General features: G+C 45.7%; 2 protein-coding genes across 2 annotated transcripts; one reads left to right on the top strand and one right to left on the bottom strand.

Moving 5' to 3' along the window:
• The first annotated feature begins 63,258 nt into the window (after nt 1-63,258).
• On the top strand, nt 63,259-66,794 carry LOC139228142 (ras-related and estrogen-regulated growth inhibitor-like protein). The gene is made up of 4 exons (XM_070859331.1): nt 63,259-63,418; nt 63,501-63,554; nt 63,643-63,719; nt 65,421-66,794. The coding sequence occupies exons 1-4, from the start codon at nt 63,301-63,303 to the stop codon at nt 65,847-65,849; spliced, it is 678 nt and encodes a 225-aa protein (XP_070715432.1). The 5' UTR covers nt 63,259-63,300; the 3' UTR covers nt 65,850-66,794.
• An 18,492-nt stretch (nt 66,795-85,286) lies between these two features.
• LOC139227605 (perilipin-3-like) lies at nt 85,287-131,910 on the bottom strand. Its single transcript, XM_070858480.1, has 5 exons — nt 131,580-131,910; nt 116,009-116,202; nt 110,830-110,961; nt 107,653-107,919; nt 85,287-87,925 (listed from the first exon to the last, which is right to left on the bottom strand). Exons 1-5 carry the CDS (start codon nt 131,863-131,865, stop codon nt 87,530-87,532), a joined length of 1,275 nt encoding a protein of 424 aa, XP_070714581.1. The 5' UTR covers nt 131,866-131,910; the 3' UTR covers nt 85,287-87,529.
• Between the last annotated feature and the right edge of the window lie 12,269 nt (nt 131,911-144,179).

The raw sequence follows: 144,179 nt of genomic DNA, 5'->3' as shown, positions 1-144,179 counted from the left end.
GGGATGTGGGCATTGCTGGCAAGATCAGCATTTATTGCCCATCCCTAACTGCCCTCGAGAAGGTGGTGGTAAGCTGCCTTCTTGAACCGCTGCAGTCCGTGTGGTGAAGGAGCTCCCACAGTGCTGTTAGCGAGGGAGTTCCAGGAGTTTGACTCAGACTATGAAGGAACAGCGATATATTTCCAAGTCAGGATGGCGTGTAATTTGGAGGAGAAGTTGCAGGTAATGGTGTTCCCATGCCCCTGATGCCCTTGTCCTTCTAGGCGGTAGAGGTCGCGGGTTTGGGAGGTGCTGCTGAAGAAGCCTTGGTGAGTTGCTGCTGTGCAGCTTGTAGATGGTACACATTGCAGCCACGGTGTGCCTCTGGTGGAGGGAGTGGATGTTTAAGGTGGTGGATGAGGTGCCAATCAAGCGGGCTGCTTTGTCCTGGATGGTGTCGAGCTTCTTCAGTATTGTTGAAGCTGCACTCATCCAGGCAAGTGGAGAGTATTCCATCACACTCCTGACTTATGCCTTGTAGATGGTGGAAATGCTTTGGGAAGTCAGGAGGTAAGGCACTCGCCACAGAATGCCCAGCTTCTGACCTGCTTTTGTAGCCACAATATTTATGTGGTTGGTCCAGTTAAGTTTATGGTCAATGGTGATCCCCAGGATGTTGAATTCAAACCATTGCTTGATCTTGTTGACTCATGTGCATCTGTCTATCCCTTGACTCCTATTTTTCTGTTAGGCAATTCACTAACAGTCCTTCTAATATCCTAGTTCCACGTAAGCTACCAAGTCATACAATACATAAAGCAGATCTTTTAAACATTGCAATAATGAAAGGACAGCACATTTTTAAAATAACCAAACCCATCCAAAATTTATGCAATGACATCCATTATTTCATCTCCTTTGGACAATCTGAACCATATTTATATTAAGGAAAAGTTTATCATTAATGCCACATTATCTCCACTCAGCAATGCTTCAAGTGCAAGTAATGAGCACAAAATCTGGATCTGCTATTCCAGTTGAATATTGATAAATATTATTATTGTCTTGCCAAGGAATGTGATGCCTGGATCATGATTCTGCTTCAATCAACACTTTGATGAGAGTTGATGGGTTTACTGTGTTTATATTCTGCATCTGGAATATTAATGGGTTTGGATTTTATTTGGAGTACTGGGAGTGGTTGAGATTGGTGATAGAATTAAATTGTATAGGGTGTCGTGTTGTGCGTCAAAATTGTGTCAGAGGTCTCCTATTTAATATGAAAAGGTTACAGATCATGAGGATTCACTAAAGGTTGATTAAATGTGCTCCCCACTACATGATACTACACAAGCCAGGTGTGCTACATTGGAAGATCTCAGCTGGGATCATGGTATCATGGTGGGGGGGGGGGAGTAACATGTGGTCTCAGCATTCCTAAGCTGGTAGGGGAAATAAAGTCAGCCAGGTCTCCTTCCCGCTCTTGATCACTGAACAGCGACTTCTACAGGGAAACGGTTGTGAAGATGTTAGGTGAGAGCCTCAATGATTGAAAGGTCTGCCAATACTTCTTGTCTCGAGTTGCACATGTAAATCGGTCACTTGACTAAATGCCAGAACGTAGGGTGGGTGGCCGACAACCATGGACCTTTACCCGAACTGTAATGTATGCACCTGTGAGCATGCTCACAGGTTTGTGGAGCTGTTGAGTTGTAAGTGGCTTAGCCAGTCACGTGATGTTCACAAAACTCAATAAAACCCCAGTCAGTTGGATTCAGGGGATTCACGATGAGGCAGGTGGTTGTGAGCCTGGTGGATGAACTGGTAATGTGTAGTGTGATTGTAAAACCTTTGTTAATAAACCAACTAGTTCTTAATAGCAAAGTGTTGCTATGAATTCTTAAGCAAAGAACCCATGAAACAAACACATTACACCAAGCTAATTCAATACCTTCAGGAGAGGATGGAGGAAATTAGCTAGGGTGGGGAATAAAGAAATTATGATCATGTGTTTACAGTGATTAGACAAGTCCAAATCCACTTGTACTTCACCTTAAACACTCACTCACTCCACCACCGGCGCACCGTGGCTGCAGTGTATATAATCTACAAGATGCACTGCAGCAACTCGCCAAGGCTTCTTCGGCAGCACCTCCCAAACCCACGACCTCTACCACCTCGGAGGACAAGGGCAATGGGCGCATGGGAACACCATCATCTCCACATTCCCCTCCAAGTCACACACCATCCTGATCGGCCGTTCCTTCATCGACACTGGATCAAAATCCTGGAACTCCCTCCCTAACAGCACCACACGGACTGCAGCGGTTCAAGAAGGCGGCTCACCACCACCTTCTCAAGAACAATTAGGGATGGGCAATAAATGCTGGCCTTGCCAGCGATATTCACATCCCCTGAATTAATTTTTTAAAAACTATATAGAATACTGTGATTTTTTTTCCTGGGATCACATTTTGCATTCTCAATCACTTCTTTCAGCGAAATCTGTAAGCCAACGGCATTATTTCTAATTCTTATTACCAAGGCTGAAATTGTATTTTTATCTCATGTGGCTGACCAAATTATGATGGGTTTTTTTGTTGCATAGCTATCTTTAGACTAATCCCCCCACCGCCCCACCCCTCCACATTTGCTCAGCAGCTGTTGCTGAGCAGCGACAGCCATTGCAGGAAGATTGGTTGTTGAGTTCCTGACTCACAGTCATTGCTCTTCCCAGACACTTCTGATGAAATGAGTTCCCGTTCAGTGACAAGGGCATTGCACGCTTCACCGTCAACTGTTTCCAATTTAAAGTGTTCTGTCGATAGTTTCACTTCACTGCAAAGCCTCCTCCTATTGAATTTCCCGTTGTCACTTTTGTTTGAGGATTACACTCATCTTTAAAAGGGGCAATTTCCACGGTTTTGGAGTAGGAAAATGCACAGAAGAGCTATGTGTCATTTTCTGATCACAGTAGTATCATGTGCGGGGGCAGTGCAATGATGGCCTCTTGAATCAAATGATTTTGTTGTGTACAATCTATTACAACAGATGGATGATTACAGCATTGCAAGGCTGTGTAAATAGCTATACAGCACTGACACAGATATTGCGATGACTAGAGGGCACCAGCTCCTGTTCAATTAGATATATTATGCGTTGTGTGTGCAATAATTGTTAGACTGAGTACTGTTTAACTCCAAGAGGTATAACCTTGGCTCTGCTTTATTAAGGCCCAAAGTGACTAATATACAAAATGGCTGGCCTTTTATACTTGGGCTGCACACACGCGCGTGCAGCCCAATGGCCTCCAACAGTGACACCATCTAGTGGCTAGTGATCCCAAAAGTATATTCATGACATTATGCTCGTCATTAAACTAGCTTCGTCGACCATGAGCCCTGGATCTGAAATATCAGTGCTTCCTGCTTTTGTTTGGAGTACTGAGAGTAGCTGAGCTGGGTATTAGAATTGGGTTGTATACGATGCAATGTTGGGCTTCAATACTTGTGTCAGAGGTCTTTCCTGACCTGTATAGTTAGTTCAGTACCACAGTGGAGAGCACATTTAATCCTCATGATTTGCAATTTTTTTCATCAGAACCAACAGGAACCCACATCACCGCTATGACTGAGGGCTAGACTTTCCATCGGTTTCACCTCGCTCCCGCCCACTTACCGCCCATTTAAACGTTGAGCTGAAGTATAACGCCCATTTATCGCCCATTTTCCCCCAAAAAGGAAACTAGCGTCCATTTATCGCCCATTTATCACCAGCGTTAGTTTCGGCATCAAGTCAACGCCAAGAACTAGTTAAACCGCCCGCCCATATTTTTATGACATCAACAATAGTGCACCACCCAGAATACAGTTTTTAAAGGAAACTGAAGCCCAGAAACTGCCCAGAATATCGCCGAGCGTCACTTTCGGCATCTCGCCCATATATCACCCAAAAGATCGCTCACCCCAAAAAACGCTGACTCTATGACATCATCTCTTCTGCCTTCCACCCTATCAAAACCTTCCCTTTTGTTCTTTCCTCCCCTCCCCACTTTCCCTGCCCGTACACTTGCTTGAAATCTTGTTATATCTCAAACTTTTCCCAGTTCTGACGAGGGGTTACCGACCTGAAACGTTAACTCTGCTGCCTGACCCGCTGAGTATTTCCAGCATTTTCTGTTTTTATTATCACCTCTACAACTACTTCCTACATCAATCACCTGTTTGACGGCATCTATTACCAGCATGGGATGGAATTGCTGCTGGACACGGAGTGTATCAACCACAATAGATTCAGTAAATCCATCATAAAATGTTGAGCGAATCCATCATAAAACAAGAAGCTGACCTGTCACAAAACACAGGAGCAGATTGGCATCGTCCATTGAATAGATCCGGTCGGTACAAACCATGGAACTGACCCACCCCAAGCCACGGAATGGATCAAACACCAACCATGAAATGGATCCATCACGAAGCACGGAATCGATTAATCACAAACTATGGAATGTATCCTTTCTAAACAATGGAGTGGATCCATCACAAAACACAAAGCAGATTAGAATTACCACGAGGGTTCCTTGATCGTCTCCTGTAGCTTCAGCGGACAAACAGGAGAACCACCACAAGAATTACTGGCGCTAATTCTTAAACAATTCCTTGGTGGGAACCACCGTTCAAGAGAAACATTCAAAAATGATTTGTGCATCACCTTAATTGCAACATTTTTTAAAGAGAGGAAATAAAGTACAAAAAAAGGCAAAGGATTATAAAATTAAACCTCAATACTTCCCGCTCCTGTGGTCTTCAGAAATGACAAATTACATGCCCACCCACAAATCGAAGGGAAATTTTGATGAGCGTAAAAAAAGTTGACGTAACCAATTACCCCCTCTATTCGCACGGATGATGTTGTTTTTACACTGATTAAACCGAAGGAAATGTCAAAACAAATTTCAAGCACCATTATAATTAACATATTCTTGGCTTGCAGGGACTAGGTTCCAGCTTTGTGCTGAGTTAGGTGATCGGAGCCAGGGAGATGGAAGAGGCGTTACACTTGGCTTCAAAATCCCTGGGCTGGGGGTGGAACAAATTCTCCAGAACTTCAACTCCATATCACGAGATGGCCGGTTGAAGGAGATAAGGGAGAGTGGCTGGTGCCCATGGAAGTTTACCCCAGTACAAGTAAACACCCTCCTGTGTCAGCTGTGGCTCAGTGGGTAGCAACCTCACCTCTGAGTCAGCAAGTTGTGAGTTTAAGTCCCACTCCAGGGACTTGAGCGCATAAATCCAGGCTGAGGGAGCACTGCACTGTCGGAGGTGCTGTCTTTCGGATTAGACGTTAAACTAAGGCCCCATCTGCCCTCTCAGGTGGATGTAAAAGATCTCATGGCACTATTTTGAAGAAGAGCAGGTGAGTTATCCCTGGTGTCCTGATCAATGTTTATCCCTCAATCAATATCATTAAAACAGATTATCTGGTCATTGTCACATTGCTGTTTGTGGGAGCTTGCTGTGCGCAAACTGGCTGCTGCATTTCCCACATTACAACAGTGACTACACTCCAAAAGTACTTCATTGGCTGTAAAGCGCTTTGGGACGTCCGGCAGTTGTGAAAGGCGCTATATAAATGTAAATCTTTCTTTTTTTCTTTCCTTTGGGACAGGAGAGGAATCACCAGACTGATTCCCGGGATGGTAGGACTGACATATGAGGAGAGACTGGATTGACTGGACCTTTATTCACTGGAGTTTAGAAGGATGAGGGGATCTCATAGAAACACATAAAATTCTGATGGGACTGGACAGGTTAGATGCAGGAAGAATGTTCTCGATGTTGGGGAAGTCCAGAACCAGGAGTCACAGTCTAAGGATAAGGGGTAAGCCATTTAGGACTGAGATGAGGAGAAACTGCTTCACTCAGAGAGTTGTTAACCTGTGGAATTCCCTACCGCAGAGGGTTGTTGATGCCAGTTCATTGGATATATTCAAGAGGGAGTTAGATATGGCCCTTACGGCTAAAGGGATCAAGGGGTATGGAGAGAAAGCAGGAAAGGGGTTCTGATGTGAATGATCAGCCATGATCTTATTGAATGGTGGTGCAGGCTCGAAGGGCCGAATGGCCTACTCCTGCAGCTATTTTCTAATTTTCTATGTTCTATGTTTCTATGAACAGCAAAGCCATGTTTTTACAAAGCAGAGCATTCCCCCTCAAGCTTGTGCAGCACTGAGAAGGTTAAAAGAATTATTATTATTTTTTTTAACGCTGGAAAATTCGACTTGCTTTGTGGAGGAAATGAGTGCAAAAGACTTTTTGTTTAACTAAATCAACATTTCTGTAGGACAGAGAGCTGCCAGGTACTTCATACTTATATTGGAAAATATTTCTGCTGTCAGTCCACAGCTGTGCGTTCACTTAAATTAACCCTGACACATGCAGATGTTGCTTTGAACTGTCACGCCGCTATGATTGATATGTATTTTTGCTTGCCGCTGTTGCAACCAGGAGCATAGCCAGATGGATGAGGGTAGAAGTCGGGAAGGACTGTACGACTGGCCTTTCACCCAACATGCCGGGGTAGATTATCTGCCTGTTGGGATGGTTCCTGTTGGCAGGTTTTGCTGGGGCCTGTGGTGGCAGGCAGATGGCACATTGGACACATTGCTGGGGCTCCCTGCTCAGCTCGCCCATTGTGCACTCTCCTGGGCGGGGAGGGTGCTCGTTATTATGACGTGAGACCCTCATTTGCATTTGCAATCCGATGCAAATTAACCGGTGATTTTGTAACGCTAATACCTGGTTGCTCTGGAGTTCTCACTCTCCCACTATAGAGCACGGATACTCGGCCAGCTAAGTTCTTAGTCCGAAATACCAAAGGAAAACACTGCGGATGCTGGAATCTGACATAAAAACAGAAAATGCTGGAAATCTCAGTGGGTCAAGCAGCTTCTGTGGAGAGAGAAACAGAGAAACGTTTCAGGTCTGTGACTCTTCGTCAGAACTGGCAAAAGTTCGAAATGTAACAGATTCTTAAGGAGGTGCAGGGGGCACGGAAAGGGGGAGGGGAGGAAAGAACAAAAGGGAAGGTCTGTGATAGGGTGGAAGGCAGGAGAGATTTGAGAGACAAAGGGATGATGGGCTGACTTGAGATGGTAATGGCACAGGTTAGGAAACAAAAGATGAGTCGAGATGGGGTGTGAATGGCGGAATCATCACCGACTGTCATGGGAAACAGAGAAAAAAAATGTCGTCCTTTCAGCAGTAATTTTTGGAATTTTAATTGCTGCACCCAAAATCGTCAAAGTGGCTATGGCATTTAGTGCTCCTCCACTCATGAGCTTTTTGAGGCCAGAGAAGACCGAAAGAGCAAAAGATCTTACGTTTCCAACATTTTAAGTTATTCTTACTTAGTTGTTCTTTTGTAATATTAAAGAAAAAAAGTCTTTCTATAGCATCTTTCACAACTCCAGGATGTCCCAAAGAGCTTTACAGCCAATGAAATATTTTTTAAGTGTAGTCGCTGTTATAATGTAGGAAATGCGGCAGCCAGTTTGTGCTCAGCAAGCTCCCACAAACAGCAATGTGATAATGACCAGATCATGTTTTTTTAATGAATGTTGGTTGAGGGATAAATACTGGCCGGGACACCGGGGAGAACTCCCCCTGTTCTTCTTCGAGATAGTGCCATGGGATTACAACAGCGACTGCACTTCAAATGTTCTTCATTGGCTGTAAAGCACTTTGGGACGTCCCAAATTCTGACGGGACTGGACAGGTTAGATACAAGAAGAATGTTCCGGATGTTGGGGAAGTCCAGAACCAGGGGATACAGTCTAAGGATAAGGGGTAAGCCATTTAGGACTGAGATGAGGAGAAACTTCTTCACTCAGAGAGTTGTTAACCTGTGGAATTCTCTACCGCAGAGAGTTGTTGATGCCAGTTTGTTGGATATATTCAAGAGGGAGTTAGATGTGGCCCTTACGGCTAAAGCGATCAGGGGGTATGGAGAGAAAGCAGGAAAGGGGTACTGAGGTGAATGATCAGCCATGATCTTATTGAATGGTGGTGCAGGCTCGAAGAGCCGAATGGCCTACTCCTGCACCTATTTTCTATGTTTCTATGTTTCTATGTCCAGAGGCTGTGAATGGCACTATACAAATGCAAGTCCTTTCTTTGTTTTGAGACCCCAAATGTGTAACAGCTGTAGTTATAGATCCGCCTCTTCCAGATATGCCAAGCCAAAACAAATTCCATTCTTTTCTCGATCATGGCTTCACTTATCTTTCTCATCCTGTTCCGATGATGGGGCTTTTCTCTTTGTGTCTGTGCGTTCCAAATAAGGGTGATTGTCGAAACATCTGTGGGAATTAATACCTTCAGGCATGGGAGGGAAGAGAATTGACCAAATATACCAGAGAGAAGATATTAAAATAATTAATTATAGCACCAGAATTATATGAATATCATCACCCCTGCCTTCTCCTTTACAAACAATATCAATGATTTTTCTATTTTATTCTCATTAGTTTTATTTCCCTACCAATTGCCCCTGTGGTGGGGTGCTGGTTCTTCACGAGTGAAGGAGTACTGCACTGTCGGAGGTGCCGTCTTTAAGATAAGACGTTAAACCGAGGCCCTGTCTGCTCTCTCAAGTGCACGTAAAAGATCCCACGGCACTATTTCGAAGAAGAGCAGTGGAGTTATCCCGGTGTCCTGCCCAATATTTATCCCTCAATCAACATAACAAAAACAGATGATCTGGTCATTATCACATTGCTGTTCGTGGGAGCTTGCTGTGCACATATTGGCTGTCGCGTTTCCTACATTACAGTGACTACACTCCAAAAGTACTTCATTGGCTGTAAAGTGCTTGGAGACGTCCGGCGGTCGTGAAAGGTGCTCTATAAATGCAAGTCTTTCTTTCACTCATGCGTGTGATGTATTTTGTACGGAAGGGAAGCTTGCTTGTTTCTCACCATCTGTCGTGGACGTTTGCTCAGACAGTGTGAGGGTTAACAGGCAGCAGCTGGTCTCCATTAGTAATGGGAAGACAAAAAAATATATATGTATAGCAGGCATTTGGGTTTCAGACTGAGAGAATTAGCCTTGCGCTGAGCTAGCATGGCCTTCCAGTGTTGCTGATAAACAGGACTCGCTTACATAACATTAAATTGAGACAATAAATATGTCTGTGCTTGTTCATGAAGTAATCAAAAGAGAGGTTTGGTTTTAAGGGCATTATGATGAGATAATTCTCAGCCACACTGGTAATATTTAGTGTATGGTGCTAGCTATACTCTCACTGTATTGTGCAGAGATCATTCTGGCTTTAATGTATTGCTCGATGTTGTATATGAGTGGTATAGACTAGGATGGTCTCAGGTCTAGTCCCTGGTCTGTACTAAGTGAGCTGATCTTAAGTAGGACAGTGGTACAGGTGCTATAATGTGACTTAGCCCTCCCTGGGCTGGGCAGGTGGGGGTGTGTATGGAGAAAGCAAAGATATTTTTTAAATTTATATAGCACCTTTAACAAGCTCAGGATGTCCCAAAACACTTTACAGCCAATGAAGCACTTTTGGAGTGTAGTCACTGTTGTAATTGGGAAACGCGGCAGCTAATTTGCGCCTAGCAAGCTCCCACAAACAGCAATGAAATAAATGACCAGTTCATCTGTTTTAAGTGTTGATTGAGTAATAAACATTGGCCAGGACAACTCCCCTGCTCTTCTTCAAATAGTGCCGTGGGATCTTTTGCCTCCACCTGACAGGGCAGACAGCGCCTCGGTTTAACGTCTCATCAAAAAGCAGCAGCTCCAACAGTGCAACACTGGAGTGTCGACCTAGATTTATGTGCTCAAGTCTCTGGAGTGAGACTTGAACCCACAACCTTCTGAGTTGGAGGTGGGAGTGCTACCATTGAGCCAAGGCTGACACTCTCCTGTTTTTGATCACTATCCTGTAGTGGAAAGTGTGCTCTGTAGGCAGGTGGGGGCAGGATTGGGCTTGGCTATGACTCCCTCTTTGATGAGCTACCATGTCGACACTCACTGTCTGGGCTCACACAGGACGAGTGGGCGTTCAGACGAGGTAGTGGAGGGTGGTTGGTCACTGACTGTGGGACTTGAATCAGTGGCTCCAGCAGAGGCAAATGAAAGAGCCAGAATCAAAAGTTAGCAGGTACAGCAAGTAATCAGGAAGGCAAATGGAATGTTGACCTTTATTGCAAGGGGGATAGAGTATAAAAGCAGAGGTGTCCTGCTAGAACTGTACAGGGTATTGGTGAGGCCACACCTAGAGTACTGCATACAGTTTTGGTCTCCGTATTTAAGGAAGGATATACTTGCATTGGATGCTGTTCAGAGAAGGTTCACTAGGTTGATTCCGGAGATGAGGGGGTTGACTTATGAAGAAAGGTTGAGTAGGTTGGACCTATACTCATTGGAGTTCAGAAGAATGAGAGGTGATCTTATTGAAACTTATAAGATAATGAGCGGTTCGACAAGGTGGATGCAGAGAGGATATTTCCACTCATAGGGGAAATTAAAACTAGGGGACATAGTCTCAGAATAAGGGGCTGCCCATTTAAAACTGAGATAAGGAGGAATTTCTTCTCTCAGAGGGTTGTGGATCTGTGGAATTCTCTGCCCCAGAGAGCTGTGGAAGCTGGGTCATTGAATATATTTAAGGCGGAAATAGACAGATTTTTGAGTGATAAGGGAGTAAAGAGTTATGGGGAGCGGGCAGGAAAGTGGAGCTGAGTCCATGATCAGATCAGCCATGATCTTATTGAATGGCGGAGCAGGCTCAAGGGGTCAAATGGCCGACTCCTGCTCCTACTTCTTATGCTCTTATGTTCTTTATGTAAAAAGGTGCATTTTCAAATCCAGGACAGTTGAAAACGTTCAGTTATAAACCATTCAGCCTGTCAGAACTTCTCTGGAATAAACAGTTTGCGATATTATTAGGAGTTGGGAATACACTAAGCAGACGATGTTTACAACACGCTGTCATTTCAGTAGTGTCAACGGTCTGACAAATACAAGGCTCTCACAGACATTCTCTCCATCTTCAGTCTCCTTGGCCAATGGCCATGTTAAGATCTGTTTAGCTTTAATTCAAGGCAGCGGTGATAGATCAGGCAGGTTCACCTTCCAGCAGCAGCCAACCATCCCTAGAGTTGCAACTTGCTTTTATTTTTTATAAACAGCACAACCTGGGGATAAGTTAACGGTGTTACATTAGCAAACTTCATCCTGCTCCCTGCTGACATCCTTTTGAAAGAGTTTTTATTCCTTCAGCGATTAGAAGTTAGCGCCCAATGGCCTGACCATTTTGCGGCTGTCAAGTTACAACAACACCCAACTTGTATTTATATAGCGCCTTTAGCATAGTGAAACATCCCAAGGCAATTCACAGGAGTATTATGAGATAAGCAATTTGACTCCGAGCCGCATAAGTAGAATTTAGCGCAGGTGACCAAAAGCTTGGTCAAAGAGATAGGTTTTAAGGAGTGTCTTGAAGGAGAAAAGAGAGGCGGAGAGGCGGAGAGGTTTAGGCAGGGAGTTCCAGAGCTTAGGGCCCAGGCAACAGAAGGCACGGCCACCAATGGTTGAGTGATTATAGTCAGGGATGCTCAGGAGGGCAGACTTGGAGGAGTGCAGACATCTCGGGAGCTTGTGGGGCTGGAGGAGATTACAGAGATAGGGAGGGGTGAGGCCATGGAGGGATTTAAAAATAAGGATGAGAATTTTGAAATTGAGGCTTTGCTTAACCGGGAGCCAATGCAGGTCAGCGAGCACCAACAATAATGCGTTGCTAATACCATTGGTATTATGAGCAGAAAGTTAGGCCTGTGCCTTTGGTCAATAACCAAGCGGGGAGCTCTGAGCAGAACCATTTTCACAAGCATTAGATCGAACAGCTGAGTGTTCTCAGAGAATAAGAGGATCACATTTCCAGACAAAATTGATCTATATTAATCAGAGTTTAACCGAAGCTAAACATCATCGCAGTAGTCTGGGACCAGAAATAGGGGCCTCCCAATACTGTTGGCTCCTCTCAATCTGTCAGAATATCTGCGTAAAGGGGCATCATCTTCAGGGGGGGCAAACAAAAGTATTTAGCAAGCCTTCCATCATCATTTCATAATGTCCAACAGGATGATGTAAATCAGCAGCACATCACCATGTTATTTGCAAATGATGTTATATAATGGATGAGTCATCTTCCTCCTCTCATTATTCACTCAAAAGATGTACCCTTTTTTCAGGTGTTAATCGCACCATGCTTACCCACTAGTCTCTCTAACCCTAACCCCCACCCCCTCAGCAGAGAAGGGTAGATTTCCCGCGGAGGTAACCAGAGGACACAGAATTAAGGTGATTGGCAGAAGAACCAAAAGGCGACACGAGGAAGAACTTTTTTACGCAGCGAGTGGTCAGAGTCTGGAATGCCCTGCCCGAAAGGGTGGTGGAGGCAGACTCAATCGCAGCTTTCAGAAGGGAACTGGACAAGTACCTGAAGGAAAAAAATTGCAAGGCTACGGGGAATGGGCGGGGGAGTGGGACTGGCTGAGGTGCTCTTGCAGAGAGCCGGCACGGGCTTGACAGGCCGAATGGCCTCCTTCTGCGCTGTAACCATTCTATGATTCCAGGTTCCCTGATTGGCCACCATAAAATTGGCAGAAGATCATCAGAAACCCCAGAGGAACGGTGCATCTTTGGGGCGACCACCAAAGTTATGGCAGGCGATCGGGAGAACTTCTCTGGACGTTCCTGGGGACTGGTGGGGGTGAGGGGGAATCTTTCAAAACTGAAGGCAGCCCGACTAGCAATGTTGCCTCAACTTGCTGAGCAGAGTTAGGGATAAAGGCAACATAAATCAAGTAGGATGCCCACTTCCGATCAATACCCGGGAAAGTCCTCACAGGCCACACATGCCTTTGTCATTGATGTGTGGAGACTCATTAAAAGAGCCAGAGGGGGAGATAAGGAGAATATTTTTTTATGCAGTGAGATGTAATGATCTGCAGTGAACTGCCTGAAAGGACTGTGGAAGCAGATTCAATAATAATTTTCAAAAGGGAATTGGATATGTACTTGAAAAGGAAAAAAATTATGCAGAAGGATCAGGGGCAGTGGGACAGACAAGATGGGCCAAACGGCCTCCTTCAGTACTGTAAGATTCTACGAAGGATGCACCGCATGAAACAATGGTATTTTTTTTGGGGGGGGAACAGACCTCAGCTTCAAAAGGAGGGTATATTTCCTCCAGGTGTTGGAATGGTTTCCTGACAGAACTCCAGCAGATAGAGGATAGAAGATTCATCCGACTCCCTGCTGCTTCCAGGGTTTCGCTCAGGAAGCGGCAGTGGGCATGGAATGGGCAGAAGTATTCAATGACGCATCAATGATGGGCAAACATCACGTGACATATTTCTTGTCATTAACGCCCCAGCAATTCTGGCCTTGTGGAAGGCCAGTGCTTTCCCAGAATCCCGTGTTGCTACGGAGAGTGGAGGCGGGTTCACGGAGGGTGGAACGGGTTCAGAGGGCAATAGATTACATTCCCGCTCCAGAAGCATTGGCCCCACTCCTCTGCTACAGGCCTCCAACTTCCACCCACCCTCCCTCCCCGCCCCGCTAAACCCCCGCCCAATATGGCGGGCGTCGTTGCCAGCATTGCGCCCAGGCGGCATTTGCGCCTCTTGGGGGCGCTGATAGAAGGTGCAAATGCACCGAATTTCTAGCCCCAATTGATCTTTGGTGTCATCATCGTCATCATCATAGGTGGTCCCTTGAATCGAGGATGACCTGTTCCCACGCCAAAAAGGTGTTTCAATAAAGGACCTAATATTCCAGGTCCCGAACTACGTGTGGAAGATGCCTGTGCGTGGATTTTTTTAACGTGTGGTGACCGTTCAAACCACCACACGGGCTTGACAGAGCTAGGGTCTTGGTCCAGTGGCAAGGGTTGAACCAGGACGACTGGAGACCTGCTCTGCTGCACGGACCCAGTGCGCGCACATATCGCAGTGTGGGCTGGCCCGTGCTGCCCCTGGGCTCTCGCCTCTTCTGGGCCCGAACTCACGCCTTTCCTGGGCCCCGATCACGTTGCTCCACGATTACTCGCCGCTCCTTCGCCCCGACCTCGCCGTGCCTGCTGTACCTGCCCTTTGGTGTAATTGTTGTGCAGCCAGTAAGGAATGATATTTACCAGATTTCTTTTAATACACACACTTAATTTGATGCTGGCTGCAGGAGGCTGCATTGTATCTGCAACACTTTGAAACTAGAATAGCTCCGAGTGGAAGGAATGTTATGAGAGGAGGATTGCGTTGTCCAGCTTTCATTACCTTATATGCTGTAGGGTGATGTTCTTGGTAGATGTTTGGAGAGATACCAAGAAGCATAGTGCTTGGACGAGTGACTGGGAGACCTAATCCCAGACACCTTGACACAATTAAGAACCTTCAGGGGAAAGACAAATTGGCCATGATGCCTAGGAATTCTCAAAAACCTGAATCAAGCATCTGGGATGAAGGAAGGAAGTCAACTTTAATTAAATTACAATTATTTGAAAAAGAAAATTAAGGTGTCATTACTGTTTAGCGTCTACAATAGTCACGCCCCCTCACCTCCCTCCTGAAAGTGCTAACTGCTGCTGGGGTAACGGACTTCCACGGATAATAGTAGCCCTCCAATACCTCAAGCATCTATCCATTCTTCATGTGTGAGCCTAGAAAGTGAGGGCTGGCAGACTATTTGACTATCAGTGGCATCACAGCTGAACCTGACCCCTGTCTTCACCAAATGGCCACACACGGGCACTTTCCAGCACGAGTCCCTGGATATTGTTTAGGGGCAGGAACCTGGTTGACTTTTGCCAAATCTAATTCAGGCCAAATGAGGCCAAATGTATCAGCTTTACTACAGCAGAGATCGGCTAACCTAGCACAGACTAAGGGGTTTGAATCAGGGACCGCTTGAGCTGGATGGCGCAGTACTACACTGGGTAGCACATTCACCAACTGAACAATCAGCAAGGGAGGGTGGTGGGGAGGCCAGGCATAACCTTCGTGGGCAGAATCATTTACTTGCAATTGGTGACGTGAGTGTTGAAACATGGTTTTAAAATTCTTTTGTACTAAAAACCTAATGAAACGATAGAACTTACATTTATATAGCACCTTTCATGACTCAGGACGTCCCAAAGCACCTTCTAGCCAATGAAGTATTTTAGATGTGTAGTCATTGCTGTAATGTAGGAAAGGTGACAGCCAATTTTCGTACAACAAACTCCCACAAACAGCAATGAGATAATGACCAGATAATTTGTTTTAGTGATGGATAAATGTGAGGTTATCCACTTTGGTGGCAAAAAACACGAAGGCAGAATATTATCTGAATGGCAGCAGATTAGGAAAAGGGGAGGTGCAACGAGACCTGGGTGTCATGGTACATCAGTCATTGAAAGTTGGCATGCAGGTACAGCAGGCGGCGAAGAAGGCAAATGGTATGTTGGCCTTCATAGCTAGGGGATTTGAGTATAGAAGCAGGGAGGTCTTACTGCAGTTGTACAGGGCCTTGATGAGGCCTCACCTGGAATATTGTGTTCAGTTTTGGTCTCCTAATCTGAGAAAAGACGTTCTTGCTATTGAGGGAGTGCAGTTCACCAGACTGATTCCTGGGATGGCAGGACTGACATATGAGGACAGACTGGATCGACCGGGCCTGTATTCACTGGAATTTAGAAGAATGAGAGGGGATCTCATATAAACATATAAAATTCTGACGGATTGGACAGGTTAGATACAGGAAGAATGTTCCCGATGTTGGGGAAGTCCAGAACCAGGGGACATAGTCTAAGGATAAGGGATAAGCCATTTAGGACTGAGGTGAGAAGAAACTTCTTCACTCAGAGAGTTGTTAACCTGTGGAATTCTCTACCGCAGAAAGTTGTTGAAGCCAGCTTATTTGATATATTCAAGAGGGAGTTAGATATGGCCCTTACGGCCAAGGGGTATGGAGAGAAAGCAGGAAATGGGGTGAATGATCAGCCATGATCTTATTGAATGGTGGTGCAGGCTCGAAGGGCCGACTGGCCTACTCCTGCACCTATTTTCTATGTTTCTATGATGTTGCTTGATGGATAAATATTGGCCAGGGCATTGGGGAGAACACGTCTGCCCTTCTTCGAAATAGTGCCATGGGATATGTTACATCCACCTGAGAGAGTAGACGGGGCCTCAGTTTAACATGCCATCTGAAAGACGGCACCTCCGACAGTGCAGCACTCCCTCAGCACTGCACTGGAGTGTCAGCCTAGATTATGTGCTCAAGTTTCTGTACTGTGAACCCACAACCTTCTGAGGCAGAGAGGAACATGCTATCCACTGAGCCATGGCTGGCACTGCTTACGCATCTGTTTGAGGGAAGGGACATGCAATAACTGTTATATCTTCCTGTCTCTATGGGTTTCTCAAAACTACTTGTCCCCTAATTGCATTGAGTGCTGCAGTGCTAAGCCATACAGGCCAGAAGGCCCCAGACTCAATGGTTCAACTCACAGCGAGTTAGCTGAGCTTGGCTGGCTCAGCAGTAGGGAGCACCACAATTGCCCTCAGGAGCCCTTGATTGGAGTAAGGAAAAATTAAGCCAGAAGTCGGGATAAATCGATCATTTTCCGGTTGGCGAACAGTAACTAGTGGGGTGCCGCAGGGATCGGTGCTGGGGCCTAGAGTACTGCGTATAGTTTTGGTCTCCGTATTTAAGGAAGGATTGGAGGCAGTTCAGAGAAGGTTCACTGGGTTGATTCCGGGGATGAGGGGGTTGACTTATGAAGATAGGTTGAGTAGGTTGGGCCTATACACATTGTTCAGAAGAATGAGAGGTGATCTTATCGAAACATATTAATGAGGGGGCTCGACAAGGTGGGTGCAGAGAGGATATTTGCACATAGGGGAAATGAAAACTAAGGGGCATAGTCTCAGAATAAGGGGCCACCCATTTAAAACTGAGAAAAGGAGGAATTTCTTCTCTCAGAGGGTTGTAAATCTGTGGAATTCTCTGCCCCAGAGAGTTGTGGAGGCTGGGTCATTGAATATATTTAAGGCGGAGATAGACAGAATTTTGAGCGATAAGGGAGCAAAGGGTTATGGGGAGCGGGCAGGGAAGTGGAGCTGAGTCCATGATCAGATCAGCCATGATCTTATTGAATGGCGGAGCAAGCTCGAGGGGCAAATGGCCGACTCCTGCTCCTATTTCTTATGTAATTCCCTCTCCTGATCACAATCCAGTGACCACCATGCTGGCAAATGCAAAGGTTTGGGCCTCAAGGTTAAAGGTTTTCTCTCCATTGTGCCTGTTCCGCCGTTCAATTAGCTCCTGGCTGATCTGTGTCTCGACTCTATGGGCTGGATGTTCTAGGGGTTTGCAACCAAGTTTTCGCCGCGATTTGACCCTCCGCAGCGAAAACCCGGTCGCAAAGCCCGGGATAGATCCTCGGCTCCTTGTTTGCAACGGCGATGGGACGTACCGCCGGGGAAAGGAGCGCCGGACGTGTAATGACGCGGATTGCATTACCGTCCAAGTTTCGGCTCTCTCGCGACCCGTACACCGCGCCCAGAACAGCGACAGGTACAACCTGTTGGTGCAGCCATGCCAGCAGCGGTAAGTTAGAAAACCTGCAAGAAAGGTGAGTCAAAATTTTTATTGAACATTTTTTTTTGCAGCGATTAGTTAGCTAAGGGTCGTGGTAATGCTTTTGCAATTTTTTAAAAATGTTTTTCTTCCCCCTCCCAAGGTCTCTCTCGCAGCGCAAATGACCCCGCACTAAAGTTGTTGAAACTCGTGTTTTGCACCGCGAATAATCGTGGAGCGCCTTCCTTACCGATGACCCCAAAGGACGAAAATTCGGTTTAAAATCAGTAGCACAGTGAAAATGATAATATTTACATATCGCTACTGGTTTCGCCCAAAAACCCCGAAAGCTGAGAATTCAGCCCTAACTGCCTGCCTTGGTCCCATATCCCTTAATACCCTTACCCAAACACAAATCTAACAATCCAGCTTTGAGATTTCCAATTTCCAATTCCAGGGTGCAGTAGCACAGTGGTGAAGTCACTAGACTAATAAACCAGAGGCCTGGATTAATGAACTGGAAACCTGAGTTCACAATCCCAATACAGCAGCTGGTGGAATTTAAATTAAATTTGGCCTTTTAAAAAAAAAAGCTAGTATCAGTAATGATTGATGACCATGAAACTATTGGATTGTGGTAAAAACCCATCTAGTTCACTAATGTCCTCTGGGAAGGAATTCTGTTGTCCTTACCCGGCCTGTCCAGACTTATGTTCTTATGTTCTTATGACCCATCGCAATGTGGTTGACTCTTAAATAGCCCTCTGCAGTTGAAGAAGACCAGCACCTTCTCAAAGGCAATTAGGGATGGGCAATAAATGCTGCCTTGTCGATGACGCCCACATCTCGTGAATAAAAAAATGTAAAAATTCACCTCCCACCCTCAACAGCTGTGTGGGGAAGAGAGCTCCAGATTTCCGCGATCCTTTGTGTGAAGAAGTGCTTCCTGACATCACCCCTGAACGGCCTGGCTCTAAGTGTGAGGCTATTCCTTCTTGATCTGGATTACCCCACCAGAGGAAATCGTTTCTCTTTATCTACCTGATTTAATCATCTTAAACATGTCAATGTGATCACCCCTTAATCGTCTATGCTCAAGCGAAAACAAGCCTAGTCGATGCAGCCTTTCTTCATTGCTTAACCCTTTCTGCCCCAGTAACATTTTGGTGAATCTGCAATCATCATCATCATAGACGGTCCCTCGAATGAGGATGACTTGCTTCCACGCGAGTTCACGGATGTTTCGATGAAGGACCCGATGTTCTAGTCCTGAACTCCAATTGAGGGGCTGGATTTTTTTTAACGTGTGGTCACCGTTGCACATCAGCCACCACACGGGCTTGACAGAGCTCGGACTTTATCCAGTGGCAAGGATTAACCAGGACGACTGGAGACCTGCTCTGCTGCACGGACCTAGTGCGCGCACATATCGCAGTGTGGGCTGGTCCGTGCTGCCCCTGGGCCCTCGGCTCTTCTGGGCCCCGTACCCTCATTCGCCGCACCTCCACCACGATGTTCCAGGGCCTGGCGCTCCAGCTCTATTTATAACCCCGACCTGTAGTGGTGTTCTTGCACAGGTCGGGGCGGCCCACGATGAATCTACAATATAGCCTTTATGAAACATTTATGACTAGGATTGTGCTTTCTTTTCACCTTGCACCCGGATTGGTTCATGATCAGGCTGGGTTGTGAAGCCTGCCATGGTCAAATGGCCTGAGGAGCACTTGCCATCTGAGCTCACACATGAAGAAAGGCCACTTGGGGCAAGGCACTCGAGAAGTGCACCTCAGCGTGAGGCAGTCCCTTCAGAGGGGACGAGGAGAGAAAGAAAAAGCATTGGAGGTGAGGAAAAGGCGGGGGTGGGGGAGCGAAGGGTGGGGATTGGGCAATTGAGGGGGGTGGCGGGAGGTGCAGGAAAAGGAGCTTTAGACTCTTAACAAAAGTGGAATCCAGCCCATAATATGAAGAGACATAAATCCAAATCATCATAGGCAGTCCCTCGGAGTCGAGGAAGACTTGCTTCCACTCTAAAAGTGAGTTCTTCGACGACTGAACAGTCCAATACGGAATTGCAGTCTCTGTCACAGGTGGGACAGACAGTGGTTGGAGGAAAGGCTGGGTGAGGCATGCCGCACGCTCCTTCCGCTGCCTGCGCTTGGTTTCTGCATGCTCTTGGCGTCAGCACGCATCAACAGTGGAGACACCTTGCCAATCTGAGGAGGAGAATTTTAACTTCAGAGGAAAATGGCTGGGTGCCTGAGATGAAATTGGAGAATAGAATATTTGAACAATATTTCAAAACTTTTGCCAAGTGGCAGGCTTTTGTACAGATGAAGGTGTGTTACCACCCTAGCTGAATCGTATGAATCCTGGTTGCCTAAGATAAATGTTAAGCTGAAGTTGTGGACACACGCATTGGCTGGGAGCCCAGAAACTATATGCAAAGCAATGTATCCTGTTGACAGGCAATAATTTTGCCTGTGAAATCTCTCTGACAATGCAAGCACCAGACTTTCACAAATACATGGCCCCTTGTGTTAATAATTCTGAACATCTGTGCTGCATATATTGTGGGTTTTTAAAAAAAAATCTGTTTGGCCCTTTATAATCCTCAACACTTTTGCATCTGCCTTTGTCATTGGCAGGGTTAGACAGGTTAGATGCAGGAAGAATGTTCCCGATGTTGGGGAAGTCCAGAACCAGGGGACACAGTCTAAGGATAAGGGGTAAGTCATTTAGGACTGAGATGAGGAGGAATTTCTTCACCCAGAGAGTGGTGAACCTGTGGAATTCTCTACCACAGAAAGTTGTTGAGGCCAATTCACTAAATATATTCGAAAAGGAGTTAGATGAAGTCCTTACTACTAGGGGGATCAAGGGGTATGGCGAGAAAGCAGGAATGGGGTACTGAAGTTGCATGTTCAGCCATGAACTCATTGAATGGCGGTGCAGGCTAGAAGGGCCGAATGGCCTACTCCTGTACCTATTTTCTATGTTTCTATGATGTGCAGAGAGCAGCCAAGACATGCGTGGAACGTTTTATTTATTATTTTTGGAAAATTAATAACTAAAGTGATTTTCCAGCTATTGATTGTCTGAATGGGGCTATCTATACTGCTCCATTAGCAGTCTGCGAATGGGTTTTTAAGCTTTGCAATGTCACCCTGCCAAACTGCACTCAGTTCGAGTTTAGGTGTTAAGTGTGAGAACATCTTGAGGAAATCATCTCACGGACTTGGACCTCGCTTCGGCTGCAGTTTAATGAAGGCTTCAGGTCTGGAGCCTTGACTTTCTGTTTATTTAGCAGTGAGTGTTGACGGGCTCTTCAGCTATGGGAGGGGAGGGGCAGCGCAACTCAGGCCAATTTTTTTCCCTCCGCCAACACCCGCACTTTCCAGTCGCCGACGTTGGATTGTGACGGGCAGGCAGAACCCTTGGCCGATTACTCCTCTTTCTGCTCAAGAAAGCAGAGGCCGCTTACATCATTCCCAACTCTTGCCCCAGTTGATCGTGAGCAACTCAGCACAAATTGGGGGAGGGGTTTGGATCTCAGAGTTTCAGAGAGAGAGAGATGGTGGTGGTGCGGGGTGGGGGGGGGGAGGAACATGGCTCGGTGCCACACTGCACTCGCTATCTTCCCACTGAGCTGCGGGAAGGAAGGAGAGCTACTTTGATCTTTAGAGATGTTGGCGGCCGACGTTATTTTTCCTCATTTGAGCCAGAAGGTGCCAGACTTGAGACTGGTCAGCTTCGAGCGATAATCCGAGGCTCGGTGTCTCAATTTGCGACCTCCAATTGTCAGTGTAAAATCTTTCGGAGCTTCTCAACTCCCTTGAATTTCAGCCCTGGCGTGAAAAAAAACAAAACATTGCTCGCCTCAGCCAAACCAACAGATTCCAGGGCTGCCAGCTGTCTGGCATCGAAGCGGGGAAGGTCTGTTTTTCCTTTAGTCTCAGTTGTTCTGCGTTACATTCTTTAATTGAGAGTGGTCGGCGAAGATTTAAGTAGGCCGCCTTAAAGGGGCAACGTCGCTGTTGAAAAGTGATTCATGTGCCCCTTATTTTTTCCCCTCCAATTTTCTTCCCTCTACCCTTCGAGGTGCTGGCTCATACTAGGGTAAGGCTCATGGCTGCTGCCCAAACCTCGTCCAATTGGCCTTTCCTTAGTTGTGAGTCTGGACAGCGAGTGTCGACTCGTTATTGGTCTTCGAGTGCATCAGAGTCATAGTTGTGTCCTGTCTTCACCCCGTCTCCCCAACGTATGGACTGTCCGTCAAGAATCACTGGATAACAATCTGGAATAGGGAACGTTGCATTATTTTCCTCCTCCTTAGCCAAAGGGATGCTAAAGCCAATTATGGGATCACTTACCACAACCTTGGCAAGGAGCGGCCAAATCAGCATTAATGCAGCTCAAACTTGGGAGCTCCCTGTTTCCCATATTGACAGAGCCATCAGAGGTGCTTGACATGTCTCTCTGTGTCTGTAAGTACCTCGGATGGGGATGTAATTTGCATGGCAATCATGTCCTAGCACTCCTACTGGAACAAGATAGAGCAATTGTCCACCAAACCTATCCATCATTGTCCTCGGCACCCCTCCCCAGCACCTGTTGATCTCATTCTTTAAGGAACACGAAGGCCTAAACATTCGGTTGCCTAGCATCACCCGTTAGTGCCTGAGAGTTGGAGCTAACGGGTCGCTAAGCGCTTACCAGCCGAGCGCCACGCTGTCGGCGCCTCCCGTAAACTTCAGTGGAGTTTTAGCGGCGCTAGCACGCAGCGCCGTGCACTCTAGCCCCACCCACTGGGTGACATCACTGAGTGTGCAACGCCCCCGTAGCGGTGCAGTCACGAACTTGACTGCTCTCGCCTGACGTTGTGCCTGCCGCTACTTCCGACAGGGAAAGCAGGCATCACGGAGAAGCTCCCAGGGTGATATGTCTGAGGGAGGGCCGGTGGGTGTTTGGAATGGACTTCAGTTATATTCATGTAACTCTCTTAGCTTTTTAACGCTGTTACTAATATAAACATTCATCCCTCCATTTTGTTTCAGTTTTCAGGTGGTCCAGCTGACCTCTCCATTAGGTGTTGAGATGCCAGTTTCCTAGCACCAGAACCTCAACAGCGCTCCCGCGATAGTGCCCCAGGAATCCGGGTTAGTGCCTTAAGAGGGGTGTGGAACACTTCCCTTAACGCCCCACTCCCCTCTTGGGGCGCTAAAATTCAATATCCCGGTTGGAGGTGCTAAACATCGCCCGGTGCTAAAGTTAGCGACCAAGCGGTGTCACCACCTCAAATTGTAATTTAATAAAGTTTTAGCCCTAAGTTTCTCCCTTTATCTTGAACAAAAGCCAGTACAGATTGGTCCTCTCCAGTCCGGCACCCTCGGAACCTGACTGGTGCCGGAACAGAGAATTTCCCGAACCACGGTAGATCTCGCTTACCGGTACCGGTGGACAGCGCCCGGGCTCCTGTGTGTGAGTGCGTGCTGGCCGCACTCCCTCGGCCAATCGCTGCACACACTCACCGACTGCCAGACGCTCCCAGCCCCTCGACAAACACACTGACTGATCAGCCATTGCAGCCGATCAAAACTTAAAAAAAATAAACACTCCTCTCCCGCAGGCCCAACTAGAGCCGAGCCACAGATGTTTCCAGGTGAAAGAGTCCCGGACTAGAGAGGTACAACCTGTTCATACCTCTGTAAAGGTCCATCTCCGCTCTCAACAGAGATCAATCCCTTTTAAAGGTGCCATTGACCCAAATGGAAGCACTTCTCTGGAAGTCCATTCCACAAATCGATTATGCTGTGGGGGGGGTGGGGGGGAAGAGTTTTATCATCTCTAACCTTGTTTGGGTGATGTCAATAGGAAAGACCACCAGTTAAAAATGGCACTGATTTCTTACAGATATCCTCTGTTAGCTTGGCTCAGTTAGCAACACTGTGTTAGAAGGTTGCGGGATCAGGTTCCCCTCCAGGACTTTGGCACATCATTTAGGCTGATAGTTCGGCACTGTACTGAGAGGCTCCCATGCTATCAGAGGAGCCATTGAGATATTAAATTGAGGTTCCAATGGTCTAATCTCGTGCCACTTTTTGAAAGAAAAAGCAGGAAGTTCACCTGCCAACATTCCTCGCTCAACCAAACACAAACTAAAAAACAGATTCATCTCACTATGTGATCTTATCATTCCTGTGTTCAAATCCCTCCATGGCCTTGCCCCTCCCTATTTTTGTAACCTCCTTCAACCCTACAGCCTCCGAGATCTCTGCGCTCTTCCAATTCTGTCCGCTTGCGCATCTCCAACTTTAATCTCTCCGCCAGTAGTGGCCATGCCTTTAGCTGCCAAGGCCCTAAACTCTGGAATTACCTCCCTAAACCTCCCCGCCTCTCTATCTCTCTCCTCCTTTAAGGCGCTCCTTAAAACCTACTTCTTTGACCAAGCTATTGGTCAGCTGTCCTAATATTTCCTTTTGTGTTGCAGTGTCAAATGTTGGCTGATAATCACTCCTGTGAAGCTCCTTGGGATGTTTTACCATATTAAAGGCACTATATAAATGCAAGTTGTTGTTGTTTTCTGTGCAGAAAATGGCTGCCGCATTCACCTACCTGATAATAATGACTCTACTTTAAAGTATTACATTTTATATCAAATGCTTTGGGACATTTCTGAGACACAATATGACATTGTATAAATACAATTCCTTCTTGTTGGTAACAATATTGGTTTCTGTGCTGCAACATGTCTCAAGTGAAAATGGAAAGGGCCACGTATGGGGCTGAATAATGCAAGCTGCAAGTTTAGATAGATTTTCCACAATTTAACTTGATGACCTTTTTCAGAATCTTTCCTTAGGTGACAAAATAAGTTGGTGGAGTATATGGTCCTCGGAAGGACTGGAGTAGATGGGCTGTATAACGTTCTTCCATGTTATCTGTGATATATTCTTACGATATCACTAAAGTACACACACTCAAGATGGCTGTACAAGAACTTGTCAGGTGTCCTTGTCACATAATGCTTTTATTGTATTTACAGTTGCATTACACAGTAGTCCACTAGGTGGAGCTCTATATTACATTTCTCCCTCCTTGATGAAGAAGTAATAATCATCATACATAACTTGCATGGTTATACATAACATAAGATATGGACTTATTTTGCCATATTTACATATCAAACCTAACCATTGGTTTTCTGCTTCGAAGAGGATACCTTCGCTCTTAAACAGAACTTTCCAAACATGGTGTCAAACTTAGACTCAGTCTAGGCTGAGCCTGAGGAGAGATTTCCTGCAAGAGTAACCCTTGATCTGCAGTTGGACTCTCTACAACTTCAGACTGTTTTTCTGCCTGACTCCGACTCAGATTTAAATTCTGACTTTCTCTTGGACTTGTGTCTAGTACATCTGATGTAGGATTCGCTTCTGGTACTCTACTTGGCAAGCAATGTTCCCCCTATATTTTTGGGGTGCACTGCCCCTTTAAGAGGCCGCGCAGCCCAATTCACAGTGTCGCGCATTTAACATTGCAAAAGCCGCGGGAATGGCAGAGAGCTGTGCGGACGTGCAGCCTGGAGGGAACTACAAAAGCAAGGCTTCTACAAAAAATACCATCAATGCTGAATTTCGGAGCAATTTATTTCTCTCAATTCCCATCCAGTAAGAACTAGATTGTGGTTTCTTAAGTTTATTTTGATCAGGGAGAGGTGACCTTCCCATCATCCTCTTTGTTTGCTTTGGATGCTGACCAAAGCCCTAGGGTTGAAAGGGTAGCACTCTGCAGCAACTGGACATAATTTAATCAAGTTTAATCCGAATCAGGAATATCAGTATCACATTATAAATGTCTAATCCTCCATAAATCCCAAGAGATCAGCCATCATCACTTTTGAAGAGAGTTGTCACTTCTTACTGCACAAAGTGACCTTTACTGAAATCTCCCGGGATATCCGATTATTAATCACATTCCGATTGTGCAACTGGGAGGCTTTGTTGATGGATGAGCAATCCCACTTTCTTGCAGTTTCATTTTATTCAGGAAATGGTAGGACATCAAAAAGATTCCTTTTGGAAAAAAAATATTGGTAAGTCCAGACAAGTGAGAGTTCTATAGCTGAAACTCAACTGACATTGTGCACACACTGTAAAGCATCAGACTGTATTTAAGAACATAAGAAATAGGAGCAGGAGTAGGCCATAAGGCCACTCGAGCCTGCTCCGCCATTTAATATGATCATGGCTGATCCAATCATGGACTCAGGTCCATTTTCCTACCTGCTCCCCATAACCCCTTAATCCCTTATCGGTTAAGAAGCTGTCTATTTCTGTCTTAAATTTATTCAATGACCCACCTTCCACAGCTCTCTGAGGCAGTGAATTCCACAGATTTACAACCCTCTGAGAGAAGAAATTCCTCCTCATCTCAGTTTTAAATGGTAGGCCCCTTATTCTAAGATTATGCCCCCTAGTTCTAGTCTCCCCCATCAGTGGAGACATCCTCTCTGCATCCACCTTGTCAAGCCCCCTCATAATCTTATATGTTTCGATAAGATCGCCTCTCATTCTTCTGAACTCCAATGAGTAGAGGCCCAACCTACTCAACCTTTCCTCATAAGTCAACCCCCTCATCTCCAGAATCAACCTAGTGAACCTTCTCTGAACTGCCTCCAAAGTAAGTATATCCTTTCGTAAATATGGAAGCCAAAACTGCACGCGGTATTCCAGGTGTGGCCTCACCAATACCCGGTACAGTTGTAGCAAGACTCCCCTGCTTTTATACTCCATCCCCTTTGCTCCAGTTTTATTGATCGGTGCTGTTCCTATATACTGCAAATCCAGTATGTTTAGTCCCAAGTTTTCCAAAAGCTGCCGGGGCTTGCTAGAATACAATTCGCAGTGCCCAGGCAACCCCTCGGCTACCTCGCGGCAGGGTCCGTGTTCGACGTGTGAGTCCAGACAGTGAAGCTATTCGACTGTGGAGTGCATCGTGGCAGAATCTGATCCTGTCACACCACATGTGGAGGCCTACTGGCAGAATGGAGATTCAGAGCGAAAACCATGGCTGGTTTCTCCGGAGGTCCATTGCAGAGCCCCGACTGATGCCGCCTATCTGAAATCAAGTCACTCAGAAAGTCTCTGGTCTGTATGGCTGAGCATGGCACACACAGTGTTGGCTGTGGCTCAGCGGGTAGCACTCTCACCTCAGATTCAGAAGGTTGTGGGTTCAAGTCCCACTCCAGAAATTTGAGCACAAAAATCTATGCTGACATTCCAGTGCAGTGCTGAGGGAGTGCTGCACTGTTGGAGGCGCCGTCTTTCAGATGAGATGTTAAACCGAGGCCCTGTCTGCTCGCTCAAGTAGATCTAAAAGATCCCATGACACTATTTCAAAGAAGAGCAGGGTAGTTATCCCTCACTCAACATAACAAAAACAGATTATCTGCTCATTATCACATTGCTGTTTGTGGGAGCTTGCTGTGCACAAATTGGCTGCTACATTATAACAGTGACTACACTCCAAAAGTACTTCATTGGCTGTAAAGTGCTTTGGGACAGCCGGTGGATGTGAAAGGTGCTATATTAATGCATATATGAAAGTCTTTCTTTCTTCTTCCGTATTACATTTATCCAATAGCTCCCCGGTGCAGTGATCAGTGCTCACAGTTAAAAGGGCACCAGATAATGGTCACTCAAAGCCACAAGAACCTCTCTCCATTAGTCCCACTGGAGTTACTCCTCAAAACAATGTAGATTGGCAGTTTGGGCCGGCTTATTTAACATACGCTTGGCTATTACTGCCTTCAGATCAATGGAACAACGTTTAAAATGGGTCACTGCCTGCAATAAACTAATGTAGAGAGAAATGCAACCAACACATTGATTGTCCATCCACCAACAGCAATTTCTAGGCTTTCATTTGTCAGCTGTGGCTCAGTGGTAGCACTCTCGCCTCTGAATCAGAAGGTTGGGGGCTCAACACCCTCTCCAGAGACGCAAGCACATAATCTAGGCTGACACTCCAGTCCATTACTGAGGGAATGCTGCACTGTCAATTATTATGTCTATAATGTACCTATGAATGGCTCCACGAGGCAATGTGTTGTACTCAAACTGTAGTGACCTTGGTCCTTTATTCTTAACTCCAGAGTGAGGCAGACACATGGTGGCTCCCCTTTTATACAGCCCCTTCCACCAGGGCAGGAAACCCTGGCCTCCACCAGTTGCACCCTCTAGTGGTGCCAGCATAGTATATACACAGTGTAAACCTTATTGATAGTACATCAGGTAAACAAGTCTCCATCTTATGCAACTACACAGTGACTACACAGAGAGTATATCTATAGTCTGCATATATAGCATCGGAGGTGCCGTCGTTTGTATGAGACATTAAACTGAGGCCCCATCTGCCCTGTCAGGTAAATTTAAACGTTCCCAGGGCACTATTTGAAGAACAGCAGGGTGGTCCTGGCCATTAAGTTATCCCTCAACCAACCTCACTAAAACAGAACATCTGGTCAGTATCACATTGCTGTTTGTGGGAGCTTCCTGTGCGTAAATTGGCTGCCGCGTCTCCTACATTACAACAGTGACTACACTCCAAAAGTACTTCATTGGCTGTAAAGAGACATCCTGAGGTCGCGAAAGGCGCTATATAAATGCAAGTTCTTCTTTAATGTAATATCATCACCTACTTTGCATATACCCTTCCCCAACACTGTAGTTACTAATCTTTAGCACAAGTTTGTTCCAAAACTTAAAAGGTACACATTGAGTCTCCCTGTAGAATTGTTGGGGAAGCGTTTTCACCTTATATGATGTAATTGCACCACTGAGTGCATAGAAATATCGGTCATTTACCTGCCTACGTGATGCCCAGTGGTGTACAATTGATGGAACTGTCACTGGGCACCAATACGTCTGTCTCTCTTTTACAAATCCCTTTTAAGTGTTTAGAGACTATTAATCATTGCTTAACATGCTGTACGATCACAACTGCACAACAAGAAGCAGCTTAATCACACGGTAATCACCTTGCAACAAGCACCATCTGCTATTTATTTATATTTTGTGAACTAACTTTTAATCTCCCAACAAAGTAGGCAGTGTCTACGGTGTAAAGGGAACATTTGCATTTTATAGGGCCTTAATCCAGCTCTCCCAAACCTCTCAGAGCGCTCGACATAAAATAAATTACCTTCCGGGGCAAGGATTGCTGCATTATGGGCAAATGTGTCAGCCATCTTATACCAAGCAAGATCCTATAAGTAGCATGAGACGTAATCTGTTTTTTTTTGGTGGTATTGATTGAGAAGGAAGACCGGAACACCAGAAGAATTCCCCACTCTTGTGCAAATCGTACAAGAGAATTTAAAAAATCCACCTGAATGGGACCTCAGATTTAGCAGCTCACGCAAATGAAAGCACCTCTGACAGCGCAGCACTCCCTCAACGCTGCACTGAAGTGTCGGCCAGATTTTGTGGTCAGGGCTAGGAGTGGGCCTTGAACACACAACTTTCTAACTCAGAGCCAAGGGTGATACCAACTGAACTAGGGGTGAATTGTATGCAGACGAGGGAGTGGCCAGATTTGCTGATTCAAATGGCTTCAAATTTTGAGCGGCCCGATTTTTTGAAAGTGCCACTAATGGGAAGCCTCATTTGCAGGCTATGCATGCCAGGAAATCCTGACCAGCTGCCGATGATTTTCCAACTAGCGCATCCACGGTTTCCCATTATCAGTGGCTGGGGCTGAGGGGCCCTGTCGGTAGCATCCGTAGATAAAATCGATGCCGTTCATGGGCGCAAGCTGTGTCAGCTGTGGCTCAGTGGGTAGCGCCCTTGCCTCTCAGTTGGAAGGTTGTGGGTTCAAGCCTTGCTCAGTAAATTTCAAGCAAACAGAGCACGTAAGCATCATGCCTGGGGCCCAGAAACCCATTTCAGAAGCGTTGTGGTTCTGTCAATGCTGGTGTTTCTTGTCAAATTAACTTGAGAGAGGGAAAAAAGAACAGAAAATTACTGCCAAAGGCTTGAGCTTCACCATTCTCGCTGCAAAAAGATTCTCTTCGGTTTAATCCTGTGAGATACGGGATCTGTATGTTTGATTTTAGTGAAGGCAGCAGGTTAAATCACACTAATCATTTCAAGCACTAAAAAAAAAATAATTAATATGCAATTCAATGCTTAAAGGCAAAGCCTTCAAAGTCCCAATTATCTTTCTTAACATAGCGATCTTTCTTTACTATTCATTGTTTTTCATCCATTATGCATTGCATTCTGAGCACCATGCCGCACTTGGGGAGTTCTTAGTACCTGCTGTCCACTTAGCAAGGGCTTAAACCCAAGGTCGCCAATCACGCAACAACCACCTTGTGACAACGCGCTTTGGGTGGGAGGTTTGATGGCTTGTTGTTGAGTTGGCTTCAAGCTGACATGCCAGGAGAGAACAACAACAAGAGTTTGAATTTAAATAGTGCCTTTAATGTAGAACAGCATCCCAAGGCGCTTGACAGAATCGCAATCAGACAAAATTGACACCGGACCATGGAACAGATTAGGAGGGGGTGATTAAATGTTGGTCAGAGAGGAAGGTTTTACAGGGAGTCTCGTTGAAGGAGGGAGAGGCGGAGGGGTTTAGGGAGTGAATACCAGAGCTTGGGGCTGAAGGCACAGCCACCAAGGGTGGGGCAAAAGGAATGGAAGTTCCCATTTCTGATCACTGCGATCCAGTGACTTCTATTGAAAAGTGCACGTATGTCGGGCAAGGGCAGAATCTGGGCTTGAGTGCAATACGCCCACGGTTGAATAGCATGAAGACATTCACCGTCTGAGCTCTTAGCTGACGCGTAGCTGTTTGGGTGAGGTATCACACGGAGCGGTGTACACGCTAACTGAGCTATGGGGAGGGGGCTGGTGGGGACCTGCAACTAGTAACATTCCAATTCACTATACACTCTGACGAAAAAGAAAGACTTGCATTCATATAGCGCCTTTTACGGCCACCGGATGTCCCAAAGCGCTTTTTGAAATGTAGTCACTGCTGTAATGTAGGAAACGCGGAAGCTAATTTGCGCACAGCAAGCTCCCACAAACAGCAGTGTGATAATGACCACGTGTTCTTTTTAAGTGATGTTGATTGAGGGATAAATAATGGTCCCGGGACACTGGGGATAACTCCCCTGCTCTTCTTCGAAATAGTGCCGTGGGATCTTTTACACCCGCCTGAGAGCGAGCAGACGGAGCCTCGGTTTAACATCTTATTCAAAAGACGGCACCTCCAACATTGCACTGGGGCGTCAGCCTAGATTTTTGTGCGCAAGTCTTTGAAGTGGGACCTTGAACCCACAACCTTCTGACTCAGAGGTGAGTGGGCTACCGACTGAGCCACAGCTGACACACTAGGATTTGTGCAAAATAGAAGGCCTAAAAAGGAAAAACTGAGATAAAGCCAATTAGCCTCGGGGACGGGAAGCTGATGTTTGCAGTACTAATTGGTAAAAGACAGGGTTCTCTATACAGAAAGGTACACGCTGTGCTATCATTGAAGGGTATTAGCTGATCCAGCAATACAGGGGCAGTAGGTGATGATGCATGTGCATGGGACCTGGTTAACCTGTCACATTTTCTGAACTTTGGTGTTCAAACTGTGAAGTTACATGATTTTTAAAAATCTCTCCTCCTTCTCTGTGAAATGTCTTGGGACATTTTACTACATTAACGCTGCTATATAAGTGTTGCTGTTGAGAGAGCACTATCCTTCTAAACAACAACAACTTGTATTTATATAGCGCCTTTAACGTAGTAAAACGTCTCAAGGCGTTTCACAGGAGAATTATAAGCCAAAACATTTGGCCCGGATTAGGGCAGATGACCAATCAAAGTGGTAGGTTTTAAGGAGCGTCTTAAGGGAGGAAAAAGAGGTAGAGAGGTGGAGAGGTTTAGGCAGGGAGTTCCTGAGCTTGGGGCCCAGGCAACAGAAGGCACGGCCACCGATGGTTGAGCGATTATAATCAGGGATGCTCAAGAGGGCAGAATTAGAGGAGCGCAGACATCTCGGGGGGGTTGTGTGGCTGGAGGAGATTACAGAGACAGGGAGGGGCGAGGCCATGGAGGGATTTGAAAACAATGATGAGAATTTGAAATGGTGAATTTATAACTTGGAAATGCTAAATTCCCCACAAGAAACGGGTTATAAATATGGTGCCAAACTGGACAACACACATCATCCCGTCCACTTAACAGCAGCAAAACGACTTGTTGAGGGAGCTTGGATATGGATTCCCCAGCCAGCACCATCTTGTGTACAGGCTCAGTAATGACATGCACCTTCATGTACACAAGAGCTCCGTCTTTTAGTACTGAAAATATCAGCTTCCCCTCCGCCAGGATATTTGTCTTTATCTCAGTTTTTCCTTCTTTGTGGCGTTCCATTGTGCACAGATCACTTTATTTCTTCATTTTGCTTGCTTGGATCAGATTCTGCTTACTGCCTTCCCAAATCCCAGCACGTTCTCCCACCCTGCCTTTGGCTAGCCATTCTAATACTATTGCCTTTTACACACCGGTGTGCACAGAACGCACAGGGAATGATCACTGATAACCTGATGCACTTTGTTTCCCAATGTGTAAGAATTTTTTTTGCTTTGGTTTATGGAATTTGTGTCCTAATTCTCATAGAATCAAAGAATGGTTACTGCACGGAAGAAGACCATTCGGCCCATCGAGCCTGTGCCAGCTCCCAGCTAGTCCCACTGCCCCGCCCTTTCCCCGTAGCCCTGCAATTTTTTTTCCTTCAGATACTTATCCAACTCCCTTTGGAAAGCCACGATTGAGTCTGCCTCCACCACCCTCTCAGGCAGCGCATTCCAGATCCTAACCACTCGCTGCGTAAAAACGTTTTTTCTTACATCGCCTTTGGTTCTTTTGCCAATCACCTTAAATCTGTGTCCTCGGGTTCTCGACCCTTCCAGCAACGGGAACAGTTTCCTTCTGTCTACTCTGTCCAGACCCCTCATGATTTTGAACACCTCGATCAAATTTCCTCTCAATCTTCTCTGCTCCAAGGAGAACAACCCCAACTTCTCCAATCTATTCACTTAACTGGAGTTCCTCATTCCTGGAATCATTCTCAGAAATCTTTTCTGTACCTCCTGCAAGGCCTTCACATCCTTCCTAAAGTGTGGTGCCCAGAATTGGGCCGACCCAGATCCCATACTCCCCTGTGTGCCTCCTCTACACCAGATCCCACATTCTCCAGTGTAGCTCTCCTCTACTGCACGAGGGCAGGTTGGATAAAATAAAGGATTTTAAAGCACAAATTTGATGTATTTATATGAATTAAGTGTCTCTATTAAGTGTCTACATCCCTTTCAACAGTTCCCATCATCATTATTATTTTGCTGTTGTTGACACATTTCAAACAAGAATGAGTAAAATGGTCACTCCTAATTTCTTCCCAGAAACAACTGCAGCCTCGCCGATGGCTGTGTTGAAAGCCGTGATTGAGTCTCCCCCACCACCCTTTCCGGCAGTGCATTCCAGATCCTCACCACTCGCTGCGTAAAAAAGTCTCTTCTTACATTGCCTTTGGCAGATGTCAGACAGATCAGGAGATTCACAGGTGCCATCTCTGGGCTTTGCTGAGTTACCGGATCTCGGTCAAACTGGTGATCGAGGTGCTATAATTGGAGCCAGTACCTCTGGGTTCGGGAGGTGAAGCGTCGCCGTCGGCCCTAGATCACCAGCACCGTTGGATCAGGACAAGATCGGCATTGCCTCTGATGCCCCACATGGTCCAATTGTCTGGTGAACCTCGCTCTAGGCTCACGGAGGAAGAATGGCCAGTGAATGGGTGTCCTTGGGCAAGCAACACAGAAAGCGAGCATGCAGGTACAACAAGCAATAAGGAAGGCAAATGGCATGTTGTGCTTTATTGCAAGGGGGTTGGAGTATAAGAGTAAGGAAGCCCTGCTACAATTGTACAGGGTCTTGGTGAGACCACACCTGGAGCACTGTGCACAGTTTTGGTCTCCTTATCTAAGGAAGGGTATACTTGCCTTGGAGGTGATGCAATGAAGGTTCACTAGATTGATTCCTGGGATGAGAGGGCTGTCTTATGATGAGAGATTGTATAGAATGGGCCGTTACTCTCTGGAGCTTAGACGAATGAGAGGTGATCTCATTGAAACATACAAGATTTTGAAGGGGATTGACAGCGTAGATGCTGAGAGGTTGTTTCCCCCTGGGCTGGAGTGCCTAGAACTAGGGGGCACAGTCTCAGGATAAGGAGGCGGCCATTTAAGATAGAGATGAGGAGGAATTTCTTCACTCAGAGGGTTGTCAATCTTTGGAATTCTCTGCCCCAGAAGATTGTGGATGCTGAGTCTCTGAATATATTCCAGGCTGAGATTGATTGGAGTCTCGGGGAATCAAGGGATATGGAGATCGGGCGGGAAAGTGGAGTTGAGGTCGATGATCAGCCATGATCTTATTAAATGGCGGAACAGGCTGGAGGAGCCGTATGGCCTACTCCTGCTCCTATTTCTTATGTTCTTATGTTTTTAATTGGGATAGTAGACTAAGATCCTGTACTCCAGCGAGAGTCAAGGAGAAAATTGGAAGAAGCACACCAAATTTGAAGATTTATAAAGAGAATTTTATATAGATAGAGTAGTAATTTTACTTGGAATGGACATAAGTGGGCTGGTTTGGTTTTGGTGGGAGAATTGAAATGTATTTACAGCACAGGAACATGCCATTCGGCCCAAGTGGTCCGTGCCGGTGTTTATGCTCCACACGAGACTCCTCCCACCCTGCTACATCTCACTATCAGCATATCCTTCCATTCCTTTCTCCTTCATGTGTTTATCCAGCTTCCCCTTAAATGCATCTGCGCTAGTCGCCTCAACTACGCCCTGTGGCAGCCAGTTCCACATTCTCACCACTCTCTTTTGTGACTATCTTATAATTACAACCCATCGTTTGTGACTCTTCCCCACAAGTGGAAACATCTTCTCTGCATCTAACCTATCGAACTCCTTCATAATTTTAAAGAAGTACTGGGGGAAGCTGAAATAACTCACTGTGGACATTCCCATTTCCAGTCACTGCAGTCTTCGCTTAGTTCAGCACAGTGCCATGCTGCCCTCTGGTGTAGAGTGTGAAATGGTGCAGATTCACCAGTGGATCTTCAAAACTGTTCTCCTCCCAACACTTTCCCTTGGTGTTGCCCAGTGTGATGGGCCTTGACTGTTCATCTCGGTTAAAACAAAAAGCAAACTGCAAGCTTTTAAAGTTGTTTTTTTTGTAATGTATGCCCCGTGAGGATGCTCACAGGTTTGTAGAGCTGTTGATACAGAAGAAGCTGGTGGACTTCTTCTGGAACAACAGGAAGCACTGGGTCTCTGCCGCGGTCTTGAGCCTCCCGCTTAGGGAGGGCGGTCAGTCGATGGTGTGCGTCGGCACCCAGCTAGCGACTTTCCGTCTTCAGACCCTGCAGAAATACCTCTACGTCGAGCCCCCTCCGAGGTGGTGTGCGCTGGCGACGTATTTCTTCCGCCAGCAGTACAGCCTCAGTTATGACACGCAGCTCCTGTTTGTGAACCTGGGGGTATCAGGACTGCCGTCCAGGGGCTGCCTGTCTTTTACCAGGAGCTCATCAGGGTCTGGAACAGAGTCGCCACCAAGCACAGTTCTCCCCCATCTAGAGTGGCGGCTGTCCTTCGGGAGCCGCTGTTCAGGAATCCGCACCGCCACGACTGCGATTTTAGGTGGCAGGCGGACGAGAGGGCTGTGTTTGGCAAGGTGACCTGCTCGATGGCGGAGGAGCGGGCTGGATGGCGCCAGAAGAGCTGGCACAGCGCCTATCCTGGGCCGATGTCCAACGCGCAGCCCATGCCATCGAGTCGCTAAAAACGGCACTGGGCCCTGACTCCGTTAGGTGTGTCGAGGAGGCTCAAGCTCGTTGGGCGATCCCGCCCAAACTGACCCCCGTCCGAACAGAATTCCTCATCGGCGCCAAGCCCCTAAACCTCCCTCGGGAGCCGGCGCCTCATAACTTGAGCCTCCTCCGGGAAATCCCCTCCGTGCCTCTCAGTTCTGCATGGAGGGGATTCCTGTACGGGCTGCTCTTACACACTCTCCATGTTGCCATCCTCGTCTGCCATCCGGACACACCATGGCGCACCAGCTTGCCGCCCGGAGGAGGTGGGGATCCCCAATGGATTGCTTTCTACGTGGGAGTCATCCCTCTATTTATTGGGAACTTGGCCTGGAGGGTGTTGCATGGAGCACTCCCATGCAATAAGTTTTTACGTCGATTCACGGGCCCCAGGCCGCCTGTAATTTCTGCGGTCTGTAGTCGTCCGTGTTCCATGTATATATTGAATGTGTGAGGTTGCAGCCCCTCTTTCATTATTTGAAGGGGCTGCTCCTCAAATTCTGGTTGCACTTCAATCCCACGATCCTGATCTTTGGACACCCTGTGCGGAGAGGAGTGGGCAGGTCGGAAGGCCTCCTCGTAGAACTGCTCCCAGGCATGGCCAAGGGTGCCATCAGCTGGTCCAGGCAGCGGGCGGTCGAGGGGGTCGTTCAGCCCGACTGCCTGCCTCTCTTCCGCGGTTACATCCGAGCCAGGGTGTCCCTGGAGATGGAGCACGCGATGTCCACCAGTACGCTCGCGGTCTTCCGCGAGAGGTGAGCGCCGAAGGGACTAGAGTGCATCATCACCCCCGGCAACCAAATTTTAATTTGATCTGTTAAAGTTCCTTTAAAGTTTATCTGGTCATTTCTGGGTTCTAGTGTTCCTGTAATACGGGGTGAGTGGCTTAGCCAGTCACGTAATGTTCACAACATTCCATTGACTCTGGATCAGTTCCTATGGAGTGGAGGGTAGCCAATGTAACCCCACTTTTTAAAAAAGGAGGGAGAGAGAAAACAGGGAATTATAGACCGGTCAGCCTGACCTCAGTAGTGGGTAAAGTGATGGAATCAATTATTAAGGATGTCATAGCAGTGCATCTGGAAAATGGTGACATGATAGGTCCAAGTCAGCATGGATTTGTGAAAGAGAAATCATGCTTGACAAATCTTCTGGAATTTTTTGAGGATGTTTCCAGTAAAGTGGACAAGGGAGAACCAGTTGATGTGGTATATTTGGACTTTCAGAAGGCTTTCGACAAGGTCCCACACAAGAGATTAATGTGCAAAGTTAAAGCACATGGGATTGGGGGTAGTGTGCTGACGTGGATTGAGAACTGGTTGTCAGACAGGAAGCAAAGAGTAGGAGTAAACGGGTACTTTTCAGAATGGCAGGCAGTGACTAGTGGAGTGCCGCAAGGTTCTGTGCTGGGGCCCCAGCTGTTTACATTGTACATTAATGATTTAGACGAGGGGATTAAATGCAGTATCTCCAAATTTGCGGATGATACTAAGTTGGGTGGCAGTGTGAGCTGCGAGGAGGATGCTATTAGGCTGCAGAGTGACTTGGATAGGTTAGGTGAGTGGGCAAATGCATGGCAGATGAAGTATAATGTGGATAAATGTGAGGTTATCCACTTTGGTGGTAAAAACAGAGAGACAGACTATTATCTGAATGGTGACAGATTAGGAAAAGGGAAGGTGCAACGAGACCTGGGTGTCATGGTACATCAGTCATTGAAGGTTGGCATGCAGGTACAGCAGGCGGTTAAGAAAGCAAATGGCATGTTGGCCTTCATAGCGAGGGGATTTGAATACAGGGGCAGGGAGGTGTTGCTACAGTTGTACAGGGCCTTGGTGAGGCCACACCTGGAGTATTGTGTACAGTTTTGGTCTCCTAACTTGAGGAAGGACATTCTTGCTATTGAGGGAGTGCAGCGAAGGTTCACCAGACTGATTCCCGGGATGGCGGGACTGACCTATCAAGAAAGATTGGATCAATTGGGATTGTATTCACTGGAGTTCAGAAGAATGAGAGGGGACCTCATAGAAACGTTTAAAATTCTGACGGGTTTAGACAGGTTAGATGCAGAAAGAATGTTCCCAATGTTGGGGAAGTCCAGAACCAGGGGTCACAGTCTGAGGATAAGGGGTAAGCCATTTAGGACCGAGATGAGGAGAAACTTCTTCACCCAGAGAGTGGTGAACCTGTGGAATTCTCTACCACAAAAAGTAGTTGAGGCCAATTCACTAAATATATTCAAAAGGGAGTTAGATGAAGTCCTTACTACTCGGGGGATCAAGGGTTATGGCGAGAAAGCAGGAAGGGGGTACTGAAGTTTCATGTTCAGCCATGAACTCATTGAATGGCGGTGCAGGCTAGAAGGGCTGAATGGCCTGCTCCTGCACCTATTTTCTATGTTTCTATGTTTCTATGTAAGACTCAATAAAACCCCAGCCAGTTGAGTCTAGGTCATCCACAATGAGGTATGCAGTTGTGAGCCTAGTGGATGAACTGGTAATGTCATCATAGGTGATCCTTCGAAACGAGGATGACTTGCTTCCACGCCAAAAAAAGGACGAGTTCACAGGTGTTTCAATGAAAGACGCGAACTACATCCTGAAGGGTGGAAGATGCCTCTGTGTGAATGTTTTTAACGTGGGGTGGCCGTTGCACACCAGCCACCACACGGGCTTGACAGAGCTAGGTCTTGGTCCAGTGGCAAGGATTACCCAAGACGACTGGATACCTGCTCTGCTGCACGGACCTAGTGTGCACACAATCGCAGTGTGGGCTGGCCCGTGCTGCCCCTGGGCCCCTGGCCCCGAACTCGTGCCTTCCCTGGGCCCCGATCACGTCCCTCCACAGTTTCTCGATGCTCATGCTGTATCTGCCCATGCTCCAATCACTGACCTGGATCTTGATGACTGGTAATGTGTAGTGTGATTGTTAAACCTTTGTTAATAAACCAACTAGTTCTTAATAGCAATGTGTTGCTATGAATTCTTAAGCAAAGAACCCATGAAGCAATTACATGACAGATTTCTTCATGTTTTTTTTTTTACCTCAGACTAGTCTGCCTCCTTGGCTAGTGTGGACAAAGAGACCAGGGCTTCATGTCCCAGTTCACAATTTAAAGGGACACCATTTTCACAAAGAATTAGGGAAATCTTTTTGTTGTTTTGAGTCAGGTGAGATGGCTCCGTTACGATGATCTTGCTTGGAAGAGGTAACAGATATAACAACAGCTTGTATTTATATAGCGCTTTTATCAAAGTAAAACATACCAAGGCACTTCACAGGAGTGTTATAAGATAAACCAAATAGATTTGACACTAAGCCACATAAGAACAAAAGCTTGGTCAAAGAGGTAGGTATTAAGGAGCGTCTTAAAAGAGGAAAGTGAGGTAGAGAGGGAGTACCAAAGTTTGGGGCCGAGGCAACAGAAGGCACAACCACCAGTGGTTGAGCAATTATAATCAGCGCTGGTCAAGAGTGAGACTTGAACCCATGACCTTTTAACTCAGAGGCGAGAGTGCTACCTACTGAGCCACGGCTGACTGAGGTGAATGTGTTTGTGTCTCTCTGTCCATATCCAAAGCCTATAGAACCTGAAAAACCACAGAACAGAAGTTCATTGGCTTATTCATGTCACATGATCAAACAGGTTGGTCTCAAAATGCTTGCTCAGGCTCCTCGGACTGACGTCTCTAGTCTCCCTGCATTCCAGGATTGTCCTGGTGAAGTCCATTTAACACGGTCCCTCAGGTAATTGTCCGATAGCCACAGAAAACCCCTAGCGTGGCATCAATCACAGAGCGGTTGCCGACATCTGTCAGGGAGGGATGCAGGCTTCCTGAAGAGAGGCCTTCTCCAGAGCCTGAGATTACATAAGGAATAGGAGCAGGAGTCGGCCATTTGGCTCCTCGAGCCTGCTGCATTATTCAATAAGATCATGGCTGATCTGATCATGGACTCAGCTCCACTTCCCTGCCCTTATCCCATAACCCTTTACTCCGTTATCGCTCAAAAATCTGTCTATCTCCGCCTTAAATATATTCAATGACCCATCCTCCACAGCTCTCTGGGGCAGAGAATTCCACAGATTTGCAACCCTCTGAGAGAAGAAATTTCTCCTCATCTCAGTTTTAAATGGGCAGCCTCTTATTCTGAGACTATGTCCCCTAGTTTTAGTTTCCCTGATGAGTGGAAATATCCTCTCTGCATCCACCTTGTCAAGCCCCCTCATTATCTTATAAGTTTCAATAAGATCACCTCTCATTCTTCTGAACTCCAATGAGTAGAGGCCTGTGATAGATTCACAGATCACACAGCACACACAGTCTTAAGATGCCAGATCTTCCGGAACTCTCTGTGGAAGCTGCTTCTTGTCAGGTGACCTGACTGTTTATTAAACACTCTGGTTGCAGTAACACAATACGTCCACAGTGTGGAGCTACAGACCTTACAAGACCCAACCTCCTCAACCTATCTTCATAAGTCAACCCCCTCATCTCCAGAATCAACCTAGTGAACTTTCTCTGAACAGCCTCCAATGCAAGTATCTCCCTCATCAAATACGGAGACCAAAACTGTATGCAGTACTCTAGGTGTGGCCTCACCAATACCCTGTACTTCTCTGCTTTTATACTCTATCCCCCTTGCAATAAAGGCCAGCATTCCATTTTCCATTACAGGCCTGGAGCAGCTGAGTGAGCAGGATGCCAGTGAGAGCTCTTGGTCAGCAGGGCACCCGACACAAGAAACCCTCGGCAACTGAACAACAGGAACCTCCTGGCACAATTGAAGGCTGCTACTCCAGTCAGCGAGAACCCAGCATCTCGACAACAATAATAACAGCAACTTGTATTGATATAGCGCCTTTAACGTAATAAAACATCTCCAGGCGAGTCACAGGAGTGTCATCAATCCTAATTTGACACTGAACTGCATATTGGGGGGTAGGTGACCAAAAGCTTGTTCAAAGAGTTAGGTTTTAATGAGCGTCTTAAAGCAGGAAACAGGCGGAGAGGTTTAGGGAGGGAATTCCGGAGCTCAGGGCCCTAGGCAGCTGAAGGCACGGCCGCCAACGGTGGAGCGATGAAACTCGGAGATGGTCAAGAGGCCAGAATTGGAGGATCGCAGTGATCTCCTTAGATCTCAGAGCACCTATATGGTTCAGAGACATGGACTATGTACAGTAGGCACCTCAAAGCACTGGAGAAGTACCACCAATGCTGCCTCCGCAAAATCCTGCAAATCCATTGGCAGGATAGATGCACCAACGTCAGCGTTGTCTCTCAGGCCAACATCCCCAGCATCGAAGCACTGAGCACGCTCGATCAGCTCTGATGGATGGGCCACATTGTCCGCATGCCCGATGCTAGACTCCCGAAACAAGCACTCTACTCTGAGCTACGTCACGGCAGGCGAGCTCCAGGAGGGCAGAGAAAACGCTTCAAGGACACTCTCAAAGTCTCCTTGAAAAAATGCAACGTCCCCACCGACTCTTGGGAATCGCTGGCCCACGACTGCCCAAATTGGAGGAGGAGCATCTGAGAAGGCGCCGAACACCTCGAGTCTCTTCGCCGGGAGCACGTGGAAGCCAAGCGCAAACAGCGGAAGGAGAGCACGACAACCCAAGCCCCCCACCCACCCGTCCCTCCAACCACCGTCTGCCCCACCTGTGACAGAGACTGGAGGTCCCGCATCGGACCCATCAGTCACCTGAGAACTCATTTTAGTGTGGACGCAAGCCATCCGCGACTCCAGGGGACTGCCTAAGAAGAAGAAGACTTTCATGTTAAGTCTTTACTTTCTGGCGGAGGTAATGTAACTGTTACAGAACAGGTGCAAGAAGAGAGAGACCTGGGCGTGTACATCCACAAGTCTTTGCAGGTAACAGGACAGGTTGAGAAGGCTGTTTGAAAGGCACACGGGATCCTTGGCTTTATAAACAGAGGGCAAGAGTACAAAAGGAAGGAAGCGCCGCTAAACCTTTAAAAAGCATTGGTTAGGTCCCAGCTGGAGTATTGTGGCCAATTTTGAGAACCACACTTTGGAAAGGATGTCAAAAGAGGGTGCAGAGGAGATTCACTGGAACGGTACCAGTGATGAGGAACTTCAGTTATATGGAGAGATTGGAGAAGCTGGGGTTGTTCTCCTTAGACTAGAGAAGAATAAGGGGAGATTTCATGAAAGGTTTTGATAGAGTCAATAAGGAGAAACTGTTTCAACTGGCCGAAGGATGGGTAACCAGAGGGCATAGATTTAAGGTAATTCATAAAAGAAGCAGAGGCGACATGAGGAAAATTGCTTTTACGCAGCAAGTTATGATGATCTGGAATGCACTGCCTGAAAGGGCGGTGGAAGCAGATTCAATAATAACTTCCAAAAAGGAATTGGATAAATGCGTGAAGTGGACAGAATGACAGGGCCATGGAGGAAGTGAAGGGCAGTGGGACTGTTTGAAAAGCTCAACCAAAGAGCCGGCACAACCACGATGGGCTGAATGGCCTCCTTCTGTGCTGTATTGTTCTATGATTATATAACTGTAAACCAATATAAGATAGAAAATGAGTTTCTGTAAATGTAGTAACATAAGCAAACAGCAGAGGGCGGTGACACCATGGTGCTTTTTGGAACGCTGCACGGATCACAAAATATTAGGATAAAGTCACTGGTTTTACTTTATAAAACTGCATTCTCAGTACTGCCCGGGTGTGGGACAGAGTCACACAGGCCAAGAATCAATCCCTGGAACTATAGTGGGCTTCAGTCAAAGTGGCAGTAAATGGTATAGAAATTACAGCACAGACACAGACCATTCTGCCCAACAGGTCCATGCTCCACACGTGTTTATGTGTTTATGCTCCACACCAGCCTCCTCCCACCCGACTTCATCTCACCCCATCAACATATCCTTCCATTCCTTTCTCCCTCATGTACTTCTCCCGCTTCTCCTTGAATACATCTATGTTACTCGCTTCAACTACTCCTAAAGGAGCTACAATTGGCCTCAGTACCGTGGGATGTGCGTGTGTGAGGTGACGTCACCTGCGATACGCACATAGCAGCCCCAAGCACTCTGGTGATGGTGACATCATCCGGTGCTGCAGGGGGCGTGAGTGAATATTGCATTGGGCAGTAATGAGGCGCTGCGCACCGGGTGACATCACGATCTCCGGGGTGGGGGGGGGGGGGGTAAGAGATCAAGGCGGTAAGTTTTAGCGCCAGCACAAACCTGCCTGGGAACTTCACGGACGTTGGTGATTTCGCCGCGCCCAGTCGGTAACTCCTTAGTGCCCCGTTACTGCCCCCTGGAGGCGCTAACTGGTGGCGCAAAGCAGGCATATTTCTTCCCCATGAACTTTTTCCGAACATATTTGTAAGTTCACATCAATGGGACTTTGGTAATGAGCGAGGATCATACAGGTATTAACACTGCGAAGTATTATTTTAGTTTATAAAAAGGAAAAGTGGGTTGCTACTTTAATGGCATTGTGAAACTATAAGTTGTTGCTGTTGTTGTTGAAGATTACTAGAATGGTGCCGGGGGTGTGGAGAGCCTCGAGATGCTGGGGCTGTTCTGCCAAGGGGAGATTTAATGGAGATGTTCAAAATCACAAAGGGTTTTTGATCGAGTAAATGAGGAGAAACAGTTTCCAGTGGCAGAAAGGTCGGTAACCAGAGGCCAAAGATTGAGGATGATTGGCAAAAGAAGCAGATGTGAGATGCGGAGAATTGTTTTACGCAGCGAGTTGTTGTGATCTGGAAGGGGCGCCTGAAAGGGCAGTGGGAGCCGATTGAATATTAACTTTCAACATGGAACTGGATAAATACTTGAAGGGGAAGGATGTGCAGGGCTAGGGGGAAAGGGAATAATTGGATCGCTCTTTCAAAGAGCCGGCACAGGCACGATGGGCCGAATGGCCTCTTTCTGTGCTGCATCATTCTCTGACGGTGATAACAATGATGATGAAAAAGAAGATGATGGCGGTGAACATGATGATTAAGAGCAGTGCGTTCTCCCAGTGCCCTGGCCAGCAATTGTTCCTCAACAATATCACCAAAATCAGGTCAACTGACCAGACATCTAACCATCAGTGAGCAAAACGCTTATCAGGCTTGCCTATGTAACTGTGGCTGCACTTTGAGAGTAATTCATTGGCTGTGAATTGCTTGGTGATGTTTCAGAGTGATGGGACGAAGGTGCTAGTTAATCGCGAACTTGGTCTTTCTTTGCTACAGTGGATCTCTGACTCGCCTCGTGATAAGACAAAAAAAATAAATCAGGCAGGTTTCCCGTTGCTTATGGCTATCCAGTGACTCGGGCTGGAAAGTGCTAGTGAACGGATGCTGAGTGAGGACAGGATCGGTATTTGGCTCTGGCATCCTTGCCACGGCTAGGTGCCTCGGCAACACCCGGTTTGGCCAGGCTCGAACAGGTGTCTGTACCCCACTAAGAGTCGGCGATAGATTAGCCAACCCTCCAGCTTCGTCCCGGAATCTCATGGAATTAAAGACTAATTTCCAGGATCCTGTTGCGAGCAAGCTCTATCTTATAGTCCCTTGAACACTCTTAGTTCAAACTAACTATTTGTTTGGGAGATCTCAGACAGCCATGTGCAGATTAAAATGGAGTTCCTCATCAGACAAACAGGTTTCTCACAAACACAGAACCAGGACTCTAGACCTCCTCGCTAGAGGGCACTATACATTATATCGTTACACAGCCCAAAATCGTCGCACACTTGGAGTAGCTCGCGCTGGAGGTTGAAGCGGTACGCTGCTCCAGCTCTTTTATAGTCCGACCTGCGGAGCTGTTCTCTCCCAGGTCGGGGTGCCACAATGTTAACGATTTTGAGGTGGCCGAGGGCCCAGGGGCAGCACGGGCCAGCCCACACTGCGATATGTGTGCGCACTAGGTCCGTGCAGCAGAGCTGGTCTCCAGTTGTCTTGGTTAACCCTTGCCACTGGATAAAGGCCTAGCTCTGTCAAGCCCGTGTGGTGGCTGATGTGCAACGGTCACCACACGTTAATAAAATCCACGCACAGGCATCTTCCACCCTTCAATTGGAGTTCAGGACTGGAACATCGGGTCCTTCATTGAAACATCTGTGAACTCATGTGGAAGCAAGTCATCCTCGTTCGAGGGATCGCCTATGATGATGATACAATCCAAGAGAAAAATCCAAGGGATAGTTAAAAAAAAGGTTGGCTTTTAAAAAAACTTCTTTAAACACTTTTGTTTACTTGTTATAAAAATATCGGACATTGGGGGAAAAGAAAGGGCTGTTTGACTGAAAGAAAGAAAAGAAACACTAGGATTTCTATTGTGCTTTTCACGACGACTGGATGTCCCAAAGTGCTTTATAGCCAATGAAGTACTTTGTTTTGGAAATGTAATCATTGTTGTAGGAAACATGTCAGCCAATTTGTGCACAGCAAGCTCCCACATACAGCAATGTGAAAATGACCAGATAATCTGTTTTTTAGTGATGTTGATTGAGGGAGAAATATTGGCCAGGACACTGGGGATAACTCCCCTGCTCTACTTCGAAATAGTGCCATGGGATCATTCTTGTCCACCTGAGAGAGCAGGTGGGGCCGTGGTTTAACATCTCATCCGAAAGACGTACTGTCAGGAATCATCCATTCGGGAAATTAAGAATCTCTCCACTTTCTAATTGGCCGAGGGAAGGCGGTGCACAGCGAGGATGGACATGTCAGGTGACCAATCATGGGAGTGTGGGGGCGGGGTATTTGGTGGCAGGAGGTCATGTGATAATACCTCCAGGAATTTATCCGACCAGAGTTGGCAACCCTTGTTGGTGTGAGGGGTCATTTCTACTTTCGGTATACTGGCACTGGTGAATCGGCTGCTCGCCGTACACCGGGCCGGATTTTCATCCCAATTGGCTTCAACGGCTGATCTGCTATCACCAGGTTTCCACCATTGCCAAAGAGTGCAAATCATCCCTGGTGCCGGGGAAAAATGTGGAACAGTAACATTTGCACCACATAAGTGCCAGGCAATGACCATCTCCAACAAGCGAGAGTCTGATCACCTCCCCTTAACATTCAACGGCATTACCATCGCCGAATCCCCCACCATCCTGGGGGTCACCATTGACCAGAAACTTAACTGGGTCAGCCACATCAATACTGTGGCAACAAGAGCAGATCAGAGGCTGGGTATTCTGTGGCGAGTGTCTCATCTCCTGACTTCCCAAAGCCTTTCCACCATCTACAAGGCACAAGTCAGGTGTGCGATGGAACACTCCCCACTTGCCTGGAAGAGTGCAGCTCCAACAACACTCAAGAAGCTCGAAACCATCCAAGACAAAGCAGCCTACTTGATTGGCACCCCATCCACCACCTTAAACATTCACTCCCTCCACCACCGGCGCACTGTGGCTGCAGTGTGTACCATCTACAAGATGCACTGCAGCAACTCACCAAGGCTTCTTCAGCAGCACCTCCCAAACCCACGACCTCTACTACCTAGAAGGACAAGGGCAGCAGGTGCATGGGAACACCACCGCCTCCCAAATTCCCCTCCAAGTCACTAACTTGGAAATATATCGGCCGTTCCTTCATCACTGGGTCAAATTCCTGGAACTCCCTCCCTAACAGCACTGTGGGAGCACCTTCACCACACGGACTGCAGCGGTTTAAGAAGGCGGCTCACCACCACCTTCTCAAGGGCAACTAGGGATGGGCAATAAATGCTGGCCTTGCCAGCGACATCCACATCCTGTGAACCAATTCTTTTTAAAGTTTTAAAAATGGCTTGAGAGTTAACAAAAATTAGCACAACTATTATAAGACGGCTTGGACTGGAAAACAGCTGACTCATAACTTACTGTAAACATCTGGAAGCAGACCAAAATAACCAATTAACTAATAAAACATGGGAATAGTGGCTCATATTTTTAGCCTTCAAGGGCTGTGTTATCATTAGATCTCGCAATTCAGTTCAAACCTACTGCTGTGTTACTGAAGGCCTGGGGATAACTGGCTTTAAACAGATGGAAGAAAACATACTCGCAAACTAATCATTCCAGTTATTTCGCATCCAATTCCCAAGCAGACATGATCTGCCTTTGATGTAATTGCTTTTGCAGACAGGGATCCATTTGTTTAATAGGTTTTTCTGACAGTTGTAGAGATCTTTATGTGTATTTATGGGGACAGAGAGAAGTTGCATTGAAACGGTCAGGTACAGAACAGTACTATTGGACCAGGATGTGCCTGGTACATCATAGTGTCGCATGACATGCCAACATTTCAAGAGTAAGGACAGATGTTTCTTGGGAGAACAGGACCGGTCCTGCCATTTCATGTTATATTGGATTAAACTGTCCGCACACAAAGCTGGGCCAAAAGGAACAGGACTTGGAGAATCGGCACTGCACTGCTGTGACACTATCTGTCGTGACCTTATCAGTTGTGACTCTATTTATCGTGAGGCTATCTGTTGTAACACTATCTGTTGTGACCCTATCTGTCGTGACGCTATCAGTTGTGACCCTATCAGTTGTGACCCGATCTGTTGTGGCCCTATCTGTCGTGACACTATCTGTCGTGTCCCTATCAGTTGTGACCCTATTTATCGTGAGGCTATCTGTTGTGACCCTATCTGTTGTGACCCTATCTGTCGTGACGCTATCAGTTGTGACCCTATCTGCCGTGACACTATCTGTCATGACCGTATCTGTTGTGACCCTATCAGTTGTGACCCGATCAGTTGTGACACTATCTGTTGTGACACTATCTGTTGTGACTTTATCAGTTGTGACACTATCAGTTGTGATACTATCAGTTGTGATACTATCAGTTGTGAACCTATCTGTTGTGAACCTATCAGTTGTGACACTATCTGTTGTGACCCTATCTGTTGTGACCCTATCTGTTGTGACACTATCTGTTGTGACCCTAATAGTTGTGACCCTATCTGTTGTGACACTATCTGTTGTGACCCTATCTGTTGTGACACTATCAGTTGTAACACTATCTGTTGTGACCCTATCAGTTGTGACACTATCTGTTGTGACCCTATCAGTTGTGACTCTATCTGTTGTGACCCTATCAGTTGTGACCCTATCTGTTGTGACTCTATCTGTTGTGACCCTATCAGTTGTGACTCTATCTGTTGTGACCCTATCAGTTGTGACCCTATCTGTTGTGACCCTATCTGTTGTGACACTATCAGTTGTGACTCTATCTGTTGTGACCCTATCAGTTGTGACTCTACCTGTTGTGACCCTATCAGTTGTGACCCTATCTGTTGTGACCCTATCAGTTGTGACCCTATTTATCGTGAGGCTATCTGTTGTGACACGATCTGTTGTGACCCTATCTGTTGCGGCCCTATCAGTTGTGACCCTATCTGTTGTGACACTATCAGTTGTGAAACTATCTTTTGTGACCCTATCTGTTGTGACCCTATCAGTTGTGACTCTATCTGTTGTGACCCTATCAGTTGTGACTCTATCTGTTGTGACCCTATCAGTTGTGACCCTATCTGTTGTGACTCTATCTGTTGTGACCCTATCTGTTGTGACCCTATCAGTTGTGACTCTATCTGTTGTGACCCTATCAGTTGTGACTCTACCTGTTGTGACCCTATCAGTTGTGACCCTATCTGTTGTGACCCTATCAGTTGTGACCCTATTTATCGTGAGGCTATCTGTTGTGACACGATCTGTTGTGACCCTATCTGTTGCGGCCCTATCAGTTGTGACCCTATCTGTTGTGACACTATCAGTTGTGAAACTATCTTTTGTGACCCTATCTGTTGTGACCCTATCAGTTGTGACCCTATCAGTTGTGACACTATCTGTTGTAACACTATCTGTTGTGACCCTATCTGTTGTGACACTATCAGTTGTAACACTATCTGTTGTGACCCTATCAGTTGTGACCCTATCTGTTGTGACCCTATCAGTTGTGACACTATCTGTTGTGACCCTATCTGTTGTGACCCTATCTGTTGTGACTCTATCTGTTGTGGCCCTATCAGTTGTGACTCTACCTGTTGTGACCCTATCAGTTGTGACCCTATCTGTTGTGACCCTATCAGTTGTGACCCTATCTGTTGTGACACTATCAGTTGTGAAACTATCTTTTGTGACCCTATCTGTTGTGACCCTATCAGTTGTGACTCTATCTGTTGTGACCCTATTAGTTGTGACCCTATCTGTTGTGACTCTATCTGTTGTGACCCTATCTGTTGTGACACTATCTTTTGTGACCCTATCAGTTGTGACCCTATCAGTTGTGACCCTATCTGTTGTGACACTATCTGTTGTGACACTATCTGTTGTCACACTATCTGTTATGACACTATCAGTTGTAACCCGATCAGTTGTGACCCTATCTGTCGTGACACTATCTGTTGTGAAACTATCTGTCGTGACCCCATCAGTTGTGACCCTATCAGTTGTGACTTGGAAATATATCGGCCGTTCCTTCATCACTGGGTCAAATTCCTGGAACTCAATTCCGAAGAGCACTGTGGGAGTACCTTCACCACACGGACTGCAGCGGTTCAAGAAGGCGGCTCACCACCACCTTCTCAAGGGCAACTAGGGATGGGCAATAAATGCTGGCCTTGCCAGCGACATACACATCCTGTGAACCAATTCTTTAAAATTTTAAAAATGGCTTGAGAGTTTACAAAAATTAGCACAACTATTATAAGATGGCTTGGACTGGAAAACAGCTGACTCATAACTTACTGTAAACATCTGGAAGCAGACCGAAATAACCGATTAACTATCTGTTGTGACACTATCTGTTATGACCCTATCTGTTGTGACCCTATCTGTTGTGACTCTATCTGTTGTGACCCTATCTGTTGTGACCCTATCTGTTGTGACATTCAGTTGTGACCCTATCAGTTGTGACACTATCTGTTGTGACACTATCTGTTGTGACACTATCTGTTGTGGCCCTATCTGTTGTGACTCCATCTGTTGTGACACTATCAGTTGTGACCCTATCTGTTGTGAACCTATCAGTTGTGACTCTATTTATCGTGAGGCTATCTGTTGTGACACGATCTGTTGTGACCCTATCTGTTGTGGCCTTATCAGTTGTGACCCTATCTGTTGTGACCCTATCTGTTGTGACACTATCTGTTATGACACTGTCAGTTGTAACCCGATCAGTTGTAACCCCATCAGTTGTGACCCCATCGGTTGTGACCCTATCAGTTGTGGCTTGGAAATATATCGGCCGTTCCTTCATCACTGGGTCAAATTCCTGGAACTCCCTCCCGAATAGCACTGTGGGAGCACCTTCACCACACGGACTGCAGCGGTTCAAGAAGGCGGCTCACCACCACCTACTCAAGGGCAACTAGGGATGGGCAATAAATGCTGGCCTTGCCAGCGACATACACATCCTGTGAACCAATTCTTTTAAAGTTTTAAAAATGGCTTGAGAGTTTACAAAAATTAGCACAACTATTATAAGAAGGCTTGGACTGGAAAACAGCTGACTCATAACTTACTGTAAACATCTGGAAGCAGACCGAAATAACCGATTAACTATCTGTTGTGACACTATCTGTTGTGACACTATCTGTTGTGGCCCTATCTGTTGTGACCCTATCTGTTGTGACATTATCTGTTGTGACACTATCTGTTGTGGCCCTATCTGTTGTGACCCTATCTGTTGTGACTCTATCTGTTGTGACCCTATCTGTTGTGAACCTATCTGTTATGACATTCAGTTGTGACACTATCAGTTGTTCACCCTATCTGTTGTGACATTCAGTTGTGACACTATCAGTTGTTCACCCTATCTGTTGTGACCCTATCTGTTGTGACCCTATCTGTTGTGACACTATCTGTTGTGACCCTATCTGTTGTGACACTATCTGTTGTGACTCCATCTGTTGTGACCCTATCTGTTGTGACATTCAGTTGTGACACTATCAGTTGTTCACCTTATCTGTTGTGACCCTATCTGTTGTGACCCTATCTGTTGTGACACTATCTGTTGTGACACTATCTGTTGTGACCCTATCTGTTGCGACCCTATCTGTTGTGACACTATCTGTTGTGACCCTATCTGTTGTGACACTATCAGTTGTGACCCTATCTGTTGTGACCCTATCTGTTGTGACCCTATCTGTTGTGACACTATCTGTTGTGACCCTATCTGTTGTGACCCAATCTGTTGTGACACTATCCGTTGTGACCCTATCTGTTGTGACCCTATCTGTTGTGACATTCAGTTATGACACTATCAGTTGTTCACCCTATCTGTTGTGACACTATCTGTTGTGACCCTGTCTGTTGTGACCCTATCTGTTGTGACATTCAGTTGTGGCACTATCAGTTCTTCACCCTATCTGTTGTGACTCCATCTGTTGTGACCCTATCTGTTGTGACACTATCTGTTGTGACCCTATCTGTTGTGACCCAATCTGTTGTGACACTATCTGTTGTGACACTATCAGTTGTGACCCTATTTATCGTGAGGCTATCAGTTGTGACCCTATCTGTTGTGGCCCTATCAGTTGTGACACTATCTGTTATGACACTATCAGTTGTAACCCGATCAGTTGTGACACTATCTGTTGTGACCCTATCTGTTGTGACCCTATCTGTTGTGACACTATCTGTTATGACACTATCAGTTGTAACCCGATCAGTTGTGACACTATCTGTTGTGACCCTATCTGTTGTGACCCTATCTGTTGTGACACTATCTGTCGTGACACTATCTGTCATGACCTTATCTGTTGTGAAACTATCTGTTGTGACCCCATCAGTTGTGACCCTATCAGTTGTGACTTGGAAATATATCGGCCGTTCCTTCATCACTGGGTCAAATTCCTGGAACTCAATTCCGAAGAGCACTGTGGGAGTACCTTCACCACACGGACTGCAGCGGTTCAAGAAGACGACTCACCACCACCCTCTCAAGGGCAACTAGGGATGGGCAATAAATGCTGGCCTTGCCAGCGACATACACATCCTGTGAACCAATTCTTTTAAAGTTTTAAAAATGGCCTGAGAGTTTACAAAAATTAGCACAACTATTATAAGATGGCTTGGACTGGAAAACAGCTGACTCATAACTTACTGTAAACATCTGGAAGCAGACCGAAATAACCGATTAACTATCTGTTGTGACTCCATCTGTTGTGACTCCATCTGTTGTGACACTATCAGTTGTGACCATATCTGTTGTGACTCCATCTGTTGTGACACTATCAGTTGTGACCCTATCTGTTGTGACCCTATCTGTTGTGACCCTATCTGTTGTGACTCCATCTGTTGTGACCCTATCTGTTGTGACTCCATCTGTTGTGACCCTATCTGTTGTGACCCTATCTGTTGTGACCCTATCAGTTGTGACCCTATCTGTTGTGACCCTATCTGTTGTGACCCTATCTGTTGTGACACTATCTGTCGAGACCCTATCTGTTGTGAAACTATCTGTCATGACCCCATCAGTTGTGACCCCATCGGTTGTGACCCTATCAGTTGTGACTTGGAAATATATCGGCCGTTCCTTCATCACTGGGTCAAATTCCTGGAACTCCCTCCCGAATAGCACTGTGGGAGTACCTTCACCACACGGACTGCAGCGGTTCAAGAAGGCGGCTCACCACCACCTTCTCAAGGGCAACTAGGGATGGGCAATAAATGCTGGCCTTGCCAGCGACATACACATCCTGTGAACCAATTCTTTTAAAGTTTTAAAAATGGCTTGAGCGTTTACAAAAATTAGCACAACTATTATAAGATGGCTTGGACTGGAAAACAGCTGACTCATAACTTACTGTAAACATCTGGAAGCAGACCGAAATAACCGATTAACTATCTGTTGTGACACTATCTGTTGTGGCCCTATCTGTTGTGACCCTATCTGTTGTGACTCTATCTGTTGTGACCCTATCTGTTGTGACATTCAGTTGTGACACTATCTGTTGTGACCCTATCTGTTGTGACCCTATCTGTTGTGACACTATCAGTTGTTCACCCTATCTGTTGTGACCCTATCTGTTGTGACTCTATCTGTTGTGACTCCATCTGTTGTGACCCTATCAGTTGTGATCCTATTTATTGTGAGGCTATCTGTCGTGACACGATCTGTTGTGACCCTATCTGTTGTGGCCCTATCAGTTGTGACCCTATCTGTTGTGACCCTATCTGTTGTGACACTATCTGTTATTACACTATCAGTTGTAACCCGATCAGTTGTGACACTATCTGTTGTGACACTATCTGTCGTGACCCTATCTGTTGTGAAACTATCTGTTGTGACACTATCTGTCGTGACCCTATCTGTTGTGACACTATCTGTCGTGACCCCATCAGTTGTGACCCTATCAGTTGTGACTTGGAAATATATCGGCCGTTCCTTCATCACTGGGTCAAATTCCTGCAACTCCCTCCCGAATAGCACTGTGGGAGCACCTTCACCACACGGACTGCAGCGGTTCAAGAAGACGACTCACCACCACCTTCTCAAGGGCAACTAGGGATGGGCAATAAATGCTGGCCTTGCCAGCGACATACACATCCTGTGAACCAATTCTTTTAAAGTTTTAAAAATGGCTTGAGAGTTTACAAAAATTAGCACAACTATTATAAGATGGCTTGGACTGGAAAACAGCTGACTCATAACTTACTGTAAACATCTGGAAGCAGACCGAAATAACCGATTAACTATCTGTTGTGACACTATCTGTTGTGACCCTATCTGTTGTGACACTATCTGTTGTGGCCCTATCTGTTGTGACCCTATCTGTTGTGACACTATCTGTTGTGGCCCTATCTGTTGTGACCCTATCTGTTGTGGCCCTATCTGTTGTGACCCTATCTGTTGTGACACTATCAGTTGTGACCCTATCTGTTGTGACACTATCTGTTGTGACCCTATCTGTTGTGACACTATCTGTTGTGACCCTATCTGTTGTGACCCTATCTGTTGTGACACTATCAGTTGTGACCCTATCTGTTGTGACACTATCTGTTGTGACCCTATCTGTTGTGACACTATCTGTTGTGACCCTATCTGTTGTGACTCCATCTGTTGTGACCCTATCTGTTGTGACATTCAGTTGTGACACTATCAGTTGTTCACCCTATCTGTTGTGACACTATCTGTTGTGACCCTATCTGTTGTGACCTTATCTTCTGTGACCCTCTCTGTTTTGACCCTATCAGTTTTGACCCTATCTGCTTTCACCCTATCTGTTGTGACACTATCTGTCGTGACACTATCTGTCGTGACCCTATCTGTTGTGACACTATCAGTTGTGAAACTATCTTTTGTGACCCTATCAGTTGTGACACTATCAGTTGTGAAACTATCTGTTGTGACCCTATCTGTTGTGACACTATCAGTTGTGAAACTATCTGTTGTGAAACTATCTGTTGTGACCCTATCTGTTGTGACACTATCATCATTGTCACGGCTTTTCAACAACAACTTGCATTTATATGCCGCTTGTAACATAGAAGAAATGTTCCAATGCGCATCACAATGGCGTAAAGAAAACGTAAATGCTGAGCCAAAAAAGAAGATATCTGGAGGGGTTACCAAAAACTTGGTGAAAGAGCTAGGTTTTAATCTTAAAAGAGGAGAGGGAAGGGGCGAGGCGGTGGGGTTTAGTGAGAGGATTCCTGAGCATGGGGTCTAGTCAGCTGAAGACACGGTGGCCAACAGTTGTGCAAAGGGAGGGGGGATGTGCAAGAGGCCAGAGTCAGAGGAAAAGAGTTGGGAGGCTATGAGGCGGGAATAGGTTGCAGAGATCGGGCGTGGTGAGGCCATGAAGGGTTTTAGACACAAGGATGAGAATTTTAAATATGAGGACTGGGAGCCAATGAGGGCAGGGTGGATGTGTGTGCGAGATTTGGCGGGAGGAGAAACAGGCAGCAGAATTTTGGATGAGCTGTAGTCTACAGAGGGTGGAGGATGGGCGGCCGGCCAGGAGAGCATTGGAATAGTCACATCTCGGGATGACCAAGGCACGGGCAAGTATCTCAGCAGCTTATGGACTGAGGCAAGGATTGCAGCAGACAATGTTAGTGAGAATGGAATCAAGCAGGTGGATCTCATGGATGAGATGTACTTGGAGAGGGTATGATGGGAGATGGAAGAACCATAGAATGATAGAGCACAGAAAGAGGCGAATCGGACTATATAGGCCAGTCCTAGCTCCTTGAGCTATCCAATTAGTCCCACTCCCCTGTCCTTTCTCCATAGTCCTGCAATTTCATGTATTTATCCAGTTCCCTTTTTGAATGTCATTTGTGAATTTGTTTCCATCACCCTTTTGGACAATGCATGCCAGCTCATAACACCTCACGGTGTTAAACAATTCTCCTCATCTTGCATCTAGTTCTTTTGCCAATGACTTTAAATCTGTGTCCTCAGGTAACCAACCCTTCTGCCACTGGAAACAGTTTCTCCTTATTAACTCTATCAAAACAGATTATCTGGTTATTATCACATTGCTGTTTGTGGGAGTTGCTGTGCGCAAAATGGCTGCCACCTTTCCTAAATTACAACAGGGACTACACTTCAAAAAAGTACTTAATAGACTGTAAAGCGCTTTGAGACGTCCGGCGGCTGTGAAAGGCGCTATAAAAATGCAACTCTTTTTCTTCATGTTTTGAAAGTAAAGAGAGACATGGGTTCAGGGCTGGGTCAAGGAGGAGACTGGGGCAGGGGGGGTGGGGGGTGGGGATGTTTAATTAGTTGGAAAGTGGGGGAAGCAACATCGGCAGCTGAATGGATTTCCAGTATCCATAGTATTTTGCTTCCGTGTTGTTGAGAAGAAGAGGGAATTGGATTAAAAATTCAGCAATCCAAGATATGAATGTAATAGCTCCAAGTTTGCAGATGACACTAAGCTGGGTGGCAGTGTGGGCTGTGAGGAGGATGCTAAGAGGCTGCAGGGTGACTTGGACAGGTTAGGTGAGTGGGCAAATGCATGGCAGATTCAGTATAATATAGATAAATGTGAGGTTATCCACTTTGGTGGCAAAAACGGGAAGGCAGAATATTATCTGAATGGCGGCAGATTAGGAAAAGGAGAGGTGCAACGAGACCTGGGTGCCGTGGTACATCAGTCATTGAAAGTTGGCATGCAGGTACAGCAGGCGGTGAAGAAGACAATTGGCATGTTGGCCTTCATAGCGAGAGGTTTTGAGTATCGGAGCAGGGAGGTCTTACTGCAGTTGTACAGGGTCTTGGTGAGGCCACACCTTGAATATTGTGTACAGTTTTGGTCTCCTAATCTGAGGAAGGACATTCTTGCTATTGAGGGAGTGCAGCGAAGGTTCACCAGACTGATTCCCGAAATGGCAGGACTGACATATGAGGAAAGACTGGATCGGCTAGGCTTATACTCACTGGAATTTAGAAGAATGAGAGGGGATCTCATAGAAACATATAAAATTCTGACAGGATTGGACAGGTTAGATGCAGGAAGAATGTTCCCGATGTTGGGGAAGTCCAGAACCAGGGGTCACAGTCTAAGGATAAGGGGTAAGCCATTTAGGACCGAGATGAGGAGAAACTTCTTCGCTCAGAGAATTGTGAACCTGTGGAATTCTCTACCGCAGAAAGTTGTTGAGGCCAGTTCGTTAGATATATTCAAAATGGAGTTAGATGTGGCCCATACGGCTAAAGGGATCAGGGGGTATGGAGAGAAAGCAGGAATGGGGTACGAAAGTTGCATGATCAGCCATGATCATATTGAACAGTGGTGCAGGCTCGAAGGGCTAAATGGCCTACTCCTGCACCTATTTTCTATGTTTCTATGTTTCTATGGTGCTGTTGCAAATGCATTATCAATAAGATTATAAACAAAACTGAAACAAATAGAGGTAATGTTCCAGACTGCAGTTAGATGCCGATATTTGGGGGTTAGATCAAGTGGCTATAATTGCCAAGTGAGCGATATGATGACCCACCAATGAAGGATGATGACCTAATTTGATATAGGAACATCTCAGAAAAACAAATCACATTTTAATGAATGAGGACTGATAACAGGAAACCCACATGGCATAGAATTGCAAGACTGTAGAATTCTGTCATGTGACTCTCCTTCGGAGAACATTCCCAGAGGGAGATAAACTGGTGACTGGTTTCACCATAAGCCTTATTAGTTGGAACTGAAAACAGTTTCCAAGAAACATTTCTCTGTGCTCATTGAAAACATTCCAACGCTTTTTTTTCTTGAAATACATATTAGCCAGGAATATGCGGCCCCAGTGATGGGTCGGTGTACACCGTCGTGAGCCTTCTGAAAAGCCCCGCAAGTTCCCAGTTTTCGTGGGCGACGCACAAGTGCGAAGACCCGGAACTTGCGATCTGTCAAAGTACCGCCTTGACAGATCTACCGAACCAACTGAGACTCACTGGCACAGATTGGGTTAGTTGTCTAACTACTGCCCAGCAAATGCCCGCAAAACTCTGACGCAGCCTGCTTTCACCAGCGTAAGGGTTAATATCAATCTTAAATTAAAAATGTAAAATAAAAACTGATGCACGAACACTTAAAATTAGTTTGTGCAAATATTGGCCCAGATTAAAATATTTAAAATTATTTTTCATGAAATTAAATTTTTGTTGTGTTTGGTGTAATTAAGGGACTTTTAATTAAACTTGAAAATCAGAACATTTATTTTTATTAGAATTCTGTAAAATGTTTAATTATTTGGGGATTCCATTGCATGTCGTTAGGGGATTCCGTTCGGAAATGACTGCAATGGAATACTCCTTTCTCATTAGAGGACCTGGCTCATGTGTTCCCAGGGATGCTTCGGAACCATCTGCGTCCCTGGGGTCCACGGGCTTTCACGCAGGCGTATGTCTGCAGGCCCAAGACCTGAACTCTCCGTCTGGAGCCAGGAGGTAAGTTCCGAAATATTTCATGGGTCAGGGACATCGACCGCAAATTCAGACCCATTATGTTTTTACTCTCACTGGGCTGCACAAGTACTTCAAACTCATCCTTCCGCAGAAATAAAACCAGGAACACAAGCGATATTTTAAATGAAAGACATTTCTGTTTTTCTTCTTTCTCTCTGAGTTCTGGTGAAGTTGGTCGCGCTCTCACCTCTGAATCAGAAGGTTGTGAGTTCAAGTCTCGCTCCAGAGACTCCAGAGCACAGAAATCTAGGCTGATACTCGGGTGCAGTGCTGAGGGAGTGCTGCACTGTCAGAGGTGCCGTCTTTCAGTTGAGACATTAAACCGAGGCCCCATGGCACTATTTCGAAGAAGAGCAGGGGATTCCTAGTCAATATTTATCCCTCAACCAACATCATTAAAACAGATTACCTGGTCATTATGACATTGCTGTTTGTGGGAGCTTCTGTGCGCAAATTAGCTGCCGGGTTTCCCACATTACAAAAGTGACTGCACTTGAAAAGTACTTAATTGGCTGTAAAGCACTTTGGGACTTCTTGTGGTCATGAAAGGCACTATATAAATGCAAGTCTTTTTTCTTTCTTGTCTCTCTCTCTTAGGCAGTCCCCCAGAGTCGAGGATGACTTGCTTCCACACCAATATGAGTTTTCAGGTGACTGATGAGTCCTATGTGGGACCTACAGTCTCTGTCACAGGTGGGGCAGACGGTGGTTGGAGCGTTGGGTGGGTGGGGTGCTTGGATTGCCGTACACTTCTTCCGCTGTTCACGCTTGGCTTCTGCATTCTCCCAGCGAAGAGACTCGAGGTGTTCGGCATCTTCCTGGATAATTCTCCTCCTTTGAGTAGTCTTGGGCTAGGGATTCCCAGGTGCCGGTGGGGATGTCGCACTTTTTCAAGCAGGCTTTGAGGGTGCCCTTGAAGCATTTCCTCTGCCCACATGGGGCTCGCTTGCCGTGTCGGAGCTCTGAGTCGATCGCTTGTTTTGGGAGTCTAGTATCAGGCATGCGGACGATGTGGCCCGTCCATCGGAGCTGATCGAGCGTGGTCAATGCTCCGATGCTGAGGATGTTGGCCTGAGTGAGAACACTGACGGTGGATTTGCAGGATCTTGAGGAAGCAGCGTTGGTGGTACTTCTCAGGTGCATTGAGGTGCCTGTCGTACATAGTCCATGTCTCTGAAGCATATAGGAGGGCAGGTATCACCACTGCTCTGTAGACCATGAGCTTGGTGCCGGGTTTGAGGTCCTGGTCTTCAAACACCATCTTCCTCAACCGACCAACGGCTGCACTGGCACACTGAAGGCGATGTTGGACTTCGTCATCGATGTCTGCCCTTGTTGACAGTAGGCTCCCGAGGTATGGAAAAAGGTTCATGTTGTCCACGGCTTCGTTATGGATCTTGATAATTGAGGGAGCAGTACTGTGTGGCGGAGGCAGATTGGATAAGAACCTTTGTCTTATGGATGTTTAGTGTAAGGCCCATACTCTCATATGCTTCGGTGAAGGTATTGACGATGGTTTGGAGTTCGACCTCCGAGTGTGGGCAAACGCAAGCATCGTCTGCATACTGTAATTCAATGAGAGAGGATGGGACGACCTTGGATCTGGACTGGAGTTGACAGCAGTTGAACAGCTTCCCATTTGTTCTGCAGATTAGCTCCACTCCAGCGGGGAGCTTATTGAGGGTGAGATGAAGCGTTGCAGTAAGGAAGATCGAGAAGAGCGTTGGTGCGATGACACAGCTTTGCTTGGCCATGGTCCGCACATATTTGGGTCTGTGGTGGATCCATTGGTCAGGATCATGGCTTGCATGTCGTCATGGAGCAGGCAGAGGATTTGTGACGAACTTTTGAGGGCAGCCGAATTTGAGGAGGATACTCCATAAACCCTCCCGGTTGACAGTGTTGAAGGCCTTTGTGAGGTCAAAGAAGGCCATATACAGAGGCTGGTGCTGCATTTTTCTTGAATTTGACATGTGGTGAAGATCATGTCCATTGTGTCCCTTGGTGGGCGGAATCAGCATCCGCATGGCTTTTAAATCATTTATTTCTTGTAATGTAGCAGTGGGCCCAGCAGGGGCCTCTGGTTTCTGCTCTCTGTCTCTATGGCCCAGATCTTATGGTCAGTGGTGAAGGGACGGCGCTAGCCGCTGACCTAGACGAAAGCTGCCCACATTTAGCGCTCTCTGTGGTGTCGATTTACACAATTCTGACGTGACTCTCTATGTGGCGCCATCTATAGGGGATCTGTGGCCTCCAGGAACAGTGAAGTCAACAAGCAGGCAGAGCAGCCAATCAGATTGAAGAATTCTCACAGATAGCAAACCAGGAAGTATAAAACACTGATTATCATGGCTTTTAAATAATTTTGCAGAAAGATTAGGACATGCACATGAGATTAAGCAGAAGCTGAAATATCATAAACAAACTTTTAAAAAATAAAATAAAATGAATTTTTATTATTTTAACTATCTATGGAATTTTTAGCATAGAATGCAGTGACTGACACACCAAACTTATAAATTCATTTTTTTCAGGGCCAGAGAGTTTGTTCAGCAATAATTTTTTTTCAAGCGCAGTCCCTTTAAATTGCGCATGTACGGTTTTTACAATGCAAAATTGGGTGAGTGGCTTGCATGGGACCTCACAGACACTGTGCATCTGAGCGGTCACACAGCTTCCAGGGAACTTTGCTTAGTACGCTGTTAAAAACTCACTTACACCTCATTCATAAGAACATTAGCATTACAAGCAGGAGTAGGCCATTCGGCCCCACGAGCCTGCTCCGCCATTCAATGAGATCATGGCTGATCTTCTATCTCAACTCCACTTTCCTGCATTGCCCCCATATCCCTTGATGCCCTTAATATTCAAAAATCTATTGAACTCTGTCTTGAAAATACTCAATGACTGAGCCTCCACAGCCCTCTGGGGTGGAGATTTGCAAAGAAAAACCATCCTCTGAGTGAAGAAGTGTCTCCTCATCTTAGTCCTAAATAACCCCTTATTCTTAGACAGTGACCCCTGGTTCTAGACTCCCCAGCCAGACGAAACATCCTCCCTGCATTTATCCTGTCAAGCCCTGTAAGAATTGTATATATTTCAATGAGATCACCTCTTATTCTTTGAAAATCTAGAAAATATAGGCCTAGTCTACTCAATCTCTCCTCAGAGGACAATCCCCCCATCCCAGGAATCAGTCTGGTGAACCTTCGTTGCACTCCCTCTATGGCAAGTATATCCTTCCTTAGGTAAGGAGACCAAAACTGTACACAATACTCCAGGTGCGATCTCACCAGGGCCATGTATAATTGCAATAAGACATCTTTACTCTTACAAAAAAGCAAAACACTGCAGATGCTCGAATCTGAAATAAAAACAGAAAATGCTGGAAATCTCAGCGGGTCAGGCAGCATCCGTGGAGAGAGAAACAGAGTTAACGTTTCAGGTCGATGAGCCTTCGTCAGAACTGGTGAGTGTTCGGAATGAACAGATTCTTAAGGAGCACTGAAAGGGGGAGTGGAGAAAAGAACAAAAGGAAAGGTCTGTGATAGGGTGGAAGGCAGGAGAGATTAGAGAGACAAAAGGGATGATGGGTCGACTTGAGATGGTAATGGCAGAAGTTAGAAAATGGTGATACAAAGATGGGTGGGAAAGCAAATTGTGAGGAAGACATAAAAAATTTGCAGGCTAAGTGAGTGGGCAAAATATTGGCACATGGAGTACAATGTGGGAAAATGTGAGGTTATCCACTTTAGCAGGAAAAATAGAAAAACAAATTATAATTTAAATGGAGAAAAATTGCAAAGTGCTGCAGTACAGAGGGACCTGGGGGTCCGTGTGCATGGAACACGAACAGTTAGTATGCAGGTACAGCAAGTAATCAGGAAGGCAAATGGAATGTTGGCCTTTATTGCAAGGGGGATAGAGTATAAAAGCAGAGAAGTCCTGCTACAACTGTACAGGGTATTGGTGAGGCCAAACCTAGAGTACTGCGTACAGTTTTAGTCTCCGTATTTGATGAGGGAGATACTTGCATTGGAGGCTGTTCAGAGAAGGTTCACTAAGTTGATTCCGGAGGTGAGGGGGTTGACTTATGAAGATAGGTTGAGGAGGTTGGGCCTCTACTCACTGGAGTTCAGAAGAATGAGAGGTGATCTTATCGAAATGTATAAGATTATGAGGGGTTTGACAAGGTGGATGCAGAGAGGATGTTTCCACTGATGGAGGAGACTAGAACTAGAGGGCATGATCTTAGAATAAGGGGCCGCCCATTTAAAACAGAGATGAGGAAGAATTTCTTCTCTCAGAGGGTTGTAAATCTGTGGAATTTGCTGCCTTGGAGAGTTGTGGAAGCTGGGACATGGAATAAATTTAACACAGAAATAGATAGTTTCTTGAGTGATAATGGAATAAGGGGTTATGGGGAATGGGCGGGGAAGTGGAGCTGAGTCCATGATCAGATCAGCCATGATCTTATTGAATGGCGGAGCAGGCTCGAGGGGCCGTATGGCTTACTCCTGTTCCTATTTCTTATGTTGCTATGGCATATAAAGATAGGTTGAGTAGGTTGGGCCTATGCTCATTGGAGTTCAGAAGAATGAGAGGTGATCTTATCGAAACATATAAGATAATGACGGGGCTCGACAAGGTGGAAGCAGAGAGGATATTTCCACTCATAGGGGAAAGTAAAACTAGGGGACATAGTCTCAGAATAAGTGGCCGCCCATTTAAAACTGAGATGAGGAAGAATTTCTTCTCTCAGAGGGTTGTAAATCTATGAAATTCTCTGCCCCAGAGAGCTGTGGAGGCTGGGTCATTGAATATATTTAAGGCGGAGATAGACAGATTTTTGAGCGATAAGGGAATAAAGAGTTATGGGGAGCGGGCAGGGAAGTGGAGCTGAGTCCATGATCAGATCAGCCATGATCGTATCAAATGGCGGAGCAGGCTCGAGGGGCCAAATGGCCAGCTCCTGCTCCTATTTCTTATGTTCTTATGTTAGTCTAGATAGGGTGTGAATGGCGGAATAATGACCAGTCTTTACTTATACTCAAATCCTCTTGTAATAAAGGTCGACATACCATTTGCTTCCTTCAACAAGGCTTAATTTTTTCCGTGGATTTTAACAGCGAGAATAGTGCGTTAATAGTTGAAGTTGACGTCAGACGTCAGATCACCGATTCTGCGCGGATTGCCTCTGTGAAGGCTGTAACAGCGCACCCTGTGGAGGAGCGTGGAATCACTGACAGCAACCTCCGGATTTCCGCGTTTAACTGCGCGGACGCCAGAAGTTGCTGTCAGTTTCACACAGTAATGGCGGCGAGCGCTGACAATGCGCCATCATTTGTGTCAAAGGAGCATCTCAGTAAAACAATCAGCTTTTAATGTGTACGGACTGATAATATGAAACCCACATGGCTTGCAATTGCAACACTGTAGAATTTTGTCAAGAGACTCTCTTTCTCAGAGCAGTCCCAGAGGGAGGAATAAACTATTGGCCTGCATCATACCTCTACCAGTCACGCATTTCAAAGAGCTTCCAAGAAACTTGACATTGAGAATATTCCTTTTTTTTCTTAAAGTGCATAATGTTTTAATTCTCCCTAGTTCAAACTCATCATCAAAATCACGAACATAAACGTTATTTTCAAAGAAAGCCATTTCTGTTTACCCACTCCCTCCCTGAGTTCTGGTGAAGCTGAACCTTGTAATGTAGCAGTGGGTCCAGCAGGGGTCTCCAGTTGCCACTCTCTCTATATAAGCACACAGAACCCAAGGGCTTCATTGCAGTTCAGAGCAGGCACTTGGAGGGAGACGGACAGAGCTCAGGTTAAAGTTGCAGATGGTTTTGAGAATTCCCCACACAAGCAGGAGACGTCTCTCTGAAATGACCGTCCCATCTCAGTCGAGAATGGAAGCCAATGTGGTGGTTTTAGGAGCAGATAATGTTGGCAAGTCGGGTAAGTTTAGCAACCAACAGGGGTACAATGCAAGGACATTTTGTCACAGCCCAGTTTTAAAACTGTTGCCCTTTTCTTGCAGCTTTGACCGTTCGTTTCTTGACAAGAAGATTCATTGGTGAATATGGAGATATAGGTAAATATTTCGCACAGAATCATACATTCGGTTTCCAAACGTTTTTTGTTAAAGGGCTGCAGTTATATTTAAGTTATTTCTATTCTAGAATCCGTCTACAATCACAATGTGACTGTTGCTGGGAGAGAAGTGGCTTTTAATATTTGGGATTCCCCGTATGCACAGGTAAGACTTTCATGTCTTTTCAATGATTAAATCTCTGTGAATATTTAAATCACTTTCTGTCAGTTCTTGTTTCATTGTCTGTGGCGCCAAGTCTAAATACAAAACTTCCAGCTCCTGTTCACACAAAGACATGTTCTCCATTCTACTTAAGCTACCAGCTCTTTAAGAATGAAGGTTATTTTCCTTTGGACTCCTGAACAAATTCCAATTGTCGTGCATTTCTATCCGAGACTATCACTGTTTTAATGCTGTTTGAGGATTAACCAGTTCCTCACTGTACCAGTCACACACCTTTCACATAACTACCAACGTTGTAAAGTATTGTGCAAGTCACTTGTACTTCCCTTATTACACTCGGTAACAAACTTCTTATTTGGTTTGAGGATTCCTGATGGTTTTAGTGGGTCATTCCATTGCCCAGCGCAGTACAATTGGGCTGGATTCTGCGGCAGGAATAGGCGGTAAGGCTATCGGCGCTCACCGTTACTAAGGCGTAAATTGGACAGCTCCTTCTGCCGTCCGTACATGCGCTGTAAAATACAGAAATCCGAACCTTGCTGTCTGAGTTGCCTACTAGCTTCGCTACACCGCTACCTCGCTGAGAGACTCGGCATTGACATACATGCAAGGGCGTGAAGCTGCGGTCATGATCATCATCATCATAGGCAGTCCCTCGAAATCGAGGAAGACTTGCTTCCACTCTAAAAGTGAGTTCTCAGGTGACTGAACAGTCCAATATGGGAATTACAGTCGCTCTCACAGGTGGGTCAGACAGTGGTTGAAGGAGAGGGTGGGTGGAAGTTGCGGTACTTACCCACTGATTACCCACTAAACACGCCAGTGAAAGTTAGGACTTGCCCATTCAAGTGAAAGCGAATTTTTAACGGTGTTGTAATTCTTAATTACCGCCAAACAGCCTCTCTGGCCCTCAAAAATTCCTATTACAAGTGTGGCATTTCATTCTTTCAGATTTTAATTATTGTTGAAGATTTATTTTAAATAAAAATTGTTTTTTTACTTTTTCTTTCTGTCTTTTATCTCTCTCTCTCTCTCTCTTAATCCCATCTTTCTTCCCCTCTCTTGATTTCACTTTCTGTACATGATTTCACACTGAATATTCTACTTACACTTCCTGGTTTCGACTGTGCGTGTCTCAGTAAAGATTCTTCAATCTGATTGGTTGAAGAGACTGTTGCTTGGCCTGTTCACAAAGCTCCCAGATCCCCTGTAGAGAGCACCACACTGTATCAGACACCCGGAGACCGCAAGTTGCCGAACAGAAGCCCCAAAAACGTCTAAGTGTAATGAACGGCGACGCTGTTCATTCGTCACTGACCCCAAAATGCAGGCCAACATAAACCAGATTCCCTTTCCAGTTTGTATTGTGATCTTAGCGGATACAGTTACTGGGGTTTTACAAATGGTCGAAAGTCTCAAAGTGCAAGAGTGAGCATCGGGCATAGACAGAGGTGGGCGCAACTGTGATGCCCCCAAGGTTGAATAACTGCCGAGGTTCACTGGCTAGGCTCATACGTGAAGAATGGTCATGTGGGTGATGGAGAGGGATTTCCAGCATCCATGGAACTGTACCCCAAGGAGAGACAGTACCTCTGGGAAGTATGGGGGAATGCAAAAGAGATCCAGAATAAATAAAAAACTGTGAAGCATTTGGAATAACCCAATTCTCTCTTTACTTTGAAGGATCGATTGAATGAAAACTGTGCGAAGGAGAAACAGATCCAGTGGGCAGACGGCTTTGTGTTGGTTTATAGCATCTGTGACCGAGCCAGTTTCAACATAGTCCGGCAACAGATCCAATTCATCAAGTCGATGAAAGATTGCCCCGGCACAGACAAGGCTCCCATTGTCATCGTGGGGAACAAGAGGGACCTCTGCCACCAAAGGACAGTCTCCAGCGAGGAGGGGAGGCTCCTGGCTCTGGCAACGGACTGCGAGTTTTGTGAAATCTCCACCGCGGAAACCTACCACGGTGTCCTCCTGGTCTTCCATGGTCTGGTGGACAGAATCAAGGAAACTAAAATCCTGGCGATCAGGAAAACAGCTGGGTTAAAGAGTATCGTGCGCAGTGTGTCCGCTGTGTTTACCAGGAAGCGGACAGACTCCTTATGAATGTGTCCGTGTATCCAAGGCATGTAGCTGGATATTTTGGTGGGGGCTCTGTGGTTGGCTATGTTGGACGTTCCATCTCAGGTTGCATCGCATCGTTAATGACAAGGTTTACAAGCTTGGTGATAATTGGTTTGGACTGCCTACTTTTCAGTTTTAGATTGTTTTAAGTTCCTTTGCTCCCATTTTCACTGGTGTGCTTGACCACAACTGGTAAGGAGGAGTAGAGGCTGAATGTAGGGTATACTGGAAAAATGGCTCAACAAAGCCAGCAGCTTCCCAAGGAGCCGCACTTAATATGCGAGCCTAAGTAGTGTGCGTCGGCAGCCAATTGGTCATCATGGCCTATCCTCACCACGTTCCAGGATGGATAGAGACCAAGAACAGGAACATTAGCTGATCTTTTGGACTCCCCCCATTCCAAGAGCACTGGTTGTAGCATCAACACGTGTGCAGACTTGGGACCAAACCTCAGGTCTTTCTGTTATATATTCTGTACCCCATCAGATGGTGCAGTTACCCACTGAGCCTTGAGAGAGTGCTCCAAATCTTATAGGTTGATGCTCTGAAAAACTGGTCTATTGTCACTTGATTTGACCTCCATGTAGCTCGTTGAGGTACAGAATAGGGTGCCCCAATGCCCTATCTCTTCCTCATAAGTGAAGGCCACTGGTTGCTCAGTTGTCAAGAGGTCCACCTGCTTCAGTCCAAGGGTAACATATCAGGTTATCTCACCCTGAGATATATTGTTTTATCCTGCCCAAATGAAGGCTTCCCAACAGCATACTTTATAACCAGTAACCTCACCACCAATGTGGCAGGGCTGTATATTAAGACTTGCTCGACTAGCTGGATTGGGCTCATATAATGTCTTTGGTCTTGATGGGATTTGAAAGATTTACCTGCCAGTAAATGACTTTTGCAATAAATTATTATTTATTGTTGCTTACTTGATGAAACATACCATTATTTTGTAAGACAATCATCTACTGTAAGCTGTCAGCCAGGAGTTGGAGATGATTGCTGCCCTGGTCCCTGCTGTTCTGAGCAGATTGATGAGGTACCACCATTTACCTTCTCCTCACTCAAGGGCAGTAATGTTGGGCTACATCTTTCCCTTCCAATCCCACAAAGGCACTGTTTGTCTGGTTGACAAGCACTTTCTGTCGGGAGATCACCATTAATCTTAACTGATTGCGTACTAAATATCGGATGTGCTTCACACCACCACTGTGGGACCCACTACTTGCCCAGTCATTTGAAATATATTGAATTCTTTGTCACATAAACCACGGTGGGTCAGTACACCTAGGCTTTACCAAGATTTATTCTTGGCGGGTTGATTTGCTATTTAGCCCTGGGGTATGATGCTCGTCCAGTACTATAACCACGGATAGTGTTTCAAATTATGAGGAAGGTCGTGGATTCAAGTCCCACTCCAGAGATTTGAGCACAAAATCTAGGCTGACAGTTCAGTGCAGAACTGAGGGATTGCTGCATTGTCGGATATGCCATTTTTTTTGGATATTAAGGGAATCAAGGGATATGGGGACAGTGCAGGAAAGTGGAGTTGAGGTACGAGATCATTGAATGGCAGAGCAGTCGAGGGGCCAAATGACCTACTCCTGCTCCTATTTCTTATGTTTAAAGAAGTTGGGCTTTTTCCCTTTGGGACAAGACTTTGAGGTGTATCCAGTTGAAATTTTCATGGTCATGACAGGAATTAAAGTTGATCTCGGCAGATTGCTCACTTTGGTGAAGGAGTCAAATCCTGGGGGGCAGGGTACATGTTAGGAAGAAGAATGTAAGTCTGGAGGAACTTTTCCACCCAAAGAGTGATTGAGCGATGGAGTGAGTGACCAGGGAAGCGTATGGAAATGGACAGTATAAACGGGTTCAAAAGATGGACATGTTTCTGGAAAGAGAAGGGATTGAGGGGCATGGACAGAGGAGATGGAGAGAAACTGATCCCATTGGCAGAAGGGTCGAGAACCAGAGGACACAGATTTAAGGTGATTGGTAATAGAATCAAAGGCGACATGGGGAAACAACGTTTTTACGCAGCGAGTGGTTAGGGTCTGGAATGCACGGCCTAAAAGGGTGGTGGAGGCAGACTCGATCACGGCTTTCAAAAGGGAGTTGGATAAGTGCCTGAAAGAAAAAGATTAGCAGGACTACGGGGAAAGGACGGGGGGAGTGGGGCTAGTTGAGGTGCTCTTGCAGAGAGCCGGCACAGGCTCGACGGGCCGAATGGCCTCCTTCCGTGCTGTAACCATTCTGTGATTCTATGGTGAGGACGTGGATAGGTTGGGTTTGATCTATTAAAAAGGGATGGGCTTCTTGGGCCTAATGACCTTTTCCTGTTCTCAAGAGTCTAATACTGTGATGGGTGACTGTGTTGAGGGGATTCCCAGGGCTCATGGAGTAAAACAACAGTGAACCTTTGGTTGATATTTGACAGTGTGGGAAAAACATATTTTAAACAAGTTTCTGTTTGGCCAGCTTCAACTTCTTATGGAATCTGTTCGAAGTTGAACAGCACAAAAGCCCCTGTGAAATGATTGTAATAATATATAAAATGTGTCCAATGTAACTTTTTTTACACTGAAAATACATAAATAAGTATTTATAAGTAATTAGTGTGAGACATTGTCCAGTGGTTTATTTTATTAGCCGTGCTACTGAAATTAATTGGTTAGCAATAAAAGTTTTTTCTTGACCAAATGCAGATTTTCTTGATTTTCCCCTTGTACCTTGTGTGATGAATGAATGTCAAGCCCATGTGAGAGAAGTATTAAATCTCCCACGATCGCTGAGCACTCAACGCCAGTCGGCAACTGAGTTGTACAGACCGGCAGATCTTAGCTTCGATCTTCGGTCTGGCCTGAGTCAGCTGATGTGAGTCTAGGCCATGATCATATTGAATGGTGGTGCAGGCTCGAAGGGCCGAATGGCCTGCTCCTGCACCTATTTTCTATGTTAGGCAGCAGTCAGAGCGGGGGGGGGGGGAGGGCGGGGATGGGGGGGGAGCGCGGTGTGGTGTTGGTGGGGGTGCGGGGGTTAATAACTGACTGCAGTCCAACTGGGCAAAGACAGAGGGCAAAATCAGCCAGGGTTCACATTCCTGATCATTACCCAGTGACGCTTTCTGTAAAGTGCCTGTGTCCAAATGGGAGCTGAAGGCAGGATGATCATGGCAGGAACGAAAGTTGATCTAGGCAGATTGTTCACTTTATTGAAGGAGTCAAATCCTGCGGTGAGCGGGGGGGGCGAGGTACATGTTAGGAAGAAGAATTGAAGTCTGGAGGAACTTTTCCACCCAAAGAGTGATTGAGCGATGGCGTAAGTGACCAGGGAAGTGTGTGGAAGCGGACAGTATAAATGGGTTCAAAAGATGGACATGTTTCTGGAAAGAGAAGGGATTGAGGGGTATGGACAGAGGAGATGGAGAGAAACTGATCCCATTGGTAGAAGGGTCGAGAACCAGAGGACACAGATTTAAGGTGATTGGTAAAAGAACCAAAGGCAACTTGAGGAAATAACGTTTTTACGCAGCGAGTGGTTAGGGTCTGGATTGAGCACTGCCTGAAAGGGTGCCGGAGGCAGACTCAATCGTGGCTTTCAAAAGGGAGTTGGATAAGTGCCTGAAAGAAAAAAATTAGGACTACGGGGAAAGGGCGGTGATGCTTCCTGCAGTTAAATAGCCCTGGGACTCGAGCATGGCCACTTGGATCAGGCAGCGTAGGGCTATTACCACTCCTAGCATCATACTCCAGCAAAAGTCAGCTCCTTCAGAGGAAGAGGCGTGAAACCCCTCCCACAAAAATTAGGCTTGGATCAATCTTAATACACGTTACGCAGTCTCTACATATCACATTTTGCTCATTTTAAGAAGCCAAACCATGGTCTGCGGGTTTCTTTTTGGTGAATTTTATGCTCACCAAGATATTGGTGCTGGAGAATGGAAAACTTCCCATGAGAAGCCAGCATTAGCATCAAGTGTCCCCCAGGTCAAGTGCAGCCCAGGTTAGAGGTCGAGTAAAGCTCCCTCTACACTGTCCCATCAAGTGCCTGTGGGTCTGATGCAGCCCAGGTTAGATGCAGAATATGTCTCCCTCTAAACTAAAACCACTAACCTCAGAAGGGCACCCCCTGCTGCATTGGTGTGGCACTTCTGCATTTCCACTGCAGTCATCCTATGGCCCTTGTAGGCGAGATTGGCAATTGGAGGTGAATTGGCCTCAGCCCCAGCCCTAGAGGGCCAACTGCTGTTGTTTCAGCACTTTCTTTAAGAGAGAATGTTTGAGAGTCTATTTTTTCTGTGTGTAGTTAAATTTGTAACGTGCTCTATCACGTTTCTCAGTAATATGGCGGTCCCCACTCTGCACAAAGTAAACTGCTTCTCCTTTCACAAATCCAGTATCGTTAGCTAACCTGATGGCTCTATGGGTGAATGCAGCGCTTGGTGCTGTACTGGGCTGAAAAGACCCAGAAAACCATTCGGTTCTTGTTTTCTGCCGTTCGCTGATCTCGGCAGGGCACCAACAGGAACCTCCGCAATTGGCTTCACCGCTCCCTGAGCTAGGGAGGCAAAGAAACAAATTCAGCCAGCTTTCTTGTGTCACATTCAGTGCTGATCGACACATCAGAGGCAGAGAGTAGGGATAATGGGTATGCACTCAAATTGCTGTGCCCAGGGATCTGTCCTGGTTCCTCAGCTCTTCACTATATTTCTAAATGGCTGAGATAAAGGAGTAGAAAGCTGTATGATCCAAGTTTACTGACAACACCAAGCTAGGGGGCACAGTAAATAGTGTAGATGGGAGCAGAAAGTTGCAAAGGGGCATTGATAGATTAAACGCGTGGGCAAAGCTGTGGCAGATGGAGTTCAATGTGCTGAAGTGTGAGGTCATCCACTTCGCACCTAAGACAGATCGATCAGAGTATTTTCTTAATGGTGAGAAGCTAGGGAGGAGCTGAGAGATTGAGGAGTCCAAGTGCAGAAATCACTAAAAGCTAGTAGACAGGTACACAAAATAATGAAATCCTAATGGAATGTTGCTCTTTATCACAAGGGGGGCTGGAATACAAAGGGGAGGAAGTTATGTTACAGTTATATAAGGCTCTGGTTAGACCGTATCTGGAGCACAGCACTCAGTTTGGGCACCCACCTCAGGAAGGATATATTGGTCTTCGAGTGGGAGGGGGTGCAGCACAGATTCACCAGAATGATACGAGTCTCGTCGCCGAGAGCATGCAGAAAACAAGCGCAGACTGCGGAAGGAGCATGCGGCAAACCAGACGCCCCACCCACCCTCTCCTTCAACCACTGTCTGTCCCGCCTGTGACAGAGACTGCAATTCCCGTATTGGACTGTTCAGTCACCTGAGAACTCACTTTTAGAGTGGAAGCAAGTCTTCCTCGATTTTGAGGGGCTGCCTATGATGATGATGATAACCCGGGCTAAAATAGTTAAATTATGAGGACAGATTGGATAGACTAGGGCTGTATTCCCTTGAGTATCGAAGATTAAGGGGTGATCTAATTGAGGTGTTTCAGATGATTAAAGGAGTTGATAGGGTAGATAGAGAAACTATTTCCTCTGGTGGGGGAGTCCAGGACAAGGGGCCATAACATTAAAATTAGAGCCGGGCCTGTTGTGTATGTAATAACTCGATGGACTGAATACTATAAACTAACACAGATACAAACCTGGCTCTGCTTGATTAGGGCCCAAAGTGATTACATTACATGAGGTCTTGCCTTTTATACCTGGGCCGCACACGTGTGCATACAGCCCAATGACCTCCGACAGTGGCGCCACCTGGTGGCTAGTAACTTCAAGCATACATACATGACAAGGCCATTCAGAGGTGATGTCAGGAAACACTTCGTCACACAAAGCGGAGTGAGAATCTGGAACTCTCTCCCCCAAAAAGTGGTTGAGGCTGGGGGTCAATTGAACATTTCAAAACTGAGATTGATTGATTTTTGTTAGACAAAGATGTAAAGCGCTGCGGAACCACGTAAATGGAGTTAAGATACGGATCAGCCATGAACGGTGGAACAGGCTGGAGGGGCTGAATGGCCTATTCTTGTCCCTACATGAAGATCAATCTGATAGGTCAGAAAATAGTTCAAATCTGAGAAAGGAATAGAAAGAAAAGAAAGATTTGGATTTATATAGCGCCTTTGACGACTATCGGATTCACAAAGTGCTTTACAGCCAATGAAATACTTTTTGGCGTGTAGTCAGTGTTGTAATGTGGAAGGTTATGCTGATAGGGTTAGATGAAGAGGGATAGGAAGAAGCTCGAGTGGGGCATAAGCCCGGCATGGAGCCATTGGGCCGAATGGCCTGTTTCTGTGCCGTACATTCGATATCATTCCATGTAGTGTTAGCAACAGTGTACATCAATAATGTCAGTCAAGTGAACTCGGCTGTAAATTGGGAACAAATTATTTCCTTCCTTTGCTGGTTAGGTTTGTGAAGATATTGATCTGGAACTCTAAACAGAACCTCCATCAGTGTTAGCCCCCCTCTGACAGTTCAGCGTGTACAGAATGTTTAAGGCTGGGCTGTGAAATCCATCCACTTTAATGAGTTCTGTCTCACACTGCAAAACAAACCCATCGCCTCATTAGACTGGAGCTGTGCAATCTGTTGAGTCTAATGCTACCATGTGCAACCACAAAATGCAAAGTTAGTAACATTCAAAGTATTAGTCAATTTATGTTGGAGATGTGGGCTATATAATTACATAGAATGTACAGCACAGAAACAGGCCATTGGGGTCAACAGATCTATGCCGGTGTTTATGCTCCACACGAGCCTCCTCCCACCCTTACTTCATCTCACCCCATCAGCATAACTTTCTATTTCTTTCTCCCTCTTGAGTTTATCTAGCTTCCCCTTAAATGTATCTATGCTATTTGCCTCAACTACTCCACGCGGTAGTAAGTTCCACATTCTTACCATCTTCATCAAAGGCAGCCCCTCGAAATCGAGGAAGACTCGCTTCCACTCTAAAAGTGAGTTCTTAGGTGACTGAATAGTCCAATACAAGAATTACAGTCTCTATCACAGGTGGGGCAGTCAGTCGTTGAAGAAAAGGGTGGGTGGGAAGTCGGGTTTGCTGCACGCTCCTTCCGCTGTCTGCGTTTGTTTTCTGCATGCTCTCGGCGATGAGACTCAAGGTGCTCAGCGCCTTCCCGGATGCTCTTCCTCCACTTAGGGCGATCTTTGGCCAGGGACTCCCAGGTGTCGGTGGGGATGTTCCATTTTATCAAGGAGACTTTGAGAGTGTCCTTGAAACGTTTCCTCTGCCCACCTGGGGCTCACTTGCCATGTAGGAGTAGAGCGTTTTCTTTGGGAGTCTTGTGTCAGGCATGCGAACAATGTGGCCTGCCCAACGGAGCTGGTAGAGTGTGGTCAGTGCTTTGATGCTGGGGATGTTGGCCTGGTCGAGGATGCTAACGTTGGTGCATCTGTCCTCCCAGGGGATTTGCAGGATCTTGCGGAGACGTAGTTGGTGGTATTTCTCCAGCAATTTGAGGTGTCTACTGTATATGGTCCATGCCTCTGAGCCATACAGGAGGGCGAGTATCACTACAGCCCTGTAGACCATGAGCTTGGTAGCAGGTTTGAGGTCCTGATCTTCTTACCACACTAAGAAGTTTCTCCCGAATTCCTTACTGGATGTATTAGTGGCGATTTTATAGTTATGACCCCTAAATACCGTGGGATAAACTCAATGATCCCACACTGCCAGTGTAGCCCCGTGCTCAAAGGGACCATATTTCAAAGATAGAGCAATAACACTATCGCGTTGATTCCCCGACCCGACACCATTCAGCCTGAGTCTTCTCCCATTGCTGGCATGGATCAGAATCTCGCGGGCAACACGGCTGCGATTTCCCGATACCAGCTGACAGGAAGCGAGGACTCGGAAAAGCTCCTTGAAGTAAGTTCACCAATTTGCCCTGTTGTGTCCAGAGCTGCTCATGTGTGTTTGGGACCTGCTTGTTGGATAGATGTTCTATCGCAGCTCTCCAAATGGCTCCATGGTAAATCCACTGCCTGGTGTACGGAACCTCACAGACCAGGGGGCCCCAAGTTTGATCCCGCGGTCTATGCTGAATTAACTGCTCTCAGTTGTCTTCAGGGGCATGAGGTGGTGACGCGTTCGATTTGTTCTCTGTCCTCCAGATTCCTTTCCTGAAATCAGTGCCTCGTGATGAGTCAGTACTCCATGGGCCTGACAGTCTTTGAGTGCCTATCGTAACGGCAGTGAAGAGTGACGTCATCAAGGTCCAGGTCGGTGATTGGAGCGTGGGCAGGTACAGCAGGAGCGGCGAGGTCGGGGCAAAGGAGCGGCGAGAGATTGTAGAGGGACGTGATCGGGGCCAGGAGAGGCGTGAGTTCAGAGCCCAGAAGTGGCGAGGGCCCAGGGGCAGCACGGGCCAGCTCACACTGCGATACGTGTGCACACTAGGTCCATGCAGCAGAGCTGGTCTCCAGTCGTCTTGGTTAATCCTTGCCACTGGACCAAGACCTAGCTCTGTCAAGCCCGTGTGGTGGCTGGTGTGCAACGGCCACCACACGTTAAAAAAATCCACGCACAGGCATCTTCCACCCTTCAAGATGTAGTTCGGAACTGGAATTTTATGCCTATCATTGAAACACCTGTGAACTTTTTGACGTGGAAGCAAGTCATCCTCGATTCGAGGGACTGCCTATAATGATGATGATCGTAAGGCTCCTTGAGGGCTGCTGTGTTAGGGGGCAGACAGTGCAGATGGCGTATGACGACGCCCTGGACCAGCTCTGGACCTGGAAGGCGCGGCAACGGATTGCTGCACCTCAGCAGCGGGGGAAGCAGTCTCTGGTAGCTCGGGTGAGGACCGCGTAAGGTGCATGGCTGGAGAGTCAGTGGTGGGAGCCGGAATGCTGACTTCCTGAGGAAGGACAGCACCTTACATTTAAGCCAAATGGTCAATCTTATGAGATCCTAGATAATTAACACCGATTATGGAAGGCGATGAGGCTGACCCCGATCCTATTCTTGCCTCACCTCCACACAGACGCCCTTTCCAAAAACAGGACGCTCCCTTAGACCGGAATGGCAAGCATTCTGATAAATAGATATGCTCAGCTAGTCCAGTCCCATTATCTGACTCTACAATTTCTCAAACAAGACCCCCGCCTCGTTCTCTGCTGGCTGCTCCATAACTTCACCATCCACTGAAAGCCCCAAGGACTGTGGCGGCCCGAATAGCGATGAAATAGTCCAAAGCCGCTCAGCCAGTGCAAGAGCGCACGGCGATGAATGACCTCAGGAGCCTCAGAAGCCATCCAGTGTCGCCGTGTGTGTCCCGCCTGTGACAGGGACTGTGGTTCTCGTATTGGACTGTTCAGCCACCTAAGGACTCATTTAAGAGTGGAAGCAAGTTTTCCTCGATTCCGAGGGACTGCCAATGCTGGTGTGTACAGAACAGAGCATGCTAGGATGCTCATAGGTGATCTCAGGTCAGTGCCAGGGGTTAAGTACCATGCTAATCTTTATTGGCAAACTAGGCCATTAGGCCATTAGGTTAAAAACACTGATGGCAATCAGTTGGCAGAGGGTCACATAGAGTGAACTTTATGACCCTCCTTCTCTGACCTGACTTTGAAGTACTCGGGAGCTTAGAAACTGAGTGCCCAAAATGGATATGTTCCATTCGCCATGTACTAACTGTTATGTCTGTAAACATTATCAATGTGTAAGACTTGCCACCAAGGGGCGCACCTGTGGGAGACCCAAGGATCACCTACACACCCTGGGCAAGCAGATATAAAAGGCAGTCTACCATGCTGCTTCCTCACTCTGGAGTTACATTAAAGAGACCAAGGTCACAACAGTTTGAGCTTACAATATACAGTCTTGTGGAGTTATTCTGAACATAATAATTGGCGACGAGTAACAGATCACGAACTTTCACACGGTTATAGCTGCCGTTGGTATTCTTGAGAGATTTGTTGAGGGTGATAATTGGGAAGTCTTTGTTGAGTGTCTTGACCAGTACTTCGTGGCCAACGAGCTGGATAAGGAAGAAACTGTGGTCAAGCGCAGGGCGATTCTCCTTACCGTTTGCGGGTCCACGATATATGGCCTCATCAAAAATCTGCTAGCACCGATGAAACCAATGGAGAAGACATATGAAGAGTTGTGCACGCTGGTTCGGGAACACCTCAAGCCGAAGGAGAGCATCTTGATGGCCAGGTATCGCTTTTATATGCGCCATCGCTCTGAGGGCCAGGACGTGGCGAGCTATGTCGCTGACCTAAGACACCATGCGGGACCGTGCGTATTTGCTGGATTTTTGGGGGAAGTGTTGCGGGACTTTTTCACGCTTGGAATCGGCTATGAGGTCATTCTTCGCAAACTGCTGTCTGCCAAATCCCTAGATCTGAGCAAGGCCATCACGATAGCCCAGGCTTTCATGTCCATGAATGATAACACTAAACAGATATCATTGCAGCATCGAAGCTCTCCGGCAAGTACTGTGCATAAAATAATGCCTTCAGCATGCAGAACTGTACATGGCAGGGCCTACACGCCCGCAGAGGCTCGCAGACCTAGGATGACTCAGAGTCCGCCGTGGGGCGTGATGCGAATCCATTAACACCATGTTGGTGCTGCGGGGATAATCATCGATGTCGATTCAAGCACACGTGTGCAAGGGCTGTGGAACAATGGGGTACCTCCAGCGATTGTGCAGATGTGCTGCGACTCACCACGTGGCAGAGTCGGCAGAAGATCACCGATCCAGCGCGGATCACGCTGAACAAGTAAGAGAGGCAACTCAACCCGAGGCTGAAGAGGAAGTGTATAGGGTACACACCTTCACCACCAAAAGCTCTCCGATCATGTTAAAAGTCAAATTAAACGGCATTCCAGTTTCCATGGAATTGGACACGGAGGCGAGTCAGTCAATTATGAGCCAGAAGGCTTTTGAGAAACTGTGGGGCAACATGGCACAAAGGCCAAAACTAAGCCCGATTCACACCAAGCTGTACACTTACACCAAAGAGCTCATACCAGTCATTGGCAGTGCGGCAGTGAAGATATCATACGATGGAGATGTGCATGATTTACCACTATGGATTGTACCAGGCGATGGCCTAATGCTGTTAGGCAGAAGCTGGCTAGGAAAGATCCGATGGAACTGGGGCGACATCAATGCACTGTCTTTGGTGGATGACGCCTCGTGCACCCAAGTGCTAAACAAATTCCTGTCGTTATTCGAGCCAGGCATCTTCAACGTCACAGGTGCCAAAGTGCAGATCCATTTAGTCCTTGATGCATGACCCTTTCATCACAAGGCCCGAGCGGTTCCATACATGATGTGAGAGAAAGTCGAGATCAAGCTGGACAGACTTCAACGAGAGGGGATCATATTGCCAGTCAAGTTCAACGAGTGGGCCAGTCCAATTGTTCCGGTGTTAAAAAGCGATGGAATGGTCAGAATCTGCGGGGACTACAAGGTAACGATCAACCGAGTCTCGTTACAGGACCAGTACCCACTACCCAAAGAGGATGAACTATTCGCAATGCTAGCAGGGGGGAAGTCATTCACCAAGCTGGATCTAACCTCTGCTTACATGACACAGGAGCTGGCTGAACCGTCGAAAAAATTGATGTGCAGCAACACACACAGAGGACTGTTCATATACCACAGATGCCCCTTTGGGACTCGGCGGCAGCCATCTTCCAGAGGAACATGGAGAGTCTGCTGAAATCGGTTCCATGCAACGTGGTGTTTCAAGAACACTTGCATAACCTAAAAGAGGTTCTCAAGCGACTGGACAGAGTAGGACTCAGGCTGAATCACTCCAAGTGTGTTTTTCTGGTGCCAGAGGTCAAATTTCTGGGGAGAAAGATTGCGGCAGACGGCATCAGACCTACGGACTCCAAGACGGAGGCCATCAAGAATGCACCCAGACCACAGAATGTGACGGAGCTGCGTTCATTCCTGGGACTCCTCAACTATTTTGGTAACTTTCTATCGGGGTTGAGCACTTTGCTGGAGCCTTTACATTTATTGCTACGCAAGGGTGAAGACTGGGTTTGGGGTAAATCTCAAGAGACAGCCTTTAACAAGGCCAGAAATCTGCTATGTTCTAACAAGTTACTTGTATTGTATGACCCGTCTACATGTTTAGTACTAGCTTGTGATGCATCTTCGTACGGGATCGTTTGTGTGTTACAGCAAGCCAATGGGTCAGGCAAACTGCAACCGGTTGCATTTGCATCCAGAAGCTTATCTAAGGCTGAAAGAGCCTACAGTATGGTTGAGAAAGAAGCATTAGCATGCGTATACAGGGTTAAGAAAATGCACTAATACTTATTTGGACTCCGGTTCGAGCTCGAAACCGGCCACAAGCCGTTCCTTTTGCTGTTCTCAGAAAGCAAAGGTATTAACACCAATGCTTCGTCCCACATCCAAAGTTATCTGCGTATGACGATGTAATCCGCCACAGACCAGGCACTGAGAACTGTGCTGATGCCCTCAGTCGGCCACCATTGCCCACCACCGCGGTGAAGGAAATGGCACAACCCGCAGACTTGCTCCTTGTAATGGATGTTTTTGAGAACGAAGGGTCACCGGTCATGGCTCACCAAATCAGGACCTGGACTAGCCAGGACCCTGTGCTATCACTAGTAAAAAGCTGTGTCCTCAATGGGAGCTGGTCGGCGGTTCCCGGGGAAATGCAAGACGAAATTAAGCCGTTCCACCGATGCAAGGATGAAATGTCCATCCATTCGGACTGTTCCTATGGGGAAATCGTGCTGTTTTGCCAAAAAAAGGCAGGGAAACGTTTATACGCGACCTTCACAGTACCCACCCAGGCATAGTCATGATAAAGACTATCGCCAGGTCACACATTTGGTGGCCTGGCATTGACTCGGAATTGGAGTCATGCATACACCAATGCAACAGTTCTCACAGTTGAGCAATGCACCAAGGGAGGTCCCACTGAGTCTGTGGTCATGACCCTCCAAACCGTGGTCCAGGGTCCGCACAGATTTCGCTGGCCCCTTTCTAGGAAAGATGTTCCTAGTAGCAGTGGATGCTTACTCTAACTGGATTGGATGTATAATAATGTCGTTATGTATGTCCATTGTCACCATTGAAAGTCTCCGGGCCATGTTCGCCACCCATGGTTTGCCCAACGTCCTTGTTAGTGACAACGGACCATGTTTCACCAGCTTGGAATTCAACGAGTTCATGACCTGCAATGGCATCAAGCATGTCAGGTCTGCGCCATTTAAACCCGCATCCAATGGTCAAGCGGAACGGGCAGTCCAAACCATCAAGCAGAGCTTGAAACGCGTGACGGACAATTCCCTGCAGACCCGGTTATCTTGGATCCTGCTCAGCTACCACACACGACCCTACTCGCTCACCGAGATTCCCCCTGCTGAATTGCTAATGAAGAGAGCACTCAAAACCAGGCTCTCCTTAGTCCACCCAGATCTCAATGATCACATAGAAACCCAGCGTCACCAACATAACGTGTACCACGAGCGCGCGGCTGTATCGCGTGACATTGAGGTTAATGACCCTGTGTTTGTTCTTAATTACGGTCATGGTCCCAAATGGGTTGCTGGCACTGTGTTAGTCAAGGAGGGGAATAGAGTGTTTGTTGTCAAACTTTTAAATGGACAAATGTGCAGAAAGCACTTGGATCAGACCAAACTGCGGTTCACTGACAACCAAGAAAAGTTTGAAGAGGACATTACCATCATTGATCCACCCACAAACAGCCAACCAGCAATCGACCTCGCGGTCAACCATGAGGATGAACCCACCATGCCGACAGTCCGATCAGACTAGCCACACCGCAGTGCAGCAATGATCTGACCGACTCACCTATGCCAGGACTTTAACTCAGGAGATCAACCTGGGAACACAGAGCCCCGGATCGTCTCAACTTGTAAATAACTTGTATCCAAGACTTTGGGAGGGGGGGAATGATGTTATGTATGTAAACATTACCAATGTGTAAGACTTGCCACCAGGGGGCACACCTGTGGGAGACCCAAGGGTTACCTGCACACCCTGGGCAAGCAGGTATAAAAGGCAGTCTACCATGCTGCTTCCTCACTCTGGAGTTACATTAAAAAGACCAAGGTCACAATAGTTTGAGCTTACAATATACAGTCTTGTGAAGTTATTCTGAACATAACAATAACATTGTTCACCTTAATGAGCACAAATGTCACACCAAAAATAGATGCCCTTCCAGCCTTCCAAAATACCAGTAATTTGGCACATTGGGGATTGGGAGCACTTCTCTCTGTCTCACCACTCAATGCTGCGATGCCCATCTCCACTGCTTGGTACATGTGACAGGCCCCTCTGGAACAGTGGACAGGGACAGCTTCACAAGGTTAGGTATTCCCACCCAAAGGGGTCTGCAGGGCTCGAACCCTGGAGTAAAGCAGCATCAGATACGAACTGGAAGGGGCGGTGAAGGGTCGGAGCCAGGTGTAGCACTCAGAGGTCAATCAGGCAGCACAGCACGACCTTTGGAACCGAGTCTTGGTGGTTCCTGGGCAATCTCTGCGGTGAGTGGGATTTGAGCTTGAGCTTGTCTTCACCTAACTTCCACAAATGTGCGCTTCTCAGCCGGGGCCTCCAGCTATTGAATGAAGAGCAGGAACCCTTGCTGGGTTTTTTACTCCTCTCTGACCAATAGCAATGGCCCCAATTAGAACTCCCTCCATGACCTCTTGGCGGAGGTCAGCTATCTCAAGATAGGCAGGAGACTGAATCGGGGACCTTCTTCTTCCGTGTGGCTCAGTATCACGCTACATACTGCACGCACCAACTAGGTGTGTGCACAACAATCTCATTCAGATGATTTCCCTCATCATCGGTACCAGCCAGAGTGATGGATCTTCTATCTAACTGGGCAAAGGGGGTACACCAAAAGGAAATACTGGCCTTATCGAGCTGGTCAATAGTGGGCCTTCACTGATGACAACATTCGTAAAATGGCTGTCCCTTCCCTCTGCTTGCCACCAAGTCAGAGCCTGGAGGGGGGTAAACAGCCAGTAACGTACAGCTGGCTCCCCTAACTCCCTTAAAAGTTGCCTAAACAGCTTATAACGCAAGGGTAGCAGTGGAAAGATTTACGATTATCTTTTTTTAACGGTATAAACATACCTAACTTTTACTTACTTTTTTCATTGATTAAAGAAGCAGCTGTTTTTGACCACTTCACTGAATTCTATTCTTATATTCCAGGTTACTATAAAGTTCTAATGGAGGCTGTGCTGCCAGGTTGCCGTGCAGAAAGAGCTTCCCAAAGCAGCCTGTCACATGTACTCTGAGGGCCTCAGATCTGTACTGAGTGCATGTTTATCTTGGTTCAGGCAATTCATGGATTCATTCTGATAGGAATCCATTTGCTCCGAGCAAATATTGGTTACCGCTCCTTTAAGCAAACTGCAGAATGTGCTTTCATCAGCATAGCAACTGTGTAAAAATAAGAGATTGTTTACAAATCCTAAAACGCCTGGATGATTACCGATAGTAACATAAATCCCAGCACTTCCGTGTGTAGCAGGAGCTACGTGAACAATTTGCCAGTTACAATCTCCTTTGTGGAGCAATTGATCTTAAACCCTAGATCAAGAAGCCATTCATATTGCCCATGTCTACTGATATGAGCCAATTAAAGTTTAGGGGTCATCGGAGTCTCCGCTGTCTATTGGGTGTATTGATCCTGTATCAGTGGAGAAAATATTTCCACTAGTGGGGAAGACTAAAATTAAGGGCCATAAATATAAGATAATCACTAATAAATTCTATAGGGAATCCAGAGATTGGTTAGAATATGAAACTCACTACCACAAGGAGTAGTCGAGGCAAATAGCATAAAGGCATTTAAGGGAAGCTGGATAAACCCATGAGGGAGAAAGGAATAGAAGGATATGCTGATAGGGTTCGATGAAGTGAGGTGGGAGGAGGCTCGTGTGGATTGGTTGGGCCGAATGGCCGGTTTCTGTGACGTACATTCGATGTAATGTTCGAGGACACTGGACCAGGATGGAGAACCCTGGGAGACTTTCCAAGGGGTCTTGCGGCCAACTGGCGTAGTCCATTGCCTAGGTACAACCATAGGGCCTGGGGACTTGCAAACTTAGCACGGGCTGAGGATTGCGCTTAGCTTCTTCCTGCTCTGTATGGCTCCAAACCACATTTGGCAGTACACTTATCCACCGAATCACCTCCTATAAACAAAAGCATGGTGGGCTTTCCAATTTTGCTGAGTAAAGAGAATAACACACAATGGACAGAATGTGCTTTCATCACCATAACAACTTTATAACAATAAGAGATTGTTTACAAATCCTAAAACGCCTGGATGATTACCGATAGTAACTCCTTCGTTTCAAAAGAAATCTCAATACTGACAAATTGAAATAATACTGATCACAATCTTTATTACACTGAAGCAGCTAAACCAGGTAGCACGGACAAAGTGACTTCATTAAAGCACGCAGCACAGAAAGCCATTCCCACCTCCTGTCCTGTCCACAGTTGAGTAAATGATAAACTAATGCACAAAACACAGTGCAGGACACTCACAAGGTTGAAAACCGTAGCAGAGAGGATGCACTAACTCAACAACAACAACTTGTGTTGTTGTAGCATCTTTAAGGTACAATAACATCCCAAGGCACTTGTTAGAGGCTTAATCAGACAAATATGATTGCCGAGCCAAAAATATTGGGAAGGGTGTCCAAAATCTTGGTCAAAGAGGTGGGTTTTAAGGAGGATCAAAGGAAGAGAGGAAGGTGGAGCACTGGAGAGGTGTCGAGAGCGAACTGCCGAGCTTAGGGCCAAGGTGGATGAAGGCACAGTCGCCAATGGTGGGGTGAAGAGAGTAGGAGTGCACAAGAGGCTAGAGTTGGAGGAACGCAGAGATCTTGGAGGATGGTGGAGGTTACAGCGATAGGGAGGGGAGAGGCCATGAAGGGATTTAAACACAAGGATGTGAATTCGAAATTTGAGGCATTGTGGGTCAGCGAGCACAGGGTGAGCTGCACTTGATGCGGGTTAGGATACGGGCAACAGAGATTTGGATGAACTGAAGCTTATGGAGGGTGGAGGATGGTAGGACGGCCAGGAGAACATCGGAATAGTTGAGCCTGGAGGTGATACAGCATAGATGAGGGTTTCAGCAGCAGATGGGGTGAGGCAGGAGTGGAGCAGGTTTCAGTATGGGGGTGGAAGTAGGTGGCCTTTATGATGGAGAGGATATAGGTCAGGAACTCAGCTCGGGGTCAAATAGGACACCAAGGTTACGAACAGTCTGGTTCAACCTGAGACAGCAGCCGGGGGTGAGGCTGGAGCGGTGGTGAGTTACAGGCAGGGGCTGAAGATAGCGATTTTGCAATGTTTCGCTGGAGGAAAGTGTGGCACATCCGGTCCCAGATGTTGGACAAGCAGGCCAATGAACGAGGCAGTGGCCGGGCTTAGAGAAAAGGTGGAGAGGTAGGGCCAGGTAGGGGTTAGATCACACCGAGCTTCGGTTTCAGAAGCTCATCGACTGTATGAGGAAGGGAAGGCTGCAGGAGTCCCACAGATTTGAGACAAGTCGCTATGATCAGGGTTTATAGGTGGTGGCTCTGGGACTGTGGGAGGCTTCACACTTGTCTCTTTGTCCCCCAGTGAAGATTCAAATCGTCAAATTCATGAATCACCCAAGAAAGAACGATTGCAGTTATATAGCACCCCATCACATTTCTCATTAATGCCTCAAAGTGTTCCACATATAATGAATGACTTGGCAGTGCAGTGCCTTACATAGGCAAGTTCAGCACCAGAAAGACAATACCTCGGAAACAGTAAAATCAAGTGAATGGTCAATGAATCTCTCTTTTCAGTGGTGTTAGTTAGGGATGTATGTACTGGGAGAATTACCCCACTCGTCTTCAAATACTGCCGTATGAACATGTGGATTGTTTTAACATCTTATTCATAGGATGGCATCTCTGACAATGTGGCACTCCCTCAGTACTGCATTGTGTATTGACTGAAGAGCGTGACCACAAACTCCTTGAAATTTTCTGCTCCTGTGGTGATAGCAACTACCATCGGAACCAAGCTGATGTACTTTGATACACTGATAATGGTCTTTAATTTAAAAAACACAGCCCAGTAATTTCCACAGGATCCGTCCACTGAAATTTTGGCGGAAGATCGGTGGGTGCCGCTGGAACCATCAATAGCATTACTCCGGGGTTTCCGTTGATCTTCAAAGTGTCAGCCGTGAGCTCAGTAGGCAGCACCCTTGCCTCCGAGTCAGAAGGTTGTGGGTTCAAGTCCCACTTCAACGACTTGAGCACAAAAAAATCTAGGCTGACACTCCAATGCAGTGCTGCATTGTTGGAGGTGCCATCTTTCGGATGAGACGTTCGTTAAACCGAAGCCCCGTCTGCTCTCTCAGGTGGATTTAAAAGATCCCACGGCACTATTCGAAGAAGAGCAGGGGAGTTACCCCTCATGTCCTGGCCAATATTTATCCCTCAACCAATATTACTAAAACAGATTATCTGGTCATTATCACATTGCTGTTTGTGGGAGCTTGCTGTGCGCAAATTGGCTGCGGTTTTTCCTACATTTCAACAGTGACTACTGGGCAGGCCACATAGTTCCATGCCAGATACAAGACCCCCTAAGCAATTGCTCTATGCGGAGCTCCTTCATGGCAAACGAGCCAAAGGTGGTCAGCAGAAAAGTTACAAAGACACCCTCAAAGCCTCCCTGGTAAAGTGCGACATCACCACTGACACCTGGGAGACCCTGGCCGAAGACCGCCCAAGGTGGAGAAAGTGCATCCGGGAGGGCATTGAGTTCTTCGAGTCTCAACGGAAAGAGTGTGAAGAGGTCAAGCGCAGACAGCGGAAGGAGCGCGCGGCAAACCAGCCCCACCCACTCCTTCCCTCGACGAATGTCTGTCCCACTGGTGACAGGGTCTGTGGCTCTCGTATTGGACTATTCAGCCACCAGAGGATTCACTTTGGAAGTGGAAGCAAGTCTTCCTTGATTTCGAGGGACTGCCTATGATGATGACACTTCAAAAAGTATTTCATTGGCTGCGAAGCGCTTTGAAATGTCCTGAGGTTGTGAATGGCGCTATATAAATGCAAGTCCTTCTTTCCACCGAAGGGGGAAATCAGGGAACTTGGGGAAACTTTGCTTCTGGTTTACACTTGACAAATTTGCAGACCGCTCACTCTAACACTGGACAGTTACCAGCTCTCGTGGCAATGCACGTTTCCTTGTGCGTGTTGCGATTTTGCAGACCAATCAGTTCCCTTCAGTTGTAACGATCCTGCCCCCCACCCCCCTCCCCCCAATGCTCTGAACCTTTCAAACCTCAGGAAATTTGGCCTAGAAACCCACGGCAATCAATCCATTCTGTTCAAAGGCAGACGCGATGAGCCTGCTAGCTGTGCCTCGTGGGCCTCTGGGGATCAGAAGGAAAACAGACCACACTGAAGGTCATGCACTACAAAGAAGCTAACTGCAGGATATGAGTCACTGAGAGGAGGAGTCTTCCTTTTGATTCACATCACTGTCACACTCTGCTTGATGCTCATATGCAAGTATGAAAACTTACATTGTACGATATTTGATTGAGAGGACGGGATGTGCACTGCATACATGAATGACTTTGAAGTGCAGTGCCTTACATAGACAAGTACATGTATACATGGGGCGAAGGAGCTGTGAGAAACTGTGGAGGGATGTAATTGGGGCCCAGGAGAGGCGCGAGTTCGTGGCCAGGGGCCCAGGGGCAGCACGGGTCAGCCCACACTGCGATATGTGTGCGCACTCGGTCCGTGCAGCAGAGCAGGTCTCCAGTCATCTTAGATAATCCTTGCCACTGGATCAAGACCTAGCTCTGTGTGGTGGCTGGTGTGCAACGGTCACCACACGTTAAAAACATTCACACACAGGCATCTTCCATTCTTCAGGATGTAGTTCAGGACCTGGAATTTTAGGTCCTTCATTGGAACACCTGTGAACTCATCCTTTTTTGGCGTGGAAGCAAGTCATCCTCGCTTCGAGGGACTGCCTATGATGATGATGACATGTAGTTGATAAACCTCCCTGTTAGGCCGTTGCAATTGGTAATCTAAAAGTAGGGAAGTCTGCAAAGCTGGTGACCAAGATCTATGCTTTTCTGGACAACAGTGATTCATCTAAAGAAAAAAAAAAGAAAGCCACACCAAGGTGCTTCACAGCCAGACACACACACGAGGAATAAAGGAGTGAAGGGTTATGGGGAGCGGGCGGGGAAGTGGAGCTGAGCCCAAGATCAGATCAGCTATGATCTTATTGAATGGCGGAGCAGGCTCGAGGGGCCAAAGGCCTTCTCCTGCTCCTATTTCTTATGTTCTTACGAATTACTTTTGAAGTGCGGCCACTGTTATGCAAGCAAATGCAACTGCCAAGCTATACACAGCACAATCCCACGAGCAGCAAATGAGATAGATGATCAGTTAAGCGTTTGAGAGATATTGGTGGAGGAGACGCCAGGAGAAGTCTCCAGCTTTACTTCAAATACTACCACTGAGTATCTTAAATCTATCGGAATAGGCAGATGGGGGATTCGGTTTAATGTCTGATGTGGCAGACTAGATCACGTGCTCAAATCCTGTCCTGGGGTTTGAATCCGTGGCCTTCTGACTCAAAGAATCCCCTTAAGCCAACCTGACTTTCAATGAACCGATAGGCCTGTCTTAGCCAGGTACACAAGGGTTCATTTCCACAGGTGCCCTGTTGCACAACATGCCTCTTCCTCAAGTGTGTGTCTGGATGGTGAGCGTCAGCAAGCAGCTCCTCGAACCAATTAGAAGGGTATTATTTTTGCTGCTGGGGGTGTTTCTCTGTAGATTAGTAGCTGCTTGCAAATCCCTGACTGTCAGGGGAAACCTGCAGGAAATTACTGTTTTTTTCTGTTTTTTTGATAAATGTGGCACAAAAGATTGCAGGTGTGACACCTGAAGTGTGACAGGCGAGGGAGTCACCAGGCCCAATCCATCCGTGGACCATGTCCCATCGTGAGTTTGGCCCAACACATTTCATCTCCTGAGGAAAAGTGCTGCAACGTTACGCTGTGTCCCTCAAAAGATTAATAAGCAATAACTGCGCCCTATTTAATCCGACTGTCCCCATCGTTCGCTTTTGGATCAGGTCCCCTTCTTGACATGGTGAGACCACGGTCCCATCCTGCTCCGCACACCCTCCCACCCACCAGCCAGGACTTATTTCTGCATTCTGTAGAATATGTCACATACACATCTGGCAGCTAAAGTGCAGCCAATCACCTTCAAAATTAAGCAGCACGGCACAACGGTCATATACGTCGACACCTGCTTTTTGAGCCGATTGTTAGCAATAATCTTATGAGATAAAAGCTGTCAGGTCTGGCTAATTTTCCAGGCACATTTTCATTTAAAAAAACGTTGTGATTTGTGAGCAAACTGTTTTCACCGCCTGTTGGTCCTTTTTAATATTTGAATGCACACTGCTATGTCGTGACAAGTTGCACCTAATGGGATGCTGAATTCGATGTTCTGCTGCTCTGGCTGGTCCACCATCTCCTCAAATTAGAATGGAATGGGGCACCTCAGTTCGGACTCCCTAAAATCCTCCCCGATGACTTGCTGCTCTTGGAATATCGGTGCTTGAGTTGAAAGTTGCTCAAGGTCGTTCTGTAACCATTGACCAGGGACTTCAGGCTCTGGGCACTGACCTTCCTTTTCACTCTGTCCCGAGCTCGAACCTGCGCACAATCCACCTTTGGTTTCCGTTGCAGGCACAGAGATGGAATTCTCACTGGGTATCGACTCGGCTTCCCTGCCTTGTGATTCAGGCATTCTGTCAGATATTTGTGCCGTTGCCTTTTCTTTGGGTGGTCTTGGCTTGAGAAAGCTCCACCCTCGATTTTGATTCTCTTCTGTCTCAAAGTCTGTTTTATCGTTCATATATATTCCACCAGGGAGCTATAAAAGGCAAAAAACATGGAATCAACCAACATGTCCCTCAAGGTCCCCCCACCAGTACGTCATCATCTTCCGGAGACGATAGAAAATCAACAAAACAAAAAGTTTTAAATTCACATAATTATTAACTCTCCAAATCTGTATTAGTTGCCAAGCCCCTAATTACAGTGCATGTCCACAGATCCCTGAGGGTAGCAGGGTAGGTAGATAAGGTGGTTAAGAAGGCATATGGGATACTTGCCTTTATTATCCAAGGCATAGAATACAAGAGTAGGAAGGTTATACTTGAACTGTATACAACACTAGTTAGGCCCAGCTTGAGTACTGCGTGCAGTTCTGGTCATCACTTTACAGGAAAGATGAGATTGCAGTAGAGTGGGTACAGAGGAGATTTACGAGAATGTTGCCTGGACTGGAGAATCTTAGCTATAAGGAAATATTGGATAGGCTGGGGTTGTTTTCTTTGGAACAGAGGCAGCTGAAGGGAGACTTGATTGAGGTGTATAAAATTATGAGGGGCCGAGAGAGGATAGGAAGGACCTTTTTGCCCTTAGCAGAGGGGACAACAACCAGGGAGCATGGATTTAAAATAATTGGGGTGGGGGGAGGTTTAGAGGAGATTCGAGGAGAAATTTCTTCATGCAGAGGGTGGTGGGGGTCTGGAACTCACTGCCTAAAAGAGTGGTAGGGGCAGAAACCCTCACCACATTTAAAACGTACTTGGATGAGCACTTGAAGTGCCGTAATCGACAAGGCTACAGACCAAGAGCTGGAAAGTGGGATTAGGCTGGATGGATCATTGTCGGCCGGCATGGACTTGATGGGCCGAATGGCCTCCTTCCGTGCTGTAAATTTCTATGATTCTATGATACAGAACCTTAAGAACAGAACCGTCAGCATGTGTCAGTTTTAAGAGCAGCAAAAGGCCATTCGGACCAGAGCTTGTTATCTTCCATTGAGCTGGCCCCTTCAACCTTCTCCCGATAGGTCAGATTCTGCCCAGAAACACAGATAGACTGGAGATTTCCTCGGCGCTACACCGTGGACTTTGTCATAAGTACGACGGAAACCTCGCTCGGCATGGACAGTGATACCATATGCTGCACTACCAGCCTAGTTGAGGGTAGTGGAGCAGAGGCTGCTCTGAGGAAAGCCTGGTCCCCAGTTGCCTAATTTGGCAAACCTCCCAAACTTAAACAAAAGTGGTGGATATCAACAAAAATCCAGACACACAGACACCTATACCTGGAAATAGAAGGAAAATATTGCATTGCATTAACTTTGTAGTTTAGAAGGGCTGATGTGCAGACAAAAGGTTTACTTTCCTCAGAATGGAGATTAGACCATGCACAAGGCACATTTGCCAGTTTTAACATTGTGTTGCAACATCTAGGAGCAGCCAGGCAGTGGTACACAGTTCAAAGACAAGTTCGACAAGAATAACGAGCAATCTCCAGTTACAATGAGGCTGTTAGGTCAGACAATGTGTCATGATTAGAGGCAAAGAGAAGTGATTTGTTGGAAACTAATTTCTTGTACTGCGGTGGCCAGAGCATAATTACTTCCAGGACAGATACTTCACTGAAACGACTTTCCTTTGTACATAAAGTACCTCGAGTGTATGGATTAGCAGCCGGATGAATAGTTTACATGTCTCTTTGCATCATTTATTGAATAAAGACATAATTGCTAATATAAAAATAGGTAATAGCTCTTGTTTTAAATGATTGGTGTTTTATTTTATAGCAGGTACGGTAGCATAGTGGTTGTTACTGGACTAGTAATCCAGAGGCCTGGGCTAATACAAGTTCAATCCCCACCATGGCAGCTGAGGAATTTAACTTCAGTTAATTGAATAAAAAGTTTGTATCAATGGTGTCTGTTTTGTTGGTTAAAAAAAACATCTGGTTCACTAATGCCTTTTAGGGAAGGAAATCTGGCTAAAGCAATGCAGGTTAACTCTTAACTGCCCTCTGAAATAGCCGAGCAAGCCACTCAGTTGTCAAGAAGGTGGCTCATCTCAACGGCAATTAGAGATGGGTAATAAATGCTGGCCTTGACAGCGACGCCCACATCCAATTAATTTTTTTAAATCCTTCTTTCCTCTCCGGTGGTTGCCGAATTCTCCTGGGATATCAGCATTCAGTATTGCCGTCTGAAATTTCCTTTTGTGCGAGTCTTTGATGACTCAAATGCGCTCCCGACCGGCCTCCCATCTTCCACCCTCCATAAACTTGTGCTCATCCAAAACTCGGTTGTCCTCATCTTAACTCGCTTGAAGTCTCGTTCGCCCATCATCTCTGTGCTCGCTGACCTACACTGGCTCCTGGTCCAACAATTCCTCAATTTTAATATCCTCATCTTTGTTTTCAGATCCCTCCCCTCTCTGTCTCTGTAACCTCCTCCAATCCTTTGCAATCTCTGTACTCCTTCAATTCTGGTCTATTGAGCATCCCAGATTTAAAATAGCTCCACCATTGGCGGCCATGCCTTCAGCTGCTTTGGCCCTAAGCTCTGGAATTTCCTCCCTATACATCTCCCACTCTCTTCTCCTTCAAGACACTCTTTAAAATCTACCTCTTTAACCAAGCTTTTGGTCACCTGTCCTGATATCTCCTTATGTGGCTTGGTGTCAAATTTTGTTCGATAATGCTCCTGTGAAGCACCTTGGGACATTTTACTGTGTTAAATGCGCTATATAAATGCAAGTAGTTGTTGAGTCTAGATAGTGATTGTTAGCAGACTATTTGACTGTAGAGGCATCATAGGCAAGTCCTCAGCTGATATTCACTTTCGAGCACAATACATTGGATAGCACTCAGGAGCAGGAACCTTGAGTGACTGTTTTTTTCCTCCACCCTACTCCACAGGTGCCGAGACCAATTGTAGCACCCTACTGCCACCTTGGTCCGAATCTGCCCATTCAGTACTGACCAGGGAATCAAAGCGAGGGCCTTACCAATCTGTATGGCTCAGTAAGACACTGGGCGGTGCATTAGGCCATCAGGACTATTACTGGCCTTTTAAAATAGAGAATGGGTGAGTGATCTGATCTTTTTGATTAACGGCTGGATTCTAACCTCAGCTAAGCAAAACCTCAGTCTTGCATATACAGTATATTGGAGCTAGAAATTCGTCTCAGGGTAGTGGCATGAAACTTTACACTGCAATGGAACCCAATATCAGACATCGCGTCCAATGGGCAGCCGATCTGATATCGCCAGAGATGAATTTTTCGGCCCAAGACACAAGAGTGACATTATCAACAGAGGAAAATCTATAAAATTGTATCCCCCCAAAAAAGGGGAATAAAATACAAATAAAAATGAATCTGCACAATGAGGTGAGATCCCACACAATGCATTGCCCTGTGGTAATTCTGTCAGATAAGGTACGCTGCGGGTAAGAGAGATTCTGTGGTCAGTTGTTACTGGCTCTTGTTCCTTGATTAATGGGCTTAGAGCTCGATTCTAAAGTTAGGGATAAACAGCATGGCCAAATCAGATATTCAAGAGCTGGAATGTTAAAAATGCTATGCCTGCTGGACAGTTTGTGCACTTAATCTGAAAATCTAAACTCTAAAGAAGGTAATTTATCCAAACGAGACAGAATGAGTCGCCAAGTTAAAAAAAGATTCTGTTCTATTCAAATTAATCCATTTTATTTACTTGGCCGATTATTCATCCCCTTTCTATTTTTTCCCCCTCCAGTTTGAGTTGCTCATTATTTCGATATATTCTCTCCCTCTTCAATCAGGATCAGTGAATAAAAAATATAAAAAAGAAACAGACTTTAAGTGGAAACTTAAGAGAACGGACTTGCCATCAGCACCCATTTTATTCTCCCCAATTATCTCCAGGGAGACATTTAAAAAGTACTTGGAGAGCCGTAATCTACAGGGCTACGGACCTAGTGCTGGAAGGTGGGATTAGGATGGGCAGCTCTTTTTTCGACCGACACGGACACGATGGGCCGAATGGCCTCCTTCTGTGTTGTAATGTTTCTATGATTCTAGGTGCTGACCACTCTGATAGCGCAGTTAATGCAGGGTAGAGGCTGTTCCAGACAGCATTTGTAATGTTGGAACTGTTTGAAGCTCAGAGACCACTGTGAGCCAAAAGGATAAAAGACCAGTAGAGAAACTGCAAATATTTTACACACGCGCACGCACTCACACACAAACAATATTGTACACTCCAGACAGAATCAAATTCAAAATCACATGTCCTTTCATTACCACTGCAAATATTTTCTGAAAATGGTTAGTGAAGGGAAATTCACTTTTTATTACAAGGTGGAGCCAGCGATTGAAATGAACAAGTTAATCAACTTTTGTACTATCTGTTCAAGTCACCACATTCTCTTTTAATATGTTCTATAAGCATAGGGCACCTTTCATGGCATTTGTACACGAAAAGAAAACTCCTTAAAAAGGTCTCTCAAAGGCTAGTGTCAAAGCATGGAAACACTCAATATAGTGCTAAATAAGTTCAGGGTTAGACAAATGGCAACACTTATAGAATGGCTACAGCGTGGAAGGCGGCCATTCGGTCCATCGAGCCCATGCCGACTTTCAGCTAATCCTACTCCCTCGCCCTTTCCCCGTAGCCCTGCAATTTTATTATCTTCAGACTCCTTTTTGAAAGATAAGATTGAGTCTGCCTCCACCACACTCTCAGGCAGCGCATTCCAGATCCTAACCACTCGCTGCGTAAACAAGTTTTTTCTTACATCGCCTTTGGTTCTTTTGCCAATCACCTTAAATCTGTGTCCTCGGGTTCTCGACCCTTCCGCCAATGGGAACAGTTTCTCTCGATCTACTCTGTCCACACCCCTCATGATTTTGAACACCTCGATCAAATCTCCTCTCAAACTTCTCTGCTCCAAGGAGAACAATCCCAGTTTCTCCAGTTTATCCACGTAACTGAAGTCCCACTTATTCGAAATGAATTGAAGATTGAAGTAAGAAGATGAAAGTAGAAAAACTTGCATTTGTTACAGGAAAGTGAATCCAATGCTCAAAAGCCGAATGGAAAATCTGTTCCCTCATTCACAACTTCTTTCCTTCAAAGCCAGAAAATTAAGGACATATCAGGATTTAAAAATTTTTTTAAGTGCAAAAGCAAAGTTCCCATCAGAAATTTACAGGCCTTCCATATTGAACCTGCTAGAATTGTCCAATATTCTTTCAACTATTTTGATTGTCAAAAATTTTGGTTTCCCATCTATTGTTATTACCAGATCTGGGTTTCCATGGCAATGGACAACTGTCACATCTACTCCCAAACCCTACCATTCCCCTTGGTTACAGCTGTTGGCTGGAAGAAAGATTTGCATTTGTATAGCACCTTTCACGAGCAAGGGACATCCCAATGCGCTTTACAGCCAATGAAGTACTTTTGGAATGTAGTCACTGTTGTAATGTGGGTAACTCGGCAGCCAATTTGCACACAGCAAGCTCCCACAAACAGCAATGTGATAATGCCCAGATAAGCTGGTTTTGTTATGTTGATTGAAGGATAAATATTGACCAGGGCACCGGTGATAACTTCACTGCTAGTCTTAGAAATAGTGCCATGGGATCTTTTACCTGCACCTGAGAGAGCAGATGGGACCTTAGTTTAACGTCTCATCAAAAAAGCACCTCCGACACTGCAGCACTCCCTCGGCACTGCATTGCAGTGTCAGCTGAAGCAGGTGCAAAATTCACAAGAAACCCCCCCCCACCCCCCCACCTCCCCTCCCTGTGTTTGGGCTCATTCGAAAGGAAATTCAATTTGGGACTATCTACCGAAAAGTTTGGAACTCTAAAGTGCTTATGAAAGAAACTACGAACTTTAATAGAATTTTGGATTTTAAAAGACAAACTCAAGGTTGTGGGTGGACCCAAGGAACTAGCAGGAGACAGTCTAATTAGGTGAACCTACCTGGGTGTGAGGACTAAGTTAACCTGACTGGAAGAATGAGTATTCGAAAATCCTTCCCCCCCCACAAGAGTCATTTACATCACAAAATTATCCAGAGGTAGCTACCCATCAACATGGGTCTGGACAACCATTTCAGCATATACATCACAAAGAGGCCCAATCCAGCCTGTATGCGAAAGACTAAGCACAAAAGGACATTGCAATTACCAAACTAATATTTCCATCAGGAAACAGTTTTCAAACATCAACTCACCCAAAACATATCAACTTTTAACGAGCCCGATAAAATATTACAAAGAAGAACCAAGCCCGCCAAAATTATACAAAGGATTTTGAACAGATTTGGCGCCAAGATTAGAACACTGAAATCGTATAACTGGTCTCCTGTTTCAACAGAGGGTAGGCCATACTACACCAGGTGCTTTACTGCGAGTATGTCATCACAACAAGGAGAGAAACCAACGCGACAGTTGTAAACTAACTTCTCCAGCCTCGAAGTCCTGAAGTCCTGAAGGAAGAACATCACCATCGTGGCAGCGACCGACCACAGTCAACGTGGTATCAAGGGAAAAACAACTGCGATCTACCGTTAACTATCAAAAGGATTGGTAAGCGTAGTCCCTGCCTGTCCTGGAGTCTAACCTAGCTAGAGAATTAGGTATTGGGAGGTGGGAGGTATAATTTACTGTAACCCCCTTTGAATGTGTTCTTTATTAGAGTGATTTTAAGTTTGACCTTGTACCTTTCCTTGTACTGTCCTTTATTGGAGTGATTGTAAGTTTGGCCTTGTATTTTCTTACTCGTGTAATAAGCTTGTATTACCTTGACTGTAATAAAAACAAAGTTCTTTTGCATCAAACCAGTGTCCTTTGCACTTTTGTCACATCCCTCAAATAAATCCAGAGTATAGAACCCAAGGGAGTGGGAGCGATTCTAACCGCTCAAGTTGGTCAGAAGGGAATCTGACCACCTCATAGAGACCACCCCCTTACACAGCCTAGATTTATGTGCTCAAGACCCTGGAGTGGGACTTGAACCCACAACCTTCTGCACATTGAGCCACAGGGGACCCATGATAATAGTACATTTATGAAGTCCCACATGACAGGTGACCTCAGACTAGAAGAGGGACCACACAAGATAGGTTCTATTCTATATGTTTAGAATACCACTAGTCACATCCCACCAATTGAATTACATCCCCATTAGTCCTACTCTCTATCTCCCACCTCCTAGCCAATACCCTGCCATGTCAATAGTTTGCCACCAATTCCATCCGAACTCATTTTTGCCAACAATCTCTTGCATGGAACCTAATCGCAGGCCTTCTGGAAGTCCATTTAAATGACATCACAGACACTCTCTTATCCACCAAGTTAGTGACCTCCCCAAAAAATTCAGCTAGGCTAGTTAGACATGACTTGTTCTTTACAAATCCTCTCCCTGATCAGTTCATATTTGTCCAAGTATTCAGTTACTCTGTCCCTACAACAGACATTAAGGGAGAAAAATTGGGAGGCTCAACATTCGCGAGGTGCGAGACATAGCGGCAGATGCAGAAATCATGCCTCTCGCGTGAAATTAGGGTTACCGCACCCGAAAGAAAGTGGAACTCTTTATTTTGCGCTCCACTTCCTTTCTGGGGTGGTAGCAGGGCAGACGCGTCAGGAGCACGGCACAGCGCTACGCACTGGACCACTTAGCGCTACCGGGCAGGAGGGGCTCTTCTCTGAATTAAAGGGAAGGGCACAAGCTGCAAACGCTGCATTATAAAAAGGGCCCTACCTGGACCACTGGGGAGCGGGGCTGCCATGCCAACAGGGACCTACCACAAAAAAAGAGAGCTTTTTTTCCCCCCAAAAGCACAACACCTCCCCTTTAATCGTCCGGCGAGTGGCCGGCCGCCCGGCACGCATGCCCTAAAACTGCTGCTGTCATCGCCCGGCGTATCGTCAGGGGGCGATACCCAATTTAGGGTCTGGGGCGCTAATGGGGTGCTGCGCACGGTGGTGATGTTGTTATGTCATCGTCGGCGCAACGGAGCGGGTCACTACAGGTTACCGCTGCCGCTAAGCCCCCGCAAAATTTGACGGGAATTGTCAGTGGTGCCGTGCCGTGCCCGATTGCAATGTCGGGGTGCTAATCGGAGGCGCAAACAACCCGAATTGCTAGGCCTAAGAATAATAGGTCCATAATCTCCTGGTTTCTCTCTCCCATCCTGCTTGAATAATGGAGTGACATTGGCAATTTTTCAATCCAAGGGGCAATTCCTGAATGAAGCCTGCTTTGGAAGAGAATGACTAAAGCTTCTGCAATCACTTACACGAAACCTGAGAGATTCTATGCTGTGTAACACAGCTCAACATCTTTTACACTGAAAAGGGTTAGTTTCCAGAAATACAAGCATCATGCACAACTTAGCAGGAATCCATAAACCTGCCACTTTGCTTCAGCAAACACAAATGTCTGCATGTTTCCAGAATACTTTGATGTCAAGGTGCAGCACAATTCAACAATGGAGTACTTTTTTTCAGTTTCAGGAGATTGGCGTGGTACTAATGAAATTTGCATATCCCCTCGATTCCAATCTGTAATTGAGTAAGCTCTTAATAGTGAAACGTGGCAACCAACTTTGTTATAGAACTATACCAGTCATGTTACTTATCAGAGTAATTTATCAAAATCATAGCAGACGAAAGTAAAATGGTAGCATTCAGGCGGTAAAGGGAAAGATAGGGGATTGGTCTAGAGTGAATAAAGGCACTGTATTCGGATCTCATCAAAATGAAGATTTCCAGCACCGTTATATAAGCTGAATTACAGTTGTGCCGAGTAGCAGCACAATAGAGAAATATTGGCCCAGATATTGCTGGAATGGGGAAACGTTTTGCCCTGCAAGTGCGAGCTGATAACGGGGCAGCGAGGGCAACAGGGCATCCGGCTGAACGACAGGACAGACAGTCTACCTCCTCAACCAATGAGATTTAAGGATTGAGAAAGAAAGAGAGAAGGGAATAGCACGAATTAGAGTCAAATCAAGTACAGAAAGAGAAGAGGGAAAGAAAAATTGGATTGAAAGAGAGACAGAAAGGAAAAGTAATTAAAAAAATTTAAATTTTAAATAAAAAAAAAATCTCAAACTACAATTTACTACAAGTAGGACAGAGACGCCACAGCTTAATTGTTCCCTTTCTGGACTGCAGAGGTTGATTGGCATTGCGGGAACATGTGGAAGAGAGCAAAAAGCTTTTCAAAATCTTTCCCCAGTAAATTGACTGTGAAGGCTAGAGTCAACAATAAGCCAGACTGGACATGGACTAAGTGTGTCAGCTGTGGCTCAGTGGGTAGCACACTCGCCTCTGAGTCAGAAGGTTGTGGGTTCAAGTCCCCACTCCAGGGACTTCCGCACATAAATCCAGGCTGACACTCCCGTGCAGTGCCGAGGAAGTCCTGCATTGTCGGAGGTGCTGTCTTTCGGATGAGAAGTTAAACCGAGACTCTTGGTGGATGTAAAAGATCCCATGGCACTATTTTGAAGAAGCGCAGGGGAGTTATCCCCAGTGTTCTGGTCAACATCGTTTTTCTTTCTTAATCAACATAACAAAAAAGCCAGATTATCAGGCCATTATGACATTGCTGTTTGTGGGAGCTTGCTGTGCACAAGTTGGCTGCCACGTTTCCCACATTACAACAACAACTTGTATTTATACAACAGTGACTACACTCCAAAAGTACTTCATTGGCTGTTGAGACGTCCGGTGGTTCTGAAAGGCGTTATATAAATCCAAGTCCTTCTTTCTTGCTTACAAAAGCAATTTGCCTGGCTGGAAATGGACGAACAGCACCTTGCCTGGTTAAGTGACCTTTACTCATCCCGGGGTAATTGTAACTTTGGACAATGCTGTAAAATGGGAGATTTCAAAATAGCTGCCCATTATACGCCACGCCAATTTTCCTTTCCTTTGAAGTCAACATAAATGTGATAATGGGTTACTTTAGGGAGAAAGATCGCTGAGCCAATATAGATAACCTGAACTGAACAGTAAAGAACCAGACACAGGAAAAATACTGCGGTTACTGGATGTCTGAAATAAAAACAGAAAATGCTGGAAATACTCAGCGGGTCAGACAGCATCGGTGGAAAGAGAAACAGAGTTAACGTTTCAGGTTGATGACTCTTGATCAGAATTGGAAAAAAATCTGAGAAGTAACAGGTTTTACGCAAGTGCAGGGGGATGGGGGTAAAGAGCAAAAGGGAAGGTCTGTGATAGGGTGGAAGGCAGGAGAGATTAAAAGATAAAAGGTATGATGGTACAAAGCAAAAGAAGATGGTAATAGGACAAGTAAAGAAACAAAAGATGAGTCTAGATAGGGTGTAAATGGGAATGGCAGAAACATCAACAGCGGTCATGTGAAGAAATAGGGGCAAGATTATGGTCTGAAATTGTTGAACTCGATGTTGAGTCCAGAAGGCTGTAAAGTGCCTAAATGAAAAATGAGGTGCTGTTCCTCGAGTTTGTAAGAAGCAGAGGACAGAGAGGTCAGAATGGGAGTGGAGCGAGGAATTAAAGTGACAGGTGACTGGAAGTTCGGGGTCAAGCTTAAGACTGAACGAAGGTGTTCTGCAAAGCGGTCACTCAATCTGCGTTTGGTCTCTCCAATGTAGAGGACACCATTTATTAAAGTAAAGTACCAGAACTGTGCCATGCCAAACGATTAATGCAACATGATCATTCGAAAACAAAGTGTACAGTACAGCTGGAGCCCAAGGGTAAAATTCAAAAGGAATAGGCAACACTGCAAGTACTGGCGGCTATGGGTTGCAATGGCTTCACTTATCATCAACCTTGATATTCTCAGGAAAACAAGTGGCAAGGGACTGATGCGCACTCCTAGAAATTATACTGCTATGTTCCTGTTTCCAAGTTTGCTAAAATTTGGAGTGAAGATTCTTCAAAATTTAGGCCACTGTCTCTAAACCTCCTGGGCCATGAAGAAATCACAGTATTTAGACACCCACCAGGACGGTTAACTAGAAAACCTCTCAGGTTCCGTAACACACTTGCCCTATGTTGCATTTATTTCCAGGAGGAACAAGGGCAAGAAGCAGGAAAGAGATGATATTCTGACCAAGCAAATTGAGCTTCAGCTGGAGCAGTGAGAAGTTACTCTATATGGCTCAGAACGTGTGCCAATATGGCCCAGAATGGCTGCTAATACGGCCCAGAATGGATGCCAATACTGCCCAGAATGGATGCCAATATGGCCCAGAATGGCTGCTAATACGGCCCAGAATGGGTGCCAATACTGGCCAGAATGTGTGTGCTAATATGACCCAGAATGGGTGCCAATACTGCCCAGAATGGATGCCAATACTGCCCAGAAAGGGTGCCAATACAGCCCAGAATGGGTGCCAATACGGCCCAGAATGGGTGCCAATACGGCCCAGAATGGGTGCCAATACGGCCCAGAATGGGTACCAATACAGCCCAGAACATGTGCCAATACGGCCCAGAACGGGTGCCAATACGGCCCAGAACGGGTGCCAATACGGCCCAGAACGGGTGCCAATACGGCCCAGAACGGGTGCCAATACGGCCCAGAACGGGTGCCAATACGGCCCAGAACGGGTGCCAATACGGCCCAGAATGGGTGCCAATACAGACCAGAATGGGTGCCAATACGGCCCAGAATGGGTGCCAATACGGCCCAGAATGGGTACCAATACAGCCCAGAACATGTGCCAATACGGCCCAGAACGGGTGCCAATACGGCCCAGAACGGGTGCCAATACGGCCCAGAATGTGAGACAATACTGCCCAGAATGGGTACCAATACAGCCCAGAACATGTGCCAATACGGCCCAGAACGGGTGCCAATACGGCCCAGAACGGGTGCCAATACGGCCCAGAACGGGTGCCAATACGGCCCAGAACGGGTGCCAATACGGCCCAGAATGGGTGCCAATACGGCCCAGAATGGGTGCCAAAGCTGCCCAAGAGCCAGCAGGCAGGAGGCATACATAAAGTACCCCAATAGCAACTTTTTCCATTTCCTTCAAGTGCCTGGTCTTTGTGTAAAACATTTACAGCAACATAACCACGGTAATGTTTTCAGATTTTCGGTGGGTAGAAAGAGGAAGGAAAAAAACCTCGATCCCATCATTGCACGGTACGTGTTAGTGCTGGAATGTGTTACACCAGGGACTTGCATTAGATCTCGGTCTACGTGTCTGCCCTTCAAACTGAAACTCGATCCACAGCATTTTTTGGTTATACAATGACCATAATACACAGGACTGCACAATGTTTGTGTACATACTTCGCATACCATCTCTTCAGTTACTGTAATGTTTTGCAAATGTCTGCATTCAAAAAAAAAAGTGACGGAGAAGATCTCTAAATACCGTAAAAAGTTAAACAGAATTCCATTTGCTTAGTCAAAAAATGCAAATATCTGGTTTCCTTTTTTAAATTGACAATAAAATAACAGCTAGTGGCATTTTCTGGCATCGACCAGCAGAGCAAGGATTAGACTATGTGTCTCGGGTGAAGACAAGTCGCTGTGCAGAATTTATGGGCTATTTCTGTACCAACAGATTCCAAATCTAGATGTTTACAGGTCAAAGATATTACACAACTACATCTTGTATCAAGCAGACAATGGAGAGAACGAGGAAGCTGCACTCTCACTATGCACGGTGACATTGTATCTGAAGATTTCCTGATTACTTCTAGCATTAACACCCATTTGGTGGAAAATACCAACCGAGGAAATCCCACTCCTGATGTCACAATGCAAAGTGCCCAGCGGTGTTTCTCCTCGTGCAATGTTACTTTTCTTTTACCAATTTCACCACAAGCAGAGAACGAAGCCAGACAAGCTGTTTGTTCATAGCCATTGAGACGAGACAACATTTACCGAGTGAGGCAGGAGAGGGTACGAACATAAGAATTAAGAGCAGGAGTAGGCCTTTCGGCTCCTCGAGCCTGCTCTGCCATTCAATGAGATCATGGTTGATCTTCCAGCTCAACTCTACTTTCCTGCACTATCTCCATATCCCTTAATATTCAAAAATCTATCGATCTCTGTCTTGAATATACTCAAACGACTGAGCCTCCACAGCCCTCTGGGCAGAGAATTCCAAAGATTCACAACCCTCCGAGTGAAGAAACATAGAAACATAGAAAATAGGTGCAGGAGTAGGCCATTCGGCCCTTCTAGCCTGCACCGCCATTCAATGAGTTCATGGCTGAACATGCAACTTCAGTACCCCATTCCTGCTTTCTCACCATACCCCTTGATTCCCCAACTAGTAAGGACTTCATCTAACTCCTTTTTGAATATATTTAGTGAATTGGCCTCAACAACTTTCTGTGGTAGAGAATTCCACAGGTTCACCACTCTCTGGGTGAAGAAATTCCTCCTCATCTTGGTCCTAAATGGCTTCCCCCTTATCCTTAGACTGTGTCCCCTGGTTCTGGACTTCCCCAACATTGGGAACATTCTTCCTGCATCTAACCTGTCTAACCCCGTCAGAATTTTAAACGTTTCTATGAGGTCCCCTCTCATTCTTCTGAACTCCAGTGAATACAAGCCCAGTTGATCCAGTCTTTCTTGATAGGTCAGTTCCGCCATCCCGGGAATCAGTCTGGTGAACCTTCGCTGCACTCCCTCAATAGCAAGAATGTCCTTCCTCAGGTTAGGAGACCAAAACTGTACACAATACTACAGGTGTGGCCTCACCAAGGCCCTGTACAATTGTAGCAACACCTCCCTGCCCTTGTATTCAAATCCCCTCGCTATGAAGGCCAACATGCCATTTGCTTTCTTAACCGCCTGCTGTACCTGCATGCCAACCTTCAATGACTGATGTACCATGACACCCAGGTCTCTTTGCACCTCCCCTTTTCCTAATCTGTCACCATTCAGATAATAGTCTGTCTCTCTGTTTTTACCACCAAAGTGGATAACCTCACATTTATCCACATTATACTTCATCTGCCATGCATTTGCCCACTCACCTAACCTATCCAAGTCGCTCTGCAGCCTCATAGAATCCTCCTTGCAGCTCACACTGCCACCCAACTTAGTGTCATCCGCAAATTTGGAGATACTACATTTAATCCCCTCGTCTAAATCATTAATGTACAGTGTAAACAGCTGGGGCCCCAGCACAGAACCTTGCGGTACCCCACTAGTCACTGCCTGCCATTCTGAAAAGTCCCCATTTACTCCTACTCTTTGCTTCCTGTCTGACAACCAGTTCTCAATCCATGTCAGCACACTACCCCCAATCCCATGTGCTTTAACTTTGCACATTAATCTCTTGTGTGGGACCTTGTCGAAACTTCTCCTCACCTCAGTCTTAAATGGCCGACCCCTTATTCTGAGACTGTGACCCCTGGTTCTAGACTCCCCAGGCAGGGGAAACATTGTGGCCTTTGGTTGTTCTGCCAATCACCTTAAATCTGTGTCCTCTGGTTCTCGACCCTTCCGCCAATGGGAACAGTTGCTCTCTATCTGCTTTGTCTAGATCCCTCATGATTTTGAAACTCGATGAAGTAAAGAATTGGCTTTAAAAACATTGATAATGCAAGATAAAAAAATACCATTGAAAGGTGTCGTTAAAAAGTTTAAAAATGAATAAATACAGGCGTTGCAAGACGTGCCTGTATCTGTTGGCGGTCTGGCTGTGAGACTGAGATTTATGAGGCAGAATCTGCTCGAGGAAATAAAAGAAATAGGGAAGAGAGGAGTGCAAGGAAAAGAAAGCAAGAAAGGCCGAAAAGTAAATCAAAAACATCTTGCATCAATATTTAGAGAAAGAGAGAGAGAGAGCGTACAAGTTGGAACTAGTGACTGGCCTCTAGTGATTGATTCATCCCAGGCTAATCTTGGACATTACTTCAGAATTTGCACTTGTCAAAACACTGAAGTAGGCTTGTGTGTTTCAATAGGATTAAGTGGATTAAAATAAGCAAGATAATTGCTTGTTTCACCATACAAGGCAAGAGGGGGGGGGGGGGGGGGGGTGGAGGGCACATGGTCTACGCTACACTGTTACAAGCTATTTCTTATTTAAAAATGAAATATACCACAGCACCTTCCAACCATTTTATTTTGAACTAGACTATTTAAAAATACTGAACCAAAACGTGTATAATCTTTGCTTGAAGTTGTGCTCAAGGCAAGGATAGTCTACCAAACTAGTTTGGATTAACTTTGGTCGCTCAGGTGGAGCAGACTAAAAGACTGTTGGTGTGGAATGTCAAACTCGTGAAGTATGGGTTTTAGATATGCTGCAACCAACACCCCCCCCCACCCCACCCCCTCGCACGAGCTAAACCGTTTCTTACACACAGCAAGAATGGCGAAGAATGTGAGTCTTTTATTAAAAAGAATCTCACCCTGAACAAAACACCTTCCCCATTCCCTGTAGAGACATTCCCTTGTTAAATAGATGGCAACTCAGGAGGTGAAGAATCCTACATATTTGCCAATCCACTAGCTTTCCCCATAAGTCTCGACATCATCACAATGAGCTGCTACAGACATCTTAAAACTGTACTCATTCATGTCCCCCCCTTAGCAAAAGAAAAGAAAGACTTGTATTTATATAGCGCCTTTCACAACCACCGGACATCTCAAGGTGCTTCACAGCCAATGAAGTACTTTTTGAAGTGTAGTCACTGTGCTGGGACCACTGTTGTTCACAATTTATATTAACAATTTAGACTTTGGAATCAAAAACACAACTTCTAAATTGCAGATGACACCGAATTGGGGGCGAGTCACTATTGAGGAGGGCTGCAATAAATTACAGGAGGACATTAATAAACTTGCAGAATGGGCATATAATTGGCAAATGAAGTTCAACACAGATAAATGTGAAGTATTACATTTTGGTAGGGAGAATAGAGAGGTCACTTATTACTTGGAGGGTGAGAGTCTAGATGGGGTAGAGGAACAAAGGGATCTCGGAGTACAAATACACAAATCACTAAAAGTTGTGACACAGGTTAGCAAGGCCATAGAAAAGCAAACCAAGCACTCGGGTTTATTTCTAGAGATATAGAATTGAAAAGTAGGGAAATTATGCTAAACCTTGTTGAATCTTGTTTAGACTACTCTTAAGAGTACTGCGTACAGTTCTGGTCGCCATATTATAAAAAGGATATAGAGGCACTGGAGAGGGTGCAGAGAAGATTTACAAGGATGATACCAGAAATGCAAGGGTATACATATCAGGAAAGGATGAACAGGCTGGGTCTCTTTTCTCTTGAAAAACCAAGGCTGAGGGGTGACCTAATAGAGGTCTTTAAAATGATGAAAGGTTTTGATCGAGTGGATAGAGAGAGAATGTTTCCACTTGTGGGGAAGAGCATAACTAGAGACCATCAATGGTCACCAAGAAATCCAATAGGGAATTCAGAAGAAACTTCTTTACCAAAAGAGTGGCGAGAATGTGGAACTCGCTACCACAGGGAATGGTTGAAGTGAATAGTATCGATGCATTTAAGGGAAGACTGGACAAGCATATGAGGGAGAAGGGAATATAGGGTTGTGCTGATAGATTTAGATGAGGAAAGGCGGGAGGAGGCTCGAGTGGAGCATAAACGCCGGCATTGACTGGTTGGGCCGAATGGCCTGTTTCCCTATGTAATCCTTAATGTAGGGAGAGTTAGTGTCCAAAAGAAGTGTTCCTTTTCCAGACAGACATCCTTTACTTTGAACACAAGAGCTTGCCTCCCAAAAGTAATCAAATTTAAACACTTTCCAAGAGCTTCACACACAAACTTAGCTCTGTATTAGATTCTCTGCTTTTCTGATCATACCCAGCCCTCTAGCCCTGACTATCAAGATGCTTTCAAAATGGGACAATTATGTTAAATGTCATTTTGAACTGACAGTATTATTGCAGTACTAATGGTTGAGGACTGAGGCTATGCCTATTCAAAGTACTGGAGATTCAGACATTGCCCGTGGCACTGATAATTGTCAGTTTGTAATATTTAGCAATAGACATTCACAGAAAACATCTGGAAATTATGTACTAACCTGATTATTCAGGGTTAAATGGTTCCCACAAATTTTATCGAATTCAGTTAAAATACTTTGTTCATGACAAGGCAGGTCATACGAACATGAACTTTTTACAAACAAGAGAAACTGTTAGGCCAATGAAAAATCCATCCCTTTCTAAAAATGAAATTTAGGAAGCAGCAGACTTAATTCTGGGACCTTCTAGGTCTGTTTAGCACAGGCCAGCCAACACTGCGATATGTGTGTGCACTAGGTCTGTGCAGCAGAGCTGGTCTCCAGTCGTCTTGGTTAACCCTTGCCACTGGACCAAGACCAAGCTCTGTCGAGCCCGTGTGGTGGCTGGTGTGCAACGGCCACCCCACGTTAAAAAAATCCACGCACAGGCATCTTCCACCCTTCAATATGCAGTTTTCAGACCTGGAATATTAGGGCCTTCATTGGAACACCTGTGAAATAATTGACCTCATCCCTTTTTGGAGTGGAATCAAGTCATCCTCGATTCAAGGGACTGCCTAAGAAGACACACTTTCAGGAAATTCTGCCCTCTTGAACATCCCTCATTATAACTGCTCAACCATCAGTGGTCGTGCCTTCAGCTGTTTGGGCCCTAAGCTCTGGAACTCCCTCCCAAAACCTCTCTTTCCTCCTTTGAGACGCTCCTTAAAACCTACCTCTTCAACTAAGCTTTTGGTCATAAGAACATAAGAAATAGGAGCAGGAGTCGGCCATTTGGCCCCTCGAGCCTGCTCCGCCATTCATCATCATCATAGGCAGTCCCTCGAAATCGAGGAAGACTTGCTTCCACTCTAAAAAAGTGAGTTTTCAGGTGACTGTACAGTCCAATACGGGAATTACAGTCTCTGTCACAGGTGGGACAGACAGTGGTTGAAGGAAAGGGTGGGTGGGGAGTTTGGTTTGCCGCACGCTCCTTCCGCTGCCTGCGCTTGATTTCTGCATGCTCTCGGCGATGAGACTCGAGGTGCTCAGCGCCCTCCCGGATGCTCTTCCTTCACTAAGGGCGGTTTTTGGCCTGGGACTCCCAGATGTCGGTGAGGATGTTGCATTTTTATCAAGGAGGCTTTGAGGGTGTCCTTGAAACGTTTCCTCTGACCACTTGGGGCTCGCTTGTGTAGGAGTTCCGAGTAGAGCGCTTGCTTCGGGAGTCTTGTGTCGAGCATGCGGACAATGTGGCCCGCCCAGCGGAGCTGGTCGCGTGTGGTCAGTGCTTCGATGCTGGCCTGATCAAGAACACTGACGTTGATGCGTCTATCCTCCCAGGTGATATCCCGCCATTCAATAAGATCATGGTTGATCTGATCATCTGGTCATCTGCCTTAGATTCTTCTTTTGTGGCTTGCCGTCAAATTTATCTGCTTTGTCTTGTAACACTGCTGTTGAAGCGCCTTGGGATGTCTTACTAGTTAAAGGCGCTATATAAATAAAAGTTATTATTAATAAAAGCTTTGAAGCATTGCAACCATCTGAATAGGAACAGTGAGCACAAGGTAGAAGCAACTCAGCTAAGTTTCAGCACAATAATTCCTTTGTGGCATAAACTGCTTTGTGGTTTTACAGTATCTGAATGCATCATCTAATAAAAATGACTTTTGAGCTCGGGTTAGGCACAAAAATAGTCCCAGGACGGAACAGATAAACAGCATGCCAGAACATCTTCTATTGAATTCTGATGCATAGGAAATTCTTGGGGAAAAAAAAAATCAGCCAATCTTCCATCTGCTTCTGTATGATCTCATGCATTCTTCCTTCCAATGCACTGTTCACCACTTATGGTGAATCAGTTTACTACCAATATTTAGGACCTTTTTAGAAAATGCTCTTCCTCTGATCAAGAATTGAAGTATGTCTGTAACCAGCACTAATTCTATATTAGTCACCACTTAGTTTTTAAACAGAGCATTCAAACACAGAAACAGGCCATTCAGCCCAGCTGGTCTATGCCGGTGTTTATGCTCCACACGAGCCTCTTCCTACCAACATCAGTTTGGTACTGTTTACATCGCATACCTAACCCGAGGGGACCGATAGCGTAAATGAGAAATCTCAATTAAAAGAGGTCACATGTGAATGTAAGAAATGTGGGAGAATGTTTGGGCTCACCCATTAGTGTGCTGTAAAAAAAAAAAATGAATTGAGCAATTTACGAACATACGAAAAATACGAACAATGACGGACAGGTAAAAACCTTCTGGTCCATTGAGCCTGTCCCACACAATTGCGATACCTTGTGTGTCACAACATATACACTCCACCCCACCCAAACCATGTACTCTCCGGGGAGAGGTAAAATAAAAAGAGAGAGATAGAAAACCCACGTCAATTTGGGGGGAAAAAAATCTGGGAAATTCCTCTCCGACCCATCTAGGTGATCAAAACCAGTCCAGGAGATCACTCTGGCCATTCAATTCCCTGCAGTATCTACCTTCTGCAAGAGGTGATCTCCGCCCCAACCAGAAACAAATCCGGCTTTTGCTTGAAGGAATTCAGTGAGTCTGCATCCACCACATGAAACGACAGCTTGTTCCAGAGGTCCATTATTCTCTGGGAAAAGAACCACCTTCTGACATCTAACCTAGACCTTGCCTTAAACAACTTAAATTTTATAAAATGGAAAGAGGTTAGACCCGTTTAAAGGAGTCACTGGCAAGCAGTTCTTGTGGGTGCGATGTGAATCTGTTTTCTAGTAGTTGCCTCACTGTTAACAGTGACAGGTCTGGAGCTTGGAGAGGCACTTACCAGTAAGATATTGAAAAAACCACTGAGGACATCATCTTTCTTCACATATAGGGTGTTCCATGCAACCCACAACTTTCCTTTTAGTTGGGATACAAAATGGCTGGGTGAGATCAGAAGATTCATGGACCAAAACTGGCTGTAGAACCTTTGTACAGTCTTCAGCGTTTGCTGCTTCTTCATCTGCACAACATTTGAGACGTCATTGAGGTTGGCAACAATATCACTGAAGACAATTTGAAAGTTCTTGCGAAGACCAGGAGCTGCAGACTGCACAACAAAAACACAGAGAGCCATTTCTTAATAAATAGACTAAAGTGGCTGAATCATCTGAAATCTCTCCTCAATTCGCCATTGATTTGGCCAAAACCAGGCTCCGTGTTTCTTCCCCAATCTTCTCCTCTCATTTCCCGACTGTTGTTCAGATAGTTTCATGAGCACCTTCTGCTTACCATGCTCAAGTGATATGCGATTCAAATACTTGCAGGCAAGGTAACTCTGGGAGGCATCTCAATCACATAGGATTACAAGCCATTCGGCCCAACCAGTCCATGCCAGTGTTTATGCTCCACTCGAGCCTCCTCCCGTCTTTCCTCATCTAAATCTATCAACATAACCCTCTATTCCCTTCTCTCTCATATGCTTGTCTAGCCACCTCTTAAATGCATCTATGCTATTTGCATCAACCACTCCCTGTGGTAGCGAGTTCCACATTCTCACTACTCTCTGGGTAACGAAGTTTCTTCTGAATTCCCTGTTGGATTTCTTGGTGACTACCTTGTATTGATGGCCTCTAGTTATGCTCTTCCCCACAAGTGGAAACATTCTCTCTGCATATCAAAACCTTTCATAATTTTAAAGACCTCGAATAGGTCACCCCTCAGCCTTCTTTTTTCGAGAGAAAAGAGACCCAGCCTGTTCATCCTTTCCTGATACGTATACCCTCGCATTTCTGGTATCATCCTTGTAAATCTTCTCTGCACCCTCTCCAGCACCTCTATCTCCTTTTTATAATATGGTGACCTCTTGAGTTCATGGTGACTTTCATACAAAGCTTTGGCTCATGAATGGGAATCCTGTCTAGATTTTCCCCCCGCCCAAGTCCAGTCCACTGAGGCTGGCTGTAGTTTTCCTTCTCCCACCTGTCACATTTGGATCCACAAATGAAACCTGGTCTGTATGGCTCTATAACCACACGAAGCAGTGCATTTCCTCACTGGGCTATCAATTCAAACAGACAAGTTTTGATTCAGCTTAAAAAGTAGTATTAGCATATCAAAGTCAAATGCTCCATATATGTGTCAGCCAGTGGCTCAGTGGGTAACACACCCACCTCTGAGTCAGAAGGTTGTGGGTTTGAGTCCCACTCCAGGGACTTGAGAACATTAATCTAGGTTGATACTCCAGTGCAGTACTGAGGCTGTTGGAGGTGCCGTATTTTGGATGAGACGTTAAAACGAGGCCCCGTCTGCTCTCTCAGGTGGCTGTAAAAGATCCCATGGCACTATTTCGAAGAAGAGCAGGGGCGTTATCCCCATGTCCTGGCCAATACTTATCCCTCAACCAACATAACAAAAACAGATTATCTGGACATTGTCACATTGCTGTTTGTGGGAGCTTGCTGTGCGCCAATTGGCTGCCGCGTTTCCCACATTGCAACAGTGAACACTTGTCAAAAGTACTTAATTTGCTGTAAAGCACTTTGAGATGTCCAGTGGTCATGAAAGGTACTATATAAATGCAAGTCTTTCTTTCTTTCTATATACCACTGATCACAACATTTTATCATCCTAAAACACTTCCTAGTATTTTGCAGTCCCTGGGAAGTAATTTTATTGCACTGTTTGAACTACAGGGTACAACAGTTTGAAGTCCATTGACAGAATGTCACATTTATATCCACCAAATAATTTTGCTGCTTTTGGGAGGTAATCTCTTGTGTTCAAAGTAAAAGATGTCTGCCTGGGAAAGGTACACTTCATGTAATTCCTGTTTTATGTAATCTTGCATGTTAAAATGTTTTCCCGAGTACCCAAAGCTACTTGGATTACAAAAGCAGTAATGCCAACCGCCTTGAAACATCTTTCCCTGTTGCTATGACATTATGCAAATATATACCAATTCAAGTGGGGGCAGGGAAGAAAAGGGTTAAGGAAATTGTCTTTAGGTACCGAATGCAATCTCATTGGCCCCCATTCCTGACCTGAAACAATGAGTATTGGGCACTTGGAAATCTCCAAACAAAGGAAAATGTGGTCTATATATAAAAAAGGAGGAAAGAAAGACTTTAATTTATAAAGCACCTTTCACGACCACCGGACATCTCAAAGCAATTTACAGCTAATAAAGTGTAGTCACTGTTGCAATGTAGGGAATGCGGCAGCCAATTTGCGCACAGCAAGCTTCCACAGAGAGCTATGTGATAATGATCAGATAATCTGTTTTATGTTATGCTGATTGAGGGATAAATATTGGCCAGGTCACTGGGGATAACTCCCCTGCTCTTCTTCAAAACAGTGCCATGGGATCTTTTACATCCACCTGAGAAAGCAGATGGTCCCTCAGTTTAACGGCTCATCCAAAACACGGCACCTCCGACAGTGCAGCACTCCCTCAATGTCAGCCTAGTTTGTTTGTGCTCAAGTCCCTGGAGTGGGACTTGAACCCACAACTTTCTGACTCAGAGGTGAGGGTGCTACCCACTGAGCCACAGCTGACAAAGGAGGAGTCAAAAAATGAAAAAGAAAACACATTTTTATGCAATGCAGATCCTTTTCTTGGATGGGCTTACAGCTCTTTCCCTGGTGTTTCTCCTAGTATTTCCATCAGCATGACAGATTCCTCTTTGTGCCGACAATAAGTTGCAACCATGAAGTGTTTCAATACAAATGATTTTCTTGGAAGCCAGTTTATGGAGGAGACACTTATGGGTTGGCTTGCAAGATCTGTTTTGAAGTCACCTTTTAAGATCCAAGGGCCAATTTTGCAAAAATCATGTTCCTGGGAAGAAGTTAAGCTTGCTCGGACCACATTGGAAAATCGCAGGCACGCTCCCCACGATTTCCAATCCAGTCATTTTAATACACAGAACCATGGGGAGCAATTCTGCTATTTCCAGGCATGTGCCCTCAGTGGGCAAGGCTCCGCGCTGGGATTTACAGTCTTTGTGGTCAAAGTTACCTCCACGATGCCACCCTCCTTTTGCTCTCCTTCCGTGTTGTTAGTATGCCAGCTTAATAACGATCTGATAATCCCCATCTGTACATTTGAATTGCTGCTGGCAATATCCAGGCCCTCCTTGGTCAATGGTCTCTGGAAAAAATAAAGTGTGAAGGGTTCGCGTCATACTTTTGCTCAATTTGCTTTCAAAAATGAAAGATCCCTTTCCTCCAATTAAGCATTAGGAAGTCTGAAGCTACCATCTTTGCCTCCCCCCCATCCCCTGTGCCCCCCGCCCCACAAACTCAGTCCCCTCGCCAACGATTGCCTCCTCTCTCTGGCCACCATCTCAGTCTGAATCAGGCCATTCGCAACCTTGGCGTCAATCTTCCCTTTAATTATTTTTTGGCCCGCGTGACCCCTTCAATGACCATGGGCCATTCAAACTTTCGTGCCTGCACACCCTCTTTCTATTTAAAAGCCAGCTCACTAGCTGCGCGGACCGAAGGAGTACTGCGTGGCTGCGCAGCTTAGCGAGAACGTTACTTGCCGTCCTATTTGACCCCGAGCTTACCTTCCGACCCCATAACATTTCCATCATAAAAAGACTGCTTCATTCCAGCTCCATAACATTGCCCTTTTCCACCCATTGCCGCAGCCCATCTGCTGCCAAAACACTTATTTATGCTTTTGTTACATTCGGCCCCTCGAGTCCGCTCTGCCATTCAATGAGGTCATGGCTGATCTTCTACCTCAACTCCACTTTCCTGCACTGTCTCCATATCTCTTGATATCCAAAAATCTATCATCTCTGTCTTGAATATACTCAATGACTGAGCCTCCACAGCCCTCTGGGGTAGAGAATTCCAGAGATTCACCCCCCACTGAGTGAAGACGTTCCTCCTCATCTCAATCCTAAATGGCCGACTCCTTAATCTGAGACTGTGACCCCTAGTTCTAGACTCCTCAGCCAGAGGAAACATCCTCCCTGCATCTACCCTGTCAAGCCCTGTAAGAGTTTTGTATGTTTCCATGAGATCACCTCTCATTCTTCTAAACTCTAAAGAATATAGGCCCAGTCTGCTCAATCGCTCCTCATAGGACAATCCCCCATCTCCGGAATCAGTCTGGTGAAGCTTTGTTGCACTCCCTCAATGGGAAGTATATCGTTCCTTAGGTAAGGAGACCAAAACTGTACACAATACTCCAGGTGCAGTCTCACCAGGGCCCTGTACAATTGCAGCAAGGTACACTCCCCTGGCTGGCCTCCCATCTTCCCACCCTTCATAATCTGAAGCTCATCCAAAACTCTGCTTCCCATCAAGTCCCATTCATCCATCACCCCTGTGCTCACTGACCTACTTCAGCTCCCGGTTCACCAACGCCTCGATATTAAAATTCTCATCCCGGTGTTCAAATCTCACCATGGACTCGCCTCTCCCTATCTCGGTACCTTCTCTAGCCCAACAACCCTCCGAGAACTCTGCGTTCCTCCAACTCTGGCCTCTGGATCCTCACATCCCTTGCCTCATCATTGGCGGTAGTGCATTCAAACACTTAGGCGCTAAATTCTGGAATTCCCTCCCTAAACATCACCATCTCTAATATGAATAGAAAAAGGTCAATGTATGGGTCCTTGCAGACAGCAACATTCCCTTCAAAACAAGATTACAGTTAGCACTGTTGTTGATTTTACTATTCCACAAGGACTTCCAGGAAACCCCTATTTTGTTCAATGAGCAATCCACACCGTGCAAGTTGCACGTACTACATTCAAATGCGTGCTCAGTCCCACATCCCTCGCTGCTCTGCCACAATCTTGGTATCTCGCCATCAGATTGTTGGTTTGTTTTGATAATCTTAACTCAACACATAATAATTGCCTTGTGGTGAGCGTGTAGAGGAAGGAGGGAGCAAGGGTGGGAGGAGGAAAAGCAACCCTTTGTCTCCAATAAATCAGGACACACACACAAGATTCATGTGTTACTGACACAAAATCAATGCAACATTTTAACCCAAATTTCTCGCTGCCCATTCTTCCCTGTCTCCTTGCTCAAAACGTTTTGGGCAATAACTAGATCTTGTCCATTCACAAGTTAAGCTTTGTAATACAGCAGAAGGCATTTGAAATTCTTGAGCCTGGATTTTACCTCCCGAGCGCCCTTAGCATGCACCCCATCAGCCTCCCACCTGAACCCAGCAGGACATGTCATCTGGCTAGTGGGCGGGGGTGGGAGGCAGCCACTGCTGGGGACTGGAAGGAACCAAGTGTTTAGGAGGGGGTCGGGAGGGCAGCGCAATCGGGGGTATGGGCAGGTGGGGCCCCAGAGGACCCGCTGCTCCTCCTGACCCACAAGGAAACAAAAAAGAAAATATTAAAAATTATTTACCTCTCTGGCCTTCTTCTGGCTCCAGAGCCGTTTGTATCATACAATCATAGAACTTTACAGCATGGAAAGAGGCCATTTTGGCCCATCGTGTCCGTGCCGGCCGACAAAGAGCTATTCACCTAATCCCATTTTCCAGCTCTAGGTCCGTAGCCTCGTAGGTTACGGCACTACAAGTGCACATCCAAGTACTTTTTAAATGTGGTGAGGGTTTCTGCCTCTAACACCCTTTCAGGCAGTGAGTTCCAGACCCACACTGCCTTCTGGGTGGAAACATTTCCCCTCAAATTCCCTCTAAAACTCCTACCAATTACTTTAAATCTGTGCCCCCCGGTTGTTGACCCCTCTGCTTGCCACCACGGCTTCCTCGTCCAGGACTTGGGTTAAAATTGCAGTCAGGCCCCGATGATGTCACGGGAACCTGATCGGCACATTGAAAGAAGGACCTCGCTGCCTTTCTGCCAGGTGTCCCCCTCCTGCCTGCTCAAAGTTCACCAGTAGAGATTAGATAAGTTCAATGTTCAGGAAAGGGAAATTTCAGTTACTAGGTCGAGAGAAATTCAACAGTTAAGTCTAGAAAATGAGACAAAGGAATATCACTTTATACTGAGCTATTAACATACCAGACGTGGCGTTTTAATCAACATATCTGGCAGAGGTTCAAAGTTTATATTTTTACACATCATCTCATCTAGCGGGCCTGTACAGTATTTTACTTGGAGCAGTGTACAGGCCAGGGTTCAGATAGCCAAGCCCACATCCCAGATGGTAGAGAAAAAATAATCGGGTCACGCTATTTGTTCCAATCTCGTTTTCCAACCTGCAACAGCACTGAAGCTTTATGCTACAACCTCATGTTTTTCTTCAAGTTACAGAAATTGGCAATAAAATAAGGCCCGAATGGGAGACCAAAGTAGTTTTATACCAACTGTATATTGTGAAAGAGACAGGTAATCTGGTTTCACTACAGCTGAACCCATCACATGGCCTCAAGTATTCTCGTGCCCAATCATTGACTGCAACACGCCTGAAAAAGGGAGATGAACAAGAATATCACTTGGGTATACAGGTGCTATTAATATGATGGGATGCAGTTGATCCAAATAATCCACAAGGCTGCACTTAGAACTGGATTCGAATCGATATTTAGCACAATTCCCAGTTATTTCATGGTTCCCAATGATACATTGAGATTTAATTTTAAAGATCAATGGAGAGTAGTACAACTTCTAATGATTAGTGTTTTAATCGCTCCACCATTGGCGATCGCGCCTTCAGCTGCCTAGGCCCCAAGTTCTGGAATTCCCTCCCTAAACCACTCCGCCTCTCTCTCCTCCTTTAAGACGCTCCTTAAAACCTACCTCTTTGATCAAGCTTTTGGTTACCTTTCCTAATATCTCCTCATGCGGCTGTGTGTCGAATTGTGTTTGATAACACTCCTGTGAAGCAACTTGGGACGTTTTACTACATTAAAAGATGCTATACAACATCTGAAACCCCTCCCCACCCCAAGTTTTAGAAAATGGATCTCAATTAGCTGACTGCAATGCGGAGTATTCAGTGCAGGGAGACAGAGCAATGTTGGTGCTGAGAATGTGGGCCACCAGAGAAATGGTTTGTGGTACCAAGGCAGAATGTTGTGAAGCCCAAATGAATGGCCAAGACCTGCGATACAGGACATCAGCAATGCTGAGGTGTGGAAGAAAAGTAGCAAATTGGAGAGTTCCAGGCTTGAGTAAAGAAAGGCAGTAAAGGAGTTCCAGTTTTGAACTCCTCAGAAAGGAGCTGGAGGTGCGAAATAGAAACTTGAAAGACAACAAGTTACTTCAGCTCCTGAGTCGTGCTAGTGCGGTTATCTTTTTTAAGCTCATTTCACAGCCATGAAGAATGTTACCATCTTCAAAAGCTACGCGGAGATGGAAGTTCGGTTCAGTAAGCTATTGAAGATGCACGTTCTACAATATGGAGTCATAGGTAGCACTTACGCTTTAACATTGACTGGATAAAAGCATTTAAATAATAGCTGGAGCTTCATGCAACAGATGAATTGCAGAAGAATTCATAGTTTCACAATGGTCTTCAAAACCTCACTCGGGGTCCACAATATCATGCTATAGTGCTGTTCCTCAACTTTTGTTTAGGCACTTTACAGCCTTCTGGACTCAACATTGAGTTCAACAATTTCAGACCATAACCCCTGTCCCCATTTCCCCCATCCCCCATGGCAGCTGTTGATGATTCTTCCATTCCCATTTACGCCCTATCTAGACTCATCTTTTGTTTCTTAACTTTTTCCATGATCATCTCCTTTTGCCTTGCACCATCATCCCTTTTGTCTCTTAATCTCTCCTGCCTTCCGCCCTATCACCGACCTTCCCTTTTGTTCTTTCCTTCCCTCCTCCCTTTCCCTGCCCCTGCACTCGCTTAAAAATCGATTGCATCTTTTAACTGTTTCCAGTTCTGACGAAGGGTCATCGATCCGAAACATTAACTCTGTTTCTCTCTCCACAGATACTGCCTGACCCGCTGAGTATTTCCAGCACTTTCTGTTTTTATTTTAGATTCCAGCAGCAGCAGTATTTGGCTTTTGCATCCTACAAAAGATACAGCCCATCGCATATCAAGAGTTGCTTACCCTAGGCTTGAATTGGGGAAAAAAAGGGACTAATTTTCCTGTAAACTTGTGCACAAGGCTTAGAGATGTTATCATGAATACGTGACATTCTATGGACCTCAATGTTCACTCCGAGTATCATCCATGTTCAATATCAACAGGCAACACTTCAAAAACCACCAACACAGGATGCACCTACCATGAGGCAAACATCAGGGACCAAAGCAACTATTTCTTGCCTTTGCTCTTTAGCATTCTGGATGAATATCACAACACGTTTATAGGCATGGCTGTACAGCTTAGAGGCCAAAGAATACATCCGCTTGTAGCTCCTGTGTGGCGGATTGGAAGGGCTGATAGCTTCTTCACAAGGTAAATCCTCATCTGCAGTTCCTAAGAAAAAAAGAAGTGAAGGAATATTCTGAACAGCATGAAGCTATAGTTTTTGTTTTAATAATATTGTGGTAATGCAAATGGTCAGAATGCAGCTTTCCCCCAATTGGAGCCCTCTATATTTCCACTTTGTAGCTCCCTGGCTTCCCTAGTGGGGGAATCTAGAACTAGGGGGCATAGTTTCAGAATAAGGGGTCGCCCATTTAAAATGGAAAAGAGGAATTTCTTCTCTCAGAGGGTCGTGAATTTTTGGCATTCTCTACCCCAGAGAGCTGTGGAGGCTGGGTCATTGAATATATTTAAGGTGGAGATAGACAGATTTTTGAACGGAGTCGAGGGTTATGGGGAGCGGGCAGGGAAGTGGAGTTGAGGCCAGGATCAGATCAGCCATGATCTTATTGAATGGCGGAGCAGGCTCGAGGGGCCACATGGCCGACACCTGCTCCTATTTCTTATGTGGCAGCTGTTCGATGGCGCCAGAACTTACCGCCTCGATCTCTTGCGCCTCGGAGATTGTGAGGTGATTTCACGCTCCACTTCCTTCTTGGGAGCGCTAAACCAGAAGTTCCCAGCAGAATCAAATCTTTAGCACCCAGCGATACTTTTGCGCTTCCGCAAAAAAATTATCGCCCCCAAATGGTGTCCTGTGCAACTTCTGGCCCAAAGTATCTATGGTGCAATTGGGAAGAGGCAGAGGGAGAGGAAGCAAGGAACTCGGCGATGTACAGTTTAGTTTGGATGGTTGCGTTCTTGGTCTAAATCCCCTCTTCCCCAAAGCCAAAGGGCTCACAAAATACAGATCTTGTCTTGTTTTTAAACTTTAACCACCACCAAGGCCACTAAAATCTGATACTTAGTGCTGTTGTGAAATGTCCAGGAGCACGAAGCAATCTATAGGTGGCTCTTCTTGTTGCATCGATTTTACTGCAACTATAAGCTAGTATTTAGCACTGGTTTTGAGACGATTTGATTAATGTATATAAAAGCTGGTAGTTATGGAGTTTACAGAAGGTGCCCATTGCCAATCTTTGTAGGCTATGCTTAGTCCAGAAGTCAAAAGGTGCTCCTGTTCAAATAAGTCTCATTTATTCAGTATTCCTGCCACCATAAGATACAACATGCGTTCACCCGCTATCCGAGTTCCATGGAAATAGGGCCAAAAAATACTCTTGGTCATTCCCAACAGTCTAGCACCCCTAGTGGCAGCTTCTTTCATGAAGGGTTGGTGGGGGAAATGATGGGCTAAAGGGTAAACCTTTGCTCTTAGATTAACAATAAGATCTCAACCAAGATGCATAACTGTCTTGTAACATATTGGCCCAGAAATTGCGGGCAGATGCCTCCAACCGCAAAAGAAATGACAAAAATACCCGGTGGTCCCGGAGGAACGAACACTTGCGCTCCGAGGCCTAGATGCGTAGCCCAGCATAGAGGCCCACGCATCCTGGGAGCGTACGGGCATCCTGGATCATGTGGATATGGACCACCAATCACAATGTAGTATTTGCTCATTGATATTAATGGGAATACCCCCAATAATAAAGAAAACACAATATATAAATTAAAAAAAACACCTCACTTATTTAAAATTAATAGAAATTGAATTAAATTAAAAGTATTAGAAATTTTAAAAACTTTAAAAAATGTTTTAAGTGTTAAAAATAAACTTACCTTCATGGACAGGGTTTTTAATATAAAAATTAGTCATAAAATTTAATTTTTCTATCTTTTAAAACACTTATGTCTGCCTTTACCAGGCGTAAGAGTTTTAAGGACATTCGCTGGGCAGGTGTTGGGCAAATAGCCCAAATTTCCGCCCACGGAGGCACTTTACTTTCACATTCGTACGTTCTGTCGAGAGAAATTTTGACAGATCGCAAGTGCCGGGTTTAGGTTTATACCTCCCCTGTACCCTCTCTAGTGCAATCATATCTTTCCCGCAATGTGGTGATCAGAACTGCACGCAGTACTCCAAGCTGTGGCCTAACTAGTGTTTTATACAGTTCAAGCATAACTTCCCTGCTTTTTTACTCTATGCCTCGGATAATAAGGGCAAGTATCCCGTATGCCTTCTTAACGACCTTATCTACCGGTCCTGCCACCTTCAGGGGTCTGTGTACATGCACCCCATGGTCCCTCTGTTCCTCTACACTTCAGTGAAATGGAGAGTTACATTGGACAAGTGACTAGATACTGACGAAAAGTCACCGACCTGAAACGTTAACTCTGTTTGTCTGTCTGCAGATGCTGCCTGACCTGCTGAGTGTTTTCAGCATTTTCTGTTTTTTCTATTACAGATTTCCAGCATTTTGCCTTTGAGCAGATACTTTGTTGAGGGAGGGGTAAGGAAGGAAACGCAACATGCAATTGGGTCATCCATTGGCTTGTGAAAGTAGAGAACTTCCAAGCTCATATCTGCACGAGGTGAGCAGTTGGGAAGCAGTGGCTGTGGAGATAGGAGATAAAATGAAAGACAATTCAGCTTTTGTGGAGAGGGGGGGGGTATTTGGATTATACTATAAAACCTAGTCTATTGAAAAAGCTGGTGTTTGTCATGATGTCAGAATTCAGATTCTGCAACATAAAGCATAGTACCTCTCCAGTCCGGGACTCTCCAATCCAGAAACATCATCAGTCCCGGCGTGGGCGGCGTCCCGATTTCCCGCGCTTCCTGGCTCTAAGCGAGGTAAGCGGGCCGGGCAAGGAAAGGGAAGGCGGCTGACTGAGGCACCGAAGCTGGGCCCGAGGGAGAGGAGGATTAAAAAAGAACAAACCAGCACGGAGAGAGAGAGCGAGGTCAGCGATGTGCAACCGGAGCCGGAGTGTGGCGGAGACGTTCAGGAACCCGGGCACGGTCATCAGGTACCGGAAAGCGAGACCTCCCGTGGTTCGGAAAACTCGCTCTTTCAGCACCGGTCAGTTCCCACCGGTGCTGGACCAGAGAGGTCTAACTTGTACTGCTCAACTGTGTTTTTGCCTCTCTCAGGAGATCGCATGGTTTCGGGTGGGGTGGAGTGTATATGTTGTGATACACAAGGTATCGCAATTGTGTGGGACAGGCTAGATGGACCAGGTGGTCTTTACCTGTCCTTCATTTTTTCGTATATTCGTAACAAAGTATTTAGGGTCTTCAAAAGCATGAAAGAACTGGCAGTATTTCATCACTTCCATGACTGTGAAAGTTCAAACTTACACCGATAAGGATTTAATTCTTGGACGGTGTAAACAGTTTGTTAACCTCCCACCATTTTGAAGATATAAATGTTCCCTTCAGGCACTAGAGCAGGGAGGTGGCAGATGGGAATTGCAAGCAAATACACAAAGCAGCACGGCATAGTACAGCACAACGCAAGATCAACTGGAACCATACAATCCAACTGTTGCTCAATGGTCGTACAGATTAGACAGATGCTGCTTTTCAAAAAAACATTGTGTGTAAATGTTAAATTCCACATACCAGTCTAAGGGAACCAAGGGATATGGAGACAGTGCAGGAAAGTGGAGTTGAGGTAGAAGATCAGCCATGATCTTATTGAATGGCGGAGCAGGCTCAAGGGGCCGAATGGGCTACTCCTGCTCCTATTTCTTAAATTCTTATGTTCTCGCAATACGTCGCGGCAGTAACTCCATTAATTACCCAAATTAAAAGCTCCTCTATCATGACATTTATGTTTGGCCTTCAGTTTGGCCGGCTGTGATGCCGGATGACAAAAAGGACAATGACACACCGAAGACGAGGGCGATCGCTCCGTACTTGCACACATCTCCCAAGTGGGTGCTCCCCCAGCTCGAGCTCGCTATATCATAGAATGGTTAGTAAAAGGGGAGGTGCAACGAGACCTGGGTGTCAAGGTACATCAGTCATTGAAAGTTGGCATGCAGGTACAGCAGGCAGTAAAGAAATCAAATGGCATGCTGCCCTTCACAGTGAGAGGATTTGATTATAGGAGCAGGGAAGTCTTACTGCAGTTGTACAGGGCCTTGGTGAGACCCCACCTTGAATATTGTGTGCAGTTTTGGTCTCCTAATCTGAGAAAGGACATTCTTGTTATTGAGGGAGTGCAACAAAGGTTCACCAGACTGATTCCCGGGATGGCAGGACTGACATATGAAGAAAAACTGGATCGACTAGGCTTATATTCATTGGAATTTAGAAGAATGATAGGGGATCTCATAGAAACATATAAAATTCTGACGGGACTGGACAGGTTAGATGCAGGAACAATGTTCCCGATGTTGGGGAAGTCCAGAACCAGAGGACATAGTCTAAAGATAAGGGGTAAGCCATCTAGGACCGAGATGAGGAGAAACTTTTTTATCCAGAGAATTGTGAACCTGTGGAATTCTCTACCACAGAAAGCTGTTAAGTCTAGTTCGTTGGATATATTCAAAAGGGAGTTAAATGTGGCCCTTACGGCTAAAGGGATCAGGGGGTATGGAGAGAAGGAAGGAGTGGGGTACTGAAGTTGCATGATCAGCCATGATCATACTGAATGGTGGTGCAGGCTCGATGGGCCGAATGTCCTACTCCTGCACCAATTTTCTATGTTTCTATGTTACAGCACGGGTGAAGGCCATTCGGCCCATTGAGCCCCTGCTGACTCTCGGCTCATCCCACTCCCCTATTGAATCAAAGTCGGCAGGAATGAAGATATTGGAATTCTCTGCGTCTTAAATAGAATGCTTAAAAACCAGCGCAGGGAATTCCCTCGGAGGTTCTCCCAATCAGCGGGTGCAACGTCGGCTGAAGGTCGGCGTAAACAGGGTTTCTGCTGAAGCTGCGGTGGCTGATTGGGAGAATCCCACCCCACGGGAATTCCCAGCACTGGTACTTGGTTGCATTTTAAGCCACTCTGGAGAAGTCGCAGGTTAATTCTGCCAGCTTGGCTCAATTAGTAGCACTCTCAGTTGCAGTCAGAAGGTTGTGGGTTCATGCCCCACTCCAGTAAATAATCGACACAGATACTCCATTGCAGTACTGAGGCAATGTTGTATTGTCGGAGGTGCTAAACCAAGGCCCAGTTTTCCTGTTCAGGTGAACGTTAAATATTTTATGACACGAGTGGAAAGAAGAAAGACTTACATTTATATAGCGCCTTTTACGACCACCGGACGTTGCAAAGTGTTTTACAGCCAATGAAGAACTTTTGGAGTGTAGTCACTGTTGTAATGTGGGAAACGAGGTAGCAAATTTGCGCACAGCATGCTCCCGCAATCAGTAATGTGATAATGACCAGATAATTTGTTTTTGTTATGTTACTTGAGGGATAAATATCGGCCAGGACACCGGGGATAACTCCCCTGCTCTTCTTCGATTATATTGCCATGAGATCTTTTACGTCCACCTGAGAGCGCAGACTGGGCCTCGGTTTAACGGCTCATCCAAAAGACGGCACCTCCGACAGTGCAGCACTCCCTCAGCACTGCACTAGAAGGTCAGCTTAGATTTTTGTGCTCAAGTCTCTGGAATGGGACTTGAACTCACAATCTTCTGACTCAAGAGGCGAGTGTGCTACCCACTGAGCCACTGCTGACAATCCGTTCACCTCCCTTAGACTTTCCCTCCTTATCCAATCTGCCATCTTTGGAGGGAAGGGGGGGTTTAAAAAAAATCAAAGCTTTGTTTTATTGGATCAACCTCCTCGATCCAGGTTTCTTGCACCATCTATCCACCTTGACTCTCCAGCCTGGTTTCTCACTTTATAACAGGAGCACGATCAACATTTTCTCTTTTGGATCAGCTACCGTCACAGGATCTTGTTCACGAGGACCTCAGCCACACGAGGCCACTTTAACTCTCACCTTTGAAGTCTCAGATAGCGAGGATCTTTCTATAAATTGGTCCAGCCTGGACTCCATTGGTTTGCTAGCTTGTCAACTACCTGCACTTCATACCACTGCAGCAAGCATTCTGTATTCTGGTTTAAACGAGAGCAGTGCCTGTATTATGCTGCTGTGTTCACTGTCAGCAGTGTGGGATGGATAGCCATTCCAGACTGTACTGTACAGTTTTGTATGGTTCCATTGCACGTTCTAAACTTAAATGGTTCACTCACAGGGCATTCCTCTTTTAATGTTGAGGCATTAGCTGTACTCAGCCCACAGGGGACTACTTCAAGAGGATTGTGACTGACACGCAGAACTACATCGAGGGTTATAGTGACTTTTTCGAAGGCACGTATTCGTCCATCACATTCAAAAGAAATGCCGCATAAATGTGTCTATGTTTCATTTGGACAAATTGTTTATCCCTCCACAGTACACAGTAATGATGTTGAAAGCCAGAACATTATTTTCGATTGCATTCGAACTCGTCTCTGGTTCTGTTTTATTTCAGAAAATAAAACAAGGAGCGTTTATGAAGCACTCCCCTGCTGCATTCTCAGAATGTTTTAATGGCGGGGTCTGATTTCCATTAGAGATCTCAGTTACCCCTGCAGCCCCCCCCCGCAGCCAGCCAGATGGAGAGGCTGGCTGGCTGCGGGCTGGGATAGGCCTGTGACACTAGGCCGCAGAGAGGAGGGGTCGTGGCAACGATCGGGGTCAGGAGAAGCAGGGGCAAGGGGTGGGGAGGGAGGGGGTTGTGTTGGTAATGATCGGGGTCCGGAGCAACAGATCGGGGGGTCAGGAGGAGTGGCTGGGGAGGCAGACTGTTATATATGTGGACTTGTATTTACTCTGTACAGCCACCAGAGGGCTCATTCCCCCGGAGTCCCAAGGGATCCCATAATCCCTTGGGAGCACATGTACTTAAGGCGGCTTCACAGGTTGGAGAGGCACTCTGGAGACCTGTAATAAAAGACTAAAGTCACACTTTACTTTGAGCTCATAGTGTCCAGTCTGACTCTTTCTCCATACACAACAACTGGCAACAAGATACAGATGGTGAACCCAAAGATGCAGAGAACAGTGGGCATCCTGGAGAAATTTTCTGAGGGAGATGATTGGGAAACTTTTGTGGAGCGACTCGACCAATACTTCATGGCCAACGGACTAGATAGTACTGCCAAACGAAGGGCGATCCTCCTCACCATCTGTGGGGCACCAACGTATGGCCTCAAAGAATCTGCTCGCTCCAGCGAAACCCACGGAGAAATCGTACGACGATTTGTGCACACTGGTCCAAGAGCATTTGAACCCGAAGGAAAGCGTTCTGATGTTCTACACCTACAAAAGTTCTGAAGGCCAAGAAGTGTCGTCGAGCTAAGACACCTTGCAGGACATTGCGAATTTGAAGGACATTTGGAGCACATGCTCAGAGACTTTTTCGTACTTGGCATTGACCCAAAACCATACTTCGCAAACTTTTGACTGTAGAGACCCCAACCTTGAGTCAGGCCATAGTGATAGCCCAGGCGTTCATAGCCACCAATGACAATATGAAGCAAATGTCTCAGCACACAAGTGCTGCTACAAGTACTGCGAGCAAAGTGATGTTGTTTTCAAATCGTAACGTACAGGGCAGGTCACACATACCTGCAGCTGCATATCGGCAGATGTCTCAGAGTCCACCGTCAAGGACATTAACACCTTGTTGGCACTGCGGGGGTGATCATCGTTTCCATTCATGCTGATTCAAAGGATACGTTTGCAAGGGCTGTGGAACAATGGGACACCTCCAACGAGTGTGCAGGCGAGCTGCTAAGCCTGTTAAACCTGCAAACCACCATGTTGCAGAGGAGGATCATGACGAAACAGAGCCTCAGATCGAGGAGGCAGAGGTACATGGGGTACACACATTCACCATGAATTGTTCCCTGATAATGCTGAATGTTGAACTAAATGGACTCCTGGTGTCAATGGAGCTGGACACGGGCGCAAGCCAGTCCATCATGGGCAAAAAGAATTTCGAAAGGTTGTGGTGCAACAAGGCCTCAAGGCCAGTCTTAACTCCCGAGGTGTATGGAGCCTTGAAAAATGTGCCTGTTCCCGTTAACATCGAAAGATTGAAAATAGGTGCAGGAGTAGGCCATTCGGCCCTTCGAGCCTGTACCACCATTCAATATGATCATGGCTGATCATGCAACTTCAGTACCCCACTCCTGCCTTCTCTCCATACACCCTGATCCTGTCATTGCTTTCCAAATGCGCTGCTATTACATCTTTAATAACCGATTCCAGCATTTTCCCCACTACCGATGTCAGGCTAACCGGTCCATAATTCCCTGTTTTCTCTCTCCCTCCTTTTTTAAAAAGTGGGGTTACATTAGCTACCCTCCAATCCATTGGAACTGATCCGAAGTCCATGGAATGTTGGAAAATGACCATCAATGCATCTACTATTTCTAGGGTCACTTCCTTAAGTACTCTGGGATGCAGACTAGCAGGCCCTGGGGATTTATCGGTCTTCAATCCCATCAATTTTCTTAACACCATTTCTTGACTAATAAGGATTTCCCTTAGTTCCTCCTACTCGCTAGACCCTCGGTCCCCTAGTAATTTCAAGAGGTTATTTGTGTCTTCTTTAGTGAAGACAGAACAAAAGTATTTGTTCAATTGGTCTGCCATTTCCTTGTTCCCCATTATGAATTCACCTGATTCTGACTGCAAGGAACCGACATTAGTCTTCACTAATCTTTTTCTCTTCACATATCTATAGAAACATAGAAAATAGGTGCAGAAGTACACCACTCGGCCCTTCGAGCCTGCACCACCATTCAATATCATGGCTGATCATGCAACTTCAGTACCCCATTCCTGCTTTCTCTCCATACCCCTTGATCCCTTTAGCCGTAAGGGCCACATCCAACTCCTTTTTGAATATATCTAATGAACTGGCTTCAACAACTTTCTGTGGGAGAGAATTCCACAGGTTCACAATTCTCTGAGTGAAGAAGTTTCTCCTCACCTCAGTCCTAAATGGCTTACCCCTTATCCTTAGACTGTGACCCCTGGTTCTGGACTTCCCCAACATCGGGAACATTCTTCCTGCATCTAACCTGTCCAATCCCGTCAGAATTTTATGTTTCTATGAGATCCCCTCTCATTCTTCTAAATTCCAGTGAATATAAGCCTAGTCGATCCAGTCTTTTTTCTTAGAAGCTTTTGCAGTCAGTTTTTATGTTCCCTGCAAGCTTACTGTCATACTGTATTTTCCCCCTCCTAATTAAACCTTTTGTCCTCCTCTGCTGAATTCTAAATTTCTTCCAGTCCTCAGGTCTGCTGCTTTTTCTGGCCAATTTATATGCCTCTCCCTTGGATTTAACACTATCCTTAATTTCCCTTGTTAGCCACGTTTGAGCCACCTTCCCCATTTTATTTTTATGCCAGACAGGGATGTACAATTGTTGTAGTTCACCCATGTGATCTTTAAATGTCTGCCATTGCCTATCCATCGTCAAACCTTTGAGTATCATTCGCCAGTCTATCCTAGCCAATTCACATCTCATACCATCGAAGTTACCTTTCTTTAAGTTCAAGACCCTAGGCTCTGAATTAACTGTTTCACTCTCCATCTTAATGAAGAATTCTACCATATTATGGTCACTCTTCCCCAAGGGGCCTTGTACAACAAGATTGCTAATTAATCCTCTCTCATTACACAAGATCCAGTCTAGGATAGCCTCCTCTGTAGTTGGTTCCTCGACATATTGGTCTAGAAAACCATCCCTTATACACTCCAGGAAATCCTCCTCCACCATATTGCTACCAGTTTGGTTTGCCCAATCTATATGTAGATTAAAGTCACCCATGATAACTGCTCTTCCTTTATTGCACGCATCCCTAATTTCCTGTTTGATGCCATCCCCAACCTCACTACCACTGTTTGGTGGTCTGTACACAACTCCCACTAATGTTTTCTGCCCTTTGGTGTTTCGCAGCTCTACCCATATAGATTCCACATCATCCAAGCTAATGTCCTTCCTTACTATTGCATTAATTTCCTCTTTAACCAGTAATGCTACCCCACCTCCTTTCCTTTCTGTCTATCCTTCCTGGATATTGAATACCCCTGGATGTTGAGTTCCCAGCCTTGGTCACCCTGGAGCCATGCCTCCGTAATCCCCAATTACATCATATCCGTTAACAGCTATCTGCGCAGTTAATTCATCCACCTTATTACGAATGCTCCTTGCATTTTGACTCAGAGCCTTCAGGCTTGTTTTTTTTAGCCAAAGGACATGCCACTGAAGGAGATTCTAACTAAGTTAGAACAGCACTACATTCCTGAGCTCTTAGAAATTGCTGCAAGTTATCATTTTGGAACACACGATCAATTAAGTGAGCAGGGTATTAGTGAGTACACTGTAGTTTTAAAAAAGCTATCCATTCACTGTCATTTCGGAAACTTTTAGGATCGAGCTTTGCCTGACCGCTTTGTTTGTGGGTTGAAAAATGAAATCAGAAGTCAATTGCCCTAACTTGACTTTTGATTTAGTTTTTCAGACCGCTGTGTCAATGGACATGACCGATCAATACTCCAGAGAATTTCGCGCCATTTCCAGTCATCAGATAACCGAGGTGAATCGGCTGCAGGCTAAAAGTAAAAGGCAGGTGGGCCTCAAGGCCTCAGCAACTGGCCAAGGTAACAGTATATTGAAGTTGTGCTATCAGTGCCTGGGACAACACATTGCTCAAAGCTGTCCATATGTGAAGGCAGAGTGTTTCTAGTGCAAGAAAACTGGGCGTGCCAACAGAAGCATAAACCGACTGGCAATGCTACAAGTAGAAATCGCCAGAGACTACAAAGCATTGAAGATAAGCAGCAAGACGAGGAGGTTCTGGAGATACACATCATCAGGAGCACAAAGGTATCTCAACGATTTGCAAAGTATCATCATCCAAGTAGACATCACAGGAACCAGGATAGCCATGGAAGTCGACACTGTTGCATTCGTGACCAAAGTATCGGAATCGCTATATCGTGACAAGTTGCGTGATTTGCGACTAGAGAATTTGAAGGTAGAGCTGCGAGGCTACTCAGGAGAGCCAATCCCTGGAGTAGGAAGTGTCACCATACCAGTGAAATACAAGGATCAGTATCAGGGCTTGCCTCTATTAGCAGTGGCAGGAGACAAGCCTGCCTTACTAAGAAGAAATTGGTTGGGATCAATGAAGCTGGATTGGAGTGAGATTTTGCATGTGGAAGCGAAATTTGCATTGAAAGATGATGTCATCAAGCAGCATCCGAAGGTGCTCCGTGAAATAGGCAGTCCGATCCAAGACTTCAAGGTGATTGTCAGAGTGCAGAAGGACGTTAGACCAGTTTACAGCATCCATGCCCCGTAACATACGCACTCAAGGAGAAAGTTAAGCAAGAACTCAAAAGACTAGAAACTTAGAACATTATCTCGAAGGTAGATCTATGTAATTGGGCTACACCCATTGTTGTTGTACCTAAGTCAGATTGTAAGGTAAGGTTGTGTGGTGATTATAAGGTAACCATAAACCAGTTTCTAGAGGGTAATCTACCTAATATGTTGCCAAATGTGGAAGGTGTGCTCACAGCAGACAGGTGGCCAGATCTTTTCAAAGTTAGAACTATCAAATGCCTACCTACACCTTCAGTTAGATGAGTCCAAGTCATGCTTGACTATAAATATTAACCTAGGCCTATATCAGTTCAATGGGCTACCATTGGAGTGCTTTCCGCCCCCGCCATATTCTGAGGGGTGATGAACTAAATTTTGCAAGGGTTTGAAGGGGTAATGTGTTATTTAGATGACATACTCATTTCAGCACTAAACAGGCAAATCCATGATAAGGTGTTGAATGAAGTGCTCAAACGGCTAGAGAAGCATGGAGTACGAGTGACTGCTCACAAGTGTGAGATGTTTCAAAAGGCAGTGGAGTGGAGGATCTTGCTTCCACTCCTGAAGTGAGTTCTTTGGTGGCTGAACAGTCCCATATGAGAGCCACAGACTCTGCCACAGGTGGGACAGATAGTCATTGAGGGAAGGGGTGGGTGGGACTGGTTTGCCGCATGCTCTTTCCGCTGCCTGCGCTTGGTTTCTGCACGCTCTCGGCGTTGAGACTCGAGGTGCTCAGCGCTCTCTCGGATGCACTTCCTCCACTTAAGGCGGTCTTGGGTCAGGGACTCCCAGGTGTCAGTGGGGATGTTGCACTTTATCAGGGAGGCTTTGAGGGTGTCCTTGTAGCATTTCCGCTGCCCACCTTTGGATATACATATGACGTTGAGTACAGATGATCAGCTGATCACAGTAATGCTGATGCTATGTCCAGATTGCTATCCTCATCACAGGTAACACCCAATAGGGAAGAAGTATTCTATTTCTCATACATTGATGAGCTACCAGTCACAGCTGAAGAGATTGGTAGTGCAACCAAATGTTGTCAAAGATATTTGATCATGGAAAAATTAGGTTTGTTCACATTGATCATAGCTTACCAGCAGATGTGAAAGGAGTTGAAATTGGGATGATTCAATTTATTCTGATGAGTCAGATAATCTTGTTACAAGTAAAGTACCAGTAGCAAATCCTACATCAGATGTACTAGGAACAAGTCTAAGAGAAAGTCAGAATTTAAGCCCGAGTCCGAATCAGGTAGACAAACAGTCTGAAAGTGTAGAGTCCACATGTAGATCAAGGTCAGCCATTGGAGAAAACCTCTCCTCAGACTCAGCCTAGAATGAGTCAAAGTCCTACAACAAGATTGGAAAGTTCTGTTCAAGGAAGAAGGTACCCTCTTCGAAACAGAAAACAAGTAGTTCAGTTTAATCTGTAGATATGGAAAATAAGTTCATATCTTTTGTTTGTGTGACAGAATTCTATAGTAGAATTTGGAAACATAAAATGGGTTCCATTTGAGAAATGTATACCAAAAGTTGTGTATACCATGCAAGTTATGTATAATGATTATTTGTTATAATTAACTTCTTCAATAAGGAGGGAGAAGTGTTGTAGAGCCACCTAGTGGACTACTGATGTAACAACAATAAAGCCAGTTCTTATTCCCAGCCATTTTATGCAAGCTTTGTGTATTTACTGAAGATATCACACCGATCACAGAGGGTAGGTTGGGGGTGCTGGATCCAGGAAGCAAGTATAAAGACACTTACTTCCTGAATTCAGCAGCCCCCACCTTACTTTAGCTGGGGGGTTTCACGAGGCCCGCAAAACCCGACCAGCTAAAGTTAAATTCAAAATGGAGGTTAAAGCAGAGACTTCCAGCCTTATAATATTTAAATGGATGACCCACCTCCTGGATGCGATAGACTGCCCGCCCCCCCACCGCATCCCGCTTACGTTAAAATCGGAAGTGGGCGGGTTGGAGGCAGGCTCAGATCTTTAACACTAACTTCCCACGCGACCCCAACCTGACTGTTGTTTGAAGTTACAATTCCTCCCATGGATTGCTTTTGAAGTGCTGGCAATCACAGCAGCTAATTGGCACAAAGCATGATCCCAGAAACAGTAAATGAACAAATGACTGGATAATTTAATTTTGGTGGTGTTGGTGGAAGGAGGAATGTTGGTCAGGACTCGAGAACTCCTGTTCTTCTTCGATTACTACGACCTGATCTCATGTCCATCTGCACAGAGACAGGGCCTTGGTTTAATGTCAAGTCCAAAGGACAACGCCTCCAACAATACTACCGTTCTTCATTTCTTCAAAAGGGTTACGTTCGGACAGATTGCAGAGACTAGGTTTGAATTCTCTTTAGCATTGAAGATTCAGGGGTGATCTAATCTTGTTTATGATTAAAGGAGTTGATAGGGTGGATAGAGAGAAACTGTTTTCTCTGGTGATGGAGTCCAGAACAAGGGACCTTAAAATTAGAGCTAGTCCATTCAGTGATGTCAAGAAGCATTTGTTCACACACAGGATAGTAGCAGTCTGGAACTCCTTCTCTCATAAAGCTGTTGAGGCTGGGGATCGGCGAGGGTGTTAAAAGCTTATAGAACCAAGCTAGGTAGATGGAGTTAAGATACAGATTGGCCGTGATCTAATTGAATGGCGGAACAGACCCGAGGGGCTGAATTGCCTCCTTCTGATCCTGTGACTGGAGCCTATGACCTCAGACAGTCTCGACAACATCAAAAGCGCCTTTAAAGGCTGCATTTTAGCAATGGTGATTTACATTCTTGAGCTGCCACCTCTGATCCTGTCTCACTGAGTGCAGGAGCCAAATCACAGCAGCGTACACACAGTGAAGCCGAACTGCAGCCTTCCTGCACAGTGGAGAGCTTTCTGGGCTTTGTCCACCTGTTGAAAAGGTTGGTCAGCGCAGCTGAGCCACGGTGGTCCCAGTGCAGTGGGGTCTTTGACTGGACAAGCTCTCAATTTGTGTACAGGTGCTGCGTTGAGAATCCGGAGCTCCGGAATCCGAGGCGATCGGTGGCAGTGCCGTCCAGAATCCGGAATCCGAAAAATGTTCCGGAGGCCGGACTCTGCCGACCTCGGGCCTTGCCTCGCCAGCCCGCCCGACAACCTACTCGGCAGGGGCCCCTGCCCGCGTAACTAGCTCCTCGCCAGCCCCGCTGAGTAGGTAGTCGTGCGGGCCGGTGTGGAGGCCCGGAGGTCAGGCAGTGGCAGTCGAGCGAGGCAAATCTAGGAGGCCAAAAGAAAAGAAAGTGGGATACAAATGGTAGATTGTAGCGCATTATAGAGTCGTTGTTCCAATTTCTTCTGCCGATCTCAACTGATTTGAATGCTTTCCTCAAGCTGTCGCCGTAGCAACTGAACGGCTGTCAGCCCCGTCTGCAAGGCCTGGATGCGGCTGTACAGAAATACAGTAAGGAAACAGCGGCGTGGGAAACAAAAAGAACAAGAGCTATCCCGAGCTCCTCATACAGGTGCAGCCCGCCCCTGACGTTCCGAAATCCGGAAATACCTGGGGTCAGAAAGCAAATCGAAAGTCCAGAAAAGCCCGGAATCCGAAACGGCCTCGGTCCCAAGGGTTCTAGATTGTGGGTGCCGCACCTGTACTACACACATTATGGCAAAATGTTCAGTAAATGCTACTAGACAAAATCTGTAAGGGGAAAGCTGTGAATGCTGAAGGCTCATTTTGCCCACATGTAATGAGAGAGTCGGATCAGTTGTACTTGATTCCTGGAAGACAGCACCCTCTAGTGGGAGGTCAATAGATTTATTTTTCCTCCCAGGGATTTATGATAAAGAACGGTACTAGAGACTATGGACTGATGTGAAATGCCACATACAATCACAGAACAGTACAGCACAGAACAGAAGGAGGCCATTTGGCCCATCGTGCCGGTGCCACCTCTTTGGTAATGCTATCCAATTAATCCCACTCCCCTCTTCCCCCATAGTAATTTTTTTCCCCTTTCAAGTATTTATCCAATTCGCTTTTGAAAGTTTACTATTGAACCTGTTATCCATGTAGTCTTGAGGTCAGACATAAGGAATTAGTGATTGATGCAAAAAAACTGAAGATAGAGGATTCTTACCGCTCCCATCTTCATTTGGCAGACAAGAGTCAACTAACTGCTCAGATCTCGATAAAGCACCATCTACTCCATCGGTTATTAATCTTCCAAATCCACTACTTAGGACAGAAGTTACACTTTCATCAACTAAGCCTTTCGTTTTCTCCATTCTGTAGGTCACCACATTTATTGCTTTGTCAGAGACATGAAGGATAGGACTGGTGACTTTATCGCGCATGTCCTTCAGTTTCCGAATTGCCATTTCTCTCACATGGGCTGCAATCTGCAAAGATATCAACACCGACATTACCTCAATGGAAATCCCAGTTAACAGCTTGCTTGGATGAATGAATGAAGAACTACTTCAATGAACTTGGCACTAGCCCTGCTTAAAGTACAAGTTTCTAAATTCCTCAACGGCATGTCACACGACCCTTCTGCTCTCCTCAACTCAAGCTCAATCCAAGTATCGCCGCATAAAACACAAGGGAAACTGGAGCGAGGAAAAGTTCCATCAGGCCAGAGCTCTAGAAAAAGAAAGGGCAAAATCATAGAAATTTACAGCACGGAAAGAGGCCTTTTTCCGCCTATCCTGTCTGCGCCGGCCGACCGAGAGCTATCCAACCTAATCCCACCTTCCAGCTCTTGGTCCGTAGGCCTATAGGTTACGGCACGTTACGTGCAAATGCTGGTGATTGAACCAAACAGAAAATGTAGAAGAAATCCATCAGTGTCAAGCGTGACACGGGTTATACCCAAAACATCTCCCCAACACCCATTCCCCCCCACCCCTCCCGCAAAACTTTTTGTTGATATCTCTGTATTTTTGCAATCTTTTTTTCGCAACAAGTATGTTCTTAAGTGTAGAAAAGATGCACTTTTATTCTGATTGAATTGGTTATAAATGGACCCATTTAACCCAAGTGTATAAAAGCAAAATACTTCGGATGCTGGAAATCTGAAATAAAAACAGAAAATGCTAGAAATACTCAGCGTCTGTGGAGAAAGAAACAGAGTTAAGGTTTCATGTTGATGACCCTTTGTCAGAATTGGTAAAAGTTAGCGATGCAGCAGGTTTCAAATCATAACGCTGCCCCTATTTTGTTCTCTCTTCCACACGGCAGCTGTTGATGATTCTACCATCTTCATTTACACCCTATCTAGACTCATCTTTTGTTTCTTAACTTGTCCCATTACCACCTCCTTTTGCCTTGCACCATCGTCACTCCTGCTTTCCACCCTCTCACAGACCTTCCTTTTCCTTCATTCCTCCCCTCGTCCCTTTCCCTGCCCCTATACCGGCTTAAAAACCTGTTGCCTCTCTCCAAGTTTTTCCAGTTCTGACGCGGGGTCATCGACCTGAAACGTTAACTCTGTTTCTCGCTCCAGATACTGCCTGACCCGCTGAGTATTTCCAGCATTTTCTGTTTTTATGACCCAAGTGTATGTTCATCTATTGAGTATGAAGTAAAACCCTTCTCAATTTCAGCACATACACTGACTTTTGAAGTGTACGGAAACCCTAATAAGGAGCACTTTAAAAAAAAAAAATAACCTTAAGCTTTAGTAAAACTCTCTTACAACAACAGAAACCTTTCTTACTCCCCAGCAACAGTTTTATTTTCAAACCCGTGACCATAATGAAAGACAAGACACTCACTTTTGTGGAGTCCTCATGAAGTACAGGAAACGCCTTCTCGAGATGGTCAAGTCCTTTACAAGCATAATCATTGGCAACTGCAACTGTAAACCATAATATTCCTGGTCATCGCATGAGTGGAGCGACTCGAATAACCATATACCAAAGTTCTTTGGGCATTGCACTATATGCCTGGTAATGCTCAAAGACTGGCACTGCGGGCCGTTATTCTGCAAGTTTTGTAGCGTAACACATTTGCACTGAGAAGTTTTCTTGAATGATTAAATCTTTACTTCTCATTTACAGAAACGTGATATTTCAAGACAATTACCATTTTGATAAATTTTAAAAAACAAGGTGCTGATGGGGGACTGGGGAATTCTATCTTGAAGTCAGAATGAAGGAGCGTATCTTTTACAATAGTAATTAAGGGGGGGAAAGTACACAAGGGAAATACAGCTTGAAGACTTTTGCCTACTTTGACTGCAAGTTTGGGGGAAGAGAGCTGGTGGGCGGGTTGCAAAAAGAAGGAAAGAAGACTGATATCTTTACCAACAGCATACAGTGCTTGTAACATAGAAGTAGAAATCATCTAAACTTAAAAAAGCTGAAAGCCAAGAACTAATCTTAAAGAAAGACTTGCATTTATGTAGCACCTTTCACGACCACCGGACGTCTCAAAGCATTTTACAGCTAATTTTGAAATGCAGTCACTGTTGTAATGTGGGAAACGTGGCAGCCAATTTGCACACAGCAAGCTCCCACAAACAGCAATGTGATAATGACCAGATAATCTGTTTTAGAGATGTTGATTGAGGGATAAATATTGGCCAGGACACTGGGGATAACTCCCCTGCTCTTCTTCAAAATAGTGCCATGGGATCTTTTACGTCCACCTGAGAGAGCAGACAGGGCCTCAGTTTAACATCTCATCCGGAAGACGGCATCTCTGACAGTGCAGCGCTCACTCAGCACTGCATCAGCCAGCCTGGAAGAGGACTTGAACGCACAACCTTCTGACTCAGAGGTGAGGGTGCTACTCACTGAGCCACAGCGGACACTAGAAGGGAAACGTAGTCTTGGGTTACTCTCCAACATGCTATGGTGGGTAGGTATATAGCTATACTGGAAGAGATCTGTGGGCAGGCCGCAAACCAGGCCCCTTAACTGAGAAATGTTTATACTGTATAATGTTATCAAAACAAAGTCTGTACAGTTGGTTCTTTGTTACTGGGCAACGTTTCTGTACATTTTAATCAAGTAAGCTCAAATATTGGAAGGTAATTACTACTGGCCAAAATTTATCGGTCATTACCAAAATTCTCTTTTGGAGTTCTTACTTTGATTCAGTTTAAAGAGTCAAACTCAGTGATTTTAGTGTTTTCTTCCATTCAGCCAACTATTGACTTGGAGGAGTGATGGATACACAATTGAATACCATAGTGGCTGTAGTACTCCTTCCAGCCAGAGGGGCTCCATAGCCAAGCTATGTCAGTAATGATTTTGAAAAAACACCCGTGTTGTGCCATGTATAATGAAAGTCTCTGCACTGTTTAGTAACTTGTAAAGAAATGTAAATGTATTCTCATCCATTCGTGTACTGCTCCCATCTGCATAGTGCTACATGTAACGTGATTCGTGATCGGTATTGAAATGGATCCTGGAATGTAATGTAAACCTGTTCTTATCTGCTCCAAGTAATACCCTCATTTGCACAGTACTACATGTAACGTGATTTATGGATTGTACTAAACTGTACCTTGACATGAAATGCACGCTAGTATGGAACTGCTGTCAGCATCCAAATGAATTGCATGGAATTGCTGACCGCAAGGTACTGAACTATTTTCCAATGTATTGTGAAAGTTTTATATTAATAAAGTATATTTTTGGAAAAAAAAAGTCAGTAATGATTTTGCTAAGTGCCATTTTTCTGATTTCCTGCCACTAGATTTCAGTACGCTTGGCTTGAATTTGGCTTCCAAAGTTTATACACTGATCAGAAGTTGCACAGGTTGGAACCATTCAGAAAATCTTTGACTACTGAAGTTGAAATTGGTAGTTTCAGGTGCAGCCCTCCTTTAGAGAAGTGTGGGCGCAGGATGTACAATCTACAGGGTGCTCTGCAGCAACTCGTCACCAAGGTTACTTCAGCAGCATGACCCACCAGCAGAAAGGTGAAGAGCTGCAATGCCATGTAACCATCATCTCCAAGTCAGACACTCGGACATGTATCACCATTCCTTCATCGCCGCGGTGTCAGATTCCTGGAAATCTCGGTGTAACACCATTGTAGGAGGCACCACCATCACAAAGACTGCAGCGGTGCGACGAGATGGACCGCCACCATTGTCTCAGGGCAACTAGGGATGGGCAATAAATGCCAGCCTTGCCAACATAACCCATTACAACAGTGACTACACTTCAAAAAAAAACAGTACTTCATTGGCTATAAAGCACTTTGGGATATCCGGAGATTGTGAAAGGCACAATATAAATGCAAGTCTTTTTTTTATATCAAGAGCATAAAAAGGGCACGGATTCACTGACAGTTCACAGGTCATCAGTGTGTTGACGTTCTAATAACTTGCAGCATGTACCCACAATTCCCTACACTGAGTTTGTTAGCCATTTTACCATGATGGTACATACACTTGAGATAGAAAGCAAGACAATACAGTTCAGGCAGATTCACAGACTGAGCACAAGGTTGACACCACAACTCGTATCTCCTTACTTTGAGGTTGAAGTTTCTGAAGAACTGGCTGCATGCTCTTCAGAGCTAGAACTGTAGTTCTTTTTATTCCTCTCTCAGAAACCTCGCAAACCGATGCGACTATAGCGTATTTTCCCTTGGTGTTGTTATAAGCATTGTAGAAGATGTCACAAGTCGAACTTACTGCCAACAGGCTGCTGAATCTCTTTATGAAGTTCTCCTGTAAAAGTAGTGAGACACAAGTTATATTTGGATATGCAAAGAGATGGCCATTAGCACTTCAACATCTGTCAATCATAGAATCACAGAAATTTACAGCACGGAAAGAGGCCATTCGGCCTATCGTGTCCACGCTGGCCGACCAAGAGCTATCCAGCCTAATTCCACTTTCCAGCTCTTGGTCCGTAGCCCTGTAGGTTACGGCACTTTAAGTGCACATCCAAGTATTTTAAAAAATGTGTTAAGGGTTTCTGCCTCTACCACCCTTTCAGACAGTGAATTCCAGACCCCCACCACCCTCTGGGTAAATAGATTTCCCCTCATATCTCCTCTAAACCTCCCCCCAATTACCTTCAATCTATGCCCCCTGGTTGTTGACCCTTCTGCCAAGGAAAACAGAGCCTTCCTATCCACTCTATCCATGCCCCTCATAATTTTATACATCTCAATCAGGTCTCCCCTCAGCCTCCTCTGTTCCAAAGGAAACAGACCCAACATCTCCAATCTTTCCTTATCGCCAAAATGATAGACGTAGTCATTTTGAACTGGCTCTTGATGATCGGTTTACTAATGTATATGTCACCAATGCCTGTTACAAGACTCCCATTGCACTGCAAACCATGATTAAGGTGGCATTAACAATCTTCCTGGTTACGAGCCAGTGATCTATTCTTTCCCTTCCATCCACTGACATTGTAGCTTGCTTTGTGTTCTTCCTTACCTTACTTTCGACGCAACTGTTCTGCCCGTCTCCTGCCATTATGACAACCTGCAAACATCAAGTGCACACCTGTGTAAGTCTATGCCCCAGCATCAGCTTCAGAAGCAGAAAAAAGTTACTAGTATTAATACTATTACATCCTCAGAAGGAAAGACTGCAGCGGTGAGATTATAGTGTAGGATTGCTAGGTAGAGGAAGCAAAGACTTTTCAGAACCTGATGTCCAAAACGAGGAAGCAGGTAAAGCAAACAAAGGGTGACATGGTACAGGTAAAGAAATAGTGGTATATAACCAAGTAGTCCATTGTAATTGGGGGGGCTCCATGGAGAGCTATGTGGATAGCAAGTTGTGCAGGGATAACAGTAAAGGAATTATCTATTTTATGCTATTACTGAGGGCTGTAGCTCATTGATCTGCTTTCAATCAGGGAAATAAGGGAAAGATGGGGAGGTAAAAGAAGCAGAAAGAGGGGTCAGCCAGTAGTGGAATTACAGGTGGGAATGGAGCAAGAGTGGAAGAAAGGCGAGGAAGCTTAAAGCAGAGTGCAGAAGCGCATGTTATCTAGGCTTCTGATGGGTTTAGACAGGTTAGATGCAGGAAGAATGTTCCCAATGTTGGGGAAGTCCAGAACCAGGGGTCACAGTCTAAGGATAAGGGATAAACCATTTAGGACCGAGATGAGGAGAAACTTCTTCACCCAGAGAGTGGTGAACCTGTGGAATTCTCTACCACAGAAAGTTGTTGAGGCCAATTCACTAAATATATTCAAAAAGGAGTTAGATGTAGTCCTTACTACTAGGGGGATCAAGGGGTATGGCGAGAAAGCAGGAATGGGGTACTGAAGTTGCATGTTCAGCCATGAACTCATTGAATGGCGGTGCAGGCTGGAAGGGCCGAATGGCCTACTCCTGCACCTATTTTCTATGTTTCCATCATCTAAAGAAAGAATGAGCAAGATAATTAATTTCAATGAATCGTTACTAAAAACAGGGTACAAAGGGGAAGTGACATGGTACAAAGTTCTTCCTTGTAGAATCTTTACAGGAAGGATAGTCTATATCAGCTATGATCTTATTGAATGGTGGAGCAGGCTCGAGGAGCCAAATGGCCGACTCCTGCTCCTAATTCTTATGTTCATAGGATTGTGCCAGATTGGTCAAGGTGATAGCATTCTCATTGGAGTCAGAAGCCTCTCCCCAGGACTTGAACACATAATCTGGGCTAACCCTTACACAGCAGCACTAAGGGAGCACTTAACTGTTGGAAGCCCTATCCTCTGGAAGAGACATTAAACTGAAGCCTTGTTTATCTTTTATGGTGGTTCAGGTGACCTTAAAGATCCCGTGAGCCCATTTGAAGAGCAAGGAGTTATTCCCCCCTCGCCACTACCACCAACGGAGGAGATTAACTGGCTAATTCATCCCACTGTGGTTCATCGGACCTTGCCAAGTGCAAACTGGCTGCTATATTTACTTACATAATATTGACTGCATTTCAAAAAAGGATCATCAGTTATGAAGCACTTTGGAGCATGCAGAGATATGCGATAAGACCCCACAGGAAGGCAACTTATTTCACCAGATGGAGCACGGTTGGGACATAACAAAATTGGGATTTATTTAAAATAAATTTGGAAGGGGCCACTACGTCAGTAAGCAGATGAGCAAATGGTCACCAGAGATAGGAGAAGCATTCAAGTAAGAAGATTCCAATAGGATTGCAATATTAATTATTAAGTTTAAATGCATTAGTACTAATCACCTATTGGAACAGGCATTGATATCACGGAAACAACTTCAAACAGAAGATGGACAAGAGGGAGCTAAACACATTTAACACTAACAAGGCATTAAGCTAAATGAAGGAGTGGTATTATTGGTGAAGTGGATAAGCTGCACAATGGAACTCAACAGAAATGCTTCAACATACCTAACCATGATAGTCCAGCAAGTCAAAAACTAGTCGGCTCTTCCCAGATTCTATTATTTTTTACACATAGAATTAACAGCACAGAAACAGGCCATTCGGCCCAACTGGTCTATGCTCTGCAAGTGGCTCCTCACCATCTAACCATATCCTTCTATTCTTTTCTCTGTCATGCATTTATATGGTATTCGCCTCAACTACTCCCTGTGGTTACAAGTTTGGCATTCTTATCACTCTTTGGGTGAAGACGTTTCTCCTGAATTCTCTATTGGATTTATTGATGACTAATTTGAGCCTAAATTCCTGAACCCGCAAATATTGTAAACCGAAGGTGGAGGGAATGCAGTTGAGGCGATTTTGTGGCGAGATTCGCAGTATTAGCAGCAAGAGACTAACCCTTCCAGGTGAACTCAATATTGCTGCCAATTTGAGATCAGACTATTACGCACTTGGCAGCAGTGTCATAAGGTCTCACGTTCTACCCTCAATCCCACAAGTGCAGTAAAATTGCACCATTACAGCTGGTTGTTGCCGGATGTCGCCATGAGTGAATATTGCTCTCGATCCTATTAGAATAAAAGTAACTTGCTTGGCGCATGCATACCAGAAAAATACTTTGTGTTATCTGCCAACTGGGAGAATTTTCCAACGCCCACTTGAAATCTGTCACTGCAGAACTGTCAAAGAAGCTTCCCCTACAGTATCAGTGCGAGACAGAATAGCAGTGCCCAAATGAAGGCAGAAAATAGAGTGTTAGCGAACGAGGAATTCAATTAAAAAAAAATAGACAACAGCCAAACAGAGATGTCTGTTAAGAAGCTTGATTCAAGAAAGATCAACATTTGCAAAAAAAACCCACATTTTTCATTACATTTGATATTAAAAAATTAGCCTCCTTTCAAGTTCAGCAATGCAAAAACCTTAGGTTAAAGATTAGCAAATGCATACAGTCTGCAATATTTATCCTTCTTTGGATATTATGGGAATCAAGGAATATGGGGATAGTGCAGCAAAGTGGAGTTGAGGTAGAAGATCAGCCGTGATTTCACTGAATGGTGGAGCAGGCTCGAGGGGCCGAATGGCCTACTCCTGCTCCTATTTCTTATGTTCTTATGTTCCAGAACATACTGATCTGGGACTGAAATATCCCAGTCTTACAAGCTGAGCCACTCTTTAGCATGGGAAAGGTATTAAACTCCTGCACAAGTCTAAGGACAAGGCACTATCACCCAGTGCTGAGGGGCTGACTGGTTGAATCTGGAAATAAATAAACCTGATTATGGGAGCACTTTTAAAAAATCCTCCTGTTAGTAAACCCAAAAACACCGATGCAAGTCAAAGATTGTCCGTTGCACAACAATACCATCAGATACAACAATACAATGGAAAGAGCAACATAGGCACTGACTGAGGCCACTGCCTTGTAGGTTCACTATCGACCCAATTATTTATTGACAAAACTATCAGACAACACATAAATTATGCGCAAATACAGGACTAGCAGGGTTATCTGAACAGGAATATTCAGAGGGAGGATTTTCAGTCCTCCTTGGAGAATATGATGACCTGGAACGCGCTGCCTGAAAGGGTGGTGGGAGCAGATTCAATATAAACTTTCAAAACAGGAATTGGATAAATACTTGCAGGGGTGGGGGGAATGCAGGGCTCTGGGGAAAGAGCAGCGGAGTGGGACTAATGGATCGCTCGTTCAAAGAGCCGGTAGAGGCACGATGGGCCTAATGGCCTCCTTCTATACTGAAAATGTGCTAGCGTCTACCCTCAAGTGTATGAACTTGTTGTATTTTGCATATTAACAGTCACCCTGTTTCAAAGTAATTAACTGTACGTCAAGATATTTCAGTGAGGTCTGATCAAGTGTAAGCCTTTCTTTCGGTGAACAATTTGGCAATAGCAGTATGCTTGCAAAGACATCAGCCACTCCAAAATGAATTCTTTACAAACATCGATTCTTCAACGCTTTGTTTTGTAACCTCTGTGGAGGCGTGCTATCTCTCTATTTCCTCCTCGCTACCCACTATAGCCATCTCCACAGTAAGCTTTCATAGAATTTTACACAACTGAAGCAGCCCATTACACCTGTGCCATCTCCCTGAAAAAGCTATCACCTTCGTCCCATTCCACTGCCCTGTCCTTTTTTAAATATTTATTCTTCTTCCTGCCACAGCTATCTATGTGCATTGTGGCATTTGCACATTGTTTCATTAAATGCAACACATTTTCACTACCACCTTTAATATCAACAACAACTTGTATTTATATAGCGTCTTTAATAGGTGAAACGTCCCAAGACGCTTCACAGGAGTATTACGCGATAAAAAATTTGGCACTGAGCCGCACAAGTAGAAATTAGTGCAGGTGATGAGATAGGTTTTAAGGAGCGTCTTGAAGGAGGAAAGAGAGGTAGAGAGGAGGAGAGGTTTAGGCAGGGAGTGCCCACAAATTATTGGGTTGCAATAATCAGCAAAAAAAGGTCTAAGATCATGTGCTGAGGAACAGGCAGTGAAACAGGACTCTTACTGAGGGGGAGGGAGGGAAAGGGAAGAACAGCAGGAAAAAAGATTCCTGTACAGATAACCCTGCTAGTCCTGTATTTGCGCATGATGTGTGTGTTGTCTGATAGTTTTGTCAATAAATAATTGGGTCAATAGTGAGCCGACAAGGCAGTGGCCTCAGTCAGTGCCTATGTTGCTCTTTCCATTGTATTGTTGTATCTGATGGTTTTGTTGTGCACGAACAATCTATACAAGACTAGCTAGCAACAACTTGTACAACCTAGAGCCTCGAAAGTACAGTTTGCAAAGAAAAAAAGTCTTGCATTTATATAGCACCTTTCACAACCACTGGACGTCCCAAAGCACTTTATAACCAAAGAAGTACTTTTGAAGTGTAGTCACTGTTGTAATGTAGGAAACGCCAATTTGCACACAGCAAGCTCCAACAAACAGCAATGTGATGATGACCAGATAATTTGTTTTAGTGAAGTTGATTGAGGGATAAATATTGGTCAGGACACTGGGGAGAACTCCCTTGCTCATCTTCAAAATAATGTCAATGCAGCACTCCCTCGGCACTGCACTGGAGTGGGACTTGAACCCACAACTTTCTGACTCAGAGGCTGAGTGTGCTACCCACTGAGCCACAGTTGATAAAGAGACATGAGTAAAGGTATCACACTTCAGTCATCTGTTGTGAGATAGACTTACTCAATGTCCCTTATTCCACCCATCTCCTTTTTTGGAAATATTGGTTTGCAATTAGTATCACTCCTTTTGATCATAAATCTCCACCTCTAACACGTCCCTCTGACTAAATATTATTTTAAAGTTATTACAACTTTGCCTAAAGTACAATCGCTGCACTCCAAATCCAATTCTGGTTGTGACCTAATTTTGAAAAGGCGCCATGTGACTACAAGGATTATTAAAGTCAAAACAAAAGAAATGTGCGTAAACTTGCAAGCATCAGAGAAAGTTAAGCCATTGAAAAAGTTTCAGCGGAAAGAAACCCTTCATTAACAGACTCCTCGGGAACCCGAGTCTTTTAATTGCAGTTAATTGCAGTCCAGGTAAGCCCATCAGTAACGCCAGGTGCGGTTGGTCTGGAGGTAGAACTGTACAGTCCCGCGAAATAAAACCAGACCTGTGTGTTATTTAGTTAAAGCTATCTCTCTTTCCATTAATAGTAGTGATGACACTCTTATTAACTTGCTTAATAACGTTCAAACAAATTGCAACTTAAAAAATATACAGTTGTGTTTAAACGTTGATCTGCTAAATACTGGGACTTAAGTGCTGAACCCAAGCGGTTTATAAGTGTTGCAGCCCCTGATACTCACAGTAGACCGGTTCTTCCCGAGCAGCAACAATCAAAACTCCCCACAGGACCCAGAAACTGAACGACTCCCGGGTTTATCTGCATCCTAAAATTAACCTGCATGCAGGGCCCACCCCTCCACGCCCATTGGACAGCACCGTCAAGACTCACTCTTGTTTTGTTGGAAGAAGTGTCAGCCAGCAGTGCAATCAATAGTTATCGTGGTTTTATCCTGAAAGTAAACAAGAGGAGCTGTGATGTGATCCATGCAGCATATTGGGACCACGATGCAAGCAGTGGGGGCTTCCATCTATTGTGCCTGGGCGAGTTCCAGACTTCAGTTACCCTGGAGTAAGAAAGTGGAAGGGAAAAGGAAAGAAAGACTTGCATTTATATAGCACCTTCCACGGCCACCAGACACCTCAAAGCGCTTTACTGCAAATTTTGAAGTGTAGTCGCTGGTGTAATGTGGGAAACGTGGCAGCAATGTGATAATGAACGGATAATCTGCTTTAGTGATGTTGATTGAGGGATAAATATTGGCCCGAACACCAGGGAATACTACCCTGCTCTTCTTCAAAATAGCGCCATGGGATCTTTTACGTCCACCTGAGAGAGGCAGACAGGACCTCAATTTAATGTCTCATCCAAAAGACAGCACCTCCAACAGTGCAGCACTCCCTCAGCACTGCACTAGAGTGCCAGCCTAGATTTATGTGCTTAAGTCCCTGGAGTGGGTTTTGAACCCACAACCTTCTGACTCAGAAGAAAGTGTACTACCCACTGAGCCACAGCTGACACTGAAAATCAGAGGGATCATCATAATCATGATGGTCCTTATTGTGTTCCTAACACAAATGAGGCTGCACACAGGGAGATTAAAGTAACAGTGACCTCAGTCTTTAATAAGACACTCTAGAGTGAGGAACAGGCCTTAGGAGCCGGCTTATATACAGTGTTCCCAAGGGATGCTGGGATCCCTTGGGACTTCAGGGGAGGAGCTTCCTGGTGGCGGAACATGGGAGTGCATGCTTTACAGACACACGACATCTCTCCCCCCGCAAAGTCAAAGTGAAAACTATTTATAAGGTGAGGCAGTCAGGAGCCTTTCTTTCCCTGGTGGGCCGCCTCGGTACAAATGTCTGTTCTGGTGTGTTGGCTGTGCCTTCGCTGGGCTGGCGTGTTGTTGGCCCTGCAGGGCCGCTAGGTGAGCCTGGCCTTGCTGGGCGTGATGGGTTCGATTTCCTGGTCCGGTGTTGTCATGTATTTAACTGTCATTGTAACCCATGTATAAACTGACTAGTTGTACACTGTGAGAACATTGACCACGAGGTGGTGAACTTGTGGGAGGCACTCCTAACCTCCTAAAGGTATAAAAGGGGAAGCTCCACCCACCTTCATCACTTCAGTGCTGGAATAAAAGTTGCTGGTCACAGAGTGATCTTCTCTCAAGCATGGGCCTCGTGTGCATTTGTACTGTATAGTAAGGACATATCAGGTGTGGTGTCGTTGATCCTTTGGGTGTGTGGTGTGGGCTCGAACAAGGTGGTGTCTGCTGTGGGTTGT

This window comes from Pristiophorus japonicus, chromosome 17 (assembly GCF_044704955.1).
Source record: "Pristiophorus japonicus isolate sPriJap1 chromosome 17, sPriJap1.hap1, whole genome shotgun sequence".
Lineage (NCBI taxonomy): Eukaryota > Metazoa > Chordata > Chondrichthyes > Pristiophoridae > Pristiophorus > Pristiophorus japonicus.
The sequence above is the reverse complement of the archived record's forward strand: the minus strand, read 5'-3'. Positions and strand labels throughout refer to the sequence as shown.

What these genes read in the sequence shown, in the direction of transcription:
- LOC139228142 (XM_070859331.1), top strand. Translation starts at nt 63,301, where the DNA reads ATGGTTTTGAGAATTCCCCACACAAGCAGGAGACGTCTCTCTGAAATG. An exon ending in AGATAATGTTGGCAAGTCGG is followed by an intron (nt 63,419 to 63,500) that starts GTAAGTTTAGCA and finishes CTTTTCTTGCAG; the next exon opens with CTTTGACCGTTCGTTTCTTG. An exon ending in TGGTGAATATGGAGATATAG is followed by an intron (nt 63,555 to 63,642) that starts GTAAATATTTCG and finishes TTTCTATTCTAG; the next exon opens with AATCCGTCTACAATCACAAT.
- LOC139227605 (XM_070858480.1), bottom strand. Translation starts at nt 131,865, where the DNA reads ATGTCGGTGTTGATATCTTTGCAGATTGCAGCCCATGTGAGAGAAATG. An exon ending in GCCAAATGAAGATGGGAGCG is followed by an intron (nt 116,203 to 131,579) that starts GTAAGAATCCTC and finishes TTTTTTTCTTAG; the next exon opens with GAACTGCAGATGAGGATTTA. An exon ending in AGGAGGGTGGCATCGTGGAG is followed by an intron (nt 107,920 to 110,829) that starts GTAACTTTGACC and finishes TTTGTTGTGCAG; the next exon opens with TCTGCAGCTCCTGGTCTTCG.